At 39.9% G+C, this 144,179-nt stretch overlaps 1 protein-coding gene across 1 annotated transcript; it reads left to right on the forward strand.

Annotated features, from left to right (window-relative positions):
* The first annotated feature begins 5,801 nt into the window (after positions 1 to 5,801).
* On the forward strand, positions 5,802 to 116,315 carry gfra3 (GDNF family receptor alpha 3). The gene is made up of 8 exons (XM_047353785.1): positions 5,802 to 6,501; positions 67,947 to 68,240; positions 79,546 to 79,617; positions 81,334 to 81,688; positions 86,348 to 86,457; positions 89,947 to 90,081; positions 93,902 to 94,038; positions 102,039 to 116,315. Exons 1-8 carry the CDS (start codon positions 6,462 to 6,464, stop codon positions 102,258 to 102,260), a joined length of 1,365 nt encoding a protein of 454 aa, XP_047209741.1. The 5' UTR covers positions 5,802 to 6,461; the 3' UTR covers positions 102,261 to 116,315.
* The last annotated feature ends 27,864 nt before the right edge of the window (positions 116,316 to 144,179 follow it).

A 144,179-nucleotide genomic window follows, 5' to 3' on the forward strand; every position in this document is an offset into this window, starting at 1 on the left:
AATCTGTGATTTGCAAGTGAAACAGAAAAAGCTGTCAATAAATGTACACAATGGCGTTTTGCATATTATTGTTTCCTAAAGCCTCCTGTTGTGTCCTGGTTCTGCCAGTTGATGTCATGTTTATGCTTTTGTTCCAACCAAAATCAGAGACTATGCTTCTGACTCTGTTATTTGTTATGATTGATGTCAGTAAGATTAATCCATGTCACTCCTATCTCAGCTGGTTTCTGACAACACGTCAAGGAACTGCATATTAAATAAAGATCCAAACCCATGATGGTATGCATTTGCATCATGTATGTAACTGATCTTCATGGTTGACCAGACAATAAAGTGTCTGATCCAGCTCATCTCCCTTCCATTTATTCCGTCATCCAGTCCAGCGGAGCACCTAACTGCCCACACCACAGTGCTTTTGAGAGGAAGCACCAGCCCTGTGCACCAAAAGTGCTCTGCACCAAATCACCATCTGCTTCACTAGTGTTGAAGAACATACCTGAAATTACAGAGAAAAACAGAAACTCTAAGCAATGCCCAAACAGTTAGATGAAACACTTATATGTGAAATTTAAAGATCTACAAAAATGCATTTTATTCAGGTTTCGAATAAAGATTTCTGTTATGTATGAAAAAAGGTATGCTAACCAACCTGGCCCTATTTGAAATTGTTCTGTAATGGTGAAAATTGTGGAAGCTTAAAGCTTTGTTTGTTAGATTAAAAGTGTTATTGTTTTTACCATGTGCAAAGATGAATTCTGTGAATACTTTGTTCTGTGCATAAGGAAACAGGCCTGTCTGGGAACAGATTACATTAGAGAAAAATTATTGGTGTGAGAAATAATTGATGGGCTTGTTATTGTGTTTCAGCTGGGAAATCTTGTGATACCCTGACCCCTGCCAGGTCAGTGTAACATTATTGTTCAGCATCCAGATAAATGATGAGATTGTTGGTATAACTGTCACGTAGACCAGTCTGATCTCTTCCAGATGTTTGGCTGGACTTCTATTCTCGGAACTGCACTTGAGAATCAGTGTTGTGAGTGCCAAAATGTGCCTAAGTGAAAGGGAACATCTGATTGGTCAAAAAGTCTCACACACACACCAATGTTTTGTATCTGTATAAAAAACGCATTGTAGGAACTGGGGGATGGGATTCTTTGGGATTTTGTTGAAGATGTATGTGTTCTGAATAAAAGGTCCCCCGCGTCGGCTCTTGAGAGGAAACCAGTTGTCTCTTCATCATTTTTAAATTAGTAAACTTTCTTCTGGCACAACATCTGGACCCAAATGCTAGAGACAAAAGGGACATTCAAATACTCATACTCACCTTCTTCCGCTTTACCCGGGTCTGGGTTGCGGGGCAGCAGACTCAGTAGAGACATCCAGACTTCCCTCTCCCCAGACACCTCCTCCAGCTCCTCCAGCTGGGAGCCCAAGGCATTCCCAGGCCAGCCGAGAGACATGGTCCCTCCAGTGTGTCCTGGGCAGTCTTCTGGGCCTCCTCCCGGTGGGATGTGCCTGGTACACCTCCCGAGGGAGGCGTCCAGGCAGCATCTGGTATAGATTCCCGAGCCACCTCAGATGGCTCCTCTCGATGTGGAGGAGCAGCGGTTGTACTCCGAGCCCCTCCTGGATGGCCGAGCTCCTCACCCTCCAAGCCATCCTTTTCTGGTCAAGAACCATGGCCTCGGACTTGGATGAGCGGATCCTCATCCCAGCTTCACACTCGCCTGCAAACCGCCCCAGTGCATGCTGTAGGTTTTGGCTAGAGGGGGCCAGCAGGACCATGTCTTCTGCAAAAAAAAAAAAGAGATGAAATCCACTAATCCCCAAACCCGACCCCATCCAGCCCTTGGCTGCGCCTAGAAATCATGTCCATAAAAGTTAAAGTTATGAACAGGACCGATAACCAAGGGCTGCCGCAGTCCAGCATGCACTGGGAACAGGTCCAGCTTACATTGCCGGCATTCAAATATTTACAAAAATAAAATTCAGGATTCCGTATAATAATAACCAGACGAGGATCACAGGGTAACAGGCTGTTGTTGTGGTACCACGTGCTTTCCATTTGAAGATGATAAATTTGATGGTGCTCTAAATCAAAGATTTAGATATTTTTTAACCCCACCCTGACTTGTACTTCTTAAGAACTTTGTCACTGACTTGTTTGGAAAGCTCCATGGTCTTCAGCGATGCCTCTTGCTTAGTGGTATTTCAGCCTCTGGGGCTTTTCAGAAAAGGTGTGTTTGTACTAACAGATCATGTTACACTGCACATAGGTGGACTTCATTTCACTATTCATGTGACTTTTGAAGGTAATTGGTTGCACCATGACCTTTTATGGGCTTCATATGAAAGGGGATTGACACACATGCACATGCCAATTTTCAGTTTTTCTTTTTTTTTTAACTGTTGTTTTTCTCATTTCACTTAATCAACTTAGACTATTTTGTGCATCACATCCATCCATCTGTCCATCACATAAAAAAACATTTCAATTACAGGTTGGAATGTAACAAAACTAAATTGACTCTGTACAAAATGTCCCCTACTGGACAACTTTTTTCCCCTAAACTGCAAAGATATGACTTGTCAAAGGGGCAATCTAACCAGCACTCTGGTCCTTACAATAGTCCTGTACACTGCAAAATAATTCATTAGGCAAGGTAATATTAGATTAATGTTTGAGTTTTCACCACAACACCACTGATGTCACTGGAGTAAAAGATCGATTTATTTTTTTACACATTTTTACCAATAGTTCCAATAGTAGTGGAATGTGCAGGGACACCTAAAATGTGTCACCTATTTAAAAATACACTGGTCCTAGACATCTGATGGTAATAACATCATTATTTCACAATAAATCACTGTACAAAATAACTTCCTGGGAATGTACTTTGCCATCAACAATACAACTGTGCCTTATAAGGGTGACATGTGGAAATGTCCCAATCGTGCTGAACAGGATTCTGTTGCCGGTCAAATGTCAAAAAAGCCATCAAACCCATACAGTGTTGCCGGAATATTGTGATACTGCAGGCAGTTATGGTCCTTTATGATTCTGTTATTGTCTTATGTACAAATGAAATGAAAGTGATGCTACAGTGGTTTAACAGGTGGGGCCCCTGCAGCCCTCTAAATGACCCCACATTTTAAGTCGCTGCCTTTCAGAGGCAAAATAACTGAAAGCTGCATGTGGTGCAGAATGGTCTATTACAATAATAAAGTATAATCCCCTGAAAAGTACTTCCTTTTATAGTTCTTGCCTTCTCTTTCCATCCAGTATAAGTGAAATCACCGCATGTACCTGAGGACTTATTCCCAATATTCTTTGTATTTTTTTGTGATATTCCCTCTTAAAATTATTAGACATCTCTGAATCCACTGAGAAGAACAGTGAAAGCATGTCTGAAACTTGCTGAACTACTTTATCATCCAGCTAGTTTATGTTGCCTGAAGCTCCATAACACCAACACCAACGACTCATTAATATATTCTTAGATGAGGTGATATATACAGTATCTTCAACCTGTTGGCTTTTTTTTTTTTACTTCATTACAGTGATGTTTTCTATCACTATCACCTTTTCAGATGTAATTACAGAAAACCTCCAGTAGTGCAGACATACTGTAACTAATTGGCCCATTTTTACCACTGCCTGTTTAAAACAGATCAAATCTTAGCAGGACTTATAAAAACAGAAAATGTTTAAGAAGATGTTCTTTTTTATGAGTGGGCCAAAACTCCTCCACAGCACTATAAAAGACTCATTGCAAATTATTGCAAACACTTGATTTAATAATAAAAACCATTTAAAAACTGCATTTTTTGTTTACTTGTGTTGTCTGTGACTAATATTTGAATTTGTTTGATGATCTTAAACACTTAAATGTGTCAAACATGCAGAAAAATAAGAAATCAGGAAGGGGGCAAAAACTTTTTGACATCACTGTATGAGGGAAACTTAGGGAAAACATTATAAAACCTTAGAACCTTACGATAATATTAATGTAGGAGTCGTGTTAGGTTATATCCAGGAGGTTTGTTTAGAAAAACATAAATAATGGGAGGAGTGTTGACCATGTGCCATCCGGTGGTTGCCCTTGTTAAATGGACCCTAGGTAAGTCACTTCAAACCCCTCCCCACTCCTTCAAATTAGCTTATGTGTGTGTGTGTGTGTATTCCTTGTATTATTGCCTCGTCCCTTGATCTTTCCAAAGAAATCCTCAAGTGGCAGCCACACACAACAACACTTACCACGACCACTTCCCTCATTTCCACGGCCAACCAGTGCAGATTCTCTCTGATCAGACTACAGCATACTCACCCAGCATGTCTGACCTCCAATGAAAAACCAGAGCTTTCTTAGAGTTTTTTTTCCATTGAAGGAACTCTGGTTCTTGAACAGATTCAGTTTGTTTGCCGTCGACCTTTGGTGTTTTGCTAAAAACCAAAAGCTAAAAACCAAAAGCATTTCCAACTGTTTTAGGAACCTAGCATGAGTCATCAACAGTAGGAGTTACAAAGCATTGGAGCGAGAAAGCGGAGCTTGCTGAGCTGTGCGCTATGTTCCTTTTAATGCAAAAAGAGAGCATCCATAAACTACAGATACAAAAAAGGTGGAGACGGAGACTCCATGCAAGAACAATGATTTGTACAATGCTTTCACTGGCATATGTTCAGCATCCACCTCTGTAATGGAAATTAATAGTTTTATGATATGCGTGTTTAGTGTGCTTTTGCAAACATAAATAGTGCTTATACAGTACGTTCCATAAGTGGCATTCTGGTTTGCACAGAAAAACCAAGTATTCTGTGGTACCCAAGTTAAGCTAGAATTCGCACTCATGAACCTTTGTTCGTCGGTGAAAACATATGATATTCAAAATTATGTTTGGGAACCGGGACGGGCTCTAAACTGTGTTGGCGGAAAAGGGGTACTAGAGAACATTAGTGGACAAACAGCATCATGAAGACCAAAGAACACAGCAGACAAGTCAGGGAGAAAGTTGTCATGTTTAAAGCAGAGTTTGGTTATAAAAAATATCCCAGACAGCTCTGATCAATCAATCATCAGAACATGGAAAGAGTAAGGGCCAACTGCAAACCTTCTAAGACATGGCTATCCAACTAAACAGATATGCTGGGCTAACAGAGCATTACTTATCGATGTAGCCAAGAGGCCCATGGTAACTCTTGAGGAGCTGCAGATCTCCGCAGTTCAGGTGGAAAATCTGTCGACAGGAAAACCATTGTTTGTGTGCTCTATAAATCTTACCTTTAAGGAGGGGTGGGAAGAGGAAAAGTTGTAAAAAGTCTGGTTTAAAATGTGGCACATGCCTTGTTGGACACAGCAAACATGTGGAGGAAGGTTTTCCTTTTAAATACATTTTAAAACTATGTCTCATTCATTTCATTACTTTGAGTTGGACTATAACATATAATCCAAATAAAATTCATGGAGGTTTGTTGCTGTAATGTGTCAAAATGTAAAACGCTTAAGCAGTATGAATATTTTGCTCTGTATCTGTTAATCTAGAGTATCAGAACAGTAAAGCTCCCATTTATAACATCTAAATCTAATATAAAATCTGTTTTAGTTTGGTATGGTTTTAAAACAACAGAATGTAATGTAACATAACTTGTAGCAAAGAAAAACTACCAGGTCAGTGTGTGCTCTTTCTTGCACTGAGGGCTTTTTTGTTTCTGCTGCGTAGTTTCAGAAAATTAGAAGACAAACTTAATCAACAGAAAATACGTTTTATTTGAACCGAGGAACAAATATATAAATCGTGTGAAAGTTCTCATCAGTAAGATTCGGTCTTTCTTAATTTTTGATGTTCGTAATAAAAGTCAGAAATGTTTGTTTCAAAACCCGTTTAAAGTCTTCGCAGCCACACTGCTCCCCTATAATGACCTCAACGAGGCACTGTTTTCATCCGACTGCCCCTAAAGGTGAAGATGATGATGATCTGTCGGGAGGAGGAGGAGGAGGAAGGAGGGATGTCACCAGTTAATAACCTCAGCCTCCCCCTGCCTGTCAGCATCATGATCGCAGAAAGCACCGTGAGCCCTCCACCAAAGGAGCCGCGTCAGTAAGCGGAACTACAACCCGTGGAGCCCGACATTTCCTCCACACAGACGGGTGGACTTCTCAGCGCAGCGCGGTGTGAAAGCTGGAGCTTTGGCACACAGACACACGGTCAGCAGCTGCCTCTGTATCTCCAGAGTGCACTTCGCTCCGACCGATTCCTCCGAGACTTCATCTTCTCTCCATCGGGGAACTGAAAACTTGGCTCCGCAGACCGCTGCAGGCGGAGGATAAACGGACGCACGGATAGTGTCCGCCGGCTGGCTGCGCGTCTTTTAGCGGCGCGCACAGCGGAGCTGCTGGAACTGTTTCCGTCCCACTTTAGTCCAGTATTACCCCCGACTGGGCGTCCCGAACACGACCAACATGGTTCTCTTGGGGTTCCTGCTCGTTCTCCACTTCCCAGGTAAGGTAGGCTCTCTGCTGTGGTTCTGTAAACAACAGCCATCTATCTCAAGGTGACATCAACACTGTCCCTCACAAGTTTAACAGACATGATCATGGAAAGGAAACTTCAGTTGTCTTCTCCTTCTGTAATACAAACTTCGTTCTTGACTCTGAGGCGCTTTTGACTCGTTTGCTCAGTAATCCTCAGTGGTAGAACGGAACTGAGCTTCCCAAATTTTCAGCAGGAAATTTTCTATAAAAAAATGTGAAATCCTAATAATATGTTTTAATGTCAGAGTTTTAGTGGGAGACATGCAGGCTGTAAATATATTTGCATAAAAATCGCTACAAGGCTACGCCCTTCCAGCTGAAAGTTTGCTGTGACTGAAGCAGGAACCTCCTTACTGATCAATCAGTCAAATGTCAGGGAGATAGTGTTCGCTCCAGGCGGCTTTCCAAAAACAATTGCTTTAATATCACTTAATAACAGAAATAATCCTATAAATACACATCAAGTGTTTCATAAAGTCAGATTTTTATTATGTAACTTTGATTAGAAAGGAGTGGCTTATTAACGTTTTTTGTTTCCCTTTTTCCTGGAAACTGTACAGTGTCTGCTGATGGAAGCCTAACATACTTCTCTCTAGCCTTGCTTTAGTGATAAAGCTGTATTTCAACACCAGATTCAGGGAAAAAATTCAGATAGTTTTATTTATAGTTTGCTGAATATCCTGTCTGAGCTATTGGAAAAAATAAGATTTAACATATCCTATCCTAGAATATATCCTATATGTCCTGACCTCAGCGGTTTTAAATACTTTCTCAGTGCAGTTTGTTCTTTCTTCCTCTTGAGAGGGAACATCAAAGTACACTAGAACCACTGTCGGGTTCTTAGGATCTACAGGATTTTTTTGCCTTTATGTTGTTCTAATTTAGTTCTAATTTTCCCTCTGACAGAACTGGTTATTTTAAGGTCTTGATGAAACTCATATTTTCTCACCGTGAGCAGGGCCTTTTATCTCATCTGAACAATAACCCTGATCTCAGGAGTATTTGATTTGCAACACATGCTTAGCAGCAGTTCCTGAACATTTGTGAGGCATGTTTTAATATTTGCAGGTTTTATCTGAAATGGTACGTCTTGCTAGAATGAAACGAGATACATTACTTCTGGGTGGGAGCTTGTTCCTGAGGGTCAGCTTGTTGAGTTTGCTTCCATCTCTCTGTGTATGCTTTTGGGTAGCAAGTATTTGTTTCAAACTCTAAAAACAAAAAAAAAATAAAAACATGGGTACACTTGTCATGCCATACGTTATAGGTGTGGTTGAGCCTGCAGAAAGCATTTTGTGATTTGACAGGGCAGTTTGCTGAGATCCACTGATAGGTAGATGCTACTCCTCCAAATAATCTGCAATTATTTGGCTTGAAATACAGTAACTATGGATAAACATTCAGTCTAATAGGTCAGTGGGCCTGGATAGTTTTTCATATCTTAAGATGAAAGAGTTTCTTATAAAAATAAGCAAGCTCACAGAGCACGTTTGTGGGGCTCAGCATGGGGTCTGTGTTCTGATCCTGTATGGCGGTCAAAATCTCACAGAAAGAGTCAGAGGGTATTTCTACCTGTGCCTCATTAGTACACCTTACCTGCTATGGTCAAATATTTGTTCAGCTCAAAGGCTTTAAAATGAGTGGAACTGGATGTAAATGTTGTTGCTGACTGATCTTTAAAAGTCAGTCAATTTGTTTGTGGGATCTACACTCCCAGAAGAAAATGCTAGTTTCCACTTTTTGTGTGATCGGAATGAATGTTTTCCATCAAATGAATAAGAAGAAAAAGATCTGAATCTTAGTGGGACTTTATCTGTATAATTAAAATAAATGAAGGAAAACCCTGCTCGTTGGGCAGGGTTTAGAATTGAAATTCAGGTTAGAAAGTGGAAAGTGGATTTTCAATGTTGTGGTTGGTTTTGTAATGGATACAGGTTAATGGAAGGATGAGCAATGTTAAAGCAGCTCAGCCACACTAAAAGAAAACTATCATATCATATACTTTATGTAATTTACCATAATTTCCTACTTATCAAATTATTATTTTTTTTGTTTTGTTTTTTTCAAAGACAATTTTATCCGAAAGCATACAAAACAACAGAACAAAACCAGAAAGTAAATGCAGATAAGATACATCTAGTTTCTGTTTTGAAATCTGCTCTGCTGCTCCTCAGTCCTTCCAGGTACAGGTAGTACAACTCTACAATCAGTGCTTTTATCAGTGCCGTAGCCGAACTAATGAAATTCTCCTATGGTGGATTTAAACGTGAGCTTGTTCTTGCAGCATGGCCCTTCTGTGTTCATTAGTCTCGGTAATGATTGTCCAGCATGTCCTGATGCCGTGACATTAAGTGACAAGCTCATATATCTCCAGATTCACCCCACCCATCCTCCCCTCTTCATTCTCTCCCTCAAGGCTTTCAGGTCATGTCTCACTTTTTTTTTTCAATCTCAATCTAAATTCCCCCTCGGATTCAGCTGCGCGTCAGAATAAATTGTTCAAGTCGTTCAATGAGGAAGTGCAGTCAACCGACACCGGTGTGCAAACACATTTGGAGCAGCGGTGTTTGACGTCTTATCGGCGCACCGGCAGGTGTGCATGTTTGTGTTTATTTTTAGGGAGCTGGAGAGAATGTGTAACACGGCTCACTTTGCAGAGACACCTCCTGGGTGTTTTTCAGGACCCATAGTGATACTGATACTTTGTGAGTGTAGTTGTCCAGCATTCAGGTTGGCATAACTCTGTTTGGTTTCCCTTTAAAGGTGCACTTGTTTTATCGCCAGGGTTGGTTCTGGTATAAGTGGTGCTCTGGGCTCTCCCTTCCTCCTCCATGTGCAGTTATGAGAAGATGATGTAAGAAGATAAGATTTTTAGTATATGTCTGATAAAACTAACCACTTTGTTTTATAAAGCATCTGTGTTTCATCAGTTTGTCAAAAAACATTAAAATTCCTTTTTGTGTTGTAAGAAATAGAATAAATGTTTCATAAGTTTTAATCTGCATTTAAAAGAACCTGTTCACTGTACAGTGAAATGATCAATGATAATGATGTTTTTTCTGAGTGATCCTGCTGCCAGGATCTCACCCTGGACGGTGAGCTGCAATGGGAAAAGATATATTTTTTTAACAATTTCAAGGGTAAAAAACAAAAGTTTTGATTTAATGTTTTAATGCAGATTTTTGTATATTTGTTCATGTATCAAAGAAACTTTCATTTGTTTCAGTTCCAGATCACTTCTTTCTGGTTCTATATACTATATATTATATTATACCATCTGATAATATTTAAATTAAGTTATTTTCTTGCTTAATAAAATACTCGAATACAAGTTTGATGCTGATGCCGATTGCATCCATATATCTTTCTACACCTGTTCATGATCCCGGGCAAGCTCATGCCTATCTCCAGCAGTCAACAGTAAAGAGGCGGGGAACATCCTGGTTACCAGTCCATCACAGGGCAACACAGGCACAAACCAGACAAACAGCCATAAATGCAGACCATCATATATAGAGGCAGTTTAGAATCTCTCATTATCTACAATGTGTTTTTCTTTGCTGTGAGAGGAAACCCACACATGTGGAAAAACACAGAGTGGTCCAGGCCTGCATCATTCTCTCTAATGGAAATATAGGGCCTGATCTTCAAAACGTTTGCGTGTACAAAACCACATGCAAACCTGTTTGCGTACGCAAACGATTTGGTAATCGGATTGCGTGTGCAATATCAGCAGAACTGCGGGCACAGACTTTTGAGCATTTCTGCCTTCCTGAATATGCAGAACACATGATAATGACCCAAACGCACAAATGTATGGGAGGAGGATATGCAAATGTAATCCATTACCAGCCGCAATGCGATTTTCAAACCTGAAAGGGATTGTGGGCGCAATTTTAGCGTGTGGATTTAACACGTTTAAAATTCAGGTGCTAACTGGGATGCAAAAATGTCAGCTGTCTTTGGACAGAAGGAGGCATAGATAAAATGGCAGATGATGTGGAGAAAGAATCTTCTGTACACCAGATTTGGGTTGGAAAAAATAAAAATAATAAAAATGATGAGAATAGAGGATTCTATGTAGGATTATCTAAGCTCTGATTTGGAGCCAATCACAAACAAAAGCCATGATATGAGAACTCCTTGAAACACTTTTTTCTTGCATCTTGATCATTCCAGTGTAACATTGCTGTCAATGAGATCATCTGCTGCTGAAGCACAAACCTGATCATGAAGAGGTGCGCACATAACTGACCATCCGCCACAGACGCACGCACAACTGTAATTGTAATCTAACTGTAATTGCACATCATGCAAAGGACCCACTGTGCTGTGATGTTGATGATATAATTAACAGGAAAGAAATAAAGACATTATAAGGCAGATTAAATCCATCCTTCATGTGCAAACTGGATGTGAAAATCACTTCTTAGCAGGTAAAAAAATCACCATTTAAAGGCAGCGTTTCCATGTGGTAACAAAGACAGGATGTGCTTTAACCTTGTCACTAAAAACACATTGCATTATTAACAGCCATTGCAGGACAATCGGAGCTGGATCAGTTAGATTACGTTGTTTAAATGTGAACATATGCCAAGGGAGGGTTTTGTTTATGCAGTCAAAAATTATTTAGTGTCACCAAAAAACTATTTAAACAATCAAACACTTTAGATATCATTAAAATATTGGCAAAACAACTAAAATGAATTCAGTAAAATCATTGGAAAATAACTTATTTTTATGTACATGAATGTTCAATTTAAATTCTTTGCAGGAGAGTTATGATGTTATGTTTTAAAATTTCCAAAGCTATAATATACCGATTAGCAACTCCTACAACAACTATTTTCATGTTGCTAATATTACATTCAGGCTTAAATATTTAGTTGCTGTTTATGATAAACTCTGAACTCTTCAAACACAGACTCAAAAAACAAAAGAACCAAGTGAGTCTCCGAAAAGAATTAAAAGATCAAAGGAGGAAAGGAGAAACCTGAAATGAATTAATTAACAGACGTGTTTGTCTGTTACATTGTTAATATTGATTGGCAATTTGTTGCGAGTTACGTTGAGCAAGGTAGGAGAAATCTCATCATGACAACAAAAGGTAACTAAGTGTAATATTCCAGAGAAGCAAGGAACAGAAGGAAAACAATTGGATCATTTATAATAATGCAGCATAATAATCCCTGCATATTTCCAGCAACACAGCAGAGGATCTGTTTACTTTTCCTCTTGTTCCAGCCAGTAGCACATGCAATTTCCACATTTAAATAGGGCGGTCTGCACCTGTTTTGCACCTGCTATCATTCCACGCGCAATCTTTGAAAATTGCACGCAAAACGCCCACTTATTGCACATGCAATTTATTTATAGTACATGCAAATTAGCACCCGCTATTTGGGATCTTTGAAGATCAGACCCTTAGTGTCTTTGCAATTAATTAACTTTTATTAACAATGAACACCTTTTTAACACATTTAATCTTCAACATACCAATATATAAAACCATAGTTATATTTATTTGTTTTATAATTTAGATGATATGATATACAAAACAAACTCCTGACAGAAATATAAATATTAATTTCTCATTTTAAATGGGTATTTCAGGTATTATATGGCACACACAAAATAATGAGATCACTATTACATCATGCCTTAAAACATGTTGCATCATATAGTGCAACCATAATAATCCCTATATTCCCAAATATTTTGTGATACCTTTAAACTATTGTAGCAGAAGCTAACAACAACCACCCGTTTTTACTGTTATTTAATAGAAAAATAATAAAGAAACTGTGTTTTATTTTATAACACCTGCAGGTTCCAAGAGTATAAGGTAACAAATTAAAGTGTTTAAAGAAAAAATTTCAACAAGTTTAATTATTGTATTATTTTTGCGTGGAGTTAACTCGTTTTACTCCTACCCATTTTTCCTTTTAGTGGTTCTCCAAATACTTTGGTTCTCTCACAGTCTAAAAACGTGCAAGTCAGGGGAATTTGAGCAGTGTGTTTTATTAAGTTTGAGCACATGGCCAAACTGCTGGGCTCTGGCTTTGTTCGGCAGCACCAGGTTTGTTTCTTTTGGGGATTTGATGTATTCTGGACATCTGATATTTCAAGGCACAAAATACCTTTATCATCTTACCAAAGCTAAGGAATGCCCAGTGCAATTTAGGGAATATCAGACTGGATCCATTGGTGCGCCCGAAGCTGTGTGACTGGACACTCTTTTTTCCTTGGAGCCAGTGGTGTATAAGACAATGAGAAAGGACACATTAAAAACTACTTGGTGACTTCTAGCAGCTTTCAGTTGCTGGAACATTTGAACATTCTTCTCTGCTATCAAACACCCTTTGCAACTCATTTATTTAAGAAAGATATATGTCCTACCACTCCAACACACCTATCTAGTGCGTATATTGTCCCTCACCACCCCTTCATTTTATGCGTTTATTTTGGGCGTTAAAGAAAGGGATCCGTACAGCATGATTTCTTACTATGCGGACGTTTGTGTGTTTCTCCTTCCTGAAAACTAGCTTTGGATAAAAAAAATTAAATTATTAAGTCTAGTCAAGTTTATTTATATAGCACTTTTCAATAACAAGGCACTCAAAGCAAACCCAATATCCTACACAAATACACATATACATAGAAAAATATAGATGTCAGACCGTTTTGGCTCTGCACTTTAAGCCATCTCACCTATGGAGCACACTTATTACTGATGATGATTCCACTGCACTGCAGGGTTGCACGCTTTGAACAACAGAGGGCCATTGCAGTAAGCAGAAAGTGAGATTGAGACAGAGAGAGGATGTCTTATCCGTATTGATCTCCAGTGACAGATGATGACGTCTATGAAAAGCAATGAGGCCAGTGAAATGAGTATCATAAAGCTGCCTTGATGATAAGTGTGGAAAAAAAAGCTGCTCGGAATCGGACGGAGAGGCGATCATCCCAGGTCAGACCAGGTAGAGGGAGGAGGGAGGATGAAGAGGATTAGAGGTGAGTGAGGGGAATGAACTTGGTGAAAGAAGTGAGGAAATCCATCTTCCCTCTTCTGTTGCATTTAATGAAAAATGAACAACGTACGAGGCTCCCATCCACCTGGCTCCATCTGATCTGGAAGCAGGAGTGTATGTGCCGTGTGTGCTTGTAGATGAGTGTGTGTGTGCTGCATTCTTCTCAAAGGGAAATGGTGTGTCTAGGGGAGTAGTTTGGAGGTCTTCTGTGTGGTTTGTTGATAACTGGGATTTGGAACTCAAACACACAGAAAGCAGATGGTGTGTTGGCTGCTGCTGCCTTCACTGTGTGTTTGTCAAGTGTGTGAACAAACATTATGTTGAGTGTGTGTGTGTGTGTGCGTGCGTGTCTGCGAGTGTGTCCTTATCTGAACCCTACTCCAGCCATGAGTCAGTGGTCCCTGAAGGTACCTCTGCTCTCTGTGGTGAAGGTCTGGGCCGCTGCTTGACCTCATGCCCATCTGCTATCATAATGACAGATGTGTCAGAGATTGGCTTCAGTTCTGTGGCTGGACCTACAATCCCTACTTAGTCTCTCTGACAGATTTCAGATGGCAGGAGGGACTACTGACTTGCATTCCTCTTGTTCTTCAAATCCTAAATATGTTTGGAAGGTCTCAGCTTCAGATGTCTGCTTGTTGTGTAACTTATGAAGCAGAAGGCCCTCTGATTGAGGCAGGACTGAAACATCTCTGAGGGAATGTTCATTATTTGTGGAGAGAAATAAACCCTTTCCCATTTTTCTGTTACATTTTCACTTTTCAAACATATTGTAAAATTTAAGTGCACTTACTTTTCCAAAGTTAAAAAAGTGTTTGGCTCTGAGTCAATTTGCCTTTTTGCTAGTTCTCTCCCCATACATACCTAGAAATAGCCATTTCATCTCCTCCTACCTTCATTCTTCAGCATAAACAAACCATTTCATACTCATCTACTTAAACTATGACATTCTAATTTATTTTCCTTTGTAGTTAAGTACTTTGTGAAAATGTTAAATCTCATGTGTAGCTGAATTTAATTGTTTAGTGTTTTCTTTGTAAAACTTTGTTTTACCCCATATTTCCATTTATTATGGTCCTTATCCTGATTTGGACCTGTTGGATCTTATAAAATATAAAATATTAAGAACCCAGATAAAGCGGAATAACTGTAAGCGACCTCCTGCTTATAGTAATAAGTAATAAAACCACATTTCCTTTTAGTGGACCATGACTGATAAAAAATTATCAAAGGTTAAATCACAGGTTATCAAAGGGTACCAAACTTTCCCCTGGCCTTTTGATGCATGGTCTGTGCAAAGCCTCTGGAGATAAACGGCACCTCTGCGTAGCTGAAAAAGACACGTACAAAATGATCAAAACTGCACAGATACTAATGGTCTAAAAGTTAAATGACCGGAACCCAGCTAATTTCTACTTTTATGTCAATAAAACCATGACATTCTGCATAGTCTAAGATTGTAATTGTAACACAGCAGGTTTGAAGTGGATATTCTCAGCCATGCTGTTGAATTACAGTTGTTTTGCGGGTATGTGAGATGTACTCTACAACATGGTGAAGGGTAACATGATGAGTGGGCTTGTGGGGCATCCACGGTTGCTAGTAGGCATGGGCTAGTTACTGGCATACCAGGTATCAAATCTACTAAAATCTTTATTTACATTAAATACTTTGAGTGCTCTCAGTGAGATGCAAGAGAGGTGTTTGAATCCAGGTGTATGAATCACGCACTTTCCTTTTCCTTAAATGCAGTAATTTTAAAAGTCGACAATATATACTTTGAATTCATTTTAACAGTTTGATTGAAATTTGTCATTGTTACCTAGTGTTTAGTAAATAGTTTATATAAAGATGATTAATTTTAGTGTTTACATTTTGAATCATTTTGTAATGTTTTTAATTTTTTCGTAAAAAGAAAACAATCCTGTTATTTTAAAGAATAAAACTATTGAAAATACCTCTAGGCGGTGAAATTTTAAATGCAAATTTCTAGTCAGTCAGAAATATAAATTTGTAAAACCAAAACAAAAGACAAATGCTCAATGATAGTTTTTTTGTAGTAATATTATTAATATATAGTAATAGTACAACATCACAGCGTTTTTCAGTCAGTTAAACTGGCCCAGGTTTTGTTCGCACACCAGACCGAGGTGTTAGCTACATGCCTCACATCCTGGAATATTGCGAGATACAACCACCTGGTTCCTTGCCTGATAACATTATTGCCCACTCATGATGCTACTACTGCCGCTAAAGCCCGCTTTAGACTTTTCAGCTCCATCTGTTTTGAACAGTTTATATTCCCATCACTGTTGTGCTTGTGTACTGAATTGCTTCTGAATGGAACCATTCTATCTGGCTGCCTAAACATTTTTGTGTGAGTATGTGAACATGTTAGAATACAGGTCCTTCTCAAAATATTAGCATATTGTGATAAAGTTCATTATTTTCCATAATGTAATGATGAAAATTTAACATTCATATATTTTAGATTAATTGCACACTAACTGAAATATTTCAGGTCTTTTATTGTCTTAATACGGATGATTTTGGCATACAGCTCATAAAAACCCAAAATTCCTATCTCACAAAATTAGCATATTTCATCCGACCAATAAAAGAAAAGTGTTTTTAATACAAAAAATGTCAACCTTCAAATAATCATGTACTGTTATGCACTCAATACTTGGTCGAAAATCCTTTTGCAGAAATGACTGCTTCAATGCGGCGTGGCATGGAGGCAATCAGCCTGTGGCACTGCTGAGGTCTTATGGAGGCCCAGGATGCTTCGATAGCGGCCTTTAGCTCATCCAGAGTGTTGGGACTTGAGTCTCTCAACGTTCTCTTCACAATATCCCACAGATTCTCTATGGGGTTCAGGTCAGGAGAGTTGGCAGGCCAATTGAGCACAGTGGTACCATGGTCAGTAAACCATTTACCAGTGGTTTTGGCACTGTGAGCAGGTGCCAGGTCGTGCTGAAAAATGAAATCTTCATCTCCATAAAGCTTTTCAGCAGATGGAAGCATGAAGTGCTCCAAAATCTCCTGATAGCTAGCTGCATTGACCCTGCCCTTGATAAAACACAGTGGACCAACACCAGCAGCTGACACGGCACCCCAGACCATCACTGACTGTGGGTACTTGACACTGGACTTCTGGCATTTTGGCATTTCCTTCTCCCCAGTCTTCCTCCAGACTCTGGCACCTTGATTTCCGAATGACATGCAGAATTTGCTTTCATCCGAAAAAAGTACTTTGGACCACTGAGCAACAGTCCAGTGCTGCTTCTCTGTAGCCCAGGTCTGGGGAATGCGGCACCTGTAGCCCATTTCCTGCACACGCCTGTGCACGGTGGCTCTGGATGTTTCTACTCCAGACTCAGTCCACTGCTTCCGCAGGTTCCCCAAGGTCTGGAATCGGCCCTTCTCCACAATCTTCCTCAGGGTCCGGTCACCTCTTCTCGTTGTGCAGCATTTTCTGCCACACTTTTTCCTTCCCACAGACTTCCCACTGAGGTGCCTTGATACAGCACTCTGGGAACAGCCTATTCGTTCAGAAATTTCTTTCTGTGTCTTACCCTCTTGCTTGAGGGTGTCAATAGTGGCCTTCTGGACAGCAGTCAGGTCGGCAGTCTTACCCATGATTGGGGTTTTGAGTGATGAACCAGGCTGGGAGTTTTAAAGGCCTCAGGAATCTTTTGCAGGTGTTTAGAGTTAACTCGTTGATTCAGATGATTAGGGGCATAGCTCGGTTAGAGACCCTTTTAATGATATGCTAATTTTGTGAGATAAGAATTTTGGGTTTTCATGAGCTGTATGCCAAAATCATCCGTATTAAGACAATAAAAGACCTGAAATATTTCAGTTAGTGTGCAATGAATCTAAAATATATGAATGTTAAATTTTCATCATTACATTATGGAAAATAATGAACTTTATCACAATATGCTGATATTTTGAGAAGGACCTGTAGTTAAATTATCTGCACTGACCAAACCAAAGAAAAACCTTAGCTTTTGAGTAACAATAACCGAAATATTTTTTTTCAAATCCTGTTTGGAAGCTTTACTCAAATCACAGTAATCCAAAGTGTCTGAAACATGAAAACATGAAACCATCATTTACTGTGGCTCCTCCATCAGTCATTTTCTTTCCTGTCAGGCTTGTGATACTCAGTACCATTTTCTTTGACAAGATTTTTCCTTTGTTGTTTCTTCTCACTCCAGTTCCTTAACAGCTGTAATTCTATGCTGTTTGACAGATTTTCTTTCTGCTGCATTTTTTGCAGTAAGGGTGTTTGGAGTTCCAAGTAGTCAAGTTTCAGTCGTGCATTTATTCTCTTTATGGCAGCAAAACTACACTTTGCTCCTGGACCAAATGTATAAAACTCTTGAGGTTTCATGTTCAAAAAATGTATAAACACAAAGGCAAAAGGGTGCCTACCTATTTATCTTCCTTAGAAAATCTTTTAACCAATGTGAATAATTAACTGAATCTGACTGCACTGTTTGATAGTTAGGATTAATTGGAATGTATAAACCTGACTTGAAATCTATGATTTGATTGAATTGACTTTGTAAAGTGCCTTGAGACGACATGTGTTGTGAATTGGTGCTATATAAGTAAAACTGAATTGAATTATCTCATCATACCTTTAAAGTGAAGAATGCTCATAGTTTTTTTTATTCTCAATAATTATAAAGGCTTGTGCACATTAGCACAAAACCAAACTTATTTAGGGTCTCATTTTTAAAATCACAACCTAAATGCTGCCTTAAAAAAGATATCCATCCCCAATCCGCTGTGTATGTTGAGAGAAGTGGCTAAGGAATTAAATCGCTGTAATATTAGCTACTTTGAAAAGAAGGGCATCCGGATACAGTGCAACGGTTGTCTACCTCTGCTTTAACTAGATGAACATGTTTTTTTTTTACTATGCCTCTGTGGAGATGATCACGAGGGAAAGTCCAACGTACAGAAAAATGGAAAAATTTTAACAGCTTTCTGAAATCTATTTTCTGAAGTTTTAACTATTGACTTTGGTGGATTTGTCATTCATTTAGGGATGCAGCATAACCATTTTGAGACAGGCAGGATGCACTGCACTCGTATCATGTCGGTTTTTCTCATACCATTAAGTGTCCCTTCTCAGAAAATGAAAACACTATAATTAAGGTAAACAAAATCTATTTACAAATTAGATGACTTCTGAAGATGGTTGCACTGAATTTCATTTTCTAGTATCAAAGTATTAGGGGCTGAGCACAAATGCACATCACACTTTTTAGAAATTTTAATTTTGTAAAACGATACCAACTGTCATTTTTCTTCCACCTTCTAATTATGCACAACCTTGTGTTGGTCTGTTACATAAATCATCACTTTGTGGCACAACCCTGTTGTCTGGATTACACTGGAGGAGCGCTTTTATATAGCCCAGAAAAGGTGGCGCAGATTATTATGTCTGCTACATGTTCCACAACATAGTCATGATGCCATGATTGTGGGGGAAAAAGGCATCTGCAGACAGGTTAATGCCATTTGAGGTATTCATTTTATTTAAATAAAAACAAAACAAAAAACACCATGACTGAATATTGTGGCATGTTTTAAAACTAAGTGGAACATTAACAGCCACCAGAGAACAGGAAACCAAGGGAAACCGAAGGGAAACATTTTTAAAAATTGTCTGGGGTGTCTGAAAGTTTTTTATGTTTATTTTCCGCAATGTCCCTTCTAGGATTCCAGAAACACTGACATGTCTGCCTGCCTGTCTCATGTGAGTCACAGGAGAAGTGTGGGGCTGCAGTCGTATGGCCCTGCGCTTCACACTGCATGACGGCAAAGTGGAATAGGAGGAGGGAGGGACAAGGCGGGGGTGACTATTGATGAATGAAAAAAAAAAATGGGGCTTTTCTGATCCAGGGCCAAAGGGTAGGTGCTTGAGCACCAAAGAGGTCTATCTGTGCACATGGCTGAAGGTGTCCAAACTCTCATGGAACATGCCAAATTCTTATTAAAATAGGGTGGTCTGCACCACTTTTGCACCTGCTATCAATTGCGCATGCAATCTTAGTAGATCACCCGCAACACACCTACTAATTGCATGTGTAATATTTTTTAACACATGCAATTTAGAGCTCCTTTTTAGTAGATCAATCCCTCCACCTTCTTGAACACCTTTTGGGATAAATTAGAGCAGAGGCTGCAGTTCTGGTTTAATCATCTAACTATGAACACACTCCTAAACCTTGTGGAAGATGTTTACAGAATAGTTCAATGACTTTTTTTTGTGTGTGCTTGTTTTAGTCAAGTGATGTGCCACAAATCCATGTGACACATATAAACATGCTGCATTCATATTTACACGTCAAACAATCTTTCCTGTTAACTTCTGAACAATATTATAAAGAAAAGGATGAAGAGGTAAACTGACCTTGATCCACAATAGCAGGAAACACAATGATGTCGTGTCATAATGAGGTGGTGTTGTGCAGGACCAATGTGCAGACAAGAGCGTGGGAGCTACATGGTGAGTAGAAGTATTTAATGATAAGAAGATGACTTACAGGAGAGGAAACAGAACAAGGAGCATGAGCAGAATGATAGGCATGCAGCAGGCAGGCAAACAGTCGTAGACAGGCTTGGCATGACAAACAGTTGAATTCAGTGGCGAGCAATCAAAACCGGAGAGTTTAAATGCGGAGGCAGGGTGGAGAGATGACCAATGAACTAGAAGAGCTATTCAGATGAAATGTGGAGCTGCTGGTCGCAGGGAGAATGCAGAGCAACTGAAGGAGGGAGGCTAATGAACACAGATGAGCAGGAACACATTACCACTGGAGGGTTCTAACAGAACTCTAAATGTACGGGAATACAAGTAATAAGTAAACTATAGGGTGACCTAAAATAACAGCAACTAAAGAACACAAATAAGGAATTGCAGAGAAACAGACAAAAAGAAAACTGAAACACCCAACACAGGCAGATCATGATGTGGTTATTCTGTTCTAAGCTGTGCCTGGCTAATGGTTGTCTTGTCTAGTAATTTTCCTAACAGTCAGTTCATTGAGTCTTATTCACTTTTAAAATTAAAAAGATCAATAATCATTTTTAGTTTATTCAAAAGATCCATGATCTGTGGTCATACAGAAATGAATGCTGCTGTAAACTTCCTCCAAGCTATAGAGGTCCTTCTAAAAAAATTAGCATATTGTGATAAAGTTCATTATTTTCCATAATGTCATGATGAAAATTTAACATTCATATATTTTAGATTCATTGCACACTAACTGAAATATTTCAGGTCTTTTATTGTCTTAATACGGATGATTTTGGCATACAGCTCATGAAAACCCAAAATTCCTATCTCACAAAATTGGCATATTTCATCCGACCAATAAAAGAAAAGTGTTTTTAATACAAAAAACGTCAACCTTCAAATAATCATGTACAGTTATGCACTCAATACTTGGTCGGGAATCCTTTGGCAGAAATGACTGCTTCAATGCGGCGTGGCATGGAGGCAATCAGCCTGTGGCACTGCTGAGGTCTTATGGAGGCCCAGGATGCTTCGATAGCGGCCTTTAGCTCATCCAGAGTGTTGGGTCTTGAGTCTCTCAACGTTCTCTTCACAATATCCCACAGATTCTCTATGGGGTTCAGGTCAGGAGAGTTGGCAGGCCAATTGAGCACAGTGATACCATGGTCAGTAAACCATTTACCAGTGGTTTTGGCACTGTGAGCAGGTGCCAGGTCATGCTGAAAAATTAAATGTTCATCTCCATAAAGCTTTTCAGCAGATGGAAGCATGAAGTGCTCCAAAATCTCCTGATAGCTAGCTGCATTGACCCTGCCCTTGATAAAACACAGTGGACCAACACCAGCAGCTGACACGGCACCCCAGACCATCACTGACTGTGGGTACTTGACACTGGACTTCTGGCATTTTGGCATTTCCTTCTCCCCAGTCTTCCTCCAGACTCTGGCACCTTGATTTCCGAATGACATGCAGAATTTGCTTTCATCCGAAAAAAGTACTTTGGACCACTGAGCAACAGTCCAGTGCTGCTTCTCTGTAGCCCAGGTCAGGCGCTTCTGCCGCTGTTTCTGGTTCAAAAGTGGCTTGACCTGGGGAATGCGGCACCTGTAGCCCATTTCCTGCACACGCCTGTGCACAGTGGCTCTGGATGTTTCCACTCCAGACTCAGTCCACTGCTTCCGCATGTCCCCCAAGGTCTGGAATCGTCCCTTCTCCACAATCTTCCTCAGGGTCCGGTCACCTCTTCTCGTTGTGCAGCGTTTTCTGCCACACTTTTTCCTTCCCACAGACTTCCCACTGAGGTGCCTTGATACAGCACTGTGGGAACAGCCTATTTGTTCAGAAATTTCTTTCTGTGTCTTACCCTCTTGCTTGAGGGTGTCAATAGTGGCCTTCTGGACAGCAGTCAGGTCGGCAGTCTTACCCATGATTGGGGTTTTGAGTGATGAACCAGGCTGGGAGTTTTAGAGGCCTCAGGAATCTTTTGCAGGTGTTTAGAGTTAACTCGTTGATTCAGATGATTAGGTTCATAGCTCGTTTAGAGACCCTTTTAATGATATGCTAATTTTGTGAGAGAGGAATTTTGGGTTTTCATGAGCTGTATGCCAAAATCATCCGTATTAAGACAATAAAAGACCTGAAATATTTCAGTTAGTGTGCAATGAATCTAAAATATATGAATGTTAAATTTTCATCATGACATTATGGAAAATAATGAACTTTATCACAATATGCTAATATTTTGAGAAGGACCTGTAATTTCCCCTTGAGTCAAAATTGGATTTTACAATTGAATCTTCAGATCTTGGCAACTCATAAAAAGTACAATAGCTAACGGTTTTGGTGTGCATCCAAAGTGCTTATGCAGTTTACTAGAATCCATGATGTCAGGTTCACAATTTTAAGGCCCATTTTCCATGAGCCCACTCTGATTATTTGACCTTAGGGACTCTCTGCTTCTCAATTCTTTTCTTCTTCAACCTCAGTCTCACAACAAAGCCACTTCACTTGAGGCTGTATCCGCTCAGTTCACAGCAGCACAACAAGATTTCCTTCACAGAGAAAAATGAGAGGCATTCATCACTGTGTTGGATGTTTCCAACCATCCTGACATTATCCATTATATTGGTCTTTGATCATAATTACACTAATTATGGCCCCTCTATTAGCACAGTGTCTTATAAACAAGGAAGGGAGGGAAATCAGATTTGTGATTCAGACTCTCTAAATATCTGGGAAATGTGATACGAGCTTTGCAGGTGACATGCTTACTTCTGTGCAAAATTATTAGAAAGAGTTGGAGGTATAAAATGAGCAACATTTTTTATTATTCTTTGCAGTGTGTTCCACATGTTCTAATATTTTTATTATTAAATTTGTTGACCTACCCAGGTGCTCCAGGTCTAATTTTAAAAGTTTTATGAAGTTTGTGATCTATTTAAAGGTCCCCCAGACTCCAATTACTAGCTCTCAGCTTCAGCTCTTAGAAAGGAAGCACATGAAGTGGAGCCAAAGTCTATGCAGGGACCCTGAGATGTCCTGTAATCACAGGCTGCAAACACACCGCCTGTCCCCTACTCATCTTCAGTTGGTTTGTTAAGAATTCAGCCATCAGTCATGAATGGAGTCATCAAGAGTGAAAACTCCACCACTGCATGGCCCTTTCATTGGAAAGACTGACATCATTACTGCAGAAAAAGTATGCTGCAGACAGTATGGGCCCAGGAAATACCAGGTTATAAATGATATACAGTACATCAATTCCTGGATTTTTTTTTTATCTGCAAAACAGAATATTTAGAAATAGATAGCTAAGAGAAACAGAACAATATGAGGGTAAAAGACAGTTAATGGCAGAAGGTTATTGCAAATTTGAAAATAAAGCATTTAAACAATTTTATTGAATTTTAGGGCTATAAATGCAGGAATGTCTCTTTTCAACAGCAAACATTGTTTTTCAGATTTTAGTTTGAACACATTTCATTTCTGTGTCTTGTAAAAGTTTTCTAATACCATCTTCTTGAAATTCTTCATTTTCTGTTGTTTTCTCATGAGGGAAACTGACACAAGAGTCCAGGTATTTAGACTTTTTTATCAGTTTTTTGTTTTTTTTAAAGATACCGTCACAATCTATTGATTTGAGCAACATGACACCTCTGCAGCACTGGGCAACTTCTTTAAATAAGCTCACTTTGCACACTAAGAAATCCTTCTGTTTTCTGTTCCATGGACCAATCGTGCGGAGAGCATGATAATTATCTCGTCAAATTGAAATTAAGTGCATAACATTAACATTTAGTACATTTGTGGAGACTCCGCTGCTTTGTCTTGAGGGATATTGTTCAAATGAAAGGTGATCTCCTTTCAAGGCACCAAAATTCTCCGTTAAGCTTGGAAATATTTACTATAACCATTGTACATAATCTTTAGCAGGGTTAGTTGGGTCAATGGGTTTCATTACTATTAACAACAGTGTGACTTGAAAACATGCCACCATTTAGGAAGAACTGAGAAATGGTGTTTATGTTTGTAGATATGTGTGAGCCACATAGAATAAGGAGCTATTATGAATCATGCTGAAAGGAACATCATTAATTCAATTCAAATTTCAATTCACTTTATTTATATAGCGCCAATTCACAACACAAGTCGTCTCAAGGCACTTCACAAAAGTCAGGCACATACAAGGGTTGGACAATGAAACTGAAACACCTGGTTTTAGACCACAATAATTTATTAGTATGGTGTAGGGCCTCCTTTTGCGGCCAATACAGCGTCAATTCGTCTTGGGAATGACATATACAAGTCCTGCACAGTGGTCAGAGGGATTTTAAGCCATTCTTCTTGCAGGATAGTGGCCAGGTCACTACGTGATGCTGGTGGAGGAAAACGTTTCCTGACTCGCTCCTCCAAAACACCCCAAAGTGGCTCAATAATATTTAGATCTGGTGACTGTGCCAGCCATGGGAGATGTTCAACTTCACTTTCATGTTCATCAAACCAATCTTTCACCAGTCTTGCTGTGTGTATTGGTGCATTGTCATCCTGATACACGGCACCGCCTTCAGGATACAATGTTTGAACCATTGGATGCACATGGTCCTCAAGAATGGTTCGGTAGTCCTTGGCAGTGACGCGCCCATCTAGCACAAGTATTGGGCCAAGGAAATGCCATATTATGGCAGCCCAAACCATCACTGATTCATCCCCATGCTTCACTCTGGGCATGCAACAGTCTGGGTGGTACGCTTCTTTGGGGCTTCTCCACACCATAACTCTCCCGGATGTGGGGAAAACAGTAAAGGTGGTCTCATCACAGAACAATACATGTTTCACATTGTCCACAGCCCAAGATTTGCGCTCCTTGCACCATTGAAACCAACGTTTGGCATTGGCATGAGTGACCAAAGGTTTGGCTATAGCAACCCGGCCATGTATATTGACCCTGTGGAGCTCCCGACGGACAGTTCTGGTAGAAACAGGAGAGTTGAGGTGCACATTTAATTCTGCCGTGATTTGGGCAGCCGTGGTTTTATGTTTTTTGGATACAATCCAGGTTAGCACCCGAACATCCCTTTCAGACAGCTTCCTCTTGCGTCCACAGTTAATCCTGTTGGATGTGGTTCGTCCTTCTTGGTGGTATGCTGACATTACCCTGGATACCGTGGCTCTTGATACATCACAAAGACTTGCTGTCTTGGTCACAGATGCGCCAGCAAGACGTGCACCAACAATTTGTCATCTTTTGAACTCTGGTATGTCACCCATAATGTTGTGTGCATTTCAATATTTTGAGCAAAACTGTGCTCTTACCCTGCTAATTGAACCTTCACACTCTGCTCTTACTGGTGCAATGTGCAATCAATGAAGACTGGCTACCAGGCTGGTCCAAGTTAGCCTTGAAACCTCCCACACTAAAATGACAGGTGTTTCAGTTTCATTGTCCAACCAATGTATATTCCAATTAATCCCAACCATTGAACAGTGCAGTCTGATTCAGTTATTTATTCAAATTGGATAAAAAGTTTTTCTATCTAAGGAAACCCAGCAGATTGCATCGAGTCAGAGACTTGTAGCATTCACTCCTCCTGGATGAGCATGTGGACAGTCACTGGCGTTGACTTTGTAGCAATCCCTCATACTGAGCATGCATGTAGTGACAGTGGAGAGGAAAAACTCCCTTTTAACAGGAAGAAACCTCCAGCAGAACCAGGCTCAGTGTGAGCGGCCATCTGCCACGGCTGACTGGGGGTTTGAGAGAACAGAGCAGAGACACACAACGAATACAGAGGCACTGATCCAGTAGTACTTTCTATGGGAAGGAAAAGTAAATGTTAATGGATGTAGCTCCTTTAGTTGTTTCATCTAGAAAGAAAGAACAGATAAACTTTGACCCAATTTTCAAGGATTAACCGATGCAGTGCTTTTAACAGTGGCACAAGGCAACTGTTCCAAGATTTCAAGGTCTATAGGAAAGAGAGTCAGGACAATGTTAGACTGACAACAGACATATGCCTCTAAAGGTTGTTGTGGTTTGTAGCACATGAAGAGATAATAGGCATGAGCGAGGCATGATGTTTTCTTTGCTAAATCAAGATTAAGACCCCAGAACTCTACCAGAACACTCATGCAGCATTTATACAAAATATGTATCTAGTGTGGACTGCCCCAATAATTGAAGCGTATCTATCTACATGGTCTACCCTCATTTTCCCTCTTTTAATCAAAATATTTTATTTTTATGTAAAGATACTAAATTCTGTGGTTAATTTTCAGTTTTTTCAACTCTGGCCTGCTGGCAGCTCTTTCTCTCCACAAACTACTATATTAAATGAAATAAGAGCATTCAAAATATAGTCCATGAGCAGTCAATAATTATTTAGGAGCCTTGGATTGTAGAACTAACATTTTACACTGCCTTTAGCACCTTATATTAATGATTATTGTGGCTGTATGCATTCCCTGTAATTTATATCTCTAAGCCTTTCAAAAGATTTGTAAAAGTTCCAAATATTGCCTGTTCCATAGCAGACAGAGGATGAAAGCTCAAAAGCAATAAACAGAGCGGCTCTGCAGTATTCCATTTAACCTTCCTGTTATCTGCTGAAAGCCTGTTTCTCTCTCCCTCTGCCACAGCCTAAATAAACCACAGACCTCTCTCAACAGGTAGAAAATACTTCCTTACATATTTGTGAACCTGAGTGATACTGAACATAGCTAACTAAGAGTCTTCATTTAGTTACAGCATCTGGACCAAAGAGTGCTGCAGTCAACCCTTTATAGTATAGTATAACGTAACAACACAGGAAAACCATTAGGACCTCTAGACCCTATCTCAAGGCCTATTAAATGTAAAACTATTTTTTTTCCAAATTATATTATATATACTGTTATTTACTTATTTCTTAAAGGAATAAACCAAATGCCCGGTAAGTGTTTGAATTTCCTGTCTTCTTTAAAGGCAGCCAGTTTTCATCAGAATTCCTTCTGCTGTGTTGCTAGGCAGGCAAAAGACTGTCAGCTCAGTGATTGTTTATTTTTGTAGGTCATATTCTTTCTCTGAGTGGGTGGGTTTTGAAACCATAATATTTATAAAAGGTTCTGCCTCAAGTTGTACAATTTCATGGTATAGATATAGTATTTACGAAAGTAAAGGGGATGTTTTGCTGATCAGTTTCCTGTGCTTTTCCTTCTGTTAAGTGTTTTTTAATGCTGCAAAGATGCAGCATAGAGCTACACTGGGAGCAGATGATGATGGGCACAGCTGGAGCTGATAAGCTTTCGTTTTGGGATGTCAAACCTTTTGGTTCTGAGGAGATCTTGAGAATAATTTTTACCAATGACCAATTTTCATATTTAAAAGGTTTATAGAAATTAGCTCATTGCCATTGAAATTTCTGCTCGGCTGTTTGCCCGATAGCTCCAGAGAGCACCCTGTGTGCAGGGTCTTTGTGGAACAGCTGGGAAGTAACTGGACAAGTGAGAGAGTCATAGATCAGTACAGGGATAAACTGACAAGACAATACGTTTTAATGAACATAAAACCAAGATGGCTTAGTTCCAATTGTAATCATCAGTTTACGCTGTAATTAAACCGTAGGTGATATGGTCACCTTAGTACTTTTGTTCTGCTCCTTTCACCAGTTTCTTGGAGTTTATCACTAATTATTCAATATGTAATCAGCACGCCGTCACAACTTATGAGGTATTTGCTATATTAATGTAGAATATGTATCTGGAACCTATCTGGTTTTCACCTGAACCTGTGGTTTGGATTTGACAGATCACTTTTTCAATCATCACTAATTCTTTTCTCTCAAAGTGTTGGGATGCTGCTAGGGTTGGGAGCTTTGAGTGTTTGCTGCTTATTGTCAAAGGATTTTCCACAAAATGTACATATTTCTTAGTTATTAACCTCATTGAGCTGTTCATTTTTGTTTTGTAGATTTTCTGGAATTACAAATCAGGTAAATGAACTTCGCTGGTTTTATTTCTTCAATCAGGAAGAAAATATGAAATTTATCAACAGAGAAATTCTCGGTACAACAGTTAAGATGCATAGACATGTGTAAAGTCAATATATGTGTTGTTGCCATGTGATACAAAAGAAGGCATCTTTAAAACCATATTTAGAGATTTTTCCCAGGTGGCCTAACATTCTAAGAAATCATGTGTCAGAAACAGAATAATAGCTACAGAGATAAAACCCTCTGTAGGCCAACATTTGTCATTACACAAACTAAAAGTCATAAAAGTTCTAGGAGGGAGGAGGGAATGCTGTAAGTCACTGACTGGATGCAATCTGCTTGGTTTCCTTAGATAGAAAAACTTTTTATCCAATTTGAATAAAAAGCTAACTCCGACTGCACTGTTCAATTGTTAGGATTAATTGGAATGTACAGGTCCTTCTCAAAATATTGGCATATTGTGATAAAGTTCATTATTTTCCATAATGTAATGATGAAAATTTAACATTCATATATTTTAGATTCATTGCACACTAACTGAAATATTTCACGTCTTTTATTGTCTTAATACGGATGATTGTGGCATACAGCTCAAGAAAACCCAAAATTCCTATCTCACAAAATTAGCATATCATTAAAAGGTTCTCTAAACGAGCTATGAACCTAATCATCCGAATCAACGAGTTAACTCTAAACACCTGCAAAAGATTCCTGAGGCCTTTAAAACTCCCAGCCTGGTTCATCACTCAAAACCCCAATCATGGGTAAGACTGCCGACCTGACTGCTGTCCAGAAGGCCACTATTGACACCCTCAAGCAAGAGGGTAAGACACAGAAAGAAATTTCTGAACGAATAGGTTGTTCCCAGAGTGCTGTATCACGGCACCTCAGTGGGAAGTCTGTGGGAAGGAAAAAGTGTGGCAGAAAACGCTGCAAAACGAGAAGAGGTGACCGGACCCTAAGGAAGATTGTGGAGAAGGGCCGATTCCAGACCTTGGAGGACTTGCGGAAGCAATGGACTGAGTCTGGAGTAGAAACATCCAGAGCCACCGTGCACAGGCGTGTGCAGGAAATGGGCTACAGGTGCCGCATTCCCCAGGTCAAGCCACTTTTGAACCAGAAACAGCGGCAGAAGCGCCTGACCTGGGCTACAGAGAAGCAGCACTGGACTGTTGCTCAGTGGTCCAATGTACTTTTTTTGGATGAAAGCAAATTCTGCATGTCATTCAGAAATCAAGGTGCCAGAGTCTGGAGGAAGACTGGGGAGAAGGAAATGCTAAAATGCCAGAAGTCCAGTGTCAAGTACCCACAGTCAGTGATGGTCTGGGGTGCCGTGTCAGCTGCTGGTGTTGGTCCACTGTGTTTTATCAAGGGCAGGGTCAATGCAGCTAGCTATCAGGAGATTTTGGAGCACTTCATGCTTCCATCTGCTGAAAAGCTTTATGGAGATGAAGATTTCATTTTTCAGCACGACCTGGCACCTGCTCACAGTGCCAAAACCACTGGTAAATGGTTTACTGACCATGGTATCACTGTGCTCAATTGGCCTGCCAACTCTCCTGACCTGAACCCCATAGAGAATCTGTGGGATATTGTGAAGAGAACGTTGAGAGACTCAAGACCCAACACTCTGGATGAGCTAAAGGCCGCTATCGAAGCATCCTGGGCCTCCATAAGACCTCAGCAGTGCCACAGGCTGATTGCCTCCATGCCATGCCGCATTGAAGCAGTCATTTCTGCAAAAGGATTCCCAACCAAGTATTGAGTGCATAACTGTACATGATTATTTGAAGGTTGACGTTTTTTGTATTAAAAACACTTTTCTTTTATTGGTCAGATGAAATATGCTAATTTTGTGAGATAGGAATTTTGGGTTTTCATGAGCTGTATGCCACAATCATCCGTATTAAGACAATAAAAGACCTGAAATATTTCAGTTAGTGTGCAATGAATCTAAAATATATGAATGTTAAATTTTCATCATGACATTATGGAAAATAATGAACTTTATCACAATATGCTAATATTTTGAGAAGGACCTGTATATACCTGACTGTTGTGAAGTGCCTTGAGACAACATGTGTTGTGAATTGGCGCTATATAAATAAAACTTAATTGAATTGAATTCTACAAAGATATGTGCTTGCACACATTAAGCTTCCATAATGGAACCAGCAAAGACACTGGTTAGAGTGGAATGCTGTAGTTCTTATTGAATAAAATAGTACAGGTGAGTGCTGACTCTATTTCCAGCTGTACATTAAGTAAGAAAAAGTTTTTCTATCTAAGGAAACCCAGCAGATTGCATCCAGTCAGTGACTTGCAGCATTCACTCCTCCCGGATGAGCATGTAGAGACAGTGGACAGTCACTGGCGTTGACTTTGCAGCAATCCCTCATACTGAGCATGCATGTAGCGACAGCGGAGAGGAAAAACTCCCTTTTAACAGGAAGAAACCTCCAGCAGTGTGAGCGGCCATCTGTCACGACCGACTGGGGGTTTGAGAGAACAGAGGAGAGACACAAAGAGAACAAAGAAGCACTGATCTAGGAGTACTTTCTATGGGAAGGAAAAGTAAATGTTAATGGATGTAGCTCCTTTAGTCGTTTCACCTAGAAATAAAGAACAGATAAACTCTGGGCCAGTTTTCAAGGTTAGAGTCTGAAAGAGAGCACATAGAGTTTGTTACAGTTAAGCTCAGTCAGTCGCCATGTCTAGGAGAGAGAAAGGGTTAAACACTAAAAGACAGGGCTATGTGGATCATCGGTAGAGGGTGAGCATTAAGTTGTTGCCAACAGAAGCTCGGATGATTCCCCTCTCCAGAAAGGTGTCACAGGTAGACACAGAGCCAGGCCAGGTGTAGCTTCTAGGAAGAGAAAAGAGAGAACAAAGTTAAAAGCTGAAATAACAGCAAATAATGCAAAATTGGAGAGTAGTGTGAGAATGTAGCGAAGAGGGTGAAAGTGGTCGTTATGTCCTCCAGCAGCCTAAGCCTATAGCAGCATAACTACAGAGATAGTTTTAGTTCAGATTATTTAGTTAAACGGTGCTTATTTACAACAATGTCGTCTCAAGGAACCCCACAAAGGGTCCCACTGATGGTCATTGTTATACTAAAAACCACAAGGATTGGGATACCTCTCTCTGTCAGACTGATTATAACTTTCTGTTTACTCACTGAGTACCTCACTCTCCAACATGTTGACTCCACTGATCTGAAACTGGCATGGCATTTAAGTCGGAATTGATGGGATTATGGTTTTATTTCTATTTTTTAATTCCAGGCACTCCTTATTGTTTTGTTCCTTCATTCCCACTGAGACCCTATTGTGCTCTCTTGGGTGATCAATTAGTTTCTTGTTTTTAGATTGCTGTCTTTCTTTTCTCTGTTCATTCGACTGTGTTTGCCATCTTCTGCTATTCTAACCAACCATTTACTGCTCTATTTGTTCCAAACAAACCTGAAGTGGATGTGAAACGCATCACTTCCACTTTTCATCACAGTGTTGGGATTACTTTCTCCAAGAAAAACACTCTTCCTGCCGTTTGTCGTCACCTCAGTAGGAATGTGTTTTGAGCAGGAAAGACAGTTAGATTGGGTAGCTGGAAAGCAGGGGTAGGAATATCATTGTGATGTAGCTCCAATCATGCTTTGTCCTTTAAACTAAGAACAAATCCAACTGTGTGGCACAAAGTCTAATCCGGCAGCAGTATAAAGGCTAGCAGCAGCTGTATCTGTTTGTTCATGGTAATTATGTCACAAGCTTAGAATGAATGCACTAATGATTTATTGATGCTGAAGTGCATCGCTATTAAAGACAGAGCTGGTGCTGAAGCTGCTGTCTGTGCTAGGTAAAGTTGTCATTTGTGATTTATCACACTTCTTCACCGCACGAAAGCAAGTGATCGATATTTTCACATGAATACCTATTCATTCTTCTGTCCTTCATGTTCAGAGTGAGAGATGGCTGCCATGCTTTGTGCTGTTATTTGATTTGATCCTTCTACAGGTTACAGAACCTAATGATGGTGATATCAGGGTTCTGTCAGGGAGCAGTCCAGAACCTTCAGTTTGTGTTTACCAGAATAATATTTGCTGATCTTCCACTGACTTTGCAAATATTTCTCTTCCACTCCATTCAATACAATTCTAAAGGTAAGAATTTCTCTTCTCTATCTGCTTGGATTTTTATGGTGTGTCCCGAATGTACAAATTCAGCGCACTTTCTTTACATTTAGTGCATTTGTTCTCATATATATTGGGACATGCTAAATATAAAAGTTAAATTTATATTAAAATATTATATCTATATATAGGTTAAATGTATTCTACATCCTATATCTACATATAAATGTTATATTCAGCTCTAAATTTTAATTTAGAGCTGGTTTCACAGGAGAGGAGCCTGATACCTAAAGGATCTGCCTCCCATTCTACTTCTAGAGACTCTAGGAACCACCAGTAAACCTGCAGTCTGAGAACCAAGTGTTCTGTTAGGAACGTATGGAACAATCAGATCTCTGATGTATGATGGAGCTAGATCATAAAGGGCTTTATATGTGAGAAGGAGAATTTTAAATTCAATTCTGGATTTAACAGGGAGCCAATGAAGGGAATCTAAAATAGGAGAAATATGATCTCTCTTCTTCATTTTTATCAGAACTCTTGCTACAGCATTTTGAATCAGCTGAAGGCTTTTAACTGCATTTTATATTCGGGAGGTGAAAGAAGGAAATCCTAGAAACCTGTTTAAAATGGGATTTAAATGTCATTTCCTGGTCAAAAATAACACCAAGGTTTTTTACTTTATTACCAGAGGTCAATTTAATGCTGTCCACATTAATTGATGATAAGCAGTTTCTCTTTCAAAGATTCCGGTCCATAGACAACAACTTCTGTCTTGTCTGAATTTAGAAGCAGAAAATTTAAAGTCATCCAAGTTTTTATGTCTTCCAGACATGCTTGTAGTGTTTGTAACTGGTTGGGCTTATCAGGTAAATGAAGCTGACTATTATCAGCATAAGAGTGAAAATGTATCCCATGCCCCCTGATAATTTTGTCTATTAGAAGGATATATAAAGAGAATTGACCCAAGCACTGAACCCTGTGGTACTTCACAATTAATCCTGGAGTTTGAAGATGATTTATCATTTACATAAAAAAAACTGTAATCTGTCAGACAAATAAGATTTAAACCAGCCTACTGCTGTTTCCCTGATCCCTACAGCATATTCCTGCCTTTCTTAGAGAATATTGTGATCGACTGTATCAAATGCAGCACTGAGATCTAACAGAACCAGTACAGACACAAGTCCATTATCTGAGGCCATAAGAATATCATTAGTGACTTTCAGCAGAGCTGTTTCAGTGCTATGATGAGCTCTGAAGCCTGACTGAAACTCTTCAGACAGATTATTACTGTCTAAATGATGACACACTTGATTAGCAACAATTTTCTCAAGAATTTAACGGAAGATTGAATATAGGTCTGTAATTTATTAAATCATCTTGATTAAGCAAAGGTTTCTTACGTAAAGGTTTAATTACAGCCACCTTAAAAGAACATGGTACATATCCATTTAATAAGGATAGATTAATCATATCCAAAATGGGGCTGGTAATCAGAGGGAATACTTCCTTAAATAATTTGGTTGGGATTGGGTCTAACATACAAGTTGAAGGTTTAGATGAAGCTAATATTTCTGATAACTCAGGAAGCTTCACAGGATCAAAACAGTCCAAACACAGATCAGGTTCTACAGTTACTTCCAATGTTGTCTCACTTCCTGGGCATGAACTAATCATGTTTGGGAGTATGCCTTTTATTTTTAACAGAATCAATTTTATTTAAAAAAAATCCCATAAAGTCATGACTGCTGAGAGCTGGGGGAATTTATGGCTCAACAGAGCTATGACTGTGTAAGTTTAGCAACTGTACTAAAGAGAAACCTAGGATTATTATTATTCTCTTCTATTAATGATGAGAAATAAGCTGTTCTGGCTTGGCGAAGTGTCTTTTTATTCAACAACAACTATTTTTCCAGATGAATTAGGAATCTTCTAGGTGTGTAGAGCACCATTTTAACTCCAATTTTCTAACATTGTGCTTTAACGTATGCAGCCCTGAATTAAACCAGGGAGCCTGCCTCCTATGAATATTAACCTTCTTTTTCAGGGGGTCTACATTGTTTAATGCACAATGCAGTGAGGAATTAACATTATGAACAAGAAAATCAATTTGTGAAGGGGAAGAAGCAAAATGATTGCCCTCATCTGTGTTTTTCTGTGATAAAGAGGAAATAAAAAATGTAAAAGAGTCTTTAAATTTTGTTGAAGCGTTGTCTGATGGTGATCTTCTATAATCATAATTTCTTTCAGGTGTGGAGTACCTTGTTAAATTAAACTCAAAGGTTATTAAAAAATGGTCAGACAGGACAGGGTTATGAGGAAATATTGTTATCACTTTACACTCAATGCCATATGTCAGCACAAGGTCCAGAGAAGGAAGACAAAGGTGGGTAGATTTGCTAATGTTTTGAGCAAAACCAATTGAGTCTAAGATAGCATTAAAGGCTATATTTAGGCTATCATTTTCAGTGTCAACATGAATGTTAAAATCCCCCACTATAATAACCTTATCTGTATTTAACATTAAATCAGATAAAAGGTCTAAAAACTGATCTAAATATTGAGAATTAGGGCCTGGTGAACGGTACAAGACAAACAGAAGTGGTTTTAGTGCTTTGCAATTTGAATGAGGAAAACTAAGGATTAAATATTCAAAAGAGTTGTAGCTATTAATTGGTCTGGGACTAATCAATAAATTGGACTGAAGATGGTTGCTACTCCTCCTCCTCGCTCAGTATTTCGAGGAATGTGAAAATTTAAAGAATTAAAAGGTGTTGACTCATTTATAGTAACATAATCCTCTTGCTGCAGCCAGGTGTCTGTGAGACAAAATTAATCTGATTGTCACAAATCAAGTCATTAACTAACAGTCTAAGTCTTTGAAGAGAGAGATCTTATGTTCAATAAGGCACATTTAATTATAATTTTTTTCTTTTCTGTCTGAGTTTTATTTATTTTTATGAGATTTTAATGGTTTCCTCCTTTTAGATTATTTTTTAATCTATTTAATTTTGGCCATGGGTAAGACACTGTCTTAATAGGATAATGGGTGGGTAGCAGTACAGCGACCCAGCTTCCTGGTCTGAGCTCTGGGTTGTTAGAGCTTTGGAATACTAATAAATTCGGCCAGATTCCTAGAAAGAAAAGCTGCTCCATCCAAAGTGGGATAGGTGCCGTCTCTCCAGATCAGACCAGGTTTTCCCCAAAATGTTCGCCAATTATCTTTGTAGCACATCGTTTTCAGGACACCACCTAGACAACCAGCGGTTGAATGGCAACATGCGGCTAATGATGTCAGTTAGACTACTTACTTACACTTTTAGGTGTGAAAATCACTTTCAGTTCCAAAATTCTGTTTTTTTGCGTCACACATCCGGGTCCTTGAGGATAGCCACAGATTAATCAAACAAGGATTAATCCTTTACGTTTCACATCAGGTTAAAATTCCTTTAGGGCATTTTGAGCCGGAGCAGTGCAGCATACATGAGCTAGCTGGATGTCAATCACCAAGTCAAATGAGCATCTATAAGAAACGTCATGTAAACAAATGATGGTCAAACAGTAACACTTATGTTACCTGTAGCTATTAGCTAAACCAACCACATTAGCAAAGTGTGCCGGTGTTACGTCAGTCTGCGTTTCCACTGCCCTTACCTCAGCGTAATGTTGCCAATGTTGGCATTCATCTAGCAGGGTTTTCACATTGTTTAATAGCAGCAGTAGTTGGAGCCAAGTAACCAGGGAAGCAGTTTTTCTCCCCCTGAAGAATGCCCAGTGCAGATGCTAGGGGATGTATGACGTCAATAAACATGTGCAGCAAAAAAACAAACAAAAGCAATTTCCTCTGAAAACAATCTTTGAACAGGACACTCATCACAGATAGTGTGTGGGACACATCTTTAATATGCAGGAGCGATTCCAGCAGTTGTCTCTTTGAAGTTAAAGTTGCAATCTGAAATGGTTGGTCCTTTACATAAATCAGTCAATTCTCTTGTTTTCCTCATTACCCTTTTCTGTGTCTTTGACTATGTGATTTAAGGTGTGAGCCAAGGACCTTCTGTGAGCTGGAAGGCAAGGTTCTAACATAGATGACAAGGGCACTGTGTATGTCTCTGTTTTCTTTATTTTCCTGTTATGTTCTGTAAGTGTTGCCATTTTAGTTCATTCCATTGTGTATTAGTTAATTCTTATGTTCTTTGTTCACTTAGAATTACTTCTGTAAGATTTTCCCCAAGGGTTTTCATCTGTGTTCTGTTCCTTTCTGATTAATTAGTATCCCCCCTCAGCTTCCTGCTTTTGTCAGTTGTTTCTCATTCCCTTTGATTAGCTCCTCTAGCTTCCTTTTCTATATTTCCACCCCTGCCTCAGTATTTAAGCTCTTAACTTCATACTGTTCTCTGCTGGATTCTTTCATTCAACTTCTGGGATTTCCATCACTCTGTCTGCTGTTTTTCATGCGCATGCTCCATGTCCTGTTCTCCTCGTGCCATACCTTACGTAAGTTTTAGATTTTTTTTTCCACTTAACATCTGCGTTCGAGTCCTTCCTTAACCAACTACCGTAATACACTGGTTCTAGTTCATCCTCTTCTTGATGCCTCTCACCAGCAGCCACAACCATCTTTTTCAGCTCCTTCATCAAAAGGGTTCTTCATCAAAAGGGTTATTGAGAACCATTTTAACAAGAGAACCTGAACTTTCAGTACCAGGCAGTTATTGTGTTTTTGACAGTGTATCAAAACTTTAAAGGCTAAAGCAAAAAACTCCTGGAAAACCTGGTTTGCGCTGACTTGTTGCTAAGAGAGTTAAGAGTGACCACATTGCAAACTTTGTAGTCAAACCTTCAGTTTTCTTTTGCTTTTTGACAACAGAAGCACAAAGCATACTGTTCATGACAACAGGAGAGAATAATTCAGATTTATGGTTACAAATCCTAGGCGATGATGTAATAAATATGCCAACTGGTGAATGACATTATCAACCCTGTGGAGCTAAAATGGAACAACACCAGTGGCCCTGCACTCCATTCATCCACAGCAACATAAAAAGCAAAAGAGGTGGAGCTTTCAAAATAACTAATGGTGATAATGGTAATCTGCAAAACTGTGATGTTTCTTGTAAAGCAAAGATTTGAACTAAACTTGGAATGGACCTACACGTGCCAAACCTCCACGCTGAATTCCTCTTGTACTTTGGCCAGCACAGTGGAGCCCAAGGCCATTACTTAGCAGAGCAGGCAATAACAATGAATAGATTTTAGAGTGGAGCTGAGCTGGTCACACATTCAGTGTGCAAGCCCAATGACCAGGTCATGTCATCAAACAAGACTGGAAAACAGGAGTAGAAATACAATGAACACTGGGTTTGGGAGTGAACTTCACAGATGATTGTTTCTACAGACTTTTAAATCTGAACTAAATGGACCAAAAAGAAACAGGAGATACTTAGTAGGTCAGAAAATAAATCAATTAATTCATGTTTATATTTCTCCAGCTAAACATTCTGAACTAACTTCCAGCATGAATAGGTTCTCATTAATTTATCTTTTTTTTCTGAAACCATAACCAGTGATTAATGCTGTGGTTGATATGCCTCTTCATTGTCAAAGGTAGGACTGGGGCATCATCTCTTATTAAGTCATGAAAGTGGTCCCAACTCAAGAAACAGAACCAAAAAATATGTTCTAACATTTGAGAATCAGACTTCTTATTTGTCGGTAAAGTTTATTCTAGAGTGTTGAAAAAGAGGCTGTAATGGGTTGTCAAACCTCAGATTCAGGACATGTATAGTAGTTTTCTATTTTTTGAGGAATTGCACCTTGTCTCTGGTTCCTTTTTGTGATGTTTATGGACAGAGTCTTAAAGCATGGTCTTGGAGAGGAATTAGTTTGCTTTTTGTGGATGATGTGGCTCTGTGGTTGTCTCCAAGCCCTGACCGTCTGCATGTACTGAAGGGCTTTATAATCAAGTGGGAACTGCAATGTCATGGTGAAGAAAGAGCTGAGCTAAAAAGAAACATTCATGATTTACCAATCTTTTCGTGTTCTGACTCTTAGCTATGGCCATGAGATATAGATATGAAGTGAAATAACAAGATCCTGGATTCAAAATGCTTCCTTATGGTAGCTAGGGTTACCCTTAGAGATAAAATGAGGGACTCCTTCTCATGAGGAAATGAACACTAGAGTTACTGTTCATCCACACTGAAGGATTCAACTGAGGTGGGTCAGGAATTTGATCAGGATGCCAATTGGACATGTCCTTTTGAAGGTTTTGGTTGAATGGCACCCTGAGAGGAAAGCCTGGGGCAGTCCCAGGAACACTGGAAACTTTTTGTATGTATGGATGGATGGATGGAAGGACGGACGGTTTTGTTGAAAAGTATTACAGTAAACTCTTTCTTCACATTTTCATTGTAACTCCAGAATAAAACAATCTGATTGACACTTGAATACATATTTGTTTGGAACATCATTATTTCGATGGAACGTAAGTAAAGTTCTTCCACTGTGCTCTTATCTGTTTATGCTGTTTTTGCAGTTGCCTCCAATAGAATTGCTAAATAAAAGTAATTTGGTTTAAAGAGCATGGTTTTCAGGCAAAGAGCCTATAAATGTATATCCTGTAACTCCCCAATGCAACCCAGCTAGCTTGTAGTAAAGGTAGAAATGGTGTAATTGCAAATGGAGAAAATCAGTGTGTTCTGTGTGTTCACTTTGGTCAATCCATTTCAGTGCCCCTGTGTTAAGTCTGCAGGGAGTCAGGGAACATAACATATTCATGCTTTGCTGTCTGCCAGTGTACTCTTTATAAGTGCCATTGGATGGTGATAAAGGAGAAATTTATTCTGTCTTGGGCACATTGCCTCTTACATGATGTCATCAAACTGCCCAGAGAAAGGCCCCTTAGGAACAATAAAGATCATTTGACTTTTTTTCCACATAGATCTAATTGTGTAGTAATCAGTCAAAAACTGAATGATCTGATCTTTAATACCAATAAATCAGTTTAAATGGCAGCATGTGGTCCAACATGCATTTCTGAGTTGGAATAAAAGAGAAATACTACAATATTGTTCTAAAAAAGACCAGGACAAAATTATTAGGTAGCAGAAAATCAGCTAAACTCATTTAAAAGTGTGGCTTTCATGTATAGCAAACAGTAGACAAGGAAACACTTAAAGATGGTAATTTCATTTATGGAAGCATGCACCTTGTTTTCAGTTGTGTAATTTTTAAAAAATAGATTTGTTGCTATCGATAATAACTATTGATAATAAGCTATTGATAATAAGCTGCTTATATATATACAGAAACCAGCATCCTATAAATACAACAATACTTCACTGTTGCATATACATGATCTTTTAATTTCCTCTTACATACCAGAGCATATTCTTTAAAATAGTCTTTGTAACCCTCGCTCAGTACACACAACTAGTTTCTGGGCTTATCCCCATCTTTTGGCTGTTCCTGTTTGTCTGCATTGTAGACAAAATACCTTCGGCCAGTGCTTCCGCTGTTTTGACTAGGGTCCTGAAGGGGGTTTAAAGTTTGACGCAGTGTTAAAGTGAACAAAATAGCTTTAACGTTAACCTTTAGCTTTAACAATTGAGTTAAGAACATTAACTACTATATTTAGGCTTATGTAGCTGTTAATTCCATCTCGAGAACTCCTCCATGATTCTCTAAGCTGGGATTGCTCTGACACTGGCTGTTCAAGTACCTAACACAACTCATCTTCAGTAAAACCAAAATTCGCCTTTAAATGTTCAAGTGTGACAATGACTGGATTAAGGGTAGTAAGTCCAGTAGATAAGAGTAAATAAATGCTTGGCCTTCCATCTATATTAAATAAATCTGCTTTAAATACAACAATTAATTTCAAAATTAAATAAAAACTTTATAAAAAAACAAAGGAAGTAATGTCTTATATGAAACATTTTAAACTTTTCAATATTTAGTGCAGCGATCTAAACAATGAAAAAGCAAAAATCAGCAAATACAGAACTGTATAGAGTTAATCGAAACCAAACAACCACCTGAAAGGTATCTAGCTCAAAACCAGAAAAGCCAGTTATCATCAGGAAACTATAGGGTTTCCATAAATATGCTGCATAAATTTTATTTTCTTATGGTTTACTGACTCACTCCATAATAACTGTTTTTCTTAGTTGTTGTTCATCTTGATCAACCCATCTTGAATGTGCACAGAAAACAGTGAACAGAAAGCTGCATTACTATTTGTTTCTATCCTTAGATTTGCATTAGAATTGGAGTGAAATTTATGTGAATATAGATAAAACCTGAATGTGCTAGAGTATTTCACAGTGGAATGTTGCAACATCACTTCAATTTCAGGAACTACTATGTAATTTTGGCTTTTTTTATCTGGAAGAAAACATGTTTAACTTTATAATCAGTGGGAATATTATCAATCCCTACTCTCTTTTCTTAGACCTTCGGGAGAAGGCCTAGACTTAGTCTATATCAAACCTATGTCACATCAAATTATTTCACAGCGCTGTGGAAAAATATTTGACACCTTACAGATAGATTAAGATAAGAGAACTTTATTGTCCATCACCTTTTCAGATGGAGATTTGTCTTTGACATCTAGCAAAACAAGCACCCATACAACATGCACAGATAAAAGCTAAAAGTAATAACTTCATAAACTCGACATACTGAATGCATAAAAATATTGTATCAATAAAAAACAACAAAAACAGTGTGTATTTATTTAAAGTATTCCTTTTTCAAAATTAACACAGCTGAGGGGATAAATTAGTTTTTTTGCTGTTTGTTTTTGTTCGTGGGACCATCAGTCTCCTACTGGATGGCAGCAGCTTAAGGGAGGATTGTATTATTTTGCCTGCCTGCTTGACTACCTGGTTCAGCATGTTCCTGATTCTGGCAAGGAGGTTCTCATACCAAGAAACTATATTAAAGGAGAAGACATTTTCAACAAATGCCTCATATACCAGTTGCAAGATGTGTTTACTGGCATTGAAGCCCCTTAACTTTGTTAGGAGAAAGACGTCTAGCTTTTTGAAAGTCACCTGTCATCTGTGATGTATTTGAATTCAGCCAGATGTTCCACTGCCTGCCCTTTTATGACACCAGGTCTAAAAGAAGGCCAAATGCCTTCTACTTCTGACTTTCCTCTCAGGCATTACACCTTGGTTTTACTGACATCAAGGTCCAGGAAACTGTCGAGTAGGTGGAAAGCTAGTATATGTGCTGAAAGTAGGAGGGGCTATCAGCATCTTTCATGCCAGCTGCCAGGACCATGTCAGCATACTTAATGAGAAAGAAATCTATGGTGTTAAACTGCAGCTCATTGGTGTACAGGGAGAACAAAAGTGGAGATAAGAAACAACCTTGTGGAACACCAGTGTTCAGGACCCTGCAGTTGGATTGCGCTTTAGAAAAGTGTGCGGCTGGTCCGGATTAAAGGCAGATGAAACGTCCGTGAAAAATAAACATACATACAGGTCCTTCTCAAAAAATTAGCATATTGTGATAGAGTTAATTATTTTCTATAATGTAATGATGAAAATTTAACATTCATATATTTTAGATTCATTGCACACTAACTGAAATATTTCAGGTCTTTTATTGTCTTAATACGGATGATTTTGGCATACAGCTCATGAAAACCCAAAATTCCTATCTCACAAAATTAGCATATTTCATCCGACCAATAAAAGAAAAGTGTTTTTAATACAAAAAACGTCAACCTTCAAATAATCATGCACAGTTATGCACTCAATACTTGGTCGGGAATCCTTTTGCAGAAATGACTGCTTCAATGCGGCGTGGCATGGAGGCAATCAGCCTGTGGCACTGCTGAGGTCTTATGGAGGCCCAGGATGCTTCGATAGCGGCCTTTAGCTCATCCAGAGTGTTGGGTCTTGAGTCTCTCAACGTTCTCTTCACAATATCCCACAGATTCTCTATGGGGTTCAGGTCAGGAGAGTTGGCAGGCCAATTGAGCACAGTGATACCATGGGTCAGTAAACCATTTACCAGTGGTTTTGGCACTGTGAGCAGGTGCCAGGTCATGCTGAAAAATGAAATCTTCATCTCCATAAAGCTTTTCAGCAGATGGAAGCATGAAGTGCTCCAAAATCTCCTGATAGCTAGCTGCATTGACCCTGCCCTTGATAAAACACAGTGGACCAACACCAGCAGCTGACACGGCACCCCAGACCATCACTGACTGTGGGTACTTGACACTGGACTTCTGGCATTTTGGCATTTCCTTCTCCCCAGTCTTCCTCCAGACTCTGGCACCTTGATTTCCGAATGACATGCAGAATTTGCTTTCATCCGAAAAAAAGTACTTTGGACCACTGAGCAACAGTCCAGTGCTGCTTCTCTGTAGCCCAGGTCAGGCGCTTCTGCCGCTGTTTCTGGTTCAAAAGTGGCTTGACCTGGGGAATGCGGCACCTGTAGCCCATTTCCTGCACACACCTGTGCACGGTGGCTCTGGATGTTTCTACTCCAGACTCAGTCCATTGCTTCCGCAAGTCCTCCAAGGTCTGGAATCGGCCCTTCTCCACAATCTTCCTCAAGGTCCGGTCACCTCTTCTCGTTGTGCAGCGTTTTCTGCCACACTTTTTCCTTCCCGCAGTCTTCCCACTGAGGTGCCTTGATACAGCACTCTGGGAACAGCCTATTCGTTCAGAAATTTCTTTCTGTGTCTTACCCTCTTGCTTGAGGGTGTCAATAGTGGCTGGGAGTTTTAAAGGCCTCAGGAATCTTTTGCAGGTGTTTAGAGTTAACACGTTGATTCAGATGATTAGGTTCATAGCTCGTTTAGAGACCCTTTTAATGATATGCTAATTTTGTGAGATAGGAATTTTGGGTTTTCATGAGCTGTATGCCAAAATCATCCGTATTAAGACAATAAAAGACCTGAAATATTTCAGTTAGTGTGCAATGAATCTAAAATATATGAATGTTAAATTTTCATCATGACATTATGGAAAATAATGAACTTTATCACAAAATGCTAATTTTTTGAGAAGGACCTGTATGTCCGAGGCTTATCTAGATGACCGTGTACTGTGTCCAGAGCGGTAAGAGTGGCACCATCTACCCCTAAAATTGGCTCTGTCAGCAAACAGCATGGGGTCCATATGGTTGGCAACTGAGGACATGAGTTTTTCACTCACCAGGTGCTCTTTGCATTTGCTTAATACAGAAACCTTTCAAATAACTGCCTAAATATGTCACCCAATTGTGTGGCACCTTTCTTCAGAACCTTGCCCTTAATTTTGTGTGGCCCAGCAGCTTTATTGGGATTCATTTTATCTTAGATTGAAATTAGCTGCTGACCATTTGAAGTGACAGGACTAGGTTTTAAAGCTGCACAAATGGAATCAATTTTATTGCTGAAGTCATGTTTGTCGAAACTAGAGAAACGGGCATTCAAATCATTTACAAGGCTGATGGGGTCAGCATACTGAAAATAATCTTTTTGTTTTCTTTTCACTATTGTGGTCAGACCCCTCCTGGCATTTTTTACATTTCCCTGACTCAGTTCACGCTCAAGCTGTGTCTTTGTAATTTATTTGTGCTTTCTTAAGAATGCATCCTATTTGCTTCTCTGATTCCATCACCTTCTGCATATCCCCTGCCCTTAAAGCTTCTTTTTTTGTTTAAAATATGATTCAATTCTTCATCAACCCATGGTTCCATGTTTGGGTAGATTATGACTTTTCTTATTTTATTAATATGATCAACACAAAAAATTATTGTAACTGGTGATAGTAAAATTCAGCTGTTCTGAACTATTACTTGAGACAAGTCCAAGTCAGTGAGTTCAAAGCTATTCCTCAGTTTATTGACAGAGTCTGTATTTCCAACACTGAATGTACAGGTCCTTCTCAAAATATTAGCATATTGTGATAAAGTTCATTATTTTCCATAATGTAATGATGAAAATTTTACATTCATATATTTTAGATTCATTGCACACTAACTGAAATATTTCAGGTCTTTCATTGTCTTAATACGGATGATTGTGGCATACAGCTCATGAAAACCCAAAATTCCTATCTCACAAAATTAGCATATTTCATCCGACCAATAAAAGAAAAGTGTTTTTAATACAAAAAACGTCAACCTTCAAATAATCATGTACAGTTATGCACTCAATACTTGGTCGGGAATCCTTTGGCAGAAATGACTGCTTCAATGCGGCGTGGCATGGAGGCAATCAGCCTGTGGCACTGCTGAGGTCTTATGGAGGCCCAGGATGCTTCGATAGCGGCCTTTAACTCATTCAGAGTGTTGGGTCTTGAGTCTCTCAACGTTCTCTTCACAATATCCCACAGTTTCTCTATGGGGTTCAGGTCAGGAGAGTTGGCAGGCCAATTGAGCACAGTGATACCATGGGTCAGTAAACCATTTATCAGTGGTTTTGGCACTGTGAGCAGGTGCCAGGTCATGCTGAAAAATGAAATCTTCATCTCCATAAAGCTTTTCAGCAGATGGATGCATGAAGTGCTCCAAAATCTCCTGATAGCTAGCTGCATTGACCCTGCCCTTGATAAAACACAGTGGACCAACACCAGCAGCTGACATGGCACCCCAGACCATCACTGACTGTGGGTACTTGACACTGGACGTCTGGCATTTTGGCATTTCCTTCTCCCCAGTCTTCCTCCAGACTTTGGCACCTTGATTTCCGAATGACATGCAGAATTTGCTTTCATCCAAAAAAAGTACTTTGGACCACTGAGCAACAGTCCAGTGCTGCTTCTCTGTAGCCCAGGTCAGGCGCTTCTGCCGCTGTTTCTGGTTCAAAAGTGGCTTGACCTGGGGAATGCGGCACCTGTAGCCCATTTCTTGCACACGCCTGTGCACGGTGGCTCTGGATGTTTCTACTCCAGACTCAGTCCACTGCTTCCGCAGGTCCCCCAAAGTCTGGAATCGGCCCTTCTCCACAAGCTTCCTCAGGGTCCGGTCACCTCTTCTCGTTGTGCAGCGTTTTCTGCCACACTTTTTCCTTCCCACAGACTTCCCACTGAGGTGCCTTGATACAGCACTCTGGGAACAGCCTATTCGTTCAGAAATTTCTTTCTGTGTCTTACCCTCTTGCTTGAGGGTGTCAATAGTGGCCTTCTGGACAGCAATCAGGTCGGCAGTCTTACCCATGATTGGGGTTTTGAGTGATCAACCAGGCTGGGAGTTTTAAAGGTCTCAGGAATCTTTTGCAGGTGTTTAGAGTTAACTCGTTGATTCAGATGATTAGGTTCATAGCTCGTTTAGAGACCCTTTTAATGATATGCTAATTTTGTGAGATAGGAATTTTGGGTTTTCATGAGCTGTATGCCAAAATCATCCGTATTAAGACAATAAAAGACCTGAAATATTTCAGTTAGTGTGCAATGAATCTAAAATATATGAATGTTAAATTTTCATCATGACATTATGGAAAATAATTAACTTTATCACAATATGCTAATATTTTGAGAAGGACCTGTAGACTGTTTTGTATAATTTCATTAGCCCTGTTTTTATTTATATCTTTGGTGTTTTTTGTATGTTAGATTGTGTTTTCTGAAATCTCTTGAATACTTTCCATTTTCTATAGAAGGCTAAGTAAAGGGCAGCAGACATTGCAGGGTTTGTGATGTAGTGTTAAGCTGTCAAAAGCCCAGATTCAGTGGCAAAATGGTCTGCTTGTGCTAAAATAGCCCAAGCAGGCAAAATCAATGTAGACAATTGCCTAAATTCTATATCACAATTCATGAGCTCCTCAATGTTGCCTATTTTGATTCAGTTTCAGCTCAGTTTTATTTATATAGCACCACTTCACAACACATGTTGTGTCAAGGCACTTTACAAAGTCAATTCAATCAAATCATACAGATTTCAAGTCAAGTACATACATTCCAATTAATCCTAGCTATCAAACAGTACAGTCACATTCAGTTATTTATTCAAATTGGTTAAAAGTTTTTCTATCTAAGGAAACCCAGCAGATTGCATTGAGTCAGTGACTTGCAGCATTCACTCCTCCTGGATGAGCATGTAGAGACAGTGGACAGTCACTGGCATTGACTTTGCAGCAATCCCTCATACTGAGCATGCATGTAGCGACAGTGGAGAGGAAAAACTCCCTTTTAACAGGAAGAAACCTCCAGCAGAACCAGGCTCAGTGTGAGCGGCCATCTGCCACGACCGACTGGGGGTTTGAGAGAACAGAGCAGAGACACAAAGAGAACAAAGAAGCACTGATCCAGTAGTACTTTCTTTAGGAAAGAAAAGTGAAACAGAAAGTGGTCATTATGTCCACCAGCAGTCTAAGCCTACAGCAGCATAACTACAGAGATAGCTCAGGATAACCTAAGCCACTCTAACTATAAGCTTTATCAAAAAGGAAAGTTTTAAGCCTAGCCTTAATTGTAGACAGGGTGCCTCACGGACTAAAACTGGGAGGCTATTTAAGCATTGTCTGATAACGTTCTACTATATTGAAATTTTCTTTCAGGGTTTGGAGTAAAGTTAAATCAGTTAAATTAAACTCATAGGTTATTAAAAAATGGTCAGACAGGAGAGGGTTATGAGGAAATGTGGTTATGAAGAAATGTTTCAACACAAGGTTCAGAGAATGAAGACAAAGGTGGGTAGGTTCGCTAGTGTTTTGAGCAAAAGCCAATTGAGTCTAAGATGGCATTAAAGGCTATATTTAGGATATCCCTTTTAGTGTCAACATGAATGTTAAAATCCCCCACTATAATGACCCTATCTATACTTAACACTAAATCAGATAAGAAGTCTGAGAACTGATCTAAAAATTGAGAATAAGGGCCTGGTGAACGGTACAAGACAACAAAGAGAAGCAGGTTTAGTGCTTTGCAATTTGGATGAGAAAAAGTAAGGGTTAAATATTCAAAAGAGTTGTAGCTATTAATTGGTCTGGGACTAATCAATAAATCGGACTGAACAATGGTTGCTACTCCTCCTCCTCGCCCTATAAGGCATGTGAGAATTTAAATATTTGGAAGGAGTTGAATCATTTATAGTAACATAATCCTCTTGCTGCAGCCAGGTTTCTGTGAGACAGAATAAATCGATCTGATTGTTACAAATCAAGTCATTAACTAACAAAGTCTTTCAAGAGAGAGACATATTGTTTGTGCTTGATATTTACTTAAGGGGATTTTTTTCATATATATTTAGGTGTAAGGATTTGTCATAAACTTTGTTTTTTTCACAGACTGTTAAGCCAGTTGCTTCCTTTTCCTTTCAGGAGAAAGACCAAAGAAAATGGCTGCTGGCTATTGTTTCTAGATGTCAAATGTAAGGAAAACGAGAACTTTAGAAATATCAGTAATCAGGCTGCATTTGTTTTAATGTTGGAGACAGACTTTTATTGAACCTCATTATCGAATTTGAAAGGACTCTAATGTTCAGTCCCAAATTCTGTAATTGATACTCTTTACCAGTTTGTTCTCAATGTCAAATTAAAACCCAATCCAAATATGCTAGGGTTTTTTGTTCTGCACCTATACAGTCCCTTGGTTGCCCTAATTATATTAAACAACATTGGCCCAAAGCATATTTATATAGGCACAATGTGAAGTTTTTTTGTTTTGAGCACACAAAATAACACACCTATTACTGCTCAGATTGTCTTCTTTCTGGCCAGTGATTGACAGCTGTGATCTATCCTTCAGTAAAAAGGTCAAAGCTCCTTAAATGTAGCTGGAGGCAGGGACCCTGCCACATACAGTTACTGATGAAGCCAGAGATAGGCTGGTGCGGGCAAGTTACTGCCCTTTGGTGCCGAATGGGAATATCAGCGCAGTTTTCTCAGGGTTTCAGACTGATCTGCGATGTAAATGCAACAGCAAATCTACATAGCATGTTGTTGCTACTTTGGCATGGAGTATGAAAATGTAGTTTGTATTGTGCGCAACTCTTGGTTTGATCGGGCCAGTAGTGAAACAAAATATAAAAGTAGATCGTATAGTTTTCATCCATGTCTTTTTAATGTTTTGATTCCTGCTGCTGGGTATTATCAACAAAAAATTAAATGAGTTGTTTTTGTTTTTTTCTCATCACCACAGTGGTTGTCCAGTGGGCTATTGTGTTTGTGAGCTGCAGATTAAACAGGAAAATAAAGACTTAAAATGCTTTCAAGTTATACTCGGTATCAGAATCAGACTTTGTTTAAGATTCCCACAGCATACAGACATTAAGTATAAATATATCAATCTTTAGAGGAAATAAAACGTACATATTGTTCATGTACAATATATGTTTATGTACACCCAATATATTTCTTTCTATTCTATTTTTAAAGGCAGGTTAGCGTAAAATGCTTACTCAGGCCTTGGTCTCTGTGACGGCTCTGTAGTATTAAGGGTAATAGTGCTCTGTAACAACAAACCGAGGGTAAAAGTCTAAACAGTTTGTGTGCAGGATGTGTGGGGTCTGCAGTGATGTTTGTCATCTGTTTCCTGACCTTAGACCTGTACATATCCTGGATGAACATTTAACTTTTATCTATCTATGACTATCTTTTAAAGATGCCAAGAAAAAACTCTTTTTGCTCTTTTTTTTTATTATAGGACAATTTCAATTCAATTCAATTCAAAAATACTTTATTAATCCCAAAGGGAAATTAAATGTTGTTGTAGCTCATTATGAAGGTTTCTTCAAAGAGCTGTTGTAGATGCTGATGGCTGTGGGCAGGAAGGATCTCCTGTGTGCTCCGTCTTACAACAGATCTGAAGAAGCATCTGACTGAAGACACTGTTGTTGTAGGACAGTCTCATGAAGAGGATGCTCAGGGTTCTCCATAATGTTCTTCATTTTATGAAGAATCCATCTTTCCACAATGATCTCCAGAGGTTCCAGAGGAGTTCCCAGAACAGAGCCAGCCTTCGTTATCAGCTGGTTGAGCTTTTTTAAGTCCCTGGCTCTGATGCTGCTTCCCCAGCAGATGATGGCAGAAGAGATCACACTCTCCACAACAGACTTATAGAAGATATGCAGCATCTTGCTGTAAACACCAAAGGACCTAAGCTTCCTCAAGAAGTACAGTCTGCTTTGTCTCTTCTTGTAGATGGCTTCTAGTTTTTGACTTATTTCTGTTTCTCTTAAAATCTGCAATCATTTGTTTTAGTCACGTTCAAAATGAGATGATTGTTTCCACACCATGCCACAAAGCGGTCCACCACCTTCCTGTACTCAGCTTCTTGTCCATCTCTGATCCACCCCACGACTGCAGAATCATCCGAGTATTTCTGCAGATGACAGGAATCTGTCTTGTACTGGAAGTCTGAGGTGTACAGAGTGAAAAGGAACGGTGAGAGTACAGTCCCCTGTGGTGCTCCTGTGCTGCTGACTACCTGGTTAGACTCACAACCCTTCAGTCTCACAAACTGTGGTCTGTTTGTCAGGTAGTCTTTGATCCAGGAGATTGTTGAGGCCTCCACCTGAGTCTTCTGGAGTTTCTGACAAAGAAAATCAGGTTGGATTGTATTAAATGCACCGGAGAAATCAAAGAACATGATCCTCACAGTGCAGCTGGCTTTGTCCAGATGACAGTGGGTTTGTTGAAGCAGGTGTATGATGGCATCTTCAACTCCAACTCCACAGCGATAAGCAAACTGAAGGGGGTCATGATAGTTTATTGTTTGTTTACTCAGGTGGGCCAACAGGAGTCTCTCTAGGACCTTCACGATATGGGATGTCAGGGCAACAGGTCTATAGTCATTGAGGACTGATGGGTGAGTTTTCTTTGGTACCGGAACAAGACAGGAGGTCTTCCACAACACTGGAACCTTCTTCTGGGCCAGGCTAAGGTTGAAGAGGTGCTGCAGAATCCCACAGAGCTGCTCTGCACAGGCCTTCAGGACTCTAGGGCTGACATGATCTGGACCTGCAGCCTTATTCCGATTCAGTCTCTCCAGTTGCATCTTCACTTGACTTTTTGAGACACACAGGTGGAAAGGGGAAGCAAAGGAAGCATCAGCATCTTCTGATATGGTTGAAGACAAACATGTAGAAGCAGAAGGGTCTAGGGCTGAGGTGGAAGATAAAAACAATTTGAGGTGTTACTGGACAGCTGTGGGTCCTGTGGGTCAAAGGAGGGTGGAATGTCTGTTTGGCTGTGAGCAGGAGAGGAGGATGCTGAGCTTGTTTCTGAACTGAACCTATTGAAGAATGTGTTCAGTTCATTGGTTCTGTCCAGACCTTCATCGGTCCGATCATCCCTCTGCCTGAAGCCTGTGATCTTCTTCATCCCTGTCCACACATCTCTGATATTGTTTTGCTGGCGCTTGCTCTCCAGCTTCTTCTTGTACACCTCCTTGCTGTCTCTTATCTTGACTTTAAGTTGCTTCTGTAAACTCCTCAATAATTCTCTGTCTCCCTCTCTGAAGGCTCTTTTTTTTCTTGTTAAGCAGGTCCTTCAGGTCACTGGTGATCCAGGGTTTGTTATTGGGGAAGCATCTCACGGTTCTGGTGGGGATGATGTTATCCACACAGAAGTTTATATAGTCGGTTACACACTCAATCATGGCATTGATGTCCTCTCCATGTGGCTGGCACAGTGCGTCCCAGTCTGTAGCCTCAAAGTAACCTTGCAGAGCTTCTTCAGCTTCCTGTGACCATTTTCTCACAGTCCTCTTTATTACAGGTTGCCTCTGAACAAGGGGCTTATATTTTGAGCAGAGAAAAACAAGATTATGATCTGATTTGCCTAGAGGTCTTGCTGTAGAGGTACCTTTTTAAAAGTAATTTGCCTTTTGAAAACAGTATGTATGACAAATTTCAGTCTGGATTCAATCAATATTATTGTACAGAAAAAAAAACTTTTTTTAAGTATAAAGGTCTTACCAACTCCTTTTTATTGTTAAATCAGGGAAATAACCTTCACTTGTAAATTAGACCCGAGTGCTGCCCTTAACCCAATTGAACATGGCATCCTCCTATCACTATTTGAACAGTGTGTTGTTATTAAATGTTATGATTTGTAGTAGTTCAGGTTATATTTTGCAAACAGAAAATTATTTCTCCAAAAATCTGTACATTTGTCAGTTGCATTCCTACTTACATGGGGTTCATTCAAGGGAGCATCCTGGTCCCTGTCCCTTTCTCACTCACATGCTGCCTTAACAAACATATTTACTTGGAATCAAACCCACACCTTTCTTATTGGTAGTGGAAAACTCTTCCCAGTGAGTTACAGACCCCCCCTCCAATTCTAGACAGATACAAAATATTCCGATGGTCACCACTGGAAGATGCAAACTATTACCCTTAATTTAAAGGAAAGTGTTAGGATGTTCAAGCACAAGCAAGGAACCACCAGCGTTCAAGTCTACTGTGAACCAGAAATTGCTGGAACACCAGTCATTGCCATTTCCTAAGGATGCCTACCAAGAAACAAGCCACTGCTCTAAAGTAAACACCTTCGTGCTCAACTAAAAGTTGCAGCTACACTCATAAAAAGAGTACTCTTGAAGAATGTTTTTGTGTTAGATGGAACAAAGATTGAGCTATTTGGCGAATATATTAAGAAGTATGTTAAAGACAAAGCTAGGCTTTTTTTGCATGTCCTGTCCACCAGAGTAGCACTCAGAATTGTTGTCAGATTTACTTGTACTAGTGGAGCATTACAGCTATTGCTATAATGCTCCGCTTGATATATGGAAAAAACGTTATTAGAGATTGCTTTGGGATTATTTCAAATACAAAAGACACAGATGGAAACAAAAGGGAAAAAAGAAGCAAGAAAGGGAGAGATGTGGGTCAAAAAGGTTAAAGGCAGAGAAAGAGATAAGAATAGAGCAGAGAAAAAAGGATAATGAGAATACAAGATAACACTATCAAGCATAGTGTTGCTGTGGGGCTTTTTAGTTGTCTATAATACTGGTACATTGCACCATCTAAATGGAATAACATAGAAGAAGGCCTGCTTACAAATACTCCATCTTCAACCAAAATCAAGAAATAGACAATAAGAACTTGGAAACAACTGACCGCAAAGACACACCAAACTGCATGCTAACATGAAGTTGCTGGAGTGGCCCTCCCAAAACCACCACCCCATTAAAAAAAATATTATGTTTAAATGTTGGGTCTATATGAGGAAAACAATCAATTTAAAATAAACTCCTGCCAAGAAGACAGGTCAAATATCCAGCTGAGGTTATGCCAAATGCTTCTTGGTTGATGTAAATGTGTGTGCATGACGTGCCACTTTGCCACAGAAATTAATATACTGGAAATTCCGGACTACAGAGCGCACCTGATTAAAAGCTGCATGCTCTAAACCAATTTTGTACTTGTACAGGTCGCACCGGATGTTAAGACACAGGTGTCCCATGTTGTAATATGATTTACACAGAAAGATATAGCACGTGAGGAATTTTTAACTTTGAACGTAATCCGTATGGAAATATAAACAAATGCATATTGCAAATGCTTTTTTTTCGAACAGTGGCTAACACGGCTACCTTTAAATATACATATGTTATCAGTAACTCACAAATTTCGTTGCTAGTGCTTTTTTACTGAACAGAGCACGAACAACATTCCAATATCTCCTAACTGATATACACTGCAGCCTACCAGGTCAAAAGTCATTGATCGCCTTCTTCATCTTCTTCCTGCGGACTGAAACCATCAAAGTCCTGTTCTTCCGTGTCCGAATTGAACAGTCTCAGGATCTCGTCACTCACTTCAGCCTCTTTGTTGACGCTCTCACTTGAGCACACCTGGTCCCCTTAATCACGCAGCAGTCCAGCCTTTCGAAACCTGTTGGTAATTTTCCATGTTGATGAGGGTGAATATAAATGTCTGATTTACAGTACAGGTAATTGAATTGTGAAAGGGCTCTTGATTCATCGCACAAGTTCATTGGACCTCTTTGAACTACTCATCAATTTGATTGGTCTACTGTTACCAGGCAAAATGTTTTTGGCGGCATGAAAAAAACATGCATTAGCTGCACCGTTGTATAGTGTTCAAAGTGTGTAAAAAAAGTAGAGGCTTATAATCTGGAATTTACGGTAGTTTTTATGTCAATAATGAGTGTGTGTACATTTTCTCAAGTGCCGTAGATATTTGCAACCAGTTGCTTATACATAAAATGGTGACGTGTCAGATTTAAAGGAGTCACACTGTTCTCCATTTCATCCCAATAAAGCTTGAACTGAGCAAAAATGTCTCAATCAGAGTCTGTCTGCTGTGTTGTGCGTGTGCTGGAAAGGCTCCCAGCTTTAAGTGTGTGACATGGACATCAATGCTGTGTTTCCTTTACACCACCAAATAGAAATGAATGAATGTTCTGCAGAAGTGTGACCATGTGAGGCTGACAGGAGAAACGACTGCCTCTGGTCAGAGAGTGGCTCTGAGTCAAGCTGTCCACGCTGGGCAGTTTGTACCAAGTGTCCGCAAACTGAGCTGTGGTGGAGTGTCAGTGCTGCACAAAGGCTGTTTGTTCAACCTACAACAATGTTTTATGTGTGTGGTTAGTCTTTCATCAGCACACTCAGTATTCAATTTACATACTGTGTACTGATCCGGCGCTGAATGTTAAGCTGTTTCTGCTCCCTCAGCCACTTTATTCTGACACTGAGATGTGTGTGTGAAAGCGTGTGTGTACAGGTGTGTGTCTTAGACAGATTGCTTCGCCCTTTCTGCCCCCTCCCCCATGGTTGTGCAGTATTGTGCTCTGGTAATAATGATGGGTTCTGTGCCTCCCAGTCTCCCTCCCAGCAGGACAAGTACATAAAAGGGTCCTTCTCAGGGTAGTCATGTGTGTGTGATGTCTCTGTTGTTATTTTGCCCCCCCCCCCATGTGTGTGTAAGAGTGTAAGAACATCATTTTCGGTGGTGCATGCTGATTGTGCTTCATGCTGTGTGTGCGTCCAACCCATCAAGGTTCACATTGGTACTCTGGTTTTGCTGTTTCTACTTCTATTTATTCTGATCTCTCCTACAAAACCTCTCTCTCTTTCCATCTATCTTTCCATTTCCAGATTTCTGCCTCACATATGACAATTTTTGCAGTCCCCAGACTACATATACATATAGATTTTTTTTAACGGAAGCCTCCTCCTTTTTACTATTGTTAATCAAAGTAACCACAGTGCAGAAAACAAGCAAATCCAGAGGGATAATCTTTGGATTCCATACAATAAAAAATCTTTGAATAAATTCAAAGCAAACGTTAAGCAATCATCCGTGTCTGAAAAAGTGTAAAATCCCAACTCAAGAACATCTGTAATTGTTACAAGGAAAATGGAGTTTTATGCCCCTGGGCCATGACAAGTGGCATGATGCAGTTTAGTTGGTTTTACATTTGCAACCAATCAGCACAGAAGTCTTGAAAATGACTCTTGGGTCTTCTTTTACACTTATTTATGTACTTCTCAAAAACAAAAAAGGGAAAACTTGGACCTGTTTCCCCTGCTTGAACTGCCACCTTAATGTGGTGGAGGGGTTTGAGGGGCATTTCCCCAGTGGGCCCACCATCTGCAGGGGGAACCATGAGGGACTGGTGCTAAGGGGAGAGGGCGGCGTTCAAAGGCCGGGACCTCAGCAACATGATCCCTAGATTCTCAAACCGGCTCTAGGGATGGGGAATGTCATATATTTAGGAGGGACGGATCTTGAGCTTGTGGTGGAGCCTGATAGATACCAGCTAGAAATAGATAGGGTTTGCTTGTCCCTCCCCAGCTCATTTAACTCGTGTTGGGGTTTACCTGAGTGAATGAGAGGGTCGCATTCCTGCACCTTCAGATTAGGGAGAGGTCTCTGACCATTGTTTTGGCCTACGGGCCGAGCAGCAGCGCAGAATACTTGGTCTTCTTTGCTGTCCCTGGGATGAGGGCGTTCATCAGTGCACTTAGCACCAGGACACCCTAGGCCCGAGGTTGATGATTGACTTTGTAGTTCTGTCTTCTGACCTTTAGCCGCATGTCTTGGAAACTTGGGAGAAGGGAAGAGAGGGGCTGAGCCGTCTACCAATCACCACCTGCTGGTAAGTTGGATCCGCAGATGAAACTGGACAGACTCGACAAGCCCAAGTGTGTAGTGAGGGTCTGCTGGAATCTGGTGGAGCCCTCAGTCAGGGATGTATTAAAAATGCCCACCTTTGTGAGAGCTTTTCCTGGATTGTGGGGAGGAGGGGTCTGGAGACATTGAGTCTGAACTGACAATGTTCTTAAGCGGTCACCCATAGCTGTGGCTGTAAGGTCTGTGGTGCCTGTTGTGACACCATCCGCTGGTGGACGCTGATAGATGCTGTCAAGCTGAAGGAGTCTTATTGAGCCTGGCTGGCACGTGGGACTACTGAGGCAGCTGCCGATTATCAAGCATGGTCAAACTTGGGAATTTGCCAAGGCAAAGAAAATTGACATGGGAGGAACTCAGTGAGTCCATTGAGAGGAACTACTGGTCGGCCTTGAAGGGATTCTGGCAAATCGTCTGGTGCCTCAGGAGGGGAAAGCTGTGCTTCACCAACACTGTCCACAGTGGAGGTGGTGAGCTGCTGACCTCAAAGGGGGACTATTTTAGGCGGTGGAAGGAGTACTTCTAGGATGACCCCAATCCTACCATCACGCCTTCCCTGATGGAAACAGAGACTGGGAACTTGGAGTCGGATCAATTCATCACCGAGGCCGAAGTTACTGAGGTGGTTAAAAAACTCCACAGTGGCAAGCCTTCAAGGGGGGATGAGATCCACCCGAGTACTTCGGGACAGTGCCCCTGGACTGGCAGACTGGGGTATTGGCCCTTCTTCATGAGAAGGGAGACTGGAGGATGGGTCCCAACTATAGGGGAATCTTTTCTTTCTGCTCTCGGGCATCCCTCCCATATCTGCCCTGCCTCAGCTCTGTGTCTTGTCTTCTTTTTGGAGCCTCTTTTTGCATATCTTCCAAATTCCGAGTTATGGATTTGGTCAGCTGGTCTCTCAATGCAATTGATCAATTTTTTTCGACGAGAAGACAGGGTGGAGGAGAACCCTCTTGTCCGGACGAGACATTTTTTTCTGGATACACAATGGACTCCTGGCAGAAGTGGAGGATTGTGTGTTTGTCGATAATGTCAGTAGAGGATGTGAAAGATATGTATATAATTGGATGTTCAATATCAGGATTTCTGCATTTTTGAGTCAGTGATTACCTGGCATATCGAGAAATTCGGAGAATGTCAGCAGCTGTTCCGGCAATTGTGAGGCTGCCTGGCATGTGTGATGGGATCTTCAGGGCGATCAGCACTCAGACTGCGTGAGCTGAATCACAGACTGGATGTGATCCTTACACAGGATCGCAGGCAGGTTGCGGTTCTTGGACTCTGGGGTGAAATGCGATAAATCTTGGAGAAAGTTGTTCTCTCGGATCTGGCGAAAGACCAGGAATTGGGCTGTTTGGATTCACCTTTGAGAAGCACCAGCGAGACTCTTAAGGCTGACGGAAAATTAACAGTCAGCCTAACCCAAATAATTCTTGTTTTTCTGAATCTGGCTCCCCTGCACGGCCTTGATGGCTGGCTATCTTCACCTTCTCCTGGAAGTTATGTAAACATGACGCTCTGCTCCTTCTGCCCCCTCCCTTCCCTGAGGACATCTGTGGACCTGCTCAGAACTTTGTGGCCAGTTGATGAACATTCCAATGTACCATCAAGGACAATGGCCTCTGTGACAGTGCTTCATGGACTTATTTGCACACACTCACTTGCACACACACACACATGTTCAAGATAAACATATGCACCCACTTACACCGCCTTCACCGATCCCGGCATGATGTTGTTTTGCATACGTGTTGCTTCTTTCTGCTGAGGTTTTTTGGAATCTCAAACTGTATCCTGCTGAGGATAAAGTGTAAAATATGATTTTTTTCCCTCTACTTACCTAATGTGGTCTCTTTTCTCATCTAGCAAGGGCAGCGCCAGTGAGTGGGCAGCAAAGCCTCGGTGACCCGTCCCCACCCTTGTCTTGTGTCATGATGTATGATTGGATGGGTTGTACTGGAATTCTAATTTCCCCTCGGGGATCAATAAAGTATCTTTGAAATGAATTGAATTGAATCACAATCCTCAGCCTTCCCGCGAAGGCCAATACCAGGGTGTTGGAGAGGAGAGTCCAGCTGATAGTCGAACCTGTGCTTCAGCAGGAGCAGTGTAGTTTTTGTCCCAGCCGTGGAACACTATACCAGCTCTCCTACCTTCGCAGGGTGCTCAAGGATTTATGAGAATTTGACAAACCATCCACAAACTCTTTGTGGACCTGGAGAAGACATTCGACAAATTTCCTTGTGGTGAAGAATTTACACTCCCATCAAATGTTGGGCCTATTCCCTCCCCGCCAGTGGTTGGTGTCTCTGCCCGCCGGTGTACTTGTGGTTCTCGGTATCCGGGGCTGGGTGCTTTGGTGTGTGCTGGCTCACTCCCGGTGGCTGCTTGCCGGGGCTTGGACCCCTGGGCTCGGTCGGGCCTCTGCTTGAGGAGTGATATGTCCCAGGGTCTTGGGTCTCTGGATTCAATGGCTGCTCGGGCGTAGACGGCTGCTGGCGGGGCTTGTGGGCTTGTTGCTGCAGCTCCCTGGGGCTTCTGCACTGTGGCGGCTGGGTGTTTCCCCTGGGATTCTCCCCTGCTCCTCTCTGGGGGGGGTTACGGTAGTCCCGGTGGTGGTTTTCCTGGGGTTCCTGTTCTCTGGGCGGCCTTTGGATGTCTGTGGCTCAGATCTCCTCCGTATCTGTCCCGGGTCCAGGGGGGCGGCTCTGTGGCTCCTCACACTCACTATTGCATATTGTTATAGAGAAACCTTGTATACACAAGCGCGCTCACACTCAGACCCACAGGTGCTTAGATTCAGGTGTTAACAGATACACAAATGTTCTATATTGAGCCGCATTTACCATTAAATACATCTTGCATTTATAAGTATCGTGCACTTTTCGGTAAAAAAAGCTGGTTATATTGAACGTTTCTGCAGGTGGAGAAGCAAGCAGTGTGTTATCTTGTATTCTCTCCATCCTTCCTTCTTTCCTCGATTCTATTCTCCTTCTCTCCCCTTTTCCTTTTTGCCCCCTTTTCTCTCTTTCATTCCTCCTTTTTTTCTTTTTCATTTTTGTCTCTGTGTCCGTAACAATTGAAATAATCCCAAAGCAGTTTCTAATAGTTTCTTTTTATGAATATCAAGCAGAGCTTTAAAGCGTTAGCTGTAATGCTCCACTGGTGAAAATAAATCTGTTGGGCTTTTTCTTGGCACTCAGAAAACAATTCTGAGTGCTACACTGCCGGACAGGACACGGCTAAAAAAAACCAAAGAAAAACAAAAAACATACATTTTCAGTCTGGGCTTAAACTGACCTAAGGACTGAGAGGACTTGGCAGACAAAGGGAGACTGTTCCACAGTCTGGGTACTGACACAGAGGCTCTATCACCTCTGGACTTTAGCCTGGCTTTACTAACAGCCAACAGAAGCTGGTCAGTTGACCTCAGGGCTCTGGGTGGAATGTAAAGCTGCAAAAGCTCACCTAAATTAGATGGACCTATAGAGTTTAAACATTTAAAAACAATCAATAAAACTTTGAATTTCACCTGAAAGTCGACAGGAAGCCAGTGAAGGGGGCACAAAACAGGGGTGATAGATTCATACTTCTTTGTTTTGGCCACCAGGCAGACTTCAGCATTTTGGACTCTCTGAAAACATTGCAGAGAACCCTGGTCCTAACCTATATACAAAGAATTACAGTAATCCAGCCGTGATAATAAATGTGTGGATTGCATTTTCAAAGTCAGCCCGAGGTGAGCTGAGGTGGCTCAGGCATCTGTTTCGAATGTTCCCTGTACGTCTCGCTCAGGAGACGTTCTAGGCACGTCCTGCCGCGCAGAGGCCCAGCAGAAGGCCCATGACAAAAGCTCTAATTTATACTGTTAAAAAAATCTCAACTCAGGCAAAAACTCAAACTATTTGGGTTTTCTCCATTTTTGCCCAGTAGTTGTTATAATAAATGTTCATTATTTAGGAAAAAATGCTTTTGCTTTAAATGTGCACTAACCCTAAACAAAGTTTACGAAATCAGTCATTAAACTGCTCACCTGTTTACTGACCTATTTCTAAATAGACTTTACTATATAAGGAGGATTTGCAGCTACATTTAATGATAAACCCTGAGATGTTGCATATCAAGCTGTACTATACCCTGTTCTGTGACAGTAAATGCAATGAGATAAATTAAAACCTTTACGAAGCCACAACAACTAGCTATGTCCCTGCAGGTTGGATCTGAGGTTGGATAGAAAATATTTTTTTTTGCAGATAAGTGGAGTTCTTCATTGGTCCACCCTAGGCTATAAGGGAAGCCACCCTTTGTGTACTCATAATTTTATTGTAATGCAGATATAAACCTACCCTTAAAAATGTGATCTAAATATTTATTATAGCCCTTACTTAATTGCTTAGATGAGATCAGAGCATGGTGGATTTTCAAGTTTCCTAACTTCAACAAAATAAAAACAAAAATTATTTTAATTGAACAAACTGACAAATATCCATGATTTTTCTTGGTTCCCTGTAGGAAATTTTTTACTTTTTTGTGGCCAGTCTAAGGCACAGCTGTTCAATAATCATGCTGTCTAATCAGCATCTTGATACACCTGCTACACCTGCGAGGTGGGCTGGATTATCCATGCAAAGAAGAAGTGCCCACTATCACAGATTTAGACAGATTTGTGAACAATATTTGAGAGAAATGGTATTTTGTGTATATAGACAATGTTTTAGATCTTTGAGTTCAGCTCATGATAAATGGGAGCAAAAAGTGTTGCGTTTATATTTTTGTTCAGTGTATGTATTAAACATGAAATATTGCAGAGTCATTATTTCCTTAGCATTTCATTGTATTATAGATTCCAAAAAGGGCCAAAGCAACAACATGCCTTAATAGTCCTACTCAGGGTGGCTGACAATTAGTGAATCAGGCCATTTTTTCTGCAGCACATGGCTGCTACAGCCCTTCTTCTTTCCTATGAAATCAGTACAGGTGTTGGTTCCTGTAGATAATTCTGTTAATAATTTACTGGTTGAGGCTGCACGGTGGCACAGTTGGTAGCACTGTTGCCTTGCAGTAAGAAGGTCCTGGGTTTGGTTCCCGGCCAGGGGTCTTTCTGCATGGAGTTTGCATGTTCTCCCCGTGCATGCGTGGGTTCTCCCTGGGTACTCCGGCTTCCTCCCACAGTCCAAAGACATGCCTGTTAGGTTAATTGGTAACTCTAAATTGCCCTTAGGTGTATGAATGAGTGTGTGCGTGGTTGTTTGTGTGTTGCCCTGCGATGGACTGGCGACCTGTCCAGGGTGTACCCTGCCTCTCGCCCATAGACTGCTGGAGATAGGCACCAGCTCCCCCGCAACCCACTATGGAATAAGTGGTAGAAAATGACTGACTGACTGAATTTACTGGTTGTTGTTTACCTCCATGCTCTGTTTTGGATGATTTAGTTTATTTCAGAATTAGAATTAGCTTTATTGCCAAGTTTGTACATACAACAAAGAAGGAATTTGTTCTCTGGGTTTGTTTTTTGTTTTTTTGTGTTATAAGATATATTCTGCATATATCCTTATGTCCTTAAATACATATATACAAATATACACATATACAAAGGTGGATTTGCAACTGCAGTATGAGGTTGTTTGGTACTCTATTAAATGTTCATTAGAGAAACTGTCTCTGTGGTGGCTGTTTTTTGTAAACAGCACTCTGTAGCAACGTCCTGAAAGTAAAATTCTAAATAGTTTATGTCCAGGGTGTGTGGGGTCTGCAGAGATTTTTCCAGCGCTTTTCCTGATCCTTGACCTGTATAAGTCCTGGATGTAGGGAAGGTCAGCCCTGATTATTCTCTCTGTGTTGGGTTTTGATAGAATCAGTGTTTTCTGTATGTTGCTTTTTAAATTCCTGTGGGGTTTTCCTGGTTTGTTTCAGTTCAGCTTGAGTTCTGGTTTGCAAATGCATTTGGTCAGTTTCTTATGAACACACAGTTTTAGGTCAGGATGTCCTGCTGTAACGTGGCTGAGTAGTACCACTAAGGGCAACACTCTGGCAGTGATTTGCTGGCAGCCTCCTCCTTAAATCGTCCTTTGCAGAATAATCAGGGGAATAGCAAACACCTGTCACCTCTCCTCAAGATTCCACGCCATCTAGGGGCTGAGCACAGTAAAAGCACCAACAGACACACAAAGCACAGATCCTGAGAAAAAAATCCCAGAAGAGAGTCTCTGATGGTTGCAGATATTTATTTCTCTTTTTTGGAGCATCCAGGATAATTCTTGCATCTCCAGAACACTTTCCAGCACTATTAAAACCACAGAATAAACTTAAATAAATGTTCATACAGTGTTTGATAAACAAGGTTCTCAACATAACTGAATATATTAACTGTAATGGTGATTTCTAAGATTAATGACCAGCTTACTATGGTGGTGATTGCAGAGCGTACACTGGTTAAATGCCTGTATGACCCCCAAGAAAATGTCCAGGCCAGGTGATGCTTTACCTGTTTCTTTAAAGTGGAACTAAACCTGATGTAAAAGTATACAAATTTTGGGGTGTGGTCAGGAGGATGAGGGAAAGTGGCAGCTAGCTTAACGTGACAGCTTGAACTTGGAAAGAGAGCAAAGTGATGCTGGTAGTTTCGCCAAGGATAGGTCTTTTGAGTTGGAAGATTTTTCAGCCCCTCATGTCACCGGGGGTTGAGGGAGGCTTAATGTATCCCAGCGGGCCTGAGCCTTATCAGTTCGAACCGCTGGCTGAGGGTTCTGACTCAGAGATGCCCAGAGCTGTGTGCAGTGAGGAATGCTGCTGAGGCAGTGGAGGACAGAATGGGTCCAGTTTCTGAGTGGTAAAGTGATTAGCAGTGTTAGCAGCATCATTGCTAACATGGGCTAACGTTCAAAGCAGTAACAAAATAATAAAAACCTGAGAAACGTTATGATCAATCCTCGCAATTCGAACTCCTGACTCGAACGTGAGTCTGAGTGAGATGGGTTTGTACCTGAATGTGGTGCTGTGACGTAGACCTGTACCAGGCCATTTGAGCCAATATGAAAATTCAACTGCAGTAGCCACCGTTTAACCCAATGAGGGCAGCACTAAGATGGTTTTAGGACAAATATTGCAGAATTAAATAAGTTTACATGAACATTGTATAGTAACATGAAGATAGCAACCTCAAGGCCCAATTTAAATTGTTTATCGGCAAAAACCTTGATTTGGGGTTTAGTTACTCTTTAAACACCATTTATTTACATCAGATCTTAACATTACTCACAAACCGGCCACGCTCCTGGTGACAATTGCAAAAACTGCATCACAGTCCAGTCTTCAGAACATTAGCTTCACATTGTAATAAAATGCAAAATAAAGGCAAATAAACAAATAATGTTTGCCATGGTTGCATTCAAAGTAATAAAACCAAACACTATTATATAGAATAACATGTAGAGTTCCTCACAAAAATGCACCTTTTTATTATATATGTGTATATTGTACATTGTAAATGTGTATATTCTGTAATGCAAAAACAAAACACAAGAGCAAAGTGTACCGCAGTCAAATTTCTTGTTTGTATGTACGAACTTGGCAATAAAGCTGATTCTGATTCTGATTCTGAAAAAACAAAATTAAGAAAAATATAAATGTATAACACGTCATACTTTAATTCACCTGCTAAGTATGCAAAACATCTGAAAACATGTAAACATGTGAAACAGATATGGAATAAAGCCAGCTGGAGTCAGCATGAAAGCTAAAACACCACATGGATACAAGGTGTAAATTTATATATAGACAATTTGCATCCGTTACAGAGCGAACATATTAGACCCAGCAACTTAACTGACACACACCACTGGACTTTTGTTAGAAAGAAAAGGCTAAAACAATTACTTCAACTCACCAGCTGGATCAGAACCTGATTCAGCCCTCTGCAGTGCATAACAAACTCTCCCTTATACAGATTACCAGGCTCAACCTCCTCACTGGTTCATAAATGTTACCGGACCGACCGCTCAATCCCCGATAATTTAAAGAGATAGAACAGTGGTTCATTACACTACAAGTATTAACAAGTAAATTAAAACAGTTTGTGTAGGCAGGGCAGGCTTTAACCACTATTTGAACCTACATTCAGCTTTAGTTGTTAAACCAACAGCCACTGGGGTGGTCAATGTTATTTGACAGGAGGCCGTGCCAAAAGATGTTTGCTTTAAAAGTGTTGATGGAGACGTTTACAGAGTTGTCCTGTCTTCTTACAAATACATATGAACATATGATAAGGTGCCGCGAGGAGGACTGCATGATGTCAGGTGTTGCAGACAAGCATGGAGGGTGATGCATGACAAGAACACTGAGACAGTGGTGAGGTGTGTGGCCGAAGTGAAAGGGTGGGGATGGGATTATTAAGAGAGAGCAGCAAGCAGGTGGAACAGAGGAGCTGCAGGAAGTAGAGGCACTGGAGGTTGATGAGTTAAATTATCATAAAATATAACAGCCTGGATGAGAAGTGAAGAAGAGGATGTACAGGTCCTTCTCAAAATATTAGCATATTGTGATAAAGTTCATTATTTTCCATAATGTAATGATGAAAATTTAACATTCATATATTTTAGATTCATTGCACAATAACTGAAATATTTCAGGTCTTTTATTGTCTTAATACGGATGATTTTGGCATACAGCTCATGAAAACCCAAAATTCCTATCTCACAAAATTAGCATATTTAATCCGACCAATAAAAAAAAAGTGTTTTTAATACAACAAACGTCAACCTTCAAATAATCATGTACAGTTATGCACTCAATACTTGGTCGGGAATCCTTTTGCAGAAATGACTGCTTCAATGTGGCGTGGCATGGAGGCAATCAGTCTGTGGCACTGCTGAGGTCTTATGGAGGCCCAGGATGCTTCGATAGCGGCCTTTAGCTCATCCAGAGTGTTGGGTTTTGAGTCTCTCAACGTTCTCTTCACAATATCCCACAGATTCTCTATGGGGTTCAGGTCAGGAGAGTTGGCAGGCCAATTGAGCACAGTGATACCATGGTCAGTAAACCATTCACCAGTGGTTTTGGCACTGTGAGCAGGTGCCAGGTCATGCTGAAAAATGAAATCTTCATCTCCATAAAGCTTTTCAGCAGATGGAAGCATGAAGTGCTCCAAAATCTCCTGATAGCTAGCTGCATTGACCCTGCCCTTGATAAAACACAGTGGACCAACACCAGCAGCTGACACGGCACCCCAGACCATCACTGACTGTGGGTACTTGATACTGGACTTCTGGCATTTTGGCATTTCCTTCTCCCCTGTCTTCCTCCAGACTCTGGCACCTTGATTACCGAATGACATGCAGAATTTGCTTTCATCTGAAAAAAGTACTTTGGACCACTGAGCAACAGTCCAGTGCTGCTTCTCTGTAGCCCAGGTCAGGCACTTCTGCCGCTGTTTCTGGTTCAAAAGTGGCTTGACCTGGGGAATGCGGCACCTGTAGCCCATTTCCTGCACACACCTGTGCACGGTGGCTCTGGATGTTTCTACTCCAGACTCAGTCCACTGCTTCCGCAGGTCCCCCAAGGTCTGGAATCTGCCCTTCTCCACAATCTTCCTCAGGGTCCGGTCACCTCTTCTCATTGTGCAGCATTTTCTGCCACACCTTTTCCTTCCCACAGACTTCCCACTGAGGTGCCTTGATACAGCACTCTGGGAACAGCCTATTCATTCAGAAGATTTCTTTCTGTGTCTTACCCTCTTGCTTGAGGGTGTCAATAGTGGCCTTCTGGACAGCAGTCAAGTCGGCAGTCTTACCCATGATTGGGGTTTTGAGTGATGAACCAGGCTGGGAGTTTTAAAGGCCTCAGGAATCTTTTGCAGGTGTTTAGAGTTAACTTGTTGATTCAGATGATTAGGTTCATAGCTCGTTTAGAGACCCTTTTAATGATATGCTAATTTTGTGAGATAGGAATTTTGGGTTTTCATGAGTTGTATGCCAAAATCATCCGTATTAAAACAATAAAAGACCTGAAATATTTCAGTTAGTGTGCAATGAATCTAAAATATATGAATGTTAAATTTTCATCATTACATTATGGAAAATAATTAACTTTATCACAATATGCTAATATTTTGAGAAGGACCTGTAGTCTGGGTAGAGTTGATGTTTGCGAGTGTCAGGGGTGATTTGTGACAGGATAGCTTCAAGATTAATTCAATTCAGTTCAGTTTATTTATATAGCGCCAATTCACAACACATGTCGTCTCAAGGCACTTCACAAAAGTCAGGTACAAACATTCCAATTAATCGTAACCATTGAACAGTGCAGTCAGATTCAGTTATTTATTCAAATTGGATAAAAAGTTTTTCTATCTAAGGAAACCCAGCAGATTGCATCCAGTCAGTGACTTGCAGCATTCACTCCTCCCGGATGAGCATGTAGAGACAGTGGACAGTCACTGGCGTTGACTCTGCAGCAATCCCTCATACTGAGCATGCATGCAGCAACAGTGGAGAGGAAAAACTCCCTTTTAACAGGAAGAAACCTCCAGCAGAACCAGAACCAGGCTCAGTGTGAGCGGCCATCTACCACGACCGACTGGGGGTTTGAGAGAACAGAGCAGAGACACAAAAAAGCACTGATCCAGGAGTCCTTTCTAAACATTAAAAAGAAACATTTACAATATGCTTGTGAGACCCGCTGTGATGTACAGTTTAGAGACAGCGTCATTAACAAAAACATAGGAGGTAAAGCTATAAACATGGCAGAACTGAAGATGTTTCTTCTGAGAGTGACCAAAACAGACAGGATTCAACATATGAGAGGGACAGCTCAGGTTGACAAACGCAGAGGCATATTCAGTGAAGAGATGGTGGACTTTTTGGACAATTGGTGTTAAATGTAGAGCTGCCAGAGAGGTGCACAGGAGAGAGTTTATGTACGTAGTGTTGAAAGACGTGCATAGAGTTTGTGTGACAGAGAAAGGGTTTAGGGTTAGCAAGAGATGCAGATTGCTGATACCCTATGGAGACATCTAAAGGAAGTGGCCTGAAAGAACAAAATGCAGTTGTTAAGGGATCTCTTTGAATCCAAGGAAATATTTTCCTCAACCATAAAATGATTGGCTTTATTCGATGTAGTGGAGAGAAAGAATACAGATAACTGGAAACACCTAGTAAAATTATCTCCACATTATCTCAGAGGCATATGTTATGCTTTAATATTCAGACCTTTATTGTTTTTCTGTGCTCATTAATGTTTTAGTTGTTTATGAGATTTCATAATATTTCATCTTCTTGATTAAAAGCTAGCAAACACTAGTGTTTGCAGGCTTTTAATCACCTAAGTTAGGGTTGATGGCTAATATTCTTTTCCAGTTGAATTATGGTAGCTGGTGTCACTTTCACACTCAGTTACAAGAAGCAAGCCATATTGACACTGCTGACCTTTAAGAGGGGGAGATTCCAGAGGGAAGGATGCTGCCATCAGTTATCAGCAGACTGGCACCATCCTTTACATTAACCCTGCTAGCAGAGGAAATCTGCTAAAGGCAAAAACAAAACCAACAACTCTAAAAAACAAACTTAAAGATATCACACTATAACACTGCCTTCTATAGTTTTTGTGTTGAGTGTATGGAATTGCAATGCTGGATGAATATGTGTGTACATGCTTGAATGAAAACACACTTGAAGTTATGGAACATAGATGAGGTTTTGCAGCTTTTAACCTTGGATCACTTACTTGCTGGTGACAAAATACACTGATGATTTCATACGTTTGATTTAACCAGTTTAATTTAGACATACTGATTGATGAATTGTTGTTATTGTAACTTTCAGCTCAACTGTAACCACTGAGAGTGACTTTTTAAAGTTCTCATTAAATACATCAAAACCACAAACTAATACATTTTCTTAGGATTTTAGATGACAGACCAACACAAAGTAGCACATAATTTGAATGAGAATGAAAAACTTGGTTTGGGGTGTGCATTTGTATTTAGCCCCTATGAATCAATACTTCGTAGAACTACCTTTGGCTGCAGTTACAGCTGCAAGTCTTTTGGGGCATTTCTCTACCAGCTTTCACACATCTACAAACTGAGTTTTCTGCCCATTTGTCTTTGGAGAATTTCTTAGGGTCAGTGAGATTGGATGGGAAGTCTCTGTGAACAAGAAATTCCAAGTCTTACCACATATTCTCGACTGTATTTAGATCTGGACTTTGACTGGGCCATTCTAACATCTAAATATGCCGTGAGCTGTCTGTTGTGTTCCTTGGTCTTCATGATGCTGTTGTTCTCTAACAAACCTGAGCCCTTGACTGAACAGCTGCATTTATCCTGAGATAAAATAACACACAGGGGTACTATTTATTAATTATATGAATTCCATAGGTAATTGTTTACTCTGGGTTTTATTTAGGGGTATCCAAATAACGGGGGTGAATACAATTGTATGCCACAATCTGGGGTTTTTATTTGTAAATAATTTTAAAAACCTTGTATAATTTTCTTTCTCCCGTACTCCACAGTTATGTGCTACTTTGTGTTGGTGTATCACACACACACACACACACGCACACACACACACACACACACACACACACAGACACACACACACACACACAACAAGCTCAACATTGTTGTTGATTTTTACTCCTCCATTTTACAAATTTCACTGTCATTTTTTTCTCCACTTTTACTTTTCTCAGGTGTGATATCCACATCAGAAGTATTCCCATTTCCTCCACCTGTGACTGACTGTGTTGAAGCTCATCGTGTGTGCTCCACTGACCCACGGTGCCAGGCACTGTACCGAGGCTTAGAGCTGTGTGCGGCCGATGCAGCAGTCTCACCACTAGGGGAACAAGCGGCATCCGAGTGCTTGGAGAGACAGGATGCCCTTCTGGCCAAACACCCTTCACTGTTGGCTTGCAAGTGCCAGCGTGGCTTCCGGAAGGAGGAGCGGTGCCTTCGTATATACTGGAGGGTTCGTCTTCTGCCGGGTGAGTTAGGCCTGTGCTGGATTTGGAGATTTTGGGTGTATTAGAAAACATCATTTACACAATTTGGTACAATACTTTTGCTAATATTTAATGACAACAGAATTATAGATTACCCAATCTGATCAACCAAAACATTATGACCACCAGCCTAAAACTGAATTAAGCATTTGACTAAACTACAGTTCAGTAACAAATGAAATTTAAATATGAGTATAAGCTAAAAACAGTAGGCCATTTTTGAAGATTTTTTAAAGAGATATACACAGGGTCGGAAGACTGATACAGAATATGAATGAAGATTGTCTAAGTTAAGTAGAAGCATGTAGATGCCTATTGCGCCACGTATTCTGCTTCTTGATCTGCTCCTCATGGAGTAACAGTGAAAGCTAATATTAGCTAGCTAATTAACTGGGCCTTGTAAGCTACTTTACTTTTAAAGAGCATTATCTTTATAACAGTAATGGGTGTTCTTTAGTTTCCATTCTAGAGCTGTATTTCTATCTTTCTTAATTTGTGCGTAGTGTTGCAGTCACAAGTTGATAAAGCTGTGTGTGGCCTCAAAAGCTCTAAAGCCAAAGATGCATTTTGTATGGATGTAACGTTTCTAAAATATCACACAGAATCTTTCATCACACCCTTAACTACTATTATAAATAAATCCATAAACACAAGTTCCTTCCCTGAACCCTGGAAGTGCTCTGTCATTACACCAGTTTTAAGTTGGGTAATCCTGCAATAACCAGCATTACAGACCGATAAGCATACTTCCACCAGTCTCAAAAGTCTAGTATAAAAATAGTAGTGGAGCAAATTGCACATCATCTTAACAATAGTCCAAATACCTAGAACAGGATGCAGTTTGGCTTTTGAAAACATCATTCTACTGAGACGGCGGTTTGTCAATTTTTAGAAAACAAAAAATCAAAATTGGATGAAAGTGGTGTCGTTGGTGCTGTTTTCATAGATCTCAGAAAAGCATTTGACACTATTAATCACCAGATACTGCTGATTAAATTTTCTAGTTTTAACTTTTCCCCAAGTACTCTGAACTGGATTGAATCATATATATCTGCAAGATCACAGTGTGTTAGGATACAGAAAATGAAGTCAACATCACGCAACAACAATCTTGGGGAACCGCAGGGTCAGCGCTAGGTCCACTTCTTTTCAGTTTGTTTATAAAATCTGCCTATTTGTTGCCCTTCGAATTTCATCTGCCAAATGTATGCTGATGATGCTGTTCTATATGTCCATGGAAAAGATAAAAAACAAGCTGCGCTAAAGCTGACAAATGCTATGATAAATGTTTATAACAGACTTGAGAAATCCCAACTATGCTTGAACATATCCAAGACTGTGTGTATGTACTCTCAAAAAGAGCAAATACTGACAGTGATCCTAACGTTTTTGTGCAAGGTAAAACAATTGATGTCATACAAGAGTTTAAATACTTAGGAATCACTCTTGACTCACAACTTCTTTTTAAACGTCAAATAAAAAATACTGTGAACAGAATTAAGTTTAACTTTTCCAACTTTAGGTTTATTAGACACAATCTAACTCTTGACAAATTGTATTGTGATACCCTGATCATATCACACATGTCCTATTGCGTAATAAGTTGGGCATCAGCCTGTAAGATGACACTGAAGCCAATTGAAACAGTTTATGAACAAGCTCTGAAAGTATTGGAGAAAAAACCAAAAAGGTACCATCAATGTCAGATATTAAAAAAACATGAGCGCTTAAACTGGGACAATACTCTTAAACACACTGATGTTATCTTGATTTTCAAAATCTTCCATGGCAAAGCACCTCCTCCGTTACAAGAATTTGTAAAAAAACTCAAACAGATCAACAAGAGCTGGTTCTAGAGGTGACTGTGTGGTTCCTTTTAGAAAGAGTGCCTTTAGTCAAACCACTTTTCCTGTTTGTGCTTCTCATACCTGGAATTCAATACCAGACTCAATACATGAACTTTGACCTCTTTTGCCAAACATCTTAAAGATTGGCAATTGGAAGAACAGTATTGTTGCCACAGCCAAACCTAAACTTGTATATTTGTCTAATACTAGCATACACTTTCTGCACTCTACACTTTAATCAGGCCTTTGAAATCTAATTTTAGCTTTCTAACACTTGTGAAACTGTTATGATTCTGGCCCGTCTGCCTGCTCTGCTCTGCTCTCATCCATGCAATCAACTCATCTGCTTCACCTGTCTGCTGTTGCGCTGCAGCGCAATCACCGTCATGCCACACACCTGTGGAGCTGCAGTTATATACAGGTCCTTCTCAAAATATTAGCATATTGTGACAAAGTTAATTATTTTCCATAATGTAATGATGAAAATTTTACATTCATACATTTTAGATTCATTGCACACTAACTGAAATATTTCAGGTCTTTTATTGTCTTAATACGGATAATTGTGGCATACAGCTCATGAAAACCCAAAATTCCTATCTCACAAAATTAGCATATCATTAAAAGGGTCTCTAAACAAGCTATTAACCTAATCATCTGAATCAACAACTCTAAACACCTGCAAAAGATTCCTGAGGCCTTTAAAACTCCCAGCCTGGTTCATCACTCAAAACCCCAATCATGGGTAAGACTGCCGACCTGACTGCTGTCCAGAAGACCACTATTGACACCCTCAAGCAAGAGGGTAAGACACAGAAAGAAATTTCTGAACAAATAGGCTGTTCCCAGAGTGCTGTATCAAGGCACCTCAGTGGGAAGTCTGTGGGAAGGAAAAAGTGTGGCAGAAAACGCTGCACGAGAAGAGGTGACCGGACCCTGAGGAAGCTGGTGGAGAAGGGCCGATTCCAGACCTTGGGGGACCTGCGGAAGCAGTGGACTGAGTCTGGAGTAGAAATATCCAGAGCCACCGTGCACAGGCGTGTGCAGGAAATGGACTACAGGTGCCGCATTCCCCAGGTCAAGCCACTTTTGAACCAGAAACAGCGGCAGAAGCGCCTGACCTGGGCTACAGAGAAGCAGCACTGGACTGTTGCTCAGTGGTCCAAAGTACTTTTTTCGGATGAAAGCAAATTCTGCATGTCATTCAGAAATCAAGGTGCCAGAGTCTGGAGGAAGACTGGGGAGAAGGAAATGCCAAAATGCCAGAAGTCCAGTGTCAAGTACCCACAGTCAGTGATGGTCTGGGGTGCCGTGTCAGCTTCTGGTGTTGGTCCACTGTGTTTTATCAAGGGCAGGGTCAATGCAGCTAGCTATCAGGAGATTTTGGAGCACTTCATGCTTCCATCTGCTGAAAAGCTTTATGGAGATGAAGATTTCATTTTTCAGCACGACCTGGCACCTGCTCACAGTGCCAAAACCACTGGTAAATGGTTTACTGACCATGGTATCACTGTGCTCAATTGGCCTGCCAACTCTCCTGACCTGAACCCCATAGAGAAACTGTGGGATATTGTGAAGAGAACGTTGAGAGACTCAAGACCCAACACTCTGGATGAGTTAAAGGCCGCTATCGAAGCATCCTGGGCCTCCATAAGACCTCAGCAGTGCCACAGGCTGATTGCCTCCATGCCACGCCGCATTGAAGCAGTCATTTCTGCAAAAGGATTCCCGACCAAGTATTGAGTGCATAACTGTACATGATTATTTGAAGGTTGACGTTTTTTGTATTAAAAACACTTTTCTTTTATTGGTCGGATGAAATATGCTAATTTTGTGAGATAGGAATTTTGGGTTTTCATGAGCTGTATGCCACAATCATTCGTATTAAGACAATAAAAGCCCTGAAATATTTCAGTTAGTGTGCAATGAATCTAAAATATATGAATGTTAAATTTTCATCATGACATTATGGAAAATAATGACCTTTATCACAATATGCTAATATTTTGAGAAGGACCTGTACAGCCCTCTAACAGGCAGATGGTGCCAGATTTTCTAAAACAGTTTGTGAGTAGTTATCCAGCGTTCTGTCCTGCCTGATCTCGTTCTCTGACCTTTCCTTGCTTCACGGATTATTCCCTCCTGCATGCCCCTTGTCTGACGGATTGGATTCTGGATTTCGACTCTGTTTTCTGCCTTTGCCTGCCCCTTGTCTGACGCCTCTAGCCCTGGAACTCGACTCTGTTTCTGCCCTTGGATTTACGCCCCTGCCAAGCCCCTGGTTTATTCAGCCTGCACCTGCCTGCCTCTCAAGCCTGCCTGGAACAACAGTCAAGAGGACTGTCCCTGCTCTGTGTTTCGACCATAGCTTCTAAGGATTTGGATCAGTCGGCAATCCGACTTCAGTCTGTTGAACGCTTCCACAAAGAGTGTCTGGATTACTTCCTCTTCTGGATTCTGAGCCTCCTTCCCAGACTGGGAAGGTTACTGGTTTCATCAAACTCTTTTCAAGTCCTGAGTTTTATTCAGCCACTAACTTGCCTCTCTGTCCTTAGTGATTGGTGGAAGCTGACTGCTGGTCTCCTGTTTTCTGATCCTGTTTTGCTAAATGAAACTTAACTTTTTACTTTGTGTTTGGCTAAATTTGGGTCCTCTGTCTCTGGTCGTAATAGAAATACATATGGTCCCCTGACCTCTTTGGCCTGTATGTTTTGATCCACTATATTATTATTATCATTATTACTATTATTATTATTATTATTTTTTTTTTTCTTTTATTATCCTATTTTCAAGGAACTGTTATCTCTCTGTGTAACTACTCCACCTGCTTATATTTCTCACAGCAATGATGGCTTACTATTCTAATTGTTTCATTGATTTCATTATTTTATGTCGTTGACTCAACCTGCCGAAGGGACTACAGATGGAAATTAGCCGTTGGGTATAATCTGTCATATTTACATGCACTTGCCTATTAATAGGCATTGTCCCTTTTTCTTTTTTTTTTCTAAATTAACTCAAACTGAAACTCCTTCAGTAGAAGCAAGAGTGAGTGGTATGCCGAAACAGGGAAGGGAGGAGCGATTACGCTCCTACACCTTCTGTGGTATTTCATCAAAATGACTCCAAACCTTGGTAGCAATATCACAAGCAAATAAATGGTTTTGAAATGGTATCTTTTTAAAACCAAGGTATCCCTTGAGACCGGTAACTGGTCCATGCCCACATCCTACAGATGCCTGATTTGTGATATGGAGAATTTAGAGGCAAAGTCACCCTGTCAAACTGCGTTCCTTGAACCATTTCTGCAGTGTAGCAGGGAACATTCTTCTGCAGAGAAAATCATACTGCTCTCAGGTAAATCTGATTTCAATAAACAGGTGTAATATATATATGACATTAACATTGGTGGTACATGTAAAATAAATATTAATTTAAGTAGCCAAACCCAAGAATTCAGCAAACCATGCTAGCTTGTCTTCAAATAATCCACCCTAATCAGGTAAGGTAAACACATTGTCCCAACCATCTATCGAGGTTTCAGTTCTGGTGTGCAGCTCTCACAGGACCATCAAAACTACCTTGATCCAAAGAAAGAAGATTTAATCTGATACATTTTTCTTTTATATCAGTTCAGTGGCTAGCAGCTTATGCTTCAATGACCCTGGAAAGACATGACACCAGGATGAGTTATACAAGGTATACAAGTTGGAGGCTTTGGGTTTTATTCTGCTGAGAATCATTGGTTCTTGTCATTCATCTCAATGTTACTTTCACCCTATTTAGAAACAGTATGCCCTGACAGGTGTAGCTCTATCAGCTGTGTTATGCATTCTATCACACTGCAGAAATACCTGAGTTGTTTCAGGAACTTAACAATTTCAGATGTTAAATTGACCTCCAAATTTCTCTCATATTTGGAGAAAGTTAATGCTCAGTCAAACTAAGCATTAATGAGGTCAGTAATAAAAGGAAGGAAGACAAATCTCACAACTCCCAGAACATCTGAAGGCTTGGAGCCAGATACCACTGAGGAAAATTTCGTAGTTCAGGGTTGTATATAAGGTTAATGGCCATTTCTTAAGAAACTGATTTAGAGAACATTAAGATGCCCCTTAGTAGAAAGTTGTCTAAGGAAAGCAACACATTGTATCAGATCTTTTGATTTATTCAGTTTTTCATTCTGAGCTCTGGGCAGCAGACATCGGTAGAAAGCAACAACTCTTCTAACAGAAGCTTTCAGCCAAACCAGGCACAGAATACTCAGCCTCCATGGAGTCAACCATTCTACTTCAACAACCAGAGACAAAACAATCTAAATCCTGACCATTAGGAGGGTCTTTACTTTTAAACGTTCATACGATCTTGGAAGGCAAGAGAAAGCCCTTGATCACCCACTGATCTGTGGTGACTGCTGCATATTCAGACTCAGGTTTCAGGTTTTTAAAATCAGAAACATTTCATATGATATAATCTTGTCATCTCAACCTCATTCAACCCGTGTGTTTGCAACATTTCTCCCTTATTGAGTATTCTCAATCGGTCAGTTTTTTCAGCCTCTTTGAAGCAACATATTGTGGTTGCTGTAAAACTAACAATTAAACATACTTAAGGTTTTAGCAATGTTAGATAATGATCATTTACCCATATACCACTCTGTCATAAAAGTACACACAAAAACCCCTTTCACAAATCAGCTGTTGTAGATGCATAAACTTCCTATTAGAATATAAAAAATAGGCTGTTAAAGTCATTTTAATCTGACAAAATTTTATTTTTGTAAACAGTGACTTACAGTCACACATTAGAGATGATCATGAAGTTCCACTTGGTTGTGTGCTTGGAACATTGCTATTTTTTTTTCATTCCACTAGCTAATACAATTAGAAAGCACAACTTAATTTTTGATTGTAATGTTGGTGATTCCACGAGTCGAAAAAAGCAGAATCGGAAGAAGACCCTACAGGTTTCAGTCTTCTTTCAAGTGAAACCAGATGCAGCTTGAGTTCAGGGGGGTGGCAAACAATGACATTTGAATCTTGGAAAATAGAAATAAAAAGTGCAAGAAAAAGAAAAAAAGAAAGAACAAAAACAGAAAAAAAAAGAAAACAAAAAAAAAGAAAAAAAGTTAGGAACTTCCTGACATTTAGCATTTGTGGTTCAGACAGAGGAACCAGCAAGAGTTGTTTTTATGTTTATTTCTTACTTTTTTATTTACAATCAGAAATCCAGCCATGTTAGCTTGTTTTAAATTGAACTGTGATTAAATAGACCTGTCCTTCATGCGGAGCTTCACACCGTCTGTCTTCTCTTTTGACCCTAATCATCCCAAACTGGACACATATCTAAGTGCTCTCCAATGAAAAGCCTTTGCTCAGAACACAATGAAACACATAGAGCCACAGAGCATGTCTCAAGTGCTGGTGTATTGTATGCATTAGTAAGTGAGCTAACACTAGCCGGCAGACTCCTCTTCCCCTGTGGCCTATTAGTCAGTGGAGCATTAGTGTAATTACACACTCTTCAGTTCCCAGTGCTGCTAGGCCGCTCTAGCATTTCATTACCCTAAATATATAGGCAGGAATAGGATTTACATACATAAACACTTTACATGCCATTGGATTCTTGATTGAGTTTGTTCTTTGAATTGTGTTGAAATAATTTGCAGGACAATACAGCTTGTCCACAAGTTCACTGAGGCTCTGCAAATGGGTTTTACAGTTGGAAAGAAATTGCCAGTAAGAGTATGAGATTATGATTACTTTGCATTTTGTTTTGAACATAAATATATATATATATTTAATTGTAATTATTTATATAGATTTTTTGACACAGAGGGAATTGTCAAAGGCTAATGATGTTCTTCCTAAACACTATCTGTTAAGAGAACTTTCTCAAAATATTTTTTTATTAATTAAATGTCTTCTTATAAATGGTATCTGTTACTAGATTAGTAAAGGACATTTAATATAAGGGGCTTTCAGGATTTGAAGATTCACTGTCAGGGTGCACTGTGCTTTTGTTTCCTTCCCCACTTCTTTCCTTTTTGTTACTGGGACACCTAAATGAACCTTAATGGGTGTTAATGTCATCTATTGTCTAAGTGCTTCTGATACTGTGGTAGGCCTATAACTGTTCTGTGGAACATTTCATCAAGCAGGTTTGCTTGTTTTTGTTTGAGGCCCTAAAGTTCCACAGATCGTATAGTGTAGGTATAAGAATCTTTGGCTGGTTTGTGAACTGTAAGGTTCAAACTGGTTTAAATAGTTGTTCTTTTTCCAACCAATTCTGCTTTCTCTTGAAAAACCACAATTAATAGTTTCTAAAGTATTTCCTGCAAGCCTTCCTTCCACGAGAGTGAAGTAATAATCTATATAAAGGATGTTAGTCGGTGAACAGCATTTTACTATTATTTAAAAAAATGTATTTCTAATAGGCTGCTAGCCTTTCTAAAACCAGCAGGTTTCATGACCGAAATAATTTAAAAGCTCCAAAGAATAAAACAGAGCGACTTTGCTGTAATATGACAGACACAGACAGACAGACAGACAGGAAATTGATTTTTGAGTTTCCAACTGACCCATCACCAGTCAGGGCTCTAGTAAAGTTATTTGGCGCATTTGCTGGAGGTTTTGAGTTGTTTCATTTTTACATTACATCCATTGTGGCATTAGGAGGCAGAGGTGTTGATTTGGCTTTAAGTGTGGATCTGTAAATCGCTGGAGCACAATGCACTTGTCTTCTGCCATGACTCTTATTTGCATATGATGTTTTTGTGTCATGAAGGCTGTATGCTCACTAAGGTCAAACAAGAGCAAAATGTTCTGGACTGGTTTTGATTTGTTCCTGACGGAACCCTTTTGAAGCGCGAGGTGTTACACCCCTTCCCAATGGCCTTGTGGAGAAAGTGCAAGGCTCTGGGTAATGACTCTGGGTAGTCGCTCTAGTTGCTCTGGCAGGACGACAGAGGGAAGCCCAGATTTCTTGGGCAAAGCAGACCCTGCATGTCAAAAATGTATGCCTGGTAATAAAAGCACCATTCAAAAGGTTGTGCCAAACGCACAGCAGCCAAGACTGACCACATATCCAACCAAAAACAAGGGTGCTTATTTAGGAGAATATACTATATAATGAAGATTGCTAATGCACAGCTGACATAAGAATGTTCTAAATACAAGCACCTGTGTGACAGCAAGATCCCAACATTTGGTGTACACAGATGTTGAAGACCACATTGTGTGCAAAGACAAAACAAAGAAACGACTGTGCAATAGAATCAGCCTCAAACCCTTATATGCAAAAAGCAAAGATGAGACTCTTATACACCCTCCTCTCCACTACAGTGCCATGAACACCACAGACAGGATCAGATGTAACGGCCATCGCTGGTCAACCCACATCTGAAAACAGCTCGACTTTTTACGCTCTGGTGCTACAGTGACCAGTGCCCACTTTCCACAAAAAAATCCCTCTCCAGATCCACAAACCAGATGTCGGTGGCACAATCGCCCATGTCACCTTCACCAGATCTGCAATGGCAAATAATCTAGTCCACTTATTAATGACTGGGTCAGAAGTCACATCACTCCCTTCTGAATCCAACTTTCTACACTAGTCCTTTCCAACATTCTAAAATAGACTTTGCCAGTCGGGTTGGGAAATGTGATTCTCTGATTGTTGGAACACACTTCCTTGCAAATAAAAAAAAAAAACACAATGTGCCACCTCACAGGTGTCATCCTGGATCTTGATGCAGGAATGAATTAGTGTGCTTATGTAAATACAAAATTTACTATTTCTATTCAACGTACAAAACCCTTGTAGAAATTATTGGCTGGAAAAGAGATATTTTACATTTTGTTCAGAATTCACGTTTTGGCATAAGCAAACAGAAAATCACAACATCTTAGAGATGATGCTACAAATTTAAAAGAAATGCACTCGTATAGTCCATCTCTGCCTCTGAATCTGATTTCAATGTCATCTCATGTATTCAATAATGTCAGCATTCACTTGGTCACTTAGTGTTACCATGTAAAGGACTGATTGGAGCCATGGTGTGGAAATTACATCTGTGAAATATGGCTGTGTGGCTGTCAGAAGGTGAAATTTAGACGCAAGCAATTCATCAAAGCCAGCCCAGTGGATGTTTGTTTATCTACACACAAGTGATCACTCTCTGCCACATGTACTAAATTCTGATAGAAAACTCATAAAACAAGTCAGGTAGCAGCATTTTTCACTATGCATGTTTCTACCTCTGGGGATCTCCCTGCTCTGCAGGAAATGCAGAGGGAGGCCTTTGTTGTCCCAATTAGCTCATAGGAAGAACATGTACAGTCAGTTCAGTATGGAGAGCTGTTGGAAAAAGCACAGTTCAGTTTAATTTACAGATCTAATTGAAGACATCTCAGAATCATTTATTTTGGTGACTGAGCAGCATAGAGATAAGCCAAGTTTGACTATGTCTGACATCATTTTAATGATCTGTCACAGACTACATATTTAAGTGATTGAGTAAATTAAAATTTAAGATGATATTCCACTACTCCTATATCCTTTTAATTTGGCCATTTAATTATTGATTATTGACTTTTCCATCCACGAAACTTTAACATAATTCATTATGTTACAGTATATAGATGTAATACGCAGGATTCTTCTTGACAGTGGAGACAGATGGTGGGCAGCACACTTAATTGTAGGGACTGGACCTTGGGTGAGATTTTCTGACTGGATCATTCAGGTGGGGTGAGTTCCATGACATCTTCCAAAGTCCATCCCAAGTTGAAGAAGAAGCAAAGTGAAAATAAAAAACTCATAATTTGCTTGTCGATCTATATCCCAACCCTCATCTATGACCATAAGATTTGGTTCATCAGAGACAGAATGAGATCCTGGCCACAATCTGCTGAAATCAGCTTATTCTGTAGGGTGACTGGAGTCTGTTTTAGGATTAGTCTGAGGAAAGTCTCATCTCTCGTCCAGGTGATAGAGCTACAGTTGGAAGAAGACCTTGGGCAGACCAAGAACTTGCTGGAGGAAGCATGTAGCTCTTTTGGAATGGGAATGCTTTGGGAATTCCCAGAATAACCTGGAGATAGTTTGAGAACTCGGTAGAAAGATATCTGATTTTGGTTGGTTGGTTGGATGGATGGATGGATGGATGGATGGATGGATGGATGGATGGATGGATCCAATCCAATCCATTTTATTTATATAGCACATTTAAAAACTAATTGTTTAAAGCAAAGTGCTGTACAGTACTACAAGGTCAAAAGGGATGGATGGATTTATGTCAAAAATGCTGTTTTTGACATATTTTGTAGAATATAATATTTCTCCTCCTTTTGTTCTTTCCAACCTGCTGTTGTTCTTGTGGAATGTAAATGGTTTCTCATATTTGTACCCATGTTTGTATCTTTCTTTATTTTCCACAGGAAGGGATGAACTGGAAATATCACCTTATGATGACTCATTGATTGACTCTCGCATGGCCTCTTTAGTGTCTGGTAAGGGACTCGGTTTGCATATATGTAGGAAAATATTTGAAGCTTAGCCAAAAAAACAAACAAAAGAAAAACTTCCAACTAGGCATGTTTCCCTTAAATGATTCAGAGGCATGACCAGTGAAAATATTGGACATCCAAAAGGCCCTAAACCTCAGCATTGCCAATGGCCACTAAACATTACCTATAATTACCTATAACTTATGGCCCTGTTCAATAAGTGTCGGTTCATTTAATCCTAAGGAAAGTTGTTCTTATTATGTTTTGTGCAGTGTACCAGCAGTCACTTTGCCAATAATTTATTATTTATTAGAACGTTATCAATATATTATTGAGCGGTCAGGTTTCCCCTTTAGGTACTCCTTGCTCATGGTTTTATCATTGACAGGAAGTTGCAATAAATAGAAGGTTTTTAATATGATAATTTTGAAGGAACAAATAATAACTAATTGAATTGTTGCCTGACTCAGTCATATAATCTATCTATGCTGTCTAATTACGCCACTTTGTACCTTCTCTATTTAAACCAGATATTCCTCTTATTAAACACGTCACACAAACATTCAGTTATCACGATATACAAGACCATGTCAAAGGTTGTGAATTGTCAAACAACATGGATAACAAACTAAAGAAAAGCCTTCAGAAAGAATGCAAAACAGGTGAATGTGTCTGGGAACACCCATAATAATCTGTTTTAATTACAAAAGATTCTCGGTTACTGCTAAAACCACTCTGAATCTGGCAATAATTTATCCACATGTACCCAGAAGCATAATTGTGATTGTTGTCTTAAGTTTATTGGTTTCAAAATTTATTGGTCTTCTGAGTTTATTGGTCTCAGAGTGTTTCCAGTTCCATGTAGTTCCAACAGCAGAACTTTAGAGTGGACTTTCTACTTATCAGCTGTTCTTCCAAATACTGCTAACTAATCCACAGTTGAAAGAACTTCATTGTTTTTTTAACAACCGGTTAATGGTATGTTTGTCTTGGAAAGCAAGAAAATGTTTATCTCCACTAATTTAGTTTCCCCTTGAGGACATTTTTAATGTCCATATGTGTCTCGTACCAGCTCCAGTTCCTCCTCCTGAATGAAAAATGGTAACTAGGTCAGTTAGAATACCTGTGAGCAGTGAAGGAAACACCTTGGTGTTTGGTGCAGACACTCTGTGGAGTATACTGTATTGTAAATAAGAAGGATGAATCCATACATCGTGATGTAATCTGTATTTAAAAAAGTTAAATCAACGTGACATGGCCCTGTAGAGAACCAAGCTTGTACTAATAGAGACTGCATCTTAATTCAATTCTGTTTTACTACTATAGCACCAAGAAACTCAAGGCACCTTTTAAGAATAACAGGTCCAATTCCTTACCAACAGTATACGATCCAAATGATCCAATTCTAGACCTGAAGTTTTCATTAAATGTTCACTTTGATGCGTTTAAAGCAAACACAGGCTACAGTCTAGAGGCATGAATCCCTTTTGGTAGGAAGGAACCTCCAACAGAACTGAACTCAGGAAGGTGAGCTATCTGCCTCCCTCGTCTGGGTGTTAGGAGGAGAAAGAGACTGTTACACCTTGACTTATACAGTCATGTAAGAGGTTCTATGTGAAAACACTCTTATTAAATCTACTGCTTATCTTTTATGATATTGAATAACTATAATTATGTGTTTGACTTTTTATTCCATTCTCTTCACGTTCGCCCCTCTAGTTCCATCCTTCCGGCTGCCGGATGGTGAGAACCAGTGCTTGAAAGCAGCACAGGACTGTGGCCTGTATGAGAAGTGCGGTGCTCTTCGATCAGAATATGTGTTGGCTTGCACTAAGCCAGTGCCCGGCACAATCCGATGCAACCAATACAAGTGCCACAGGGCCCTCAGGCGCTTCCTGGAACGGGTACCTGAGGAATACAGCCTGGGTGTCCTGTTCTGTCCCTGCACCAACACCCTGTGTGGTGAAAGGAGGAGGAAAACCATTGTACCCTCTTGCTCCTACCAGGATGCAGAGAGTCTGCAGCCTAACTGCCTCCACCAGCAGAGCTTCTGTCGCCGAGATGACCTATGCAGGTTAGATATCAGCTGAACAAAAATAATTGTTTAAAAAATTACAAACGGCAGTTTGCACACTTTGTAGAGCATGTCAAAGTGCATGTTCAAAAACCTTTTCAAAATTTTATATTTTGAGATCTTAAAAAATAAATAATTTACATTGAGAGTTCCTATTCAAATTCCTAAACAGGGAGTCTGGAGCAAAAACTTACCCGAAGACTTGCTGGGTAACTTTCCTATGTGGAAAAAGATGACAATTGAAGAAAACTACACTAGAAGATGAGCACAATGAAAACTGTGCCCTTCAAAGTAGCTCACTGTATTATACAGTCCAGTCATTGAATTGCTATCAAATAATTCTCTTACTTCTATATAACAGTGATATGGATCAGAACTACTGATCTTCTACTTGAGTTAGGATGGTAATTACATTGGTTGAAGTTTAAGAACTTCTTAAATACCTGGCAAAGACAGACTCACAGACAGAACAGGTTAAGCTCCTGAAAGAATTGGTCCAATATTAGCCCCTTTTCCATTGCTTGTAGAAAGCCCCAGGCTTTGTAAAACCTACGTCGCGTTTCGATGTTAATTTACCCGGGTAATTTCTCTTTCCTGGGGCTTTTATTTCATGGGTAAATGGTCCTACTCTGGAGATGGTCTTTTCAACTTTCCCTGGGATTTGTTAAAGGGGTGGAGCTATGTGCAACAAGGCTTGGTACCAGCAGCTTCAATAATGGCACAGGTTAGTATACAAATTAATAATTTTTATACCATTCATTTGTCACAAAAAGTAGTTTTAAGATGTTTTTAAGCGAGAAAGTAGACCTCAAAACTTAATCTCTGCGGTCAGTTCATCAAGTACAGGTCCGTCTCAAAATATTAGCATATTGTGATAAAGGTCATTATTTTCCATAATGTCATGATGAAAATTTAACATTCATATATTTTAGATTCATTGCACACTAACTAAAATATTTTAGGTCTTTTATTGTCTTAATACGGATGATTGTGGCATACAGCTCATGAAAACCCAAAATTCCTATCTCACAAAATTAGCATATTTCATCCGACCAATAAAAGAAAAGTGTTTTTAATACAAAAAACGTCAACCTTCAAAATAATCATGTACAGTTATGCACTCAATACTTGGTCGGGAATCCTTTTGCAGAAATGACTGCTTCAATGCGGCATGGCATGGAGGCAATCAGCCTGTGGCACTGCTAAGGTCTTATGGAGGCCCAGGATGCTTCGATAGCGGCCTTTAGCTCATCCAGAGTGTTGGGTCTTGAGTCTCTCAACGTTCTCTTCACAATATCCTATGGGGTTCAGGTCTGGAGAGTTGGCAGGCCAATTGAGCACAGTGATACCATGGCCAGTAAACCATTTACCAGTGGTTTTGACACTGTGAGCAGGTCATGCTGAAAAATGAAATGTTCATCTCCATAAAGCTTTTCAGCAGATGGAAGCATGAAGTGCTCCAAAATCTCCTGATAGCTAGCTGCATTGACCCTACCCTTGATAAAACACAGTGGACCAACACCAGCAGCTGACATGGCACCCCAGACCATCACTGACTGTGGGTACTTGACACTGGACTTCTGGCATTTTGGCATTTCCTTCTCCCCAGTCTTCCTCCAGACTCTGGCACCTTGATTTCCGAATGACCTGCAGAATTTGCTTTCATCCGAAAAAAGTACTTTGGACCACTGAGCAACAGTCCAGTGCTGCTTCTCTGTAGCCCAGGTCAGGCGCTTCTGCCGCTGTTTCTGGTTCAAAAGTGGCTTGACCTGGGGAATGCGGCACCTGTAGTCCATTTCCTGCACACGCCTGTGCACGGTGGCTCTGGATGTTTCTACTCCAGACTCAGTCCACTGCTTCCGCAGGTCCCCCAAGGTCTGGAATCGGCCCTTCTCCACCATCTTCCTTAGGGTCCGGTCACCTCTTCTCGTTGTGCAGCGTTTTCTGCCACACTTTTTCCTTCCCACAGACTTCCCACTGAGGTGCCTTGATACAGCACTCTGGGAACAGCCTATTCGTTCAGAAATTTCTTTCTGTGTCTTACCCTCTTGCTTGAGGGTGTCAATAGTGGCCTTCTGGACAGCAGTCAGGTCGGCAGTCTTACCCATGATTGGGGTTTTGAGTGATGAACCAGGCTGGGAGTTTTAAAGGCCTCAGGAATCTTTTGCAGGTGTTTAGAGTTAACTCGTTGATTCAGATGATTAGGTTCATAGCTCGTTTAGAGACCCTTTTAATGATATGCTAATTTTGTGAGATAGGAATTTTGGGTTTTCATGAGCTGTATGCCAAAATCATCCGTATTAAGACAATAAAAGACCTTAAATATTTCAGTTAGTGTGCAATGAATCTAAAATATATGAATGTTACATTTTCATCATGACATTATGAAAAATAATGAACTTTATCACAATATGCTAATATTTTGAGAAGGACCTGTACAGTAGCAGGGAGGTCCATACCAACATTACAAAATCTGAAACACAAAGCTTGAGACAAATTCACATTTCAGAAAACATTTTAACAAGATGTGAAACACTTTGACAAGTCTCGATACAAATTTACATTTGCGAAAATAAATCAATATTTCAGAAAACAAATTAACATTTGAGAAAACACTGTAACAACATGCGAACCACATTTACAAGTCCCAAAACACGTTTACAAATGACAAACGGAAAGGGATTGACCAACTCCGAGGCTGACCCAGAAGTAATAATGGGAGCCCCCATGGTGACCCAAGATGGACAGCAATCAAGTGGCGTCTGCCCCCTTCTTGCAACTACCCCTTCAGTTGTTTAGATACTGGAATGCAATAGGTTTGGCAGGTGCAAATAGCATATGTTTTAAGGATGACTAAGAGATCACAAATGATCGAACAATAAAACATATCATGAATATTTTCGGCAATTTAGTAAAAGATAGACGGGCTTTAATTTTGAAATTCCACATCAGATCTTGATGAAATTTGATGAGTGGAATCTGAAAGTGTACTCTTGTCATCCTGAAGTGAGAGTAATCACTGGGAACAAACCGTGTTGTTGCAATATACACAGAAACTTTGGGAAAATAAATGTGAAATGTCTTATTTATAAGACTTTAATTTTGAAGTTGCATATTAAAATAAAATAAAATAAAATAAAATGCAAAGGTTTTCGCCAGAAATTGTGACATTTGAAGTTATTGTTGGCATTAATTATAAACTATTTCGCCACAGTTCTGTAAGACATATTTTAATGCAGTGCTGATGATCAGAGCGCTTTAAATTTTCCATGTACATAAAAAATCCACATTTCCCTCAGATTGTCTTTTAACGTAAACCTGACTTAGTGGAGTATGAACTCTTTTATGGTTTTATGCAGATAGCTCTGCAGTTGAAACAAAAAAAAAGATTTATTAGCTGATTAGGCTGATTTAAATACATGGTCCTTGGCAATGGAAAAGGAACGAATGAGATTCCCTTGGATCCCTATTACCCGAGTAAAACAAATCCTGGGACTTTAAATCCTGGGGCATTCAGTGGAAAAGGGATTATGGATGACATTTGGTACGCATGCAGACAATTGAGGGGTGTATGAATGTGAATTTTAATTTGATTTTGCAAGTAGCTGGTAAAGAGAGCAGAAGTGTTTCAGACAGTTGCTGGAGCATCTGAGAATCAATCAGAACACACCATTGATTTCAGCAAATACAAAGAGGACGCCTCTTAGAAGATGGGTTAGATGGGTTGCATTGTTGACCACCCATAGAGTGGGTGGTCCTGTCAATGTATTATGTTAGGATGCATAGATGTCACAGTCATCCAATATTGACACCAGTTAGTACATAAGGGTACCTAGATACATAGGTCCCAAATGTTTGTGTAAAGAGTAGACCAACATGGCCCCTGTAAGCACCTATTCTCATATAAAACAACAACCCCTATGAAACATCATTAAATGCTGGTAATGCTAAGAGCTCTCCTTTGTGTGTGATCCTCTTCACATGTAAGGATGCTTCTGCAACTGCCTGTAAAACAAATCTCAGTCCATAGTCTCTGGTGTGCACCATCTCAGGGCTGGTGACTGGTCAGCATGTGACTGACTGTATTCATCAGTGACTGAACTTTGGGACAAGGATAAATCCCTCATGAATTTGCATAAATTGGGTCAAATCAGTGGTAGAACTTTTTCAATGACAACGATGTTTATGTGTAAGTGGGATTTATGATTAGTTTGTGACTAGAAGACCTAATAAAAAGTATAGCCTGGTGTTTACATCATTTATGTCATTTTCTGTTCATTTATTATCCGTCTGTAGAGGTTTTAGAATATGAGATCAACACAATCTTTTGATGATATCGTAAATGTCCCAGATTTTTCTTCCACTTTGGAGAGTCTTTAAGCTTCATACATAGGGTAGCTGACACCAGCTTTCAGAAATGTATTTTCCTCTGCATCGCTGCTTCCACCTGACGTGAGAAATGGTTCTGTTAAAAAACCAGTAATGAAAGGACACACAGTAATTTGACACAAACAAGAATCTGTCAACTCTTGGGAGAAAAATCTTACTGAACTAAACAACTTTCCTGTCTAACCTAAATTTAAACTCACCTAAAATCATTCACCCAAATTCTCTGCCCACATTTTTCATTTGATGTTGAGCTGTTTGTGTTTTTGCCAGGTCCAGGCTCGCTGATTTCCTCAGTAACTGCCAACCATCTCATCTGACAGCCAGTGGATGTTTGAAAGACTCAACAGGCCTCTGCCTCCGAGCCTATGCTGGACTCATAGGTACTAATTCAAAGGACATACAGAAACACACATCACCTTCTCACCTTTTCTGTCTTGTTATTTGATCTCAGTGTAAGAACTTGGTAGTAATAAACAGTTTTTTTCTGCTAATAACCCTCTGGAGATCCGTCCTGGGAAACATACTAGATGGATTTTCAGGCCCAAAAACTGCAGAGAAAGCAGAGAGAAAACCAAACACTAACTGATCAAAAAGTTCATGTTCAGAAATCCCTGGCTTTAGCAGGCATTAAGTAAAAGATTTTATTCAATTTTATTCCTCGATTTTATGATCCATCGCAGAAATTCTGATGGCAACATTCGGTCTAGCATATTCAACGTATCTCTTGCTGAGCAAATAAATGAAGAATGGAGGTAAAATTAAACATTTAATTATGTCTTGATTTGGCATTTTCTGTGCTTTTAAATCAGTGAGAGCAGTTATATTTGACCATTTTTAAGAGTTAATTGACTGTTGAAGGGCGAGAATGCAGTCAGCAAGGGAAGCACTGGGATGTCATGCACTAATTAATAATTAACAATCATCAAGGACATAACATTACTTGTTAATTTTGAAATCACATTTTATGCCTGATGTACTCTCGGCAGCACTGTTGATCCTATTTAGAAGCTAATGCTTCTTTGGTGGTCGGTCATAAGCCAAGCACAGGTGGAGTAAGAATGTTCAACATTCCTTGGCTTTAGTTTGCAAGTGAGGAGAGCCCACCTGCCGGGCTTTCAATGACTTTCATTTTAGATCATTCAGCCACATTTGTCTTGATCCCTGATCTGTAGGAACCACGGGTAAATAATCTACCAATCACAGGAGTTATTCAAGTTACCTTTAAATCCATGTTAAGTATGCACCAGCTGAAGCCACAGGTCAAGCTTCATCTGATTAAAGGTCCAACCAAAAACAGCAGTCATATCCGACCACATCAGAGCTTCAAAAGGACCTGAGTGTGTGATTACAGTAATGGAAAAAAGAGAAGCAATTTAGTTAAACTGCAAACCAGTTACTTTAAAACCACAACTCAGTACATACCAAAACAAACTGTTTTGCTGCAGCTATCATATCTCAAGTGGCGCCATCAGGAACAGGGAGTATAGACTGATTTTTACAAATATTTTTTACAAATATTTTTTCTAAAGTAAAAAATACACAAATCTTCTGTTTGCCCCTGTGGCATTTTGACATTCTTGTTAAAATATACAGTTGAAAATGTAAAACATGCAACATTTGCTTAAAGTGGACATATGCTTTTAAATGCTTCCTTTTAAATTTAAATCATTCAGTGGTGGTCTATATAAAGTGGAACTGCAATGCTTTGGTGTGAATTCCTTGTTGTTGTAGCTCCACAGGCTGCTCTTTTACCTGTTCTGAGGAGCGTCTGAGAGCAACTTGTTTTGGTGCCGTCTCTTTAAATGCTATTGAGGCAGTGGAATGCTCTTTGACCTGGAGGGTCGTTTGGCCATGTTTGTAGTTTGACAGCAGAGATACAATTATCTAGCGCCGCAGAAACAAGACAAAAACATCACAAAACAATGCAAAACTGTTTATGTAATAATAATATTCAAAACACGCAGTACGGTTCTGTCCCCAAGGAGCTAAAAGCAGCACACACCACTAACAGAAGCAGAAGGCACGATGCTACTGCTTTCAGAACAATTGCCAGGACGTCATATCAACACACAATAAATTCATGTCTAAAATAAAGTTTGTCATCATTTTAGCGTTATTTGCAGCTTACTGCTTTGCTGTCAGAAGGAACTGACCCCTTAATCAGATGAAGTTTTTCCGCAAATCCTTCTTGATACTGGTGGAGGTTGGGGAAGACACTCGTCCTTGAAGTGCTTCACGCTGACGAAGAGGAATTTCCCTACTGATGTGGGAACATTTCCATGAAAAATGAAATTTAACCACTTTGAAGAAGTTCTGATGCTGGGGGACAGTGTAATTGTGCGGGTTAATACACCCAACAACCGAACCGAACTTATCTTCTTTTAGAGTAGTGATACTTGAGCTTGGACTACAAAATCGCAGTGAGAAATAAATATGGCGGATACGTGAAATTGATCAGCTGGAAGTCCGTGACCTTATTTAGCTGTTCTGCAGCAAATACTGTGACGTAACAGTTGGAAAAATGTAACAGATGATGAAGAAAACTGAACTGACTGAAAACTATGACCCAAACAGAATATAAGTATATCTGAAGAGACTGAAATAAAAGTATTTTTGGCATTCTTACAGACTAACTACACAACCAAATGTATTCAAGGACTCAAAAAATGGATTTTGCTTGATATTTTCCCTTTTAAAAATCAACATAAAGATTCACTGTGATTACCTATATCGATAAACAATATATAAATTATGTATATATACATTAATTATTTGATTAATCATGTCTTTTTTACCTTTTAAAAGTTTAAAACACATTTATGTAAGCATTGCTCAAATATGATTTCTGTTATAATGATTGTTGCAATGACTTTGTGTAGTTATATATGATTATTTGCTTATCTGCATAGATAGCTCAGTTCAATAAGCATCAGGCCAAGAGTATTTTACCCAGCAGGTCTTTTCACTTAATGAAGTATCACTGTAAATGAAGTTGTTCTGAGACATCTGATGGGATGCAGAAATGCACGTTGAGCTATTAACACACTTAATGTGACATAAACGTTAAACTATACGTAGATTAGTTTCTATGCTGTTACAGAACAAGCTTTCATTACATGTAATAAATGTGATCTAATGCAGCGAGCAGTTTTCTTCTCACTTTTGGCAAGAACAAACAAGAAATATAAGATAATGGTTCTCTATAAAACAACAAAGCTTAAGTTGACACAGAATTCAATTCAATTCAGTTTATTTATATAGCGCCAATTCACACACATGTCGTCTCAAGGCTCTTCACAACAGTCAGGTACATACATTCCAATTAATCCTAACCATTGAAGAGTGCAGTCAGATTCAGTTATTTATTCAAATTGGATAAAAAGTTTTTCTGTCTAAGGAAACCCAGCAGATTGCATCAAGTCAGAGACTTGCAGCAGTCACTCCTCCAGGATGAGCATGTAGAGACAATCAGAATAACTGATAACTTATTGCTACAATGCCAATAGATCTGTGACACACAGAAAACAGGAGAGCAGTGAGTTGATAGGTGCGGAGATGGATGGACAGGGTGGCAATGTAAAGTGTTGGGAAAATATAAGAGAGGCCAGTGTAAAGAGAGATGGCAGCTGACAAACGTATGTTGATCGAGAAGTGTTGAGTGGCTTTCTGCCAGCTCTGTTAGTGATGGATGAGTTCTAGATTAGGCTCAGAGCTTTTAGGCAGGAACAACTGTTCACACCCTGTCAGACACCTACAAATCTAATTCTGTGATTGTAAACAATCACAGAATTACAGAGTGTGTATCACAGTGACACTTGGATCTTCTTACCTAATGATTCAGGGTACTAAACTGATCCTCTGACCTGCAGGTACCATCGTGACTCCCAACTACATCAGCAACAACTCTGCTGATGTATCACTGTGGTGCAACTGTGAGGGCAGCGGCAACCAGTGGCAGGAATGTCTGAGACTGCAGCGCCTTTTCACCCACAACAGCTGCCTACGTGAGTCCACACTTTTTCTTAACAGGCCTTCTCTGCTGACCCCAGATACACTTTTGTTGGACTGTGAAAGGTTAATGTTTCTGTCAAATCTGGCCCAGACACATTGTAACTTGACATATGGGTCCAAGTCCACCGTAACTTGTTTTATTTTTTCTTTCAGCATTTAAAACTTTATAACAGTGACCCAGCATTTACAAATTTCTGATGGATGTCAAATGTTCCCTGAGGCTAGTAAATGAGTCACAATTAAAAGATTTGGTGATAACTACAATTGAATTCTTTTAAAAAGAATTCCTGAAAGTATCTTTATTCAGTGCCAATTAGTAGCATGGCTGCTAACTAATAAAAAAGTCCTTCAGATACATTTAGCTTTTATTGCAGAAGGAAAATCTCACACCAAAACATATAGAACTATCCGAATTTTTATTTAAATACATTTATTCAGTGGCAGAAAATCCCAAACACTCTGACAAGGTTCTCAGGCCCACAGCATCACAGACCCTGCTGTACTAAGCAGTGGGCATGACGTTTTTTCCAATACATTCATTCAAGCTAAACTAGTGAAAAGCACATCTTAGTCTGATCCCACCAGTTTAGTAAACTCCACATGATTATGTTTGTGATCTAATGGAGGCTAGGTAATCCTCAAGATACCCCTGTTTGCTGCAGTTTTGCCTCTCTATTATCCTGCTCACTGAATGTGGTGGCAAGACAAATATGGGTCCACATCTAGGTTAGTGGCCAAAGGCTGAGAAAAATTTCATATTATATTCATACCTAAGGGAAATAGAAACTTGTAAACTAGTAATTAGAAGCCAACTCTGACCAACTTAAAAAGATAAACCAAAAATAAAAAAACATTGCTTCAGTTACATGTATTGTAAAAAGGTTGTTTGTGGTACAAACAATTGTGCCACCAAAAATGTTATTAAAAACACTCCAGTGCTGTGAAAAAGGATATATTCTATTTCTGCATTGTTTTTTTTTTGTCATTCCTGCATGTTTTAGATCCTCAGACTAATTTTAATGTAAAACCAAAAAGTCTAAAGCTCTGCAGGCCTCACCTGACTGTTAAGGTCAGAGGTCATGATTCAGCGATAAGATAGACACTGGGCAAACTGGCCTACATGGGAATCCATGGGGGGGCTAACACGAAAAGCACAAAGGCCAGTCTCACATGTTCCAAAAAACATCTCGATGGTGTGATCCTGAAGGCAAATGTCCAGTTTGTGACGTTAAGCTGTTGATAACTTGGGTTATGAAGCAGGACAATTATCCAAAGCACCTCCGCAAGTCCACCTCAGAAGAAATAGCTTTCTCCCAAATGAAATCATCATTTGAATGCTATATATATATATATATATACAGGGGTTGGACAATGTAACTGAAACACCTGTCATTTTAGTGTGGGAGGTTTCATGGCTAAATAGGACCAGCCTGGTAGCCTGTCTTCATTGATTGCACATTGCACCAGTAAGAGCAGAGTGTGAAGGTTCAATTAGCAGGGTAAGAGCACAGTGTTGCTCAAAATATTGAAATGCAAACAACATTATGGGTGACAAACCAGAGTTCAAAAGAGGACAAATTGTTGGTGCACGTCTTGCTGGCGCATCTGTGTCCAAGACAGCAAGTCTTTGTGATGTATCAAGAGCCACGGTATCCAGGGTAATGTCAGCATACCACCAAGAAGGACGAACCACATCCAACAGGATTAACTGTGGACGCAAGAGGAAGCTGTCTGAAAGGGATGTTCGGGTGCTAACCCGGATTGTATCCAAAAAACATAAAACCACGGCTGCCCAAATCACGGCAGAATTAAATGTGCACCTCAACTCTCCTGTTTCCACCAGAACTTTCCGTCGGGAGCTCCACAGGGTCAATATACACGGCCGGGCTGCTATAGCCAAACCTTTGGTCACTCATGCCAATGCCAAACGTCGGTTTCAATGGTGCAAGGAGCGCAAATCTTGGGCTGTGGACAATGAGAAACATGTATTGTTCTCTGATGAGTCCACCTTTACTGTTTTCCCCACATCCGGGAGAGTTACGGTGTGGAGAAGCCCCAAAGAAGCGTACCACCCAGACTGTTGCATGCCCAGAGTGAAGCATGGGGGTGGATCAGTGATGGTTTGGGCTGCCATATCATGGCATTCCCTTGGCCCAATACTTGTGCTAGATGGGCGCGTCACTGACAAGGACTACCGAACCATTCTTGAGGACCATGTGCATCCAATGGTTCAAACATTGTATCCTGAAGGCGGTGCCGTGTATCAGGATGACAATGCACCAATACACACAGCAAGACTGGTGAAAGATTGATTTGATGAACATGAAAGTGAAGTTGAACATCTCCCATGGCCTGCAGTCACCAGATCTAAATATTATTGAGCCACTTTGGGGTGTTTGGAGGAGCGAGTCAGGAAACGTTTTCCTCCACCAGTATCACGTAGTGACCTGGCCACTATCCTGCAAGAAGAATGGCTTAAAATCCCTCTGACCACTGTGCAGGACTTGTATATGTCATTCCCAAGATGAATTGATGCTGTATTGGCCGCAAAAGGAGGCCCTACACCATACTAATAAATTATTGTGGTCTAAAACCAGGTGTTTCAGTTTCATTGTCATATATATATATATATATATATATATATATATATATATATATTGTAAATAAAATATGAATTTATTTTAAGGGTTTTTATACATTTCTAGTAGGGCTACCAATGAATTTGTCCGTGGGTGAAAGGATTTTATTTAGTTAAAGGCATTGCTTAAGCTGCCCTGTTTAGGCTTGTTTCTTGTGAAATATAGCTTTGAAAGAGAAGAAAATCATTTCACATGGTTAAATGCTTACTCTTACACGACGCTCTGCGTGGCGTCTCAGGCATGTTTGAAAGTAGTTCAATTTAAAAGCACATCTATGCCTATCTAGTGATGTGGCTGATCACAGCTAAGAAAACCTGACTTTTTGTCTGCTTTAAAGATCCAAAGGAAGAGCTCAAAGAGAGCAAATGAAAATGTGACTTTGACACAGTGGCAGTTGAATACGTCTGGGTGGCTGCCTCCTCCCGCTGTTCTCACAGCGTGATCAGTTCTCTGCTGCTTTATATGTCAGCTACATGCTACAGTCCTAGCATCTGAAGGGCTCTCACCACCATGAAGAGCCGACTGGCTCTGAGAGGGGAGCAGGAGCATTAAGTCCTCCACCTGTCAGTCAATCCCAAAAGCTGTCAGTTAAGTTTATCGATACACACTGGGGTGTTTGTCCGAACACTGAAGCATGGATCAATGCGTCAGGACACCTCCCATAAAACTGATTTATCAAGCTGACGATGGCTCTGACAATAAACCTGCCAAATAGATATGTTGGTTCACACCCACTCAGATGCTGCATCACAGGCTAGCCAAGTGAACACACACACACACACACACCCCACCAACCCCCCACCCACCCACTCACACACACACACACACACACACACAAAACCATTTCAATTGAATGATCCCTACTTATGTCGATGACCCTAAATGTAATCAACTAATACTCAACCCTAATCCCAACGCAGCCTACATCCAAACTTAAACTTGAGTTAGCATTTTCCAGTATCCTTTCCCTGACCATCAAAGCTAATGTTTTACTCCAATGTTTTAATGCCCTCCAGGATAATCTCGTTTTAACCCCAACCATGTCATAAATTTAAAAGATCTGGGTTCCATCATTTTTATCCTTACGAAGCTGTCAGGCCTAAAGACCGAGAGCGTTCTATTTCCCATCGAAACAAGTCAGCCACGGACGTGATGTGTCTGTGTGTCTGGGCAGGTAATTCTATCAGCTGGATGGGAAACATTGGATCACTGCCCTCAGATCCCACTCAGCCCCCTGCTCCCAGACCCTCTCCACTGGTTCAGAAGGACGAGCTGCTGAGCAGTAATCACCTGCCTGAGCTCAACAACGATGTGAGTATATCAGAGGTCATCATGTCCACATTTGAAATCAGTTATATTGCTAGGATCATAGAGTCCAGTTAAACCAACTCTGATTCCAGAATACCAGGGCTGTAAATCCTTAAAAACATAATTTGTGCTTAAAGAAAAGGTGTGCAGATTAGAAAACTCCAGTTCAGGTTTAACCAATACAAGAATGTTTTTGTTTTTTGGATGGAGTAAATTTAACTTCTGATTTTATCTGTGTGGTTCACAAGCTATGAACTACTCGACTGGAATGAATGTACTGTGGCTTATAAAAGCATTCATTCCACTGTTGGGCAATAATAGTTTGGTTCAGCTGTGAATAACTGAATAAGTGTCAGGGCAATTATTAACAGTGTTAGTGATTTTTTATCTAAATTACCAAGACAGAGATGATAAGGAATTAATAGCCAAACAGCTCAGTTATTGTCAGTTATTGTTTTATGAATACCTACCTGATGAGTTGTGGTATTATAGAACAAGATGAAGGAGGGAATTCATGCACTGGTGATTCTCAAACCATACGTCCTGCACACATATACAGAATAAAAACAACATCTCCAAAATACTAGAATTTATTAACAAAATACTTAAACTTCTTGTTAATATACATCTGTCAAGAAACTCTTTAACTTGGCTTGTAATGGTCAACTAAACTGCAACGCAAAAGGAGAGAAGAATAATAAGAAAACTTAACAACTAGAATATAAATAATAAAAGGACAGATGAGAATAAAACTGAAATACAAATAACTGTGGTTTCACTGTCATCTTCTTCTGACAGCGTAGAAAACCGCTTCGTCGAAATAATCACAAACATCGTCTCCTCTTGGGGAATCTATGACCAGACTCTTTCTGCTGGAGCTCAGACAGCCAGGTTTAGTGGTTAGTTTTATTTTCAGCTGGTGTACAGCAGTTATTCTGAAAGCAGACCGTACTTTATTTTGGATCCGAGTTTCTCCTTTGAAGATTTTACTCAGCCAAAGAGATCAAGATGTTCACACGTGTCCCCCAGTGCCACGGTTGCTGCTCATGCTTGAATGATGTCACAGGATTCCAGTGGTTGGGGAATCCCCCCTCCTTCATAGGAGCTTTGTCATGTTTCACCCACAAACTTTAACGTATTTTATGTGATACACCAACACAAAACATAACTGTGAAATGGAAGGAAAATGAAAGAAGGTTTTTAATTTGTTTTTACAGATAAAAATCTGAAAAGTGTGGCTTGCATTTGTAGTCAACCATCTTTACACCCCTAAATAAAATAGATGTTGTACAATTAAAGGCCTTCAGAAGTCCACCTTTGTGCAATCTAATCTAAAGCCTCAATGGTTCTGAGAGAACATCAGAGAACAAACAGCATTATGAAGACGAAGGAATCCAGCAGACAGGTCAGAGAGAAGGTTGTGGAAGAGTTTAAAGCAGGGTTAGGTTATAAACAATATCCTAAACTTTAAATATCACACAGAACTGTGTTCAATTCATCATCTGAGAATGGAAAAGAAGATGGACCAAATGCAAACCTATGGCCACCCACCTAAACAGGCCAGGCAAATGGCGTATAGTGTATAGCTCACCTCATCAAGTCCCCAGAGACCCCAAAGCATTTTAATTCAATTCAATTCAATTCAGTTTATTTATATAGCGCCAATTCACAACACATGTCGTCTCAAGGCACTTCACAAAAGTCAGGTACATACATTCCAATTAATCCTAATCATTGAACAGTGCAGTCAGATTCAGTTATTTATTCAAATTGGATAAAAAATGTTTCTCTCTAAGGAAACCCAGCAGATTGCATCCAGTCAGTGACTTACAGCATTCACTCCTCCCGAATAAGCATGTAGAGACAGTGGACAGTCACTGGCGTTGACCTTTCAACAATCCCTCATACTCAGCATGCATGTAGCGACAGTGGAGAGGAAAAACTCCCTTTTAACAGGAAGAAACCTCCAGCAGAACCAGGCTCAGTGTGAGCGGCCATCTGCCACGACCGACTGGGGGTTTGAGAGAACAGAGCAGAGACAGAAAAGAACACAGAAGCACAGACCCAGGAGTCCTTTCTATTGGAAGGAAAAGTAAATGTTAATGGATGTAGCTCCTTTAGTTGTTGAATCTCATAAGAAAGAACAGATAAACTCTGAGCCAGTTTTCAAGGTTAGAGTCTGAAAGAGAGCACATAGAGTTAGTCACAGTAAAAGTTCAGTCAATTGCCATGTCTAGGAGAGAGAAAGGGTTTTACAGTACAATCAGTCATCCACCCATTCATTCATAACTGACAGTGGTAAGCTACATTGAGCCCCAGCAAGGCTGCAATACACTCTGGCTGTAGACACATTTTACCAAGCCCTCTGACCACCATCAGCAGGCAAGGCGGGTGAAGTGTCTTGCCCAAGGACTCATTGACTGAGACAGACTAAGCAGGGGGTTTGAACCAGCAACCCACCGGTTACAGAGCAAAAACCCTAACACTGTTGCCACCGCCGCCCAAGGCAAGGGGATCATAAATCAGAGAAATGGCCAAGATGCCCATGGTAGCTCTGGAGGTGCTATAAACTCATGCGGGAGAATCTGTTGGCAAGAAAACTGCTAGTTGTGTGTGAGAGCCATAAGAGGTTCTGTCAACGTCTGCCACAAACCATGCAGCAAACATGTGGAAGATGGTGCTCTAGGAAAAAAATCTTAACTTTTTAGTCTACATACAAAACATCAAGGTGAAGCATCATGCTGTGGGGAAGATTTTCTTCAGCAGGGACAGAGTCAGATTTGATGGAGCTAAATGCAGAAAGGTCCTGTGATAAAACCTGTGAGTCTGGAAAAGACTAGCCTATCTGGGCAGAGGTTCACCTTCCTGCAGGACAGGAACCCTAAATGCCAGCCAGAGCTACTATGGAATTTTTTAGACCAAATCATCTTCATGTGTTGGAATTGTCCAGTCAAAGCCGAGACCTAAATCCAGACAAGCGACAAAGACAAGTGAAAAATACTGCCTCACAAATGCTCCATCCAATCTGAGTTACTTTGAGACTATAGGGGAAAAAAGTGGACATTTAAAACTGCTAGAGATATAGTCCAAAACTGTATGTGCAGCAAAGGTGGTTCTACAAAATATTGATTGAGGGGGGCTGAATAGAAATGCATGCCACCCTTTCAGATTTGTATTCGTTAAAAAAATGAAAGCCATGAATAAGTTCCCTTCCACTTTACAATTATGCACTAGTTTGTGTATGACTATCAGAGGGGGTCTCAAAACTCCACTCCTGGATCCTGGTACACAGAATGCCATTTGAAAAATCCTAGAGATCCTGAGTCAGTTGTTGGATATTATGTTTTGTGACAATTTTCAGCATGCACATTTGGGCGCATATTAGAACATAATATCGCAGGTATGAACCTCATCAAAGAGGTCAAATACAAAGAGGCATGGCAAATCAGGACAGGCCCAGGCAGAAAACAATAAGCTTTGATGGGTTTATTTTTAACATAAATAGAAATCATTTCTCCTATAGTCTACTGGTTGGCTTTGCTTCTCCTACAAAAGGTAATTAAACTCCCAAACATGCTGGAAGGAATGTGAGATTAGTGATTTACATCAGGTTGCCAGAATGCCAATCATTTGATTTTCCCATTGAAAGTTGATTTTGTGTTAGTCAAGAAACAATCGTTCTAAGATTGACTTTGACTTTAAAACCAATAAGATTTCCTTAGTGTCTGGCTGACAGTTGAGTTTTGGCTCTTCAGTGTTTTGATTTCAGCCCTGTCTGCTCGGTGTCTGCCAGCCTGTTAATGTGCAAACTGTGGCGTGGGCACAAACACATGCTGAAGTGCAGCAGGAACACCTATGGTCTTTGAGCCCTGGCTCCTGGCTGCCCTTGTCCAGCTCTGATTGTACAACCTGGTCCAATCCAATAACTGGCCTGGCTCCTGCAACCACAATCTGCCATGGCTCCCGACTCTCCGGCTCCCAGCTTGCCACGCTGCCAGAGATAATCTGGGCCGGCAGTCTTGAGGGAATTCCAACTTTGCTCCAATCGCTCGCTTTCTCTTCTTGTCTTGGTCTGTCTGTGTCTCTCTCCCAGTGAGCAGATTAGATGAGGTGTTTGTTGGAAGGGCTGATTCATTAGTATGAATTTATTCATACCCATATGTCACCTGCCTGTTTTTCTTTCTCTCCTGAAATCCTCTTCCTCTTCCTTCCTCAATTCCTTTATCCTCCTTTCAGTTTTAGCACTCATTTACCATTGTCTTTCATTTTGTTTTCTTTTTCCATTTCCTCAAGCCTCCAGTGGATATACCTGTTCCTCATCACTTCATCAGGCTGTCACTAAGATGCTCATTTTGTCTCTTTGAAAAGCTCCATTCAATAAATTGAGTTTTTGCAGGAATTTAAAGTTTGAAGCGTTTCAAATTAGAAGCATTTCAACTTTTCTTTGCTATAAATGTTACATTTTCACAGTGGATACAGATACGTTGTATTCTCATTTTGAATTCTAATGTTCTAAGAATTTTCTCTTTTACAGATAAATGTGTTTTTGTTTCCCCTTTTTAAAAGGATACATAAAATACTGAAGAAAATGTTTTTCTCTTAGTATTCATAATACAATGAATTGCGGTATTTCACATTCAAAAGATTCAGAAAGACTTCAGAATTTTTTTATTGTCTAAAATGAAATCAGAATAATCTTTTCCCAGTTTTAGGTGTATTACTGATCTAAGAGAAAAAGAGTTTTGTTTTTTTTTAGAATTGAAAGTTTTCATTAATTTCTGCAGTATTTGGTGGAATTATCTTTCAACTGTATGACGACTCAGACATTTTGGGCTTCCTCAGCCTTTAACAATAGCTTGCTGGATTTATTTGTCCATACCTCCTGACAGAACTGGTGGAACTGAGTCAGGTTTATAAAACTTGCTATACAAACCCAACTTGTTTAGCTCTGCCCACACATTTTCTATTGGGCAGAGATCAGGGCTTTGTGATGGCTACTCCAATACATTGAGTCTGTTGTTCTTGAGCACTTTTCTAACAAATTTAAAAGAATGCTTAAAGTAATTGTCCAGAAATACCTATTTTTCCTAAGCTTTAACACCATGGCCAATATTTTGAGATGTTGCCTCAAGATTTCCACATAATGGTCTTTTGTCATGACGCCATCTATCTTGTTAAGGGCACCTGTCCATTCAGGAACCAAACCACGACATATGTCTTTACTTGACGCTCACTGGCCTATTTATGTCTTCTTTAATTGTCTGAGCAGATGTTAAACAGCAACAATCGAATCAAACAACCAAAGTCAGACATAGAGCCAGCATGAAACCATCCACCAGTGTGTTTCACTGAAATAGACAGAGAGGTACATAACCAACAATACCTTGCATGCGCCTTGAGCTGCTCCAGATGTTTTTGCATATCATTGAAAATAAACATCTGGGCATCCCCAACACTAACAACAGGCACAATGCTGCACTAACTTCTTTCCATCAAGGTTGTGATCAAAAGGAACACATCTAATTCAAGCTGCAAACTAAACTTTCTAAAGTCGGCCAAATAATGAAATGTATTTATTTATATCATAGCATAGTATATACTATAGCATACCAATGACCACAACCTTTTTAAGCCAAGTGAGTGGTTCAATACACCAAGACAGGAAGAAAAAACAAAGTGTCATTTAAATAATGAAGATTTAAACACGAGACAAGCATGTGTCTCTTGGATGATGTTCCCTTTAAACTTCACCACAGAATCCCCCACCCATCCAGATCTGGGTAGGAATGACCATTCTGACACTGAGTGAAAAAGCTCAAACTAGAGGCTGTAAAGCATTTGCATTATAATCTGTCGGCTGTGAAGTGTTTGTTTTTGCCACTGACATCTGGGTGAAAACAGAGATACACGTGTCCAAAATGTAACAGTTCGTGTTACAGTTTAGTGTTGCTTAGGGACAGGTTTCACTCTAAATTCCAGTGCAAAGCAATATGTTGCAAGTAGATATAAGTGTAAAAAGTTAAATTCACAGACATACTTACTTTCAGTATGTCCCGATCAGGGGTCATGTTAACCGAATATTTTCTACTTGTTTTAAACAGTGACAGAAAAATCTGATTGTCATCTGTCATCTTGACAGATTGCAATTCACATCCCTGACCACTTGGTGACGAGTTAGCATATTAATTAGTAGTTTACACTTGATGCATGACCTCGTTGGCTTCACTCCGAAACATGTCACAGTAGATGAGTGTCTGAAGTTTCTTCAAAAAGCCCAATAACTACGATGGTGTTCATAAAAGAGGTAAAAAAAAAAAAAGAGGGACTGATGCAGTGGAAGATGAAGAACAACCAAGTAATCAGGCCTGAGCAACTACGGAGCGAGCAAGCGGCAGCAAGGAAGTTAGGCGATAGTAAAGAGTTCAGAGGGAGCAGGAGTTCTGGCTGAGGAGGGAGGATGTTAAAAAAGCCAATATGAGAAACTGATTTGTCTGAGGATGCACAAACATGCAGAAATTAAAATGAATGAAAATAAATTATATTAAATGTTTAATTATTATAATTTTAAAGAATAAAGTGATGGGTAAAAATAGATTATGACAGGATTTTTTTTGACCCTGTCAGTCAAAAATTCTAGCCCAACCTTTGGTCCTGATTAGGATTTTTTTTTATCCTGAGCACTTGAGGAAAGACATTTAGATTTTCATTCAAATAAATTCTGTACATAAGCAGAGAAATAACACGCTATATTTTATCAGTGTTAAATGATGTTCATTAGTAGTGGGATTGTGCCCCACTTAACTTACTCACCTACTATGTTTGAGAAGCTGCAGAAGACACCCCTATCTGTATTCCTGACGTCTTTCTCCTGCTGAAAATGTTCTCCCTCGGAGCACTTTGTTGAAATGCTATGCAAACATTAGTATGACTTGTTGATAATTAAGTTCATAGACTAAACCTACTTCATAAATTCTGTGCTTTGTTTTAAACATTGTAAAATGTCATAGAAAAAAAATCCCCCAGTCGGTCGTGGCAGATGGCCGCTCACACTGAGCCTTGTTCTGGTTCTGCTGGAGGTTTCTTCCTGTTCAAATGGAGTTTTTCCTCTCCACTGTCGCTACATGCATGCTCAGTATGAGGGACTGCTGCAAAGTCAATGCAAACACTTGTCCACTGTCTCTACATGCTCATCCAGGAGGAGTGAATGCTGCAAGTCACTGGCTTGATGCAATCTGCTGGGTTTGCTTATATAGACAAACCTTTAAACCAATTTGAATAAATAACAGAATCTGACTGCACTGTTCAATGGTTAGGATTAATTGGAATGTATGAACCTGACTTAAAATCTGTATGATTCGAAGGAATTGACCTCGTAAAGTGTCTTGAGACGACGTGTGTTGGGAATTGGCGCTATATAAATAAAACTGAATTGAATTGAATTCAGCTGCTAATGTTCCAGCTCTGTTTGTGTACCTTTACAAGCTGAGATATATGAAGCCACTGGGCATAATGGGTCACATGACTCAGACAGTTTCATTGTAAAGAGTGAGAAGTGATGGTGATTCTTTGGGACAAAACAGATTTGTTAGATTAGGAGAACAATATGCGCAACCTAGAATAAATTTTTATAGGCTGTGCCAACTGACATAGGATGTCATGTCTTAAAATCGGCCTGTAAAAAATATACTGGTGGATTTTGCTGGAACAAGGGAGTGCTCTAAAAAGGTTATTGGTAATTAAATTTCCTCAGGGACTCTGACACTGATCATTTTAAAGGGACCCCGAGCAGGTACCTGGGATCAGTGTGGGGCATCTCCACTGTCAGGCAACTTGGAAATATTAAAGGTTAAGAACAACTATCACTGGATTCTAGTCTGCACGGTGTTGTGAACACTGTGTGTGAATTAGACATGCAACACTGATTTTCAGCAGTGAAATTGTAAAGCTATTTAAGCTGCTAAACACCGGTGCACCTTTCACTTACTCTGCCTGCATCCCAACAGGTGGTAGAGAGTGAGGAAGACGAGGAGTTAACACAGACGGTCGAAGAGGAGGAGAGTGATAAAGGTGGCCAGTTTGATGTCATCCCGCTCTACTCGGAAAGAGCTACGGTCTCCATCCTGGGTTCATCTGGAACAGGAGGGGCTGCATCCCTCAGCACCAGCCCTACTAAACCAGTACTGCTGTTCCTCCTGCTCCTAACTGCTGCCCTCAGCTGGGGGTAGAACAGTGGATATATAGATACATACACACACACACACACACACACACACACACATATACACACTCATACATGTACACACTCACATCAAATGGCTCTGCAAACAATCATTGTCTGATTGCTGAAAAGGTACAAGAAACAGAGGGAGGAAATGAACTTTGTCAGAAGCATCTTCTTGGTTCCTGAATCCCATCTTTGTTTCCTATTTTCACAGCAAACATGAAAAATGGCACTTTTATTTATTTGGCTCTGAATGAAGTCACAGTGTGGTGTCCACATGCTACCTCTAACCAGTAAGCACACTTAAACATTTATTTAATGTTAGCACACAGATAATAGTTTGTTTGTTTTAAGTGGCACTGGCAGGGTCTGAGATCAGCTGCTTCACATTAGCCCCTTAGCTTCAATTACACATCTGAAATGTGCTGATGCATAAGCAAGTAGCCAAAATAGAGTGTTCACAAAATGTCCACCACCAGCACTACCAATTTGTAAAAACATGACACATCATTAAAAGTGAACCCAGTGGTTTTTATGGTCTTTCAGAACTAATATGTGAAAAAGGGAAATGCTTAAAAATAGCTAGAACTGCTGAAAGGTTTACCATGGAACACTGTTTATTCAGTGTTATCAGTAAATCTTACAAACTTCCTCTGATTTTGACGTAATTATCATTCAGTTTCACTAGTTAAATGCTGTGAAATCGTCTTACATTATGGCTAGAATACTAGATTTTAATCCTGACTGGAGTTCTCTCTCCACTCTGCTCCGCTCCTTTCGCCCCAAAAGCAGGAGAACATGGAGGTTTACATCACTAAAATCCCTTTAGAATTTCTTACAGCTACACCTTTCTGTGGACTTTGTAGTGACTCTAAATAAGTTATAAAGCGTGATCCCTGTGAGAAAATGATTAGGTATAGTTTTATTGTTGAAAATTATCTTTATTGTCACAAAGAGTGCCTCTCCTTTAAAGTCAGTGAATGAGCAGCAGTGGGAGGAGTTACCTGTTCACTAACTGTGGACACAATACCCAGTTTTGACCTCAACAATGGAAGCAATCACAATGAATCAGCCAGGATGATGAAACCCTGCAGGGAAAAGATTTCCGCGTCTCATATGTGCTTTAATGAGGTGACTTCTAAAAGCAACTAGTTTTACTGGGTTTATTTAGGGGTATCAGAGTAAAGGTGGTTGAATACAAACGCATGTGACAGTTTTGTATGATAGCTATAGTGGCCAGGGAGCACCAGCGAAAATGTAATGTGTGAAATAAAAATACAGGAAAAAAGGAGAGCTCATGAAGTAAGATGTCTTCATGTGTTTATAACACATTAATCCTACGGTGTTGAGTGCCACAGTGCAAACTGGTTAATTTAAACATATACAAATAAGATAGCAAGTGAGAAACTCTTAAAAGAATACTTTAATTGGTGCAAACTGGTTTAAGTGCTTAGATGTGAACACCCCACAGAGATAAAGGCCCCACAGCTTCAGTAAGAGTCTGTCTTTGTTTTTTTTCACTGTTTTAAATGACTGATGGGTGATTGTTGGTCCCCCCGGTTGAGACTTACCTTCTTGTATAGGTCACCCTAACTGTGACTGAGGGTTAATGCACATGAACTTTATCAAAGTGATATATTGGGTGCGGCTTACTCTCCAGCCAGCATGAGTGACAAATTACACTGTTGTCCCTTATTGTTTGATGAACAGAAGGTGGCAAGTTCATGTCGTGTGTGTTTGTGCACGAGAACACAAGCATCAAACAGCCAAAAGCCCTTTGTTATAATCTGAGTCTAGCACTTCATCATTCCCACCCACTTCAGCTCAGCTATACATGCTGCAAAAAAAGATGCGCACACACACATTTGCAAACACGCTGAACCCCGCCACCCCCACTTGTGTACGTTCAGCCGATGCAGCTCTTTCTCACTTTATTGCTCTACTGCTGTCCCCGTCGTCCTCCCAGGTGATGCAGGACCAGGGACCAAGCTGCTACAGGCACCGATATGAATTAAGCCGTCATAATAAAAACAATACACAAGAAACAATATGAGCTCTAAAATAAAATGGCAGAACAAATCAAATTGCTCCCCAGCAGGCAAAACACACGCATATACAGACTTGGAAAAAAAACACATGCTACTTCTGTCAAAGACTGAGACAAAGTAAAGAGAGTGGGAAAGAGAGATTTATGTAGGAGAAATTAATAATAAAATAAGGCCAAGTCTCTGTGTGGTCTTTGTGCATTTGATGTTTAACTTGTTTTTAGTTGGGAGGCTGATAATCAGTCCCTGACAACATCTCTTTATCATCTGACAGGCTCCTGTGGAGGGTGTAGGGTGGGAGGAGTGTGTGTGTGTGTGTGTTTGTGTGTAGGATAGGGAGGGGTGGTGGGTGTACATCAGGCAGATTTAGAAACAGTGCACTATAGCGAGAACAGAAAGGACCCTGGAGCACAAAAAAAAAGCAGAGAGAATCGCAGGCTCTTGATTTTCTATGTCTTATAAATCTTTTGCTGACACAATTTTTTTTCTCTTGTTCTTTTTCCTATTCCTGGGAAGCGGGTGAAATTAACTTCCATCTTACTGGTGGCAGTGACAGCAGAAGGCAAGAAGAAGGAGCAGGAACAGGGAAGTGGGAAAAAGGAGAGACATGACAGGAGTGTAAGAGGTGAAAGGAAATGACATGAAAAAGGAAAGAGTACAGAAACTTACAGGAAACAAGGTAGCAAGTGAATAAAATAAACAAAGGGAAACTATGAGGAAATTGAATTAATTCATTGATTTATTTATTAAAATTAAATCAAAGGTACTTGGTAGCTTAAGGGTGAGAAAACACCAGTACTACCATTTAATGATGAAGAAGACACAAAAAGGCAAAAAGAATAAGAAGCATACAGGACAAAACTAAATGAAAAAGTGCAAGAGAACAGAAAATTAAAAAGCACAGAGACCACAGATGATGCTTTAGGCCAAATAAAAGAGGAAAAAACTAATAAAGAAGGAAAATGTGCATAAACAATTCGCAATATTATGACTTTATTCTCATAATTAAATCAAATATCTCTCAATCTGGACCTCTCAGTCCCTCTCATAAAGGTTTGTTACAATTGTTAAAATTAAGTATTTTCTTTTCACTTTCAATTTAAATTTTTTTTCCTCCACTTCAGACCTAAACAAATTTTTTTTTTTTTGTTGTTTATGTTATGTTTTGTTTATTTTTTTTTTCTCATGAGAACCTCAGATTTTTTTTTCAGTACAAAAAAAAACAACCAAACAAAATATGCAATGTCTTTCAAACATTTGTGGGATACTAGGGGGTATAATGTATTATATAATATAAATAGTGGGATGAGGTTATTACAGTTTTCAATAATTTCACCTGACTACTGAAAACGTAATATATATTGTTAAAAGATAAATAAATAAATAAAGGTACACTTTTGATTCAGAGAATAATAGTTAGTTAGTTAAACTCCTGGAATATTGATCTGGTCAGTTCAGTAGTAGAGTTTTTTTTTTTTTTTATCAGTTTCACCTGTTTTGGTGTAAATAAAATTAACAACAGGTGAAATAAAGAGGCAACAATGAGGTGACCTCAAGAATAGGAATCGATGGCAGGTGGAGGCCGCAGACATTTTCTCCCTCCACATTTTTTACTGGTTTCAGTAGTTTTGCATTTGACCAGGGTCAGTGTCACCACTGGTAACATGAGACAATACTGGGACCCTACAGAGGTTGCAAAGGCAGCCCAACTTCACCAGGATAGTACAGTAATACGCACCATTGCCTGAAGGTTTGCTTTGTCTCCCAGCACAGTCTCAAGAGCATGGAAGAGATTCCAAGAGACAGGAAGTTACTCTAGGAGAGCTGGACAGAGCCATTGGAGGTTCGTAACCCATCAGCTAGACTGGTATCTGCTCCTTGGTGCCAGTAAGAACAGGATGAGTACCACCAGAGCCCAACAAAGTGACCTCCAGTGGGCCACTGGTATTAATGTCTCTGAACAAACCATTAGAAACAGACTAGAACAGGGTCCTCTAGTAGGCCCTCTGCTCACAGCCAAGCATTGTAGAGCTCGAATGGCATTTGCCTGAGAACATGGGAGTTGACAGGGGCTGCACTCGCACCCTGTTATTTTCACCACCAGGTTCACTTTGAGCTCATGTGACAGACATGAAAAGGTCTGGAGAACATGTGGTGAATGTTATGCTGCCTTCACATTGTTCAGCATGATCGTTTGGTGGTGGGTGAGTGTTAATCTGGGGAAGGCATATCCATGAAGGGATGCACATAACTGTACAGGATAAACAATTAGACCTTGACTGCACCTAGGTATCGGTATGAAATCCTTAGACCCATTGGTAGACCCTTTGCCGGTATCATAGGTCCTGGGTTCCTCCTGGTACATTATAACACCTAGCCTCATGTGGCAAAAGTAGACATTTCCTGGAGGATGAAGGACCGTTGACTGGCCTCCACGCTTTTCTGACCTAAATCCAATAAAACATCGTTGGGACATCATGTTTAGGTCCAACCACCGCTGCCAGGTTGCACCTCAGGCTCTCCAGGAGCTCAGTGATGCCCTGGTCAGGATCTGGGAGGAGACACCCCAGGACACTATCCATCATCTCATAAAGATCATGTCCCTATGTTGTCAGACATGCATACAAGCATCTGGGGACCATACGAACCACAAAGTACCATTTTAAGTTGCTTCAGCAAAGAGGACCAAACTGCCACATCAGATTGTTTGTTAAAATTCCTCTGTGACTTTGGATTAAGCCCTCTGTGTGTTGATCATTTTCATCAAATGATGTAGCATCATTTAGTTCCTAACACATTACCCGTTCTGCCTGTGTGTGGATATACAGCATAACTTTTTTTTTCCAGTTGAGATGTATTTTCACAGTTGTATAAATTTGTTTTTCAATTTTACCCCATCAAATCTTTTCAACAGCTATACATAGTTTTTTCTTTCTTTGTATGCCCTTTTTCTCATAACATGTCATATATTTTGTCTGTCTTGATGGCACAAACATTCACTCAGAGGCAAAATATATTCTGAACAACATCCACAGGCTTAGATTTTTTTTAGGTATCCAATGGAGAATCATCTTAATGTCAGGATTGCTGTATATCAAAAACGTGGTTAAAATGGGAATTAGTGGGACTGAATTGGTCTCTGAGGGTAAAGAGTGTAGGCATATCTGTTAATCTCCCATTATATACACCACGCAATAGAGCCAATAGTGGAATTTAAAAAAACTTAAAAGTAAAAATCAAACCCTTACCGAACTTCACACAATTAGCCTCTAAAATGACATATAGAAGAATTGTTTTCAAAGAGATGTTTGGGCTTCAAGGTACCTTGAGGGCTAAAAGACAAGACAGCAGGTTCTATTGAATAAAAAGGAATAAAATACCAGTATAAACAAGTAAAATAAAGTGAGGAGAGGATAAACAGAAAGAATAATGGAGGAAAGGCAAACAAAGAAGAAGAGGAAGAAAAAGTTTGTTTTGTAAAGCCAGGAAGGAAAGACTATAAAGGAATGAAAGGATGAGGGCAGAGACTGAGAGGGGCAGGTCAGGTTCTTTAACCGTTTTTTCTTTTCCTTCGGGCCCTGTGTTAGGTCCAGGTGCTGAGGAACACATCCAGTCTGAAGGGCCTTTTTGACCCAACACAGCCCACAGACAAAGAGTTTGTCCATCACTGAAACCAATCTTTAAACAGAATGCAGAATTCTCCTAGGATTCTGCCCCCCACAATTTGACTTTACTTTGTTAAAAAGTGTTGACTTTGCTGTGATTTCAGAGGCAGAGAACATTGTTTGCTTGGACGTTAGAAATTCTAATTAACAAAGAGGCCAACAAAACAACACGTTTCACAATGGAAAAGATACATTACACACAGTCAGGTTTATTGTTGGATTTAGCTATTAAAATAGGTGCTTAGTTACTTAGAGAGAAACACATATCATATGGTTACCCGATCCCCTGTCTGTTGGCACTTCCTTCACGTAGTGGTTAAAATGAACTTGTTGGATTTAATCTGGTTTTATGTGTCATACAAACAGTTATCAATCCTGCTGCAGACATTGGCATAATTTATATTTAATGCTTAAGAAATAACCAAAATATAAAATATAATGGTAAATGTATCTGAATCCATCAAACTAGACATTTCAGTGGTTAATTTAGAATACCTTTTGAAAATGTGTCAATTAAGAAAATATTTCCAGTGGTGTGTGTTTGCAACTCATTCTTCATTATTTTAAGGGGTAGAAAGTTAAGCCCTTAGCCCTCTGTCTACTCCACAGAAACTATTAAAAGTGCCCTCCCCCTTAGAAATGGTGGGTTGAGAGAATGAGGAACAGGGGGATTCCAATATGATTACTGTGATTCTCACTCAAAACGGGGGCTGGAAGCATCACTCACACTGAAGTGAAGTTTTATCTAACAACCTGCCGATTATTTATATTTTGCATAAGTGGGCATACTCAGCATATTGTGCAGAATTGTAGCTGCAAAATATATGTTTCCTCATATGAAGATGAGTGCTTTTATTTACTTCCCCTGTATGAGGGACAGTCCTTTGACTCAGCTCTTTTGAACTAGCACTTCTCAAACAGGTTAAAGTCCGAAGTTACATCAAAACTTAGCATAAAGGTAAACAAACAGCGTGATATATTAAAGCTAAAAATATATGATTATGAAGTTATGAATTGCCTGCATCTCAAATTGCCTTTCATCCCTTTCCCTTGCACTGTTAGTAATAACCCAACATGCTGCACATTCACACTGCAGGCTAGGGTACCCAATTGTCTCTGTGGTGCAGGAAGAGGGCAAAGGGGATATTGCTTTTTAGCTCTACTAAGATTTGTTAGGAAACAGAAGGCTAAGAGGTGTTCTTGCAAATCCACATTGACAGAAGAAGAGGTATATTCTCTGTTAAAATCTGCACTGCAATCCCCCCAAAAAGCAAAGCAACAAAAAACACAACAAAGGCTACTTTGAACTGTTTTGGGGTGTTACAATTAAGCCAGAGTCATTAGAAGTATTATTTTAAATTTACCACCACAATGCTTTAGAGAGGCCCATCCAGAGTCCTAAATCTGAAAGAGCCGTGGAAACATGCAAAAAGCTGTCCAGAGCTTATAAAAAGGGTTTTGATGCCATAAAGCCAAAAAAGATTTTCTATTGATTATTGAAAACTACATAAATAATTTTTAACATGGACTTTTTTATTAAAACATAAATAAAAGCAGATAAATTCCTTTTTTGCAAACTTTATACTCCTGCATTGTTTTATCATCTTTTGAGAGATGTCTTTCTTGATTCCTATCATATTCAAACCTACTAGTTAAGTGAAAGTCATTTTAAATCTAAATCTGCCAGGGGTATGGATTATTTTAAGTTTAGCGATATGTTTGGTTGGATTTATCAAATCCCTAACATGTATTAAAAATAGTGAAATCATATCATATATGCATGGACCGGTTTGAAAATCTCACAGTCTGAAAGTCATTAGAATACCTTAGGTTGACGGTATGAAAGTATGTGCATGGAAATCTGAAACCAAAATGTTTAACATGGTCTAATTGCTTTTATGTAAACCAGAAAAGCATCAATTATTACTACCGCTGCTAAATTAATATAATTTATTTATTATTAAAATTGAAATGATCTCTAACATTTATTTAGTAGTATTTTATTTTGATACATAGCCTTAAATAAAACCACAGAATAACCACGTGCTAAAACAGTAGCACTTAAGGTAGAACAAACTGATTTTAGCTGGATAATTTGTCCTTCTATCAACCTGAGTAGAGCCTTCAGTAGGCTGCTTGAAAGCAATGCTGCTCATTTACTCTGAAATACCTCCTCTGAATTTGTCTTTGTTGTTGTGTACCAGCCTTTTGTTCAGACCAGCGGGGTGCAGTGACAGGTGGGGGAGGGGCTCTGTGGTCAATGCAGTCAAAGAAAACTCCAGTCACTCCAGCACTAACTCTGACATCTCGTTTAACACCATGAAAGTGTACTGTTACAACAACCATTCTGATGTCTGGTCTCATGTATAGCACAGTATTTTGTTTGCTAGTCAAAGCTCCACAAGCTTACTGGACGGTTGAGCTGCAACAGAAATCCATGCCATCCTGCTCTCTTAGCAACCCATTCAGGTTCTGGTCATTTCCCCCCTTTGCCTTTCAGATCTTTGTAGTTGTGATCATTTTGTTCCCTCCCGGGGGACGTTCACATCCACTCTGACAACCAATGGTTTGCACTATGGTCCTCCCATAGTCCAAAAAAGGATCAGAACCAAAATAAATCAACAAAGTCTTAAGATAACTTTATCTTTTTTGTCAATTCATCTTCTTATCTAAAAAGAAAGATAAAGTTTATGGGTATTAAATGGTTTGGTGCAGGTATGAGATGGAAATAGAAGCACGGACTGGGAAAGTGGTGAATTGGCCCATGGCTGCTCTGTCGTTCTTTTGTTAAACCTATCACACTTCTACATTTATATTGATCAGAGTATCACTGATTAGATCCACTGCTACACTAGCCTTGTTTTATTCTTAGCAGAAACTAGGAGCTGCACAATCACTTCCACAGCGCTAACTTCCTAAACTCCTTCAGAGGTGAACATCACTGCCTTGTTCGAAGGTTTCTCCTTTTTATTTGGCAGTATATACATGCTGTATAGTTTCCTCTGCCCTCCATCCTTCCATTACATAGATTAAGATAGCAGGGTCACTACCTACCTGACCTCCTACCACCCAGTAGCGGGGGTTAATTGAGATCAGCAGGGGAAAACACGTCTGATTGACATGGCCGGCGGGGACCGGGGCAATGGCCTTTTACTGAGGCCTGTTGTTCATTTTAATTGTTGTCTCAGCTCTTTGTCGTCAGAGCAGAGACCCGGGGGCAGGAAGACAAGAGGGATGGACAGGGGGAGAATAGACGGCAGCAGAAGGAGTGGACACTGGTGATTTACATTAACATGTAGTGAAATAAACAAGCAGGGAAGTCAAGCGTTAAATCAACTAAGAGAGAGAGAGAGAGACGGAAAGAAAGCCTCCAGGGTGAGAGGGGAACCGAGAAAGATAATGTGTGTGTGCTCTGATACAAACTCTCTACTTTATTGTTCTATTAGCACGCACTGGATTTACATGCAGAAAGGTGCATGCACACACACACACACACACACACACACACACACCCTGTCAGATTTGAACGTTTAGAGTCTCTGTTTTCTCTCTTCAGTATTTTAGTATTCTAATCCATCACTGGCCTGACATGGGGATGCTGTCTCCCTCTCTCTCGATGCTGCTGCACATACTCGGCATCCAAACGGAAGATAAAGGCAGAGCAGGGAGAAAAACAAACTCCACTGCAGAGAGAGCTTTATCCAGACAGATAAAGCGGTGGAATAAAGCGGTGACAGAGAGATACAGTGGAAGTGAAGGATGTGGAAGGACAGAAGAAAAAGGAAGTAAGCAACTGAAGTGGGAAAGAATGAGTGCAACGGTGGAAATGAAAGTGGGGAAAACGTAGAAAGGGTAGAAAATAAAGGCAGAAAGAAAGGACGGGTATGAGAGCAAGAGATAGAGTTGTGTTTGTATGCGTGAATATGTCGCACACACATTCACGCGATGTGTGTGTGTGTGTGTGTGTGTGTTGCAATGAGTTGTGGCTGAAGCCTGAACCTCCCTGCTCCATTTCACACTCTGTAGGTCCTGACGCATCAGTGCTGGAAGACACACATACTGTCAGCCACACACCCACACACATTCAGGATGCATCCTTCTTTTTCGATTTCTGATTGACAAAAACACACTTGTTTGCTATAATTTTTAAATCATTCATATGAATAAGCACAGAAGCACAAACACACAGTCATGTCTGCTGAACCTTACCCCATTAGCCCTTCCATCTCCATGTTCTCTGTTCATTCTGTTGATTTCAGGAACATTAAAGAAAAAGTTCCCTCTAAAATGTTTTTTTAAGGCGCTTTGGTGTCTGCTTGTGTTCAGAGCTGCTGAAGCGCATTCTGTTAATTTCAGAACAATAAGGCACCCTGAGCATTACAAATGCATAATAGATTTAATATATTTTAGTTTTTTTTGTGTTCCTGCCATAAAGTTTCTTTTCTCAGACTGTCAGTTTCCCTTGAAATGTCACTCAGTTACTGTGCAGAACAGGAGGTAAATGTTCCTTTGTCTACAGATTTTTGTTTTCTCACTATATACTTTTTGTAAATTTTTCTTAAAAAAATAAATAAACTTTGGCATGATTTATAATTTGTGGACATTTTGGTAAAGTGTCCCATAAAAACACCATGAATTATGTTTAATTAAGCCTGTAACAGCATGTGTGTTTTAACCATTGGGTGATTCTAAAGCCATGAAAACACAATTTGCCAGAGTTTCAAAGGTTAGTTTGGATTTTTTGAAGTGAGGTTCAATGAACTTACTGGTAATAGTTCCATTAGCTGTTGTAGAAATATATCCCTGTGAGCTTGTTGAAAATGTAAATAAATGATCATGCTAGTGGAAGCTAGCAGGTGGTCAGGCCTACAGCGTCTGTTTTAGCTGATTTTAGGATATTAAAACAACTCAAACTGAAAATGTTAATATCAATGGGATTAACAATATGTTAGCAGATATTTACAGTTTACAATTTCACAAGAAACCGTTGTTAAGTTTGGTGCTGTTTTATTCAGATGAACATATTTAGCTTGGTTGAGCTTGCCGACTGCATCAATTCGCCAGATCAGCTGTGACTTAACAGTCCATCCAACTTCGCTAAGAACTGAGTAACACTTTAGATTTTGTGTGAGACTGAGAGTTGTGCAGCAGCATTAAATATTTGTTCCTGTGCTTTATAGGTGTCGTAGTTGTTTAAAATTATACCAGTGGATTGATGATCCGCTGATCAACCAAACCAGCTGATGGGACATATTGATATAGCAAATATCTGATTCTGAGGATGTATGTACTTTCTAACAAGCTCACATGTCATCATGCAAGAGAATAATTACTGACGATAACATCACAGAACCTTAAAAAAAACTCCAAACTAACTACTTAAATAAAATGTAAATATCCTCTAGCTGCTTATGTTTGAAAACAGAAATACAAAATGTTTTTTATGTTCTGCTAAAATATCTTATATTGAAGCCCTATTAATTATTATGTGGCTCTAATAGTACAGTCTTCATTTATTGTTATATTGATTTTGATACATAGTCAAACATATTCGAAGTGAGAAAATAGTGGTTAGGAATTTTGTTTGAGATCAGAGTAAGCTGTTTTATGTACAGGACAACGATATTCAAACCATTATTTATTTATTGACATCTTCTAGATAAAGGTTAAAATTCTAATTTAGTCCCGAGAAGGGAGATGAAAGATGAAAGATATTGGGATTTGGGTGGAAGAGCTAAAAATTAGGGAATTTAGCAGCAGTATGTAAGTACGTAGAGTTGTATTAGAGGGGAAGCAAGTCACTTTTCTTCCATTCTGGTCTTTGTGAAGTAACTATAATAACTAACACGGTGACATTAGAAGGTTAAGTAGCCAGGTTATCTGCCCTGGCCTGCAGTAGGCTGTTTTTCAGACATGGTAACTCTTCCAGCTTTTGCATTGGTATCAAAACAGGATTACTTATAAGCTGAGATTGACTTCTATCTTTAATACAAAACCTGTCAGATGTACAGTAGAAACAAGTGTTTTGAACATTAGGGGCACGTAAGTCAATTTATTTAAGTTACATTTAGATTCTATCCTATTACAAACAGTCCAATTTAATCCAATTAAAAAGTAGTTCCATACTATCAGATTCAGGCTTTTGACTGTCTAGGGAAACCTGAAATCTTTCCTATGAAGCAGTTCATTCTAAACAAGCACAGACCAACAGTGGAGTGAAACCGCTCACTGTTAACAGGAAGAAACCTCAAGGCTCAGGATGATCAATGGGCCTTGACCAGCTGGGTGCTGAGAGGACAGGACTGAGTCATAGATAAACAAACCAAGCCAAAATTGTGCAGGATAGTGAACCCTGATGATAATAGTGAGGAGACTGGTCTAACTACAGTATGTAGAGAAAAAGTGTTAGAAAAAATTATGCATTCTTGGAAAATTTCTCCACAGGACATCATTCAGATCTGTAAACATCAGACAGATCCAATTCAAATCGAATATTATGTTTATGATGTTTTTTTCTACGAGATATAAGTCATTATTCATAGACAGCTGGCCCTCGATGTAGCGTCTTTTCCCCAAACAACATCCATTGTGGATATAAGTCACAATAAGCGCCTTAAAAAAATGAAATGAATAATTGCTTTACCTAAGAATGATGTAAAAACCAACTTTAAAGTTTATCATTAATTATTAGTCATTACTACTCATACTGTAGCAATACTGTAGCAGTAAAAACAGAGAATGTATTGTGACCTGTATTTGTTATAAATGAAATATCTTTTGTGTTAAATCGTTTATCAGTGTGTTACGGTTCTGTTCCGGGTCAGTTCTGAATGTCATCCCATCTGTCAGAAATACAACACTTCATCATGCATATTTCAGTTCAATGAAACAGCAGTTTAAGGTATCTAACAAGCACGTTTTATTATTAATTCTGACCAAGGTTTGTGTAAAAAGGGGATTGTGGGTTTTGTCTTGTCCTTTTACTGTTCATGCATTAGTATTTTTGGTGGTATATCGATATATTCTCACATCTATATGAGAATATTTATGCTGCTACAGGACCGGTCATCCCATGCTTACACTCTGAGTGGGATCAACTTTGGACATTTAAAAAGAAAGCAAAGGAAATGACGGGGACATCCTGGAAGATACTCCTCCAGGCCCATGGACACCTGATAAACCTCCTGAACTTTCTGAAAGACTCTCCTTCATTACACATGAATAGCTATTCCAGATATCTGCTTGCTGTTTTTGTCTCTTTAGCTGAATGTTTTTTTTCAGCTGTAACAGATGCACAATCCTTTTACTGTCTGCAATTCGTCGCCATGGATACCTGTGTCTCACCTAGGCTGCTGCACCCCGGGTGATCCCAAAAGGTAAATGGAGCTGAATGATCTTCGGAAGTCTTATTCTTTTCAATCCACCAACACCTGGTGAGGGCACGGCAGCCGTTTTCATGTTTTTCCCTCCCCGATTTGACTCACTGAGTGAAAGCCGTTCCTCCTCCTCCCCCAGCTCTTATCCCGGCAGGTGCCTGGCTGAATAGGACATCATCGCTGTGGAGATTGAGGCGGTGACACACACACACGCGCACACACACTAGCTCAAACAGTCGCAGATTCGGAAATGGGGCTGGCTTTCATGAGCGAGCGGCTGTGCAATCTGAAAAGTTGTCTCTCCAAACTGGAGACAGCTGTGTGGATGGAGCTGTCCCTGGAGGGGAACTCTGTAAAAATGGACAAATCTCCCCCTCTGTCACATTTTAACCTTTGCAAATTCTACACTAAAGTCATATCCCTGGACAGAAACTGTTCCATGTAAATTCTTTTAAGAACATTGACTGAGGCTGAAACCCACCACTCCACCCTCCACCCTAGCCCACTTCTGCCCTTGCTTCCTGCCTACAGCATGTCAGTGTACATCGTTGGAGTGAGGGAACCACAAAGCCCACGGGAGGGCTTTTCCCACTCTGTTCCATGTTAGTGTGTAATATTCTGACGCTCTATTGGGCCTGTGCTTTTTACCTGTTTGGACTGTCGATGATTGTTTTGTAAGCACATGAACCTCTGGTGGGCTGTCTGGCACACAAATAGGAAGTAAATTGAAAAACATAACATTCAAGCGCTGGCCCCAGTGACTAGAGATCAGTGGTTGGTTCTAAGCTGTATTGTTTTAAAACTTGGTATCTCAGTGGGCACATATGTGGCCTCGCATGAAATATTTCAATTTCCGATCATCCGGTGTCATTTTGCCCCGCTGAATGTGCCCAGAGGGAATATGAAGCACTCCATGCCTCCGCTGTATTCACCTGTGAATAATAAAATAAATGTACAAGCTGACCTTTCTTTACTTCAGGTTCTACTGTTGTTTTTTGAAATGATTTCTTTTACATAATGAAGCTTTTGTGCTGTTTATTTTTATCTTCTGCATATATTAGAACAGGAAGTAGGCATTAAAGTGCAGCAGAGAAATCTGCAAATATATGCTGCAGCAGGAGATGAAGAAAATGTATTAACATTGTCAAAATAACTAAAATCAACAGGTGGGACTGTTTGAGAGCCTATGGAGTTGATTTATATTATGGCATTACTAAAGAGCTAAGTTATAGATGTTTGCTTATGATTCTTCATTTATATGTAAGACACTCATCTGCCTTCACAAACATATGAATATGACTTAAAAGTCAGCGTCAAACTCTTTTTATTTGTCTCCCTGGGGAGAAATCTGCCTACTGCCATCTCTGATCCACCCCACGACTGCAGAATCATCCGAGTATTTCTGCAGATGACAGGAGTCTGTCTTGTACTGGAAGTCTGAGGTATACAGAGTGAAAAGGAATGGTGAGAGTACAGTCCCCTGTGGTGCTCCTGTGCTGCTGACTACCTGGTTAGACTCAACCCTTCAGTCTCACAAACTGTGGTCTGTTTGTCAGGTAGTCTTTAATCCAGGAGATTGTTGAGGCCTCCACCTGAGTCTTCTGGGGTTTCTGACAAAGCAAATCAGGTTGGATTGTGTTAAATGCACTGGAGAAATCAAAGAACATGATCCTCACAGTGCTACTGGCTTTGTCCAGATGACAGTGGGTTTGTTGAAGCAGGTGTATGATGGCATCTTCAACTCCAACTCCACAGCGATAAGCAAACTGAAGGGGGTCCTGATGGTTTACTGTTTGCTTACTCAGGTGGGCCAACAGGAGTCTCTCTAGGACCTTCACGATATGGGATGTCAGGGCAACAGGTCTATAGTCATTGAGGACTGATGGGTGAGTTTTCTTTGGTACTGGAACAAGACAGGAGGTCTTCCACAACACCGGAACCTTCTTCAGGGCCAGGCTAAGGTTGAAGAGGTGCTGCAGAATCCCTTTGGCTGGGTCCTTTGTAGGGCTTGGAGTTCATCCAACTTGTTTCCCAATGATCTCACATTGCTCATCACAATCGACGGAAGAGATGGTTTGAACTTCCTCCTTCTCTCTCTTCTCTTAGCTCCTGTTCTGCATCCACAGCGTCTCCTTTTCAACTCATCAGGGATCTGGGGTTGTAGTTGAAGTATTATTTGAGCTTTTGAGATATTAATCAGCTGCTCCCAGTTGTAAGAAACAACCCCGTTGCCATGGCAATGCATCATAACAAATGTCCAAAAATAGAAAGTATTAGGAAAAATCCTCCGGAGAGGACAGTTGTCCAAAAAAAAAAAAAAAAAAAAAAACCAACTGTATCTACCACAAGAGGAATAGTTCCCCAAAAAAGAATAAATCAGAATCAAAAGTAACAGAGCTACTCCAACCTGCTGCCACCTTGAGCGGCGCAATTCTAGAATAATACTAATAGAATTTAGAATAATAGAATTTGGTGACACAAAATATTTTTTTACTGTATAAACAAAACCCTCCCTTGGCATATTTTCACATTTAAACAACATATTCAAACTGATCCAGCTACGATTACCCTGCAATGACATAACGTTGCTGTCAATAAAGCAATGTGTTTTTAGTGACAAGGTTAAAGCATACACTGTCTTTATCACCACATGGAAAAGCTGCCGTAAAATGGTGATTTTTCACCTGCTAAGAAGTGATTTTACTATCTAGTTTGCAAATGAAGGATTTAATCTGCCTTATAATGTCTTTAGTTCTTTCCTATTAATTATATTATCAACATTAAAGCACAGTGAGTCTTTTGCATGATGTGCGATTACAGGCTGTGTGTGCTTGATCAGTTATGTGTGCATATTGCCATAATCAGGTTTGTGTGCATTCAGCAGATGATCTGACAGCGATGTTACGCTGGAATGATATTGAAGTGTTTCAAAGAGTTTCACCATAGGAAATATCATGGTTTTTGTTTGTGATTGGCTCCAAATTAGAGCTTAGATAATTCTACATAGAATACTCCATTCTCATCTATTTTTATTTTTTTTATTTTTGACAACCCAGATCTGTTGGCACATAGACAGAAGATTCTCTATCCCTGTCATCAGTCAGTCTATCTATGCCTCCTTCTGGCCAAAGTGACAGCAGATATTTTTGCGTCCCAGTTAGCACCTGCATTTCAAACGTGCTAAATCCATACACAAAAATTGCACCCGCAAACCGTTTCAGGCTTTGAAAGTCGCATTGCGGGTGGTAAGGAATGACATTTGCATATCCTCCCATGAATTTGCGCATTTGGGTCATTATTATATGTATTGCATATTCACGAAGGCAGACAGGCTAAAAAGTTTGTGCTCACAGTTCTGCTGATTTTGCACACGCAATCCAATTACCACCTCATTTGTAGATCAGGTTTGCTGACGCAAAAAGGTTTGAATGCTGTTTTGTACACGCAAACCTTTTGAAGATCAGGCTCTAAGTGTTCACTTACACTATCTTCAATCCTGTGCAAGCAAAAAGGGCAAGATATGACTTCTTTTTTGACAAGACTCTGGGAGGTGCACAATGTTGGGGTAAAGTGGGCGCCTCTTAATACAAAGGCTTCTTGTCTTCAGCACAGTCAGCGGGTGTTTAACTCCCAACCTTAAGACCTTTGCTGTATGTCTTTCCTGATTGGCGCTATATAAATAAAACTGAATTGAATCTTTCCCCCTTCTATCTCTGCTCATTTCCTGTCTGAGAAATCAGCAAAGGCTGTTAGTGCCACAAAATCTTTAAAAAAGATCAAGACTCAGGGTAGGCAGCCGTCAGCTTAGACTGGGTGAGAATTTAGATGATGCAAAAAAGAGCCTGTCCTGGGTCCTTCCCACTCTCTGTGCTTGGGATTTCATGTGATAGAGTAATACAAAGGAGTGCACCTGTCATTTTAGCTGTACAGCCATGTTTTGGTCACAAAGGACTGATTGCACTTACTCTACTGTTGTCTTAGGCAAACGATGTCTCAGTTGTATCATCAGTACACCAGAATAATTTTCCAAACACTATGAGACCTGGACAAGCACAAGGCTGGGATGTACCACAGGACGTTCTGACATAAAATCCTAAGGTTTGCTCCGCTCTTGGTAGACTGATGAGTTACATCTGAGGCAACGTGACATCACTCAACCACCATAACCTTGTGTAGTAACACTGACATGAGAAAGTTTATATGTTTCACATTGGCTAACACTGTATCAGTTGACCATCCACATTGTCAATTTTTGAGTTGTTTTATAAAACGCTAAGATCAGCTAAAATGGGGGCCGTGTCTGATGAAACTCAGAATCATATGACATCTGTCTACCACAGGTGAGGAAAATATTACTGATAACTTCATGGAAATTTGGAATCTTTTGACAGCAAAAAACACAAACTATTTACATAACTGTGGACAAATTTAGGCAGTAAGGGGTTAATCAACAGGAAGACACCTTATACAGGATATAATTATGCTGCTGCAGAAATAAACTTCTCATGAATTAAGATGTTTCTTTTTTCCCACATTGCAAATCTGCTACCCAATTGGTACTGAAGGTAACAAGAATATGAAAGGAATAGTTAATTCAAGGCATTTGCTGAGTGAAACAATTGATCCAGAGCCAGGAAACAAGATTTGAGTCAAAATTATTGTGTCTTTCAGCAGGTGAACAACCTGAAGTGTACATTCAGCAGCAGAGCATTTTAAATGGCATAAAAACCAGAGTCCTGACATACATCTCATTGAAAACCTTTTGAGTGACGTTCCAGAAAGGACCCCTGCAGGCTGTGGAGACTAGGCCAATGGAGCTGTCAAGAATATGAACTAACAATCAAACCTTTAACAATGAAACACCTAAAAGCTGTTTATTTGTCTAAGATTCTTCGAGGTAATTTTTTAAAAGAGATCAATAATTTTAGCTGGGAAATTTATACATGCTTTTATTATTTTCCTTTTGTTGCTGATTGTGGCTTTAATATTTAACAGAAATGACATAAAAAAGTGGTTTATTCATGCTCATTTATAAATATGATGCAAAGTTGGTGCCTGGCGGTAACAGACAGATGCTGCTAAATGAAATGAAAAATAAATAAATAAAGTTTTCAGCGATAAGATTTCAGTTGTTTTTCATCAAATTAACTTAAAAAAATTGGAATTGTCAGGTAAAGAATAATAAACAAACAGTTGTTTAATATGAAATACAGGTCCTTCTCAAAATATTAGCATATTGTGATAAAGTTCATTATTTTCCATAATGTCATGATGAAAATTTAACATTCATATATTTTAGATTCATTGCACACTAACTGAAATATTTCAGGTCTTTTATTGTCTTAATATGGATGATTGTGGCATACAGCTCATGAAAACCCAAAATTCCTATCTCACAAAATTAGCATATCATTAAAAGGGTCTCTAAACGAGCTATGAACCTAATCATCTGAATCAACGAGTTAACTCTAAACACCTGCAAAAGATTCCTGAGGCCTTTAAAACGCCCAGCCTGGTTCATCACTCAAAACCCCAATCATGGGTAAGACTGCCGACCTGACTGCTGTCCAGAAGGCCACTATTGACACCCTCAAGCAAGAGGGTAAGACACAGAAAGACATTTCTGAACGAATAGGCTGTTCCCAGAGTGCTGTATCAAGGCACCTCAGTGGGAAGTCTGTGGGAAGGAAAAAGTGTGGCAGAAAACGCTGCACAACGAGAAGAGGTGACCGGACCCTGAAGAAGATTGTGGAGAAGGGCCAATTCCAGACCTTGGGGGACCTGCGGAAGCAGTGGACTGAGTCTGGAGTAGAAACATCCAGAGCCACCGTGCACAGGCGTGTGCAGGAAATGGGCTACAGGTGCCGCATTCCCCAGGTCAAGCCACTTTTGAACCAGAAACAGCGGCAGAAGCGCCTGACCTGGGCTACAGAGAAGCAGCACTGGACTGTTGCTCAGTGGTCCAAAGTACTTTTTTCGGATGAAAGCAAATTCTGCATGTCATTCGGAAATCAAGGTGCCAGAGTCTGGAGGAAGACTGGGGAGAAGGAAATGCCAAAATGCCAGAAGTCCAGTGTCAAGTACCCACAGTCAGTGATGGTCTGGGGTGCCGTGTCAGCTGCTGGTGTTGGTCCACTGTGTTTTATCAAGGGCAGGGTCAATGCAGCTTGCTATCAGGAGATTTTGGAGCACTTCATGCTTCCATCTGCTGAAAAGCTTTATGGAGATGAAGATTTCATTTTTCAGCACGACCTGGCACCTGCTCACAGTGCCAAAACCACTGGTAAATGGTTTACTGACCACATGATATCACTGTGCTCAATTGGCCTGCCAACTCTCCTGACCTGAACCCCATAGAGAATCTGTGGGATATTGTGAAGAGAACGTTGAGAGACTCAAGACCCAACACTCTGGATGAGCTAAAGGCCGCTATCGAAGCATCCTGGGCCTCCATAAGACCTCAGCAGTGCCACAGGCTGATTGCCTCCATGCCACGCCGCATTGAAGCAGTCATTTCTGCAAAAGGATTCCCGACCAAGTATTGAGTGCATAACTGTACATGATTATTTGAAGGTTGACGTTTTTTGTATTAAAAACACTTTTCTTTTATTTGGTCGGATGAAATATGCTAATTTTGTGAGATAGGAATTTTGGGTTTTCATGAGCTGTATGCCAAAATCATCTGTATTAAGACAATAAAAGACCTGAAATATTTCAGTTAGTGTGCAATGAATCTAAAATATATGAATGTTAAATTTTCATCATGACATTATAGAAAATAATGAACTTTATCACAATATGCTAATATTTTGAGAAGGACCTGTATATTTGTGATTAGAATCTTTTCACTAAGGGAAAATTGGATTCCTGCTTCAGGACCTTTTCAGACCCATCAGTTTCACATTTCTGGTATGTGATGCAAAATTTCTTCCTTTTTTATATGGGGATTGATGGAGTGAAAGAGGGATTTAAGCAACACATTCCCAGAACAATGAGATTGACAGCTAGCCTATCTGTTGCTTGGCACGGCTGAGATTACACTCAGAGCAGATGGATAATGAAACAAAAACATTTCTGTGCTTCTGGAAAAGTCTGCATTGATCAAGTCACCAGTAACAACAGGATAGTCTCACTCATCAGGGAGGGTGTGTGCTCGAACATATGGTGGCGGTTATAAGCAGGCACATACATAATGATGCATATGTACAACATGCAGGGAATGTAGTAATTTGAATCGACTTTACAGGCAGATTGATTTTCCTTCAGGCACTAGTTTTAAGTACAGGACAGATTGCAACCTAAACAAACGACCTGATACAGCAAGATTCAAGCCTCCGTGACAATACCTTCACACCCGCAGTTAGCTCACTAAAAAGTCTGCCTCAGAGAAAGAAACAAAATACTGCTTAGCTCATTCGATTTGGAGCTGTAAAATATCTTCTGTGCCTACTATTAACTAGCAGAGAATATCCATGTTATCCCAGGTCTTATGTGGTAAATAAAACAAGCAAAAAGGGAAAAATAGACTTTAAAATTGGATCGGTGTGAATTCTGTTCGCTTCCATCTCGTCTTCTTGTTTGCCATGGGAATTACTCCTGTCAAACTGTGATGAGAATAAGTCTAATGGCCTTTTTAATAGAGCTTGTCAGTGTGGGACTGATGAAAACACACTGATATCTGAAAATTCATTTGATGTTGCACTGCTTTAAACTAGCCTCAGTCTTAAAAGTAAGATTAATACCAGTACTACAAGTCTGGTTAAACTAGCAGTAAATGAGCAGTTAGTCAAACAACAGATGAAGAGGGAATCATTACTTATCGAGACAGAGACTCATTTTAATACATGTCGACTATAATTTAAATATGGATGTTAAAATGAGTCCACCATTGCCACCATCTAGTGTGAAATACTGTCAGTGTTTGTGAAATTTGCAGATCTCAAATAAGGATAGATGAACTTTATTATCTGGGAAAACTGCCTTCAATTTAGGTTCCTGACAATCCTAAACTAAGCTCCCAGTGATTTGCACTCTCTGGTGGACACGTCCTGCTGACAACGCAGGACTAGATAACCGCACAGGGCTAATAGTAGGGAGGGAGGATCCTTTCAGCTGCAGATTTTTAAGTACCCTAGCACACTGTAAGTGGTACTCTGTTAATAAGAAGTAAGCCAGCATGTCCTATTCACATATAAGATTTAAGTCAACAGGCAAATCCGGTAACCCAATGCTTCTTATAAAACTCATTATCTGAAGAGAGTAGAAACCTTTATCTTGATTTTAAAAGTTGGGGAGTAAATTTATGCACATTCCCCAAATTTATGCATATTCCCCCATTTGTGGTTTGCAATCAGACAAATTAATCAAGCCTATATTAATTTTAATTTTTCTTTTTTCATAGCCCAAAAGAATATTGAATATAATTGCTAAATTCTAGACCTCCCCTCCACCTGTCAGCCTCAAGTGTCCTCATATAAGTTTGCTATTCAGACAGTGTTCAGCCATGGAAAGAAAACATAAGGGAACTGAGAATGTGAATGTGAATCAGCTTTTTGAAGTGTTTAAGTGCTGCATCATGAGTCAGGCAGAAAACAGTAGAACACTTTCAGGTGTGGAGCACAGAAATATGTAAGTTGGTTTTATTAGTTATATGAATCCCTGCATGCTGTTCAGACAGTTACCACATGTTCCTACCTGAGTTACATGCAACCACATAATTCAATTAAATTCAATTCAGTTTTATTTATATAGCGCCAATTCACAACACATGTTGTCTCAAGGCACTTCACAACAGTCAGGTTCATTCATTCCAATTAATCCCAACCATTGAACAGTGCAGTCTGATTCAGTTATTTATTCAAATTGGATAAAAAGTTTTTTATCTAAGGAAACCCAACAGATTGCATCCAGTCAGTGACTTGCAGCATTCCCTCCTCCTGGATGAGCATGTAGAGACAGTGGACAGTCACTGGCGTTGACTTTGCAGCAATCCCTCATACTGAGCATGCATGTAGCAACAGCGGAGAGGAAAAACTCCCTTTTAACAGGAAGAAACCTCCAGCAGAACCAGGCTCAGTGTGAGCGGCCATCTGCCACGACCGACTGGGGGTTTGAGAGAACCGAGCAGAGACACACAAAGAATACAGAAGCACTGATCCAGGAGTACTTTCTATGGGAAGGAAAAGTAAATGTTAATGGATGTAGCTCCTTTAGTCGTTTCACCTAGAAAGAAAGAACAGATAAACACTGAGCTCAGTGTCCAGGCCAGGCCAGGTGTAGCTTCTAGGAAGAGAAAAGAGAGAACAAGGTTAAAAGCTGAAATAACAGCAAACAATGCAAAATTGGAGAGTAGTGTGAGAATGTAGCGAAGAGGTTGAAAGTGGTCATTATGTCCTCCAGCAGCCTAAGCCTATAGCAGCATAACTACACAGATAGTTTCAGTTCAGATTATTTAGTTAAACGGCGCTTATTTACAACAATGTCGTCTCAAGGAACCCCACAAAGGGTCCCACTGATGGCCATTGTTATACTAAAAACCACAAGGATTGGGATACCTCTCTCTGTCAGACTGATTATAATCTTCGGAAAAGAGAAGGGGTCATACAGGTAGCAGAAATGGAGGGTGTGTTTGCACCTCAACCATAACTGAGCCGGTTTAGGCTAAACCTGACTCCCCCTTACTCCAACCAACAGGGAGGGAAGAAGACGGAGGTAAAAAATAAGGAAGATAGCTCAGGATAAACTAAGCTACTCTAACTATAAGCTTTATCAAAAAGGAAATCTTTAAGCCTAGCCTTAAAAGTAGACTAAAACTGGGAGCTGGTTCACAGGAGAAGAGCCTGATAACTAAAGGATCTGCCTCCCATTCTACTTCTAGAGACTCTAGGAACCACAAGTAAACCTGCAGTCTGAGAACGAAGTGCTCTGTTAGGAACATATGGAACCATCAGATCTCTGATGTATGATGGAGCTAGATCATTAAGGGCTTTATATGTGAGGAGGATAATTTTAAATTCTATTCTGGATTTAACAGGGAGCCAATGAAGGGAAGCTAAAATAGGAGAAATATGATCTCTCTTTTTAATTTTCATCAGAACTCTTGCTGCAGCATTTTGAATCAGCTGAAGGCTTTTAATTGCATTTTGTGGACATCCTGATAGTAAAGAATTACAATAGTCCAGCCTTGAAGTAACAAATGGACTAGTTTTTCAGCGTCACTCCTGGATAGGATATTTCTAATTTTGGCAATGTTCCGGAGATGAAAGAAGGAAATCCTAGAAACCTGTTTAATATGGGATTTAAATGACATGTCCTGGTCAAAAGTAACACCAAGGTTTTTTACTTTATTATCAGAGGTCAATTTAATGCCATCCAGGTTAAGTGATTGACTAAGCAGTTTCTTTTTTAAAGACTCCATAAAAAAGGTGGGAAACACTGATGATTCAGTCTGTAAAGGCTCAGTTAAAGGCACGCTTCAGGGTGTCAAGCAGGACTTCGCTGATGGCGCGCGAACCTCAACCAGCGCTCTAGGTGTTTATACTGGAAATTATCAATCAGTCAGTCTTATAAATAACGCTAACATTGCTGCAGTATTCTCTGAAAACACAGGGGGCAGTATGCTAGATAACCAGTGGAAATGAAGTAAAAGAGAAAGCCCTTGACATCACACACCAAAAATGGCTGCATGCACTATTAAAAACCTTGTTTCTTATGAAGCTGATTCTGTTTCTTGTTTTATATTCATAAGAGCAAAACAATGAAGAGGAAACACCAGTTTGACCTCTTTGTAAATGATCTAAAACTGTACCTGAATACAATTAAACAATTAAAAAGCCATAAAAACCTTAAACACTTTAATTCATGTAATCTATGTTTCTCTTCACCTTTTTGATTTGTTGTTTTTCTTTTCTGATGCTCTCTTCCTTCTGTTCCTGAAGAAGTGATTTACAGTCATATTTAATAAATTTAAATTTTATTAAAAAGTTCATTTATTCCATTAACTCAGGTCACTAAGTGAAACACATAAATTCCACACAGACTGATGTTTTCAACCTTTATTTCTGTTAATTGTGATGATTTTCTGCTAGCAGCTAATGAAAACATAGCATTTAAGATTAGAATATTACATCAGAACAATAAATAAGTACATTCTTAATACAGGCACATGGGCTCAATGAAGAATATGTATAAAAGCTGCTTAATGGTTGTTATTTTCAAAGAGTGCTTTTAATCTGACAAACAAGCCTAATCTGAACCCATATTCTAATTTATTAAATATCACTGTATTTGTGTGTGAAATATTTGCATCTTAAACTTCGTTCATTCTGAATGGTGCAATGCGTGCGTGGTCCTCCCCTCGTTACAAAGATTTGGGAATGTCATTGGTGTCACGACACCGCAACTCTCCGGTTGGCGTGCGCATCCTCACGTCATGTTCAATGCATCAAGTATAAACCTAGCTTAAGTCACCCCCAAGCTACACTGTATTGGCACCATGACCACAGAGACCAAAATAATGCAAATGTACAGTCATGGTTTTAAAACAGACAGAAATGTAGATTTCCACAAACTTTACTGCTTAGTTTTGCTCCTTAATATTGGTCTGTGTGTAAAATGTCTCTGTCGTATAGCACAGTTCATTAATACACATTTTACATCTTGCAAAGGGTTTTATTAAGAAATAAATATACATTTTATAAAACCTGTCAATGTGTGCTCTGTGTAAACTCAAGCATTTAATAGTGTTCTTCTGAATGTCAAAGTAAGAGCTGTCTAAGGCCTTTAAAAAGACGATTGTAGCAGGTTTTGAGTCTGGTAGATCTAAGGGGTGTCAAAACAATTTTGTGTGGAGGACATTTAAAACTATTGCCAGCATACCCAGGTTGTCCAAACGGGTTCATCCTGAGAGCTGGTCACAAGATGTAAAAAGAAGTCTCCAAAAATCTAAAATCTCAATAGGAGGTCATGGGACCTACAGCAGCATTGTCTGAGACTGATGAAATTGAGTCCTAGGCCAATCTGGGCACTTACTCAGCCTAAGTACAAGGCTGAGTAAGTGCCCAGGAGCCTCATGTACGAAGTGTACATAAGCACAAAAACCCTGTGGCGCAATGTTTCACACACAACTCGGCATGTACAAAAATGAATGCTGTGTAAAAGTTCAGTTTTATTTGTAAATTCACATGCATTTTATGCTCCTCAGACTGATGCGCATTTACATCTACACGCCACAAAAACAGAGGAGGTTTTACAGTTTACATTTCACTGACACTACTAAATGGTTGAGTTTAAACAGAGCAACCTTAGTTTAATTGTTGAGCAATAGCATTCTAATTAGTTTGAAATTACTGTGTATGAAGAGTTTGAGGTGTTCCTAACTTTTTCCATACCAGACATGATCCAGCATGTTTTTATTACATTTCAAAGAAAATAGTCAATTCTTATAATGAGATAAACCACTCTAAGTATTGCTGTTTATTTTTAGTTTCAGTTACACTTCTCCTAATTAAAATATTTGCACATTGAGATCGTGATGGGTATTTGTAACCTGTCTTCAAACTATGACTTTAGCTAAACAATGCAAACGAGCATTATAAATATTATAAATAAAGTTGTAGCAGAACAGCTAAACCTTCTTTACAGGCTGGATGCTAGAATTTATTCCTGTTTTATTTGACAAAAACTTGACATTTGTGCAGACTTCTTACATCCACTGTCTTTTTTTAAAGATCATTTTGTTACTCCATGGAAACCAGTTAAAACAGAAATCTATCCTGAGAACACAAAGTAAATATTTTAAACAGGTTTCTAAATAAAGTTTTCAGAACGGATCTCATAAAATATATTCACCTGATGGTTTAGATTACATAGCACGTTGCATGGTGTCCAGAGATATATCAGTGATGTCATCCTTTATTAGGAGCTATTTTCTATATTGAGCAGCAGTTTTCTTCTGACAACAAAAGGACTATAACTGAATGTGTCTCAGCCAAAGATAATGCATTTAATGTGGTGTGACAATGCTGCTCATCCTTCTGCTCAAGGACACTTGGGCCTCACATTATTACAGAGGATTCTGCTTTAACAATGATAGAAAAAATTAAATAAAGAAAAGGAATGATTGGTCATCAGCACCCTAGCTGTTAATATATTCTGACTAATCCCAAGCTGTTTGCACCTCTGCTGCAGTTATTGGCTGAGCACCTCGGGCCACAAAAATTACCACAAATCACTCACCACACCCTGCGCTCTTGTGCTCTGCGTCATTGATTCACAACGATAGAGCCCCAGGTGTTTGGAGGAGCAAATGCAAAAGCTTTTATAAAGATCGTCTCAGTTGAATTACTAATGCGTCGTAGCAATTTGTGACGATATGTAGTTAAGTGAGCATTTATTTATATGGCATGGGTTATTAACTCGACTTTTGGCCCTACACGCCAGATGAGCCATTGAGCGTCATGCTCAGAGGTCTCTGTGCAAGTCTTAAATGCAGCAGTCTTCACACAGACTCAAGAACACACACACACTGACACCCACACTCACACAGAGCTCCATGCGAGGTCCATTGTGAGGCCTATTAAATAATCAGGCATGTTTCTTCCCCACTGGTAAAAATCAGGAGGACCAGTCCGCTGCTGCTCAGCAAACTGCTGTGTGTCTGTGTGTGTGCTGCTCTCCAGTCTCTGTGGAGCAGCTCTGGAATTAGCACTGAGTATTTTCAGGCTCAGAGGTTAATCTCAAACCACCTGCCTGTCTGGGTTCAGGTCTTAACTGATCTTTTTCTTTTTATCTAACAGTGTATCAGTTGCCACCCTTCCATGTGATAGACCCCTCCTTAATGCATGGACACACCCTTCATCCTCTTTTGTAACACTTCTCTTCGAAGATTTTACTTTCGTTTTTCTGTCTCCTCATTACTCTACTCTCTTTACACAGTTAGACTTCCAACAGCTTTCAAATATTTGAAGACCTACAGTAGTATTTTGGTGCTTAAACAACAAATGAGCCACTTGAGACACAAATCAGTGCATAAAATATGGCTCATAGCCCAAACAGGCATCTGGAAGAAAATAATCTTCTTTAAATAAAAGCCTTGAAGGAGCAGAATGGATACCCTTCGCTAATATACTAGACACTAGCTAGTTCATTTATTTGAACTGTAAAAACTCCTAGAATTAAAATTTTTCAGTATTCACAGGTAACACCAGCTAAAGATTGACCGCATCTGAAGAACTGTCAAAGCGTGAGAAAAAGGTTGTTATATACATCTTGTTTTATAAATCCTGCTTGAGCTCAGAGTACATAATGAGAGCCGCTGTCAAAGAACAAGGCTGATCACTGCAGTGACGGTTCTTGCATGAATGGTGCCCAGAGCGGGCAAACCAAAGCCATACCCACATCCTCATTTAAATTGGGTTTTAAAAAGTCTATGTTTAGTGTAAAATATTCCAGTTGAGGTCTGACCAATCAAAATATGATAAATGGCAATTTACTGGACATGCAAATAAGTATTAGAGACTCATTAGGTGTACAGTCGACAGTCTTATTTTTTATTTTTATTGATTTATATTCTATCTACCAAAGATGAGGAAAACAGATGCAGTTGGACATTTTTTTAATGCGATTTTACTGACAAATTAAAATCCTTTTAAAATGGGATGTGGAAAGTACACAAAGTCTTATTTTCTCTTTGCTTTATTTTCATTTCATAGTAAGTAGGAATACAAATAACCTTTCCTCAAAAGCATTAAACATGGCTATAAATATTATGTTTTAGTCATTTTCAGTAACAAGAAGTTGGTATGGGCACAATGAGCTGTCATGGTCAGCGACAACAACTAAGACTTCATGAGATTAAAGAAAAACTCAGCTCTAAACCTTTTGTACAGAACTTTACATTCCCACCATCACAGCAGGTTGTTTGGTTTGGGTGGAACCTAGTAACCATCAACCTAGATGATCCACACAGGAAGCTCAAGATGGATATACAGTACCAGGAAAAGATTAACCCTGTTAGAGATGCCCTGTTTCTGCCCTATTGTTACACTTACATTTCATTTAGAAAGGGAAGAAAAGTGATCCTCACCAAACTGATGACCCGACACTTTCCTTCAGGATTTAATGGAAGTGATCATAATTCATGGTTTGTGAAAATGTCAAAGAGTTGGAAGCAGATGAGAAAACCAGGGCAAATTCAACTTAGAAAGTGAATGAGTCTATAAACACTTCTACTCCTCTATGTAATGCATTTTCTGCGCCCTCATCTTCCTAAACAAAAAGTAATTCTGTAGAGCCCCAACGGACAAATGTAGCAAGAGGGATAAGTAAAGGGATGATGAGTAGTAGGCGGAGTAAACAAAATAAAGCTTTTAATCTGTAAATGGACAGGGGTAATGGTCATTTAGGCATTAAGATATCCCCCCTGTCCGTCTGCTCCCTTTAATGGTCGTTAAACATTTATGAAGGCTGATAACAATGAGGGACCATAGCTACGCAGAGTAATCAAATCACTCCTGGTTATAGGGCTGTACTCGGAAAGGGAGAAAGGGAGGGGAGGAGCAGGAGTAAAGGATCGGCAGCAGACTGGGAATTAAGGGGAAAAGCACTGTGTCATTTTGGGTAATAGAGACAGAAAGAGCAGAAGACAAATAGAAATATATTAGCTCTTAAAATAGTCCTTTTGGAAAGTGGAGACAGAACACAGCAGGAAGCTGTCAAGGTGAATATTCCACAATGCTTTTTTTCATCTTTTACTAAACACATCTCCCCATCTGTCTGAGGAACTCTTTCTCACACACACACACACACACACACACACACACACACACACGCACGCACGCACGCACGCACGTACGCACGCACGCACGCATGCACACACAGACACTCACTCTTGTTTTGCTATATGTAGTGAGGACCATGTGTTGACTCCCATTGACTTCCATTGATTTTCAGTCATTTTCAACTTTTTCTATGCCCTAACCCTGACAATAACCCTAAACCTAACCATTACCAGTGCATGCCTAACCCTAACCTTAACCTAAAGTCAATTCACACCTTAGTCCTAAACCTAACCATTAGCAAAATAGGTCGTGAGGACCAGCAAAATTTCCTCACTTTGGTCAGTTTGATGGTGAAATTGGGAAAATGGTTCTCACTGTGATGCCAAGACAGGAACACACACACACACACACACATACCAAGTTCTCACTAAAATTCATGACTTATTGCTTTTACAACTACAAATGTTTGATTTTACAAAATTATGTGTATGAGATAACTGTAAACCTCAGCGATGCTATAAAAGCTATTATCCTGCAGACTACTCTAGCCAATACCTGGGTCTTATCTTTTATAAGCAGTAAATTTAAGAAGACAAGTTAAATTTCCCCTTTGGCCTCTTTTACAAAACAATTCTGTGAAGACAAGCCACTTATTAATCTGCTCTGGCTGTTTATAAAGCCTCAATAAAGCTTCCCCTTTTACAAATTAAGCCAACATTACATAAATAAAGGAGGAGTGGGGCACCATTATATCATTCATACACTGAAACTAGGGATGTCTTGATGAGAATTTTCTGTCGTTGATACTGATCTGAGTCATTTAGGGGTTCTTTGTGGATAATGGCTTTTACTGTGTTCCACTGGAGTCCCAAAGTCTTAGAAATGACTATTTACTCAAATTACATTTGACTTGTTTAGTGTGATAAACAAGCAAAAAAAGAAAAAACATCTGTAGGGGATCAAAAAATTTAACATTTAAAATTAATGAATCCAAAATACTGCTGTGAAACCTCCATCTATCCATCCATTTTCTATACCTGCTTCTCCCATACTGGGTTACGAGGAAGCTGGTGCCTATCTCCAGCAGTCTACGGGCGAGAGGCGGAGTACACCCTGGACAGGTTGCCAGTTGTGAAACCTAAAAGTTGGAAATGTCTTCAGGGCCACAGGGCTTGCTGTTGCTGTGGTTGATGAGATCCCAGTCAGTGGGCCAATAAGAAGTTGTAGGAGTTGAGTTTCTTCAGAAACTCCATTACTCATTTAAAAAAGTCTTAATAAGGAACCCCAAACCAGTGCCTGGGAAAAGATCAACACATGCTGATGTTTCCCCAGCATGTGCTGTCCCAGCATGTCTATGCAGTTCTATGCAGTACTGTAGAACGGCATAGGAATGCAAGATAGACTGTTGGTGTCATGATTCCAGCCCTTCAGCTCTACCTTGACTGTGCTGATTACTCATTACCTTCACCTGCACTGGGCTGCTCCCTATTTAAACAGCTGCTCGTCACCAGCTCTGTGCGAGATCGTCTGTTGCCCCAGTCACAGCTTTCAAGCCTTGCTTCATGTTCCAAATGAGTTTTTTGGTTTTCTGATCCTGCCTGTTTTTTGACCACAGATTTTTGCCAAGTCCTTTCTGCTGTTTGGAAGAGTTCTGCCCTCCTGTTGCTGAAATCTGCCTGTCTCTAACTCTCTCTTCTGATTACTGGACTTTCATTGCCTGAGACCCCCCCGTGCATTACCCCGGATTGTTTCACGACTCAGCATCTGGTTGGTGGATTTTGTCCCTGTTGTCTGTTTGTCCCTGGAGCCCCAAGACCTCCCGTTGTCCATTAGTTCTCCAAAACTCTGACAACCCAGAGCTCAGACCGGGAAGCTGTGTCATAGTTAAGACACTTCTCCGCAGATTCTGTACTGTAACCCACCCATTACCCTATCAAGACACCATCTTGACAACGGTAAAAATCGAATATATTGAGAACTAATCTATTTGATATAAAAGGAGCAAACCATGAAAATCACATAAAAATAAACAGAACTCCGACTGACAGAAAAATAAAATTATTAAATGTTGGTTATTGAACATACGATCTCTCTCTTCAAAGACTTTGTTATAAGGGATTGCCGCAAATTCAACGACAGAATGCAAGCAACTGTCCAATTTCACTACATGCTCATTCAGGAGGTGTGAATGCTGCAAGTCACTGACTTCATGCAATCTGCTGGGTTTCCTTAGATAGAAAAACTATTTAACCATTTTGAATGATAAACTGAATTTGACTGCACTGTTTGATAACTAGGATTAACTGGGTTAACAGTTAACAGCGCTTTGAGTGCCTTGTTGCTGAAAAGCGCTATATAAATAAGTTTGACTTGACTTGACTGGAATGTATGTGCTTGACTGAGAATCTATAAGATTTGAATGAACTGACTTTGTAAAGTGCCTTGAGGAAACGATTGGCGTTTTTAAAATAAACTGAAATGAACTGAATCAGACAACACCTCCCAGCATCCCTTGCTGTTCTGGAGTTCTACTGAAGTCAAAAACCGAGTTTATATAAGGAGGTCACGCAAATACTGATGTCACTCTTGCTACCTGCCATGTGTACGAGAGCATTTCACGACGAATGCATTGATTAACTTGCTGGTAAGTTAACTTTTCCCTCTTTTTACTTCGAAGAAGATGCTTAACAAAGTTTTAAGATCTAGCTGTATGCATGACCATTGAACCTTTGAGCTGGTGCTTCTCTGCAGCTTCAGCTGAATAATAGTGTTTTCTGTTGGAATAATTGTATATAGTTTTTATCTTATATTTTTCCTTTCATCTTATATTTTTCCTTTTCTTTAACTTGACTATTTGGTCTTTATAACCTTTCATGTATGTGTGAGTAAGGATGTGATGAGTTTGTTTGCAGGCAAGGATCAAAGGTGGAGTTGGGAAGGAAGCAGTCACAGTTGAGGATGTCATAAAGAGGGTGGCTGATTGTGTTGAACAGAAGACACACTGATCTTAAGATGGGCGAGATTGTGGAAGTGTGTTGTTACAAGATAATGGTGCTTATGGCCTGTTTACATTGCAGCTGTTTTTCCCATCCTTCAGAGCAGCAACGTTTATTGTATCTAGAGAACCCCCAAAGATAATAAAAAGAGAGTTGCGGACAGATGGTTTTCAGAGCGGTAGGAGATTTGTAACTGAAAACACATCTCTGTCCGTTCTCCTCGCAGCGAGAAACAAATTATTTGTCTTTCTCTTCTTTTTGTGATGTTATAAGTATTTTAGGTTGTTTGAACCTGACATTTTCACTTTGTTTTTAAAGTTCAGCTGTGTTGTGCCTATTGTGGTGGTGGGTCAGGTTGGATTGAGTCACCTGAGAACCATGTACGTCTCTCCTGGCCCCTAGGGGTCGACACAGAGTCAGAAGGGATAGGGTTGCTGATCAGGCTGGAAGGGTGCTCCTCCCACCCAATTGGACCACTTGTGCATGCTGAGTCCGTCACTTGATCATCTTGGTGGTTGTTCACTGCAATGGGATTTGGCAGGACACCACTGGAGACCATCTGACATCCAACACTTCTGTTAAGGTCTGTGGAAGTAAGTTGAACACTGACTAGATTTAGGAAAGGGAGACTCTGACCTAGGTGCTGAGTGCCTGTTGTCCGAGTTTGCCCCCTGCTGTGGCTGCTGTGAGTGAAAATGCAAATCCGGTACCTGAAAGGTGGGGGTCTGTTCCCCCTTTGGGATGAAGCTTTCTTGAGCTCATCTGCCTTCAGGTCCACTAACTTTGCTTCAGCTCTCTCATCAGCTTTTGAGAGCTCAAGCTTTGCAGCATTCTCTCTTTCAATGGCCATCTGATGTTCAGTCTGTAACTGAAGATATTTTTTATCTTCCAGTTGTGATTTCTGCTGATACAACAAGGTAAGGTGACAAAGAACATCTGAAATCAGAGCATCTCTAGTCGGACACTTAATGAAGTTTATCAACTCCTGAATCCTCTCATCACATGCGGCAAGGTCAAACTGATTTAAAGCATCCCGCTCATCTGGAGAAAAACGGATGAGATCAGCAACAACGACCTTTTGCATCTCCACGTCTGCTGAATTCATAATGGAGTTTGATTTCATCATTCTGGCAGACACAACAAAACAACAACAAAGTTTTGAGAAATTGCTAAAAGAAACAACATCTAACAAACATATGTCCAGCTATATATGTATATTTGACTATACATATTCTGCAAACATTTGTATGATTGTAAAATGGGCAGAGAGTTGATCATTCAACCTGTGACTTATGACAACACTATGCTCTAAGTGTTACAATGCTACTCCTTTCTCTAAGGATATTTTGTGATTTTAGTGTTAATTGTTTTTCCTTTCTTGGGAGGAACTAGTGATTAGACACTACTCTTAACCTTTAAGGGAATTTTGCTTAAAAATGCAAAGGAAAAAGAAAATTGCTACACCTCCTAAGGTCTTTTGATTCACCCCCCTTTATGGCAGGGTGGATCAGATAAAGGTTTGGGATTTAATCTGGCAATAAATCCTTTCTTTCAAAACATAAAACAAACTATTAAGTTTCTGAATGGATACATGCATCAAAATTAGGTCAGATGCTAAAATTAACTGCAAAGTTAATTCAGTTTCAGATTGTGGTCTTACACAAAACACAGCCTCTGGATACAGATGTGCAGCAACTGTCTGGACAGTGAGGTTAACTGAAGTTAAACCAAGTCTCAAGTTATTGCTTACACAGAAGAAACCAGACTAAGTCAGAACATCTAAAATGTTGCCTATGTAGCAGAGTTGATTGTCACTAGCACGGAGATATTGGAGTTATTAATTTGACGAAGGTCTAAATTTGTTAACTCCTGGAATGTCGCGAGTTTATAATGTTCTCTTAAATATAATCACTGACAGCTGATGCTAGAACTCTAATGTTTTGAGTCCTATTGTGACCAGTGACACCTGGTTTTAAACTCATCACTTGGTGCATCAATAATGTGCAGTTGTGGTTTATTCATTCGCATTTATGTACAGTGCAAGCTGTTCATGATAATGTCCACCGGAGGGACGCCATATGTTGTGCCTATGAATCTAAATATATTATTTAATATTAATATTTTAATATTTTATCAAATAATATTTTGGTCTGTTAAGGGTTGTCCTGTGAATACTAGTCCAGTAAGGCAGTGGTAATAAGACAAAATCAAAAGGGTGACATTATTGAACAGCACAACTCTGCACACACATGGAATAAATTCACACAATTTCTTAAAAGACAAGAATTTATTAACAAAAATAAGTCAACAGAAAGTCAAACATATTTCAATCAACAAACTCTTTACTATGCTAAAACAAACCAACTACACTACCAAGCAGAATTAAAGAATAACGAAGACTATTGGGCTATGTACAATATAAACAAGTTGATTAAAGATGATTGAAAATCATGACCGAAAGAGTGATGCAACATTACCATGCAATGTTTATGTTTGAGAACCAAGGATTATCTTGAAGAATCTGGAAGTGAAGTTAAGTTAGTCTTAGAACTAACTTAGGCAATAATCAGCATACCTTTAGACAACCATTCACAATGCAAGATCAGATAAAATATTATTTTAATAAAATAATGTTTTAAAAAACGGGCTCTCATTAGCTGCCTTTATTTATTAAAATATTTAAAGAAATATTAAGGAAATGGTCAAATATTTAAGGAGGTATTTTGGAAAAGAACCAAATCTTTCTGGAGAAATGGGCCTAAGTATGCAAACACGTGTCCTTACCTGTTAGCGGTGAAAGCTAACAAAAGAAGCTTATAGCTTAGCACCAGAATAAAACACACACCTTTAAAATACAGTCAATAAAAGGGTTCAAATGCATAAGCGCAGACGGCGCGTTATGATCAATCTTCTGTGTTAAAATCACCCTTCAAGTAAAGTTTGTCTTAACTTTAAAAACACAAACACAGAACACAAACTGAGCACGTGTGTTGCAGATAGCCTGCAGCACACTCTGCAGCAAACCCTAACCTCGTATGAACCATGCTGAGGAGTTGTCCGGGCAACGACGAAGTTTGAAGAAAGCTCTGTGAACAAAGGGTTAGCTTCCAGCTGACCTCAGGAGCAGTGGCTGGGCGGCCCGTTCTGTCCACTGACCACACTGCACATTACCACTGTGATGCGGCTCCTGTTGTCGTCCTTTCAGACCGGGAAAAACTGCTCCACTTGGCTAAGTAGAGACAGTGTCTCTACTGGGGACTTCTATGGAACACAGTTTGCTTCTGTAGGCCTCAGAGAGAAAGTAAAGCAATGCTTATACCTTAATTTCCCCTTTTTATGAATGGTACACAGTTCATCCGTACTTAACTCAGTGCATATGATTGATGATCGTATGACACCCTTGGATCCAGTTTGAAGAGTTTATGTCTGTTTGCTTTTATTTGGACAGTGACGTCACAGGAAGTCCGCAGTTACCCTGTTTCCTGGCTTTGCCGGAAGTAGATTAATGCCATTTATTTTGAAAGTTCCAGGAAAGTCTGTATTGGCCTTTCATGTTGTTTCCATGGCTGTGGGTCCCAACAGCTGGGTTCCATTGAGTTAGATTTTTACTTTTTGATATAATAAAGCAGTCCCGCACTTTGGGCACTGTTTCTCTTTCCCTTTTCCGCCTGCTCCTACTCGTTTCCATGCTTGCAGCTCTTCCATTCTCTAGACCATGAAATAACTAGCTAGCTAACCAAGCTAACAGGCTAAACATGTTGGATGCTAACTAGCTTGCTAATGGGCAGAACATAGTCAGGCGTACTTGACTCCATGGACGTTTGCTTTGAGTGTGCGGACTTGGACATGCGCAAAGCTCAATTTCTACTACCATGTACCCATACACGTGTCACAATAAACTGCTCAGTGGGAAATGTCTTCACATCGAACTGTTCTATATGTGACACTGCTTCAAGCAACCGTTCATGAGGAAGTGCAGTGTCGATGCCACACTGCGCCACATTGACAGGTGTATTCCCCTTTTACATTCCTAGTGTGGTTCAATGACCTATAATACCGCCTCTATGGGGAAAATTTACAGCCAAAAATCAAGAGCACAGATTATCCATTTAAGAGCACGATTTCATTCTGCTTGTACCCAAAGTTAGTAATGCTTACACTCAAAACATCTGCTCTCTTTTAAATATATTCTACTCTCCCTAATTTCTTTCTGTCAGCACTCAGATTTAATGCTTCTTGAAGAAGGACTGGAGCGGTACCATCGCCTAGCAACCGTTCCAGCCAATAGATTGACAGTGTGCAACTGCTAGGTCACAGCCTTAGTTGGGGTGTGCTTGTTTTTCCTTCTACTGGGTCACTACATCTCCCTATGCTTCCTACTGCATGTAGTGTTACAATTGTCGAGTTCTGACCATTTGTTTTTGTCAGTTTAAAGGTTTTGTAACAGCCCATAATTTAAAGAGAAGAATTTAGGCCGTAGGCCTTCTGGGTTTATGCATTTTCCTAAACTTCTAACAAGCAGGGGACAACATATTAGCTACACACACATATAGGCTAAGGGACGGGAACCAACTCCCTCTCCCCGAAGGAGAAGGTTGGTGCACAGTTCACCCTTGGGGCACCCTAGACCCTTGGTTCCAGGCTCCCCACGGACAACAACAAAGTCCACCCATCCTCAAGTCACCCGTCAGGGTGATAGTTTGAAGTTGTTAAATATATAAAATAAATAACAAACATTTTAATGTTTCTTTAAAGAAATAAGTTGTGAATTAAAGGATTTTAACTTGAAAGAAAATAAAATGTTTTTTTTATTTATATGGGCTAGGATTGTCAGAATGTTCAGAATTTGTTCATCTGGGCTCTGTGGGGACCGAGGAAGCTACATAACTTCTCACCCATCTCATATGAAATGCACAGGTCTTTCCTACTACTATCTTCTTGGGAACAAGGCTGAAGTCCTGAAAATGAGCGTCTTGAGGTGTCAAAAAAAACCGCATGGCGGAAGCAGGAAAAATACAAAATACGAAAGCTCCCTTTGGGTTTGTCTGGGACACTTCAGACTCACTGCAGACAAACATGTTAAAGCTGATGTGAGATCAGAATCTGATGCTAGGATACTTTTTTTCAGATTATGAAGTACACGAAAATACAAAACAAAAAAAAGGAATGGAATTTAAACTAAATTTTTTTTGCCATCATGAAAATTTATATTGTTGAAACTCTTGCTTATTATGTCATTATCCATTCTGATGGTCCACAGCTTGGTCCCGGTCAGAGAAAAAGTGGTGGACCTGAACACAAGGAAGAATTATAGCAGACGCATGCAGCTTCTCAATCAAGTACAGACTGTTGCACAAACTATAGATATAAATGTTTTAATTTTAAAGTCAGTAGTTGGGCATAACACTGAACAGCTCCGTGTTACTTAGCCATGGTCCACAAGGCACACTGCCCTGCATGTTTTAGATGTTTCCTTGCTTTAACACACCTGATTCAGATAATTGCAATTCTGCAAAAACCTGATAATAGGCCATCAACTGAAATCAGGTGTGCTGAAGCAGGAATACATCTAAAACATACAGGGCAGTGTGCCTTGGTCTGAATAATGCAGCACTAGATGACAACGAAGTGCTTCTAATACGATCCTTTGTACATGTGTAGTCTGCATCAATAGTATACATACTCCACCTTAGCTGTCTGCTGTTTGATACCAGTTTGAAAGCAGTTCACAAGGACTGTTTGTTAGAGTTAGAAAGCTGATAAACACAGACAAGTGTAAAATAAGACACAAGGTGAACCAAGTAAGATTGACTTGCAAAGGTGAGACAGTCCTCTGCCAGAACAACAACTTCCTCCTCACAAAGGGGGAAATCCTTGCACCAGCCTTTTATTTACAACTCACATTCCTACAAGTAAAAAACGGGAATTTGTTCAGCCAATTCTTACAGAGACTTCAACCTAAAAGAGTAGTCATTCCCATATATGGTATAAGCTTATCATGTCCAGGGAGTGATCCACTCCAGACCGCATTCCTTAACCTTCCACAAACACTTTTTCACACTAAAAAAGCAATCATAGGAATCATCTTAACTATAGTAGAATTTCAGACATAAACATGATTTCAACTAAACAAATTATAACTTATATACAATTTTCCAGCAATTCCTTCCTGTTTATTATTGGTTAGTTTAATATCACATCCATATATACACTTCCAAAAGGCATTATGCATACACCTAATTAAACATTAAACTATTGTTAAGTTTAGTGATTCCTTCTTCATAATGTCATCATAGTTTTGGTTCTTGTCCAGAAGCTGGTAATCCTGGGACAACATTGTATCAATTCCTCCAACCATCCTTAATATCATTGCTCTGATACAGGGGACAACACACAGAGTAAAAAGGCAAACAACAATAACACAGCGATGACAGGGGTCATGATTTTCAAAAACAGTTGCCACCACAGTCCTGAAGTAAGCCATGAAAAAAGGCTTCCTCAGCTGGGATGAACATCCTGCTGCATACCCCTTTTAATTTCATTTAACTGGCGTATTGCATCACTCACTCTGTGTCCATCTTCACCGTTGGTCTCATCAGGGATGTAGGTGCAACAGGTCTCGTTCAGGAGAGCGCAAACTCCCCCAACCGAGGCCGTCAGCAAGTCCAACACCATCCTGTTCTGCTACACCACGGTTCGAAGAGCTGTGACTTCTGTGGACAGTCCTTTAAGAGCTTTTGTGATTGCATTAACAAACAGTCCCAGTCGATAATATATAGTTTATAATCTAAGCATGTTCTTTCCTACTGCCAACTGTTGGAATTATGATTATTGATTAATTAATCTTTATCAATAATTATAATAAAAAATCATAATTTGACAAAATTAATTTCTTAACCAAAGTCCTCATTTATGAATCGAGACCAGAGATGTCTTCTGGTGTTGTAATTGTGGCTCAACGCCTCTGATAATTACAACCGTTAAATACTCAGTAATAATTGATAACTATTACCAGAGATGTCACTGTTTAATCGACCGTTTCTGCCGAAACGTGTGGAACTTCAACCTTGTCTTGACTGATGAATCACTCTTACACAAAATAAACACAGAACGCCTTCTGTTACCATCTATGTGAATATTTATTAAATCACAGCCCTGATACACTCGCTCTTCCGATTTAATAATCCTCACCTACTGAAACATGCAAAGTTCTACACGAAAGGGGTAAAATATCTAACTAAAGAAAATAAAGCAAAACAGCAGTATGGGATCAAACCAGCAGTTATGGCAAAAATGATAATATGACAAAGGGGTGTGGTGGTGAGTGGAGGGCGGGGGGCGCAGCTCCAACTGTAACTCAGTTATACTCAGTCATAAAACCTTCCCCCCAACTCTTGAGCAGACAAAAGGTTATAAAACTTTTGGAGGCAAGCTAGCAAGCAGTAAGGTTGAAGACAAAGAAAATGGGGAATTTCACCATGAGGTTATTTTAACAGTCCAGTCTCACAGCGCACCTGCGCTTGCTCTCAGGTGTTCAATAACCCCGCAAAACACACACAAAGCTGGGGAGCACAGCGGCCTTCAGACGTCAAACACGGCAGATCAAAGTTTCAATAAAAAGGTTACATGCACATATCATTCAGAACACATTAGATTAAATAGCGAATCTCATCGCACTAAAACCTCCTGTACCATGCCCAGACTTTCTAAGAAAGAAATAAAAAATAAAAGATGGGTTTTACTTGTCGTTGTCTCCCTTCTGAGCGGGGTTGAGAGAGAGAATGGGGTGGAAGTTGGAAGTTACTGTGCGTCCACAGTTAACTTCAGGAAAAGCGGTCAGTCTTCGTCCTCTGGCCTCCTTGGCGAAAGGGAAAATATGATCTGACCATCACAGTCGACTAGGACAAAACAAAGTGCCTCCTTGAAGCTCCGTGGTTTTTTAGTTACGTGTTAAACTCACGTCTTCGATCAGCAAAGTGAGATTTCTGGCCTTCTTATTCCAGAAACCTCAGTTATGAATTCTTCGTTGGCCAACGAGAGAGAATAAATGAAATCCACTCGGGACTCTTCTCCGGGTGATGCTTCAGATGTTGGTAACTGTGTCACGGTCTCCAGCTGAAAAGCAGATGGTCAAAATGGGCGCCTTCCTATATAGCGTCCTGTGACGTCAGACTTGGGGCGCCCCGTCATATCAGTCGCAATGTCCGACAGGATCTGTAGGCACGGACTGTCCTGGATACAAAATGGCCGAAAACGCCAGGAGGCCTGGTCGCCTCCAGCAACGTGCAAATGGTCCAATATTCAGCAAACAAGTGGTCCAACACAACCATGGGAATAAACTTAGCAAAATCTCATTTCTTGTTGACCTATGCTTAAATTCCTCATGAACATCTGATCTCCACACACTGTCATGTGGCTTCACATGGATGAGATCCCTCTTACTCCTATTTAGGGAAGGTTGAACTGAAATGACATAAATGTGATCAGTGACATATACAGGTGCACAAACACCACTCCACCTTAGAGGCAACTGCAAATAAATGGGAGTTCCACACATCCAGTGAAATCCATCTTTTGCATAAATGCCCTTTAGATCCCGGACCTTTCCCCCTGGTCCAGCTTGGTGGGAAGAATAATTGTTAGGGTTTTTATATCTTCTCTATTGTTTATCACTCATGTAAGTGCTTTTCCTTCCTTACATGTTACAGGAAGGGAGATGGGGACAAGAATGAGTTATGTTTTTATTATTTTATTATTTTATTAGCAGCATCTGGGGGCTATTCACCAGATCCCCACTTCCCACTTCCTCTGTTTGTTTATAATCAAGACAAATGAACTCTAACCTTTCTGACCCCACACACACACACACACACACACACCCACCCTGAATGTTGTTTGAACTGTGTGTGACCAAGCATGTATAAATAAAGAGAGAGGGGGCTAATACTTCGTAGTTTGTGTTGCACAGCTACCCTTGCCGCAAGTATAACTGACTCTGTGTCATTCCTTACCTCTGAGTTGATTAAATAATACCTAACATTAATTTGGTCCTTCGAGCCAGAGATTATAAGAACTAAACTGATTTTATCTTTCTTTGCAGTGACTGGCGGATCTCCGGGAACAGCCTGACGTCGAGTTAAGCACTGCCGCACAGCCGCATCTAGGCCTGGTGGCTGAAAGTCCCGGTGTGTGACATTCGCATCTGGCCGGTGGGTTATCGTCTTGCTCGATGCCAGGTGACTCTGGAGGTCCGACAGAGTCACCTAGAAGTCAACTCCAAGGTGAGATAGCTTTAAAATACAGTACATGAGATAAGAGTAAGCGCTATAGAAATAAAAGAAGAAAAGTACTTAAAGTCGTTTGGTAGTGTGTCGCCATAAGGACACTGCATTGGAAAGGTTTTATTTCGCCGCAAAGAAATAGTGATAAATTTAGGTAGGATCTCGCCGTAAGGAGATTAAAAACGACTAGGCGCCGTAAAGTGAACTGGATAATTTGGTTGGTAACATTTCGCCGTAAGGAAATGAAATTAAGTGTTGAATAATAAAGAGAGCTCATAAACTAAACTAGGTCAACCATACATATAAGGCAAGATAAGAAGGAGAAGCGGAAGGAGAAGCTGACAGCTGCAGTCTTGGTGCGCCCACATGAGGAAACAGTGGTCGCATCCAGACAGCGAGGAGTTCAGCCCCCTGCCGTGCAGGAAGCAGGCCAGGAGGCTGCAGCACAGCAAATTGGAGGAGAGATAGAAGGAGCTGTAGCAGTTCCTAAAACTCCTTTAAGTAAGCAAGAAAAATTAAGCAATCCTTTTAAAACAGAAGAACAGAGCTCTTCTAGTGAGTCCTGGTCTCCTAATTTGGGGGGGGGGACACAGGAGTGCGAACTAGGAGTAAATATAAGAAAACTACTCCAAGCATATACCCAGGTGAAGCCTTAATGGCTCACGAACAGAAATTTCATCTATCTGGGAAACATTTAGAGGAAGACACATTTCCTTTAGTTGAGGTTGCAAATCCAAACGTAGGTGATGCTAATCACCGACAGCCGCCAACTATTCTAGTA

This window comes from Girardinichthys multiradiatus, chromosome 23, assembly GCF_021462225.1.
Source record: "Girardinichthys multiradiatus isolate DD_20200921_A chromosome 23, DD_fGirMul_XY1, whole genome shotgun sequence".
Classification (NCBI taxonomy): domain Eukaryota; kingdom Metazoa; phylum Chordata; class Actinopteri; order Cyprinodontiformes; family Goodeidae; genus Girardinichthys; species Girardinichthys multiradiatus.

Excerpts from the sequence above, each read along its gene's own strand:
- gfra3 (XM_047353785.1), top strand. The coding sequence starts at position 6,462 with ATGGTTCTCTTGGGGTTCCTGCTCGTTCTCCACTTCCCAG. Across the intron at positions 79,618-81,333 it reads CATGGCCTCTTTAGTGTCTG|TTCCATCCTTCCGGCTGCCG; the intron begins GTAAGGGACTCG and ends TCGCCCCTCTAG. Across the intron at positions 90,082-93,901 it reads CACCCACAACAGCTGCCTAC|GTAATTCTATCAGCTGGATG; the intron begins GTGAGTCCACAC and ends GTGTCTGGGCAG.